At 39.3% G+C, this 144,179-nt stretch overlaps 2 protein-coding genes and 1 long non-coding RNA gene across 4 annotated transcripts; 1 reads left to right on the top strand and 2 right to left on the bottom strand.

Moving 5' to 3' along the window:
• Positions 1 to 36,240: 36,240 nt before the first annotated feature.
• Positions 36,241 to 39,676, bottom strand: LOC147652937 (uncharacterized). The gene is made up of 3 exons (XR_015287418.1): positions 39,503 to 39,676; positions 37,850 to 37,962; positions 36,241 to 37,605 (listed from the first exon to the last, which is right to left on the bottom strand). It is a non-coding gene; the product is annotated as an uncharacterized LOC147652937 (long non-coding RNA).
• Positions 39,677 to 57,383: 17,707 nt separating this feature from the next.
• LOC111928180 (uncharacterized) lies at positions 57,384 to 96,991 on the bottom strand. Its single transcript, XM_086889172.1, has 4 exons — positions 95,455 to 96,991; positions 93,828 to 94,137; positions 58,856 to 59,352; positions 57,384 to 57,750 (listed from the first exon to the last, which is right to left on the bottom strand). Exon 1 carries the CDS (start codon positions 96,989 to 96,991, stop codon positions 96,158 to 96,160), a length of 834 nt encoding a protein of 277 aa, XP_086745298.1. The 3' UTR covers positions 57,384 to 57,750; positions 58,856 to 59,352; positions 93,828 to 94,137; positions 95,455 to 96,157.
• Positions 96,944 to 133,634, top strand: BOD1L1 (biorientation of chromosomes in cell division 1 like 1). Of its 2 annotated transcripts, XR_015286513.1 has the most exons (26): positions 96,944 to 97,184; positions 97,592 to 97,716; positions 98,963 to 99,153; positions 100,312 to 100,914; positions 101,379 to 101,522; positions 102,864 to 103,033; positions 103,911 to 104,034; positions 104,353 to 104,497; positions 105,168 to 105,243; positions 106,117 to 112,231; positions 114,130 to 114,191; positions 115,582 to 115,651; positions 116,684 to 116,736; positions 118,147 to 118,190; positions 119,073 to 119,160; positions 120,206 to 120,285; positions 120,923 to 121,007; positions 122,007 to 122,080; positions 123,395 to 123,470; positions 123,551 to 123,585; positions 125,504 to 125,549; positions 128,432 to 128,466; positions 128,572 to 128,656; positions 129,094 to 129,247; positions 130,955 to 131,098; positions 132,253 to 133,391. XR_015286513.1 is itself a non-coding variant. In XM_086887846.1 (25 exons), the coding sequence occupies exons 1-25, from the start codon at positions 96,990 to 96,992 to the stop codon at positions 132,359 to 132,361; spliced, it is 9,075 nt and encodes a 3,024-aa protein (XP_086743972.1). In that variant the 5' UTR covers positions 96,944 to 96,989; the 3' UTR covers positions 132,362 to 133,634. The 2 variants fall into 2 exon arrangements, 1 of the variants encoding a protein (XP_086743972.1); XM_086887846.1 differs by lacking the exon at positions 116,684 to 116,736 and having other exon boundaries at positions 132,253 to 133,634.
• The last annotated feature ends 10,545 nt before the right edge of the window (positions 133,635 to 144,179 follow it).

Here is a 144,179-nt window from a genome sequence, read left to right as displayed (position 1 = left end):
ACCAGTTATAAGCATTGACGGAACTTAAAGCAACACCTTCCTTTGGATTTCTGGAATCATAACAAAATTGTCCTCCAAGAACAGACTTTTCTAGGAACAATCATGGAGTTTGAGACAGTGACAGATAGTAAATGCCACATCAGCGTGATACAACAGCAACAATATTTTGAGATGATTGATAAGAAAAACACTTCCCAGAGGTGATTTTGGCAGGTGCCTGTTAATTCAGTTCTCCAGCTGCCACTTTGAGTCATAAACCTGCCAGGAAGAAGGGACCACAAGCAGCCATCTACTCCCTCCTCAGAAACAGACTTAAGCTTACACTTTGACCAGACTAAGTGTGCATGACTTGCTTTTATATTCCCTCACTGAACAGGATTCTCTTACCAGCCTCTTTGGTTTTATTTCTACATTCAACTTAAATCTTCTTTGAAGCCAGTTTAGTCAATTTGTTTTCTCTTTGTAATAACTTTTTCAGTTATTCAAAGACTGCTACCTTGCCCCGCATTTATCCTACGCTCTTCTACCTGGATAAAAGCATATTCTTGTAATGCATTCACAAGCCATGTTGGCTGATTATCTGATACTTTTACTGTTCTTTTCTGGGCTCTCTTCAACTGGGGTTTCTTTAATGGACACATTATTCCAGGCAACAATTTCTGAAGACAAATGGAAAAGAACAGATTTATCTCGTGTTCTGTATGACAAACTTACAGCACAAGTCCTATAATTACAATGTCCAGTATGTAAATTCTGCTTTACCACACTGTTTTCCCAGTCTCTGTCTTAAGAAATGTTTTTCAGTTTAATCCTAGAATAAGACAAAATCTTAACTTGTGCCCTAGCAAGACCTATTTTTAAGTCTGTTGGGAAACCCCAATTATGTCTTTGTTATGCTTACAGTCTTTCCAAAAATTACAGTAATTCTCAAAATGCCACGGGAGAAATTCTGTGTTTTGTAGAATTTTAGGAAAAACTCTATTATTATTCTTTGACTTGTTTTAAAAAAGACAAGGGTGATGTACTCTTTGTCATTTTGGACAGCAGATCCCATCATCACCCATGTGGTGAACATGTGATTTGTAAAGTCACAAATATTGGTAGCTCTCAGTACACAACCATTGTCATCAAGAAGGTGAACATCCATGTCTCAAAGGATCAGATGTAACAGAAAGCAATGAGTGAGAAAAGATGGTCAGTAAGAGACAAGACATCTAAAAGCCAGTAGACTTTTCCAACTCTTTTAATAGTCCATCAAGAAAAGAAATTTTTCATGAGCAAAATGTTGCATATTCATCTGTTTTCTACACTGGAAGAGAAAAATGAATTTTTCTTCACAGAATCACAGTATGGATAAGGTTTAAGGGGCCACAGATGGTCACCCAACTCCACTGCCCAAGCTGGGCCATCCTGGAGCACAAGGCACAGGATTGAACTCAGATGGCTCTTGAATATCTCCAGTGATGGAGACTCCACAACCTCTCTGGGCAACCTGTTCCAGTGCAAGGCCACCTGTACAATAAAGTTCTTTCTCATATTCAGGTGAAACTTCCTGCAAATCAGCCTCTGCCTGTTGCCTCTTTTCCTATTGCTCGGCAGCACTGAGCAGAGCCTGGCTCCATCCTCCTGCCACCCTCCCTTCAGATTCTGACAGACATTGATGAGGTCCCCCTCCGTTTTCTCTTCCTGAGGCTGAACAGGCCCAGCTCCCTCAGCCTTTTCTCATAAGAGAGATGCTCATGTCCCTTCATCATCCTCATTTCCCAGTGCTGGGCATGCTCCAGGAGCTCCATGTCTCTCTTGTACTGAGGAGCCCAGAACTGGACACAGCACTCCAGATGTCCCTCACCAGGGCTGAGCAGAGGGGCAGGATCCCATCCCTCAACCTGCTGTCAGTGTTCTCCTTAATGCACCCCAGGGTACCATTGGCTCTCTTGGCCACAAGGGCACTGCTGGCTCATGGGCAGCTTGGTGTCCACCAGGACCTCCAGGTCTTTTTCTACAGAGCTGGGTTTTCCAGCAGGTCTTGACTGGGTTTATTTGCACTCTGACTACTGTGTGTAGTCTGGTTCACCACGAAACACTATGGACAACATGCAGGCAGTTTCAGTGAGAGTATCAAGGGAGCAGTCCTGCTCGAGGTATTGGCTTGTGTTAAAGAGGTTGAATGAAAGATTAAGACAAAGAAACTATCCTGAGGCTGTTCTTGTGTTACAATCTTTACAACAAAAATCCAACAATCTCATGTTTCCTCAGAGATGAAGAGTAACTGAACACAGGAAAAATACTCTTGGGAGGATGAATGTGACTGCACAAACTGTTACCTGTTTCTATCTTGACCCAGGTGTCAGAATTCTTAGCTGAGTCAGTTCCAATGAAGAGACCAGCTTTTCACCATATCTATCCAGACTGTTGCAAGGCTTCCAGCTGAAGTAATTTAATTTCTTCCTAAGTGTGACCCCAGGATCTGGTTAGATGCCATTTTCCCTCATGGAGGCAAGCCTTTAGAAGTGCTTAATTTTCTCTGTCTGGACAGACAGTGAAAGTTACTGTTTTGTTGAAACTGTAATGAGGATGGGATTGTCTTTGAGAAGCTTTTGTTGAGTAGAAGCTATACATTCTCACTTCCCTTTTACTCTGCAGAAAACTCATTACTGTGGCATTGGCCACAGAATAAAGCATAATCTTTTTTATCCTATTCTTTGTCTCATTAAGACAAAACCCCATCTCTTTGCCATTAATTCTTCTTTCTGGTCTACACAGTTAGTACCTTGCAATGTTTTGTTTCTCAGACCATATTGGAAATCAACAGTCAGAGCCACAGTCTTGGACAGAAATCCAGATCCCACCATCCACCAGCAGGCCCAAAATGAATGTTCATCACTGCTTTCTGCTGCTCAGTCATTTGACTCCAGTTTCTCTGACTTTCTCTCTTGACCAGTTCTCAGCCCCCTGCACCACGTATTGCTCTGTCTCTGACAAGCCCTACCTCATATGCCTTGAACGTGCTATTGACCTTAAAATTTCTAGTTCTGTCGTTGTAGAGGACCTTTTGTTTTCTACTTAGCTGGTAAGAAATATGCTTTAGGCCAAAGACTTACCCTGTAGAACCTCTTCATATCTGAACAAGCTTCAGATGGCCTTTGGTGCCAGAAAATTGTCTACCTGACAAAAATACTTGGGGAACGAAAGAAGGAAGCCACAAGTAAGTGGAATGAAATCAGTAACTCTGAATATTCAAAATTATTTGGGGTACTTTGAACCCTGCTTGAAAAAGACAGAGTTACTTTATATTGCAAGTGCTAATAATTTATGATCTAATATGATTAGAAATCATATTAACTTATAAAAATCAGAAATGTGATAGTCGACATGTTTTGAAACACATGCAATCTCCCTACCCAAAGGAAGGTATGCAAGCTCCATGCAAGGTAAATTTCATGTGAGAAGAAGGTCAGACTAGGCCAGAAGTTAACAACTTCAAAGGAACTCATTATTTTGCATGGGCAACAAATCTGTTTTTCCAAGTTCCTTACAAGCAATGCAAACAGAGGTAACAAAATATGTTTGATTAAACAGCATAGAAATGGGGTATTCCTTTCTTAAGAGAGGCTTGAGAATTGGTGTGTCCATGGAAGGGAGTGGTTTTGTGCACATTTTTTAAGGTGATAGAAACAAGGAGAGACAGTCAGACAGATTTAAACTTAACTTGATAAAAGGATTCAAGTACATAAATCAAACATTTTGTGTGAAGCAAAAAGCTAAGCTCCATCATAAGAAGATGCTGCTCAGTTTGGCACTGTAGGAGAAATTACACAAACCATTGCCCACAGAAAACACAGCATAATGAATAAAATTTGTCTTGAATTATTTATTTTTAGTGCTTTATTTTATCTCCTCGATCTTTCACAGCATGGAAATTGTTCTTGATGAGAGCTTTCTGAGCATCTGAGTCTCAAATTAAAACAACACATTAATGTCTTCTATACATAGAGGTAGAAAGATTAGAGTGGAGTGCTTAGAAATACACTAGATTCAACACTTTCCACTAATGGGACAACTAGTGTACACCACTTTACTGCCTTAAAATACATCCATAAGATACAGTATTCTTGGTTGTATGATGACTGAATAAAATTTAATAGATGCAGAAGTGACAGAGCAGAACTAATTCTTTCCAAAATACCAGCTCTATAATAAACTCTATTTGTTTTGAAATCTGATTAAAAACATGTCTTGCATCACTAGAAAGACCTTAGAATGTGGAAAATCAAATGTAGCGTGGGCCATAAATTTCAGATTTCCAGATCACTTGTAACTGAAGTGAATTTGGGTTTTTTCTTATCAAGGAAGGTTTTGTTGTTCGGGGGTTTTTTTTGGGTTTTTTTGTATCAGAGCCGGTTATCCCTTTAATACCTTGCAAAAGCCAAACCTTCCAGTCTGTGGTAACAAAGAAGAAGAAATCCTCCTGAGTGTGTCTGTGCTGGGCTTCACTATCAGGGAGGATGAGGGGTGATCTTCAGTCCAAAATTCTACCACACCTTAATAAGTGATTGTGTCAGTGCAGCTTGCTTGTGTGCTCTTAGCCCATCCCAAATGTCACACCAAGCTTAGCCTTAGTGAAAGAAACATGTGCCATGATCTAAGAATCTACCTGTGAAGAGTTACCAGAGCTAATGGTGGGTAAAGGGCATGACAAAATACAAGGTAAATACATCACTCATTTAAGCACTTAGTCTATCTACAGTGGTCCAGTCTACTCCAGTCTGGTGGACTGAATGGACACTCAAACTGAGATCTGTGCCCTCTGGATTCCCTGCCAGATATGTCACACTAAATTGCTAAATTTCCTCTTCTATTTCAGTATTTTTCTGCACATTAGGTTACACTATAGAACTATCTCCTAAAGGGGAAGAGGATAGGAAAAGTGGTGCAAGACTTATATTTACTTATATTTGCTTTTGAATGCAAAACATTTACCAGCATGTGTGGGTGGTACTACAAGTTTTGGCTACATCAAACTGAGTATCTCGATGAAAACACTATCTAAAATTAGTAAGGATAAGAAAAGCCATAGAGGCAAATAAAATACTATACTGAATTGGAGTTCATGCACTGCATACTGTGATATAGTTAAAGAGAACCAATTCTAAACTTATTTTGAATACAGAAAACATTCCTGTGAACGTAGTTCAGGCTTTGTTCTCCTACTATTATGCCTAAATGTGGGATATTTTCTTAAGCATTTTATTCATTTGTTTTCCCCCTACCCCTTGCTGAAGTGCTCAGAAGACACTCTGAGAGCATCTTTCTGACAGTAGACATGGAAAGGTGACCATAGGAGCCATCTGAAAGCTTATTCCTTCATAAAAGGCCCAAACTGTATACTTCTATAAATGTATACTTCTATAAATTTAGTCACTGTTTTCTCCAATATGTCCTTTGCTATCACTACAGTCCAAACACACAATTAAGTTGCTGATGTTCTGTAACAGAGCTACAGAATTCTGAGATTACCTGTTTTATTTTTTCTTGGAAGAAATCTTTTTCAGTAAAAGCAGATCTTTCATATGCAAAAACATCCATTGCTTAAAAAACTTGAAATTCCATGTGCAGAATAGATATTTCAATCAATTCTTTCTCTCAGCTAAAGTATTTAGGAAGCAGAAGATTACAACAAGAATATAAAATGGGGTCCCACCTCAGAGTGAGTCCTGTCTATAGACACTGACTTGGTTACTCAGGCAGTGGGCTTACACAAGATTTGTGAGTAGCCTGTAAACCGTGCATCTAAGAGACCTCAGAAAAAAACCTTTATGTTTTCCTAGAAGAGAAACAAAAGTCCAGTGAAAGTCTAAGGAAAAGCAGGAGGGTTTACTCCCTTACAGCACCACCATTCCAGGGAATATGCCCTGCAATCATAAAGATTTGCCTCCCTCTTTTGAAGCCTGTGATTCCTACTCCTCCCCTTTCTGACCTCCAGTAAGGTTTACCCTCTGTACAGCACTGCACACTGATCCAGACAGAAACCTGCTGTGAGTTCCTCTCAAATATTTAACTTTCATTTTCATGAGAAAGCTTACTTATAATGGATGTAAATGGAACTGCTCCTGCAATGGAGATTATCTTTGAACCCATCCTTCCAAAATCCTTTCTCCCACAATGTAAGAGGGCAAAAGAGAAATGTAGGATCCCTGTCCAGGTCTGTCTTACACATCTCAGTTTCATGGTTTTAAGATTTATGAACCTAGGAGCAACCAAACTCATTAGAGACCTTCTAGTCATATGTCACAGGCACTGAAATGCTTTATCAAATCCTTTATCTTCATCTGGTCTTTCCTTCTTACCTTGCCTAACTCGGTGGCAGCACTAGAGGACCATATGGGGGAACAGCCAATTTTTTACCTCAGAATGTTCAATAGCAGATGAAGAAGTCCTCACTCCTTCTCTGTGTAATAAAGTGATTTGTCTCCTTACCCACCACTTTGTCAGACACTGTTTCTTTGTGCTTAATATACTTTGAGTAGGATATTCTAATTTCAGTTTTGGCAGGAGAAAAGGAGTGGAGACGTTGTCCATAAAAGCCACACACAATAGCTTGCTGAACTCTTACAGGGAAACCAGTAGACTGCAAGATAAGTTTCCCTCAAAATATATCTGATTACGTAACAGGCTGCCATATTAAAAATTAAATAAGGCTTGAAATACACAGCAATTTGCAGGCACTGGAGAGCATGCCTAATAAAGAGAGTGCATTAGCTGTTTCTGCTTTCTGAAAACCAGTCTATAAATACTGTAACATCTTCCTATTTACTGTGGGAGAGCCAGACTTTGTGAACCTGCTTGTTAAAATCAGCTCTCAATTCAGTTTGAGTGACATTTTTTTAGGTGTGCTTTGGTGTTAATATTGGTCTAATCAGCACAATTGCTGCTCAGGTCCCTGGGACACTGTACCTCGTGCATTCTCAAAACACAGCCTCCATGTGGAATTCAATCCCTCCAGGAAGAGTAACAGGACCTGAGCAGGATCCTGACCTCTCCCAGGGGCCACACAACAATTCATGGGACTCACTAGTGTCACACTATTTTGGCAGAGGTTATGCTAACAGCTCTATTAACCCTCCAAGCACAGCCATTGCAAATCAGGCGTTTCTCAGAGTTATACAGAACTGCTTTCCAATGCAAGTTAGGGAAACAAAGGCACTTCAGAAGCATCCTACTTGCTGTCACCACCACCCTCCTGTGGTTCCTAAACACAATTAAAAGTCAGACCCCTATGGGCACAGTTCTCACTGAAAATCATACTCTGACTCTAGGTGAGGCATGAATTCACACGGATGCAGTTCAAAGAAGGCCCTCTGTGCTCACGTTTCATGGAATTCATCAGAAAGGTGAGCAGGGAAGTAGGAGTCAATAAACAAACTCCCAACTTACCTTTAGGGCAAACTTCCAATCCCTCTCATGATAGCTGTTTGAGTGTTTTACACAAACATAAGCCCTACCAAAAGTTCCTTGGCTGTTGTCCAAGACACCTGCTGAAGATGTGGGTGCCCACTTCCCTCCAGGAGCAGAAGGCTTTGACCCAAGGGTGGGCTCAGCTCATGAGGCCATGGGTTAAAAGGAGGCACTGCTGCAGGTGGTGTCCTGCAGGGGCCTTTGCCTGTGCTGATGCCCCACAGCAGCAGCCCGAGGGCAGGTGAGCTCAGCCAGATGGTTTGCACTAGACAGGCACAGAAGATGGCCTGAGGATCAGAGAGGGACAAACATTCTCCCACCTAGCTACTCTAAGACTGGGTTTCTAGGCACTGTCATGTTGTTCCTGGGGTGTGCCTCCACAGCACTGCTCTTTTACAACCATGCAGAAAGACGTTGTCAGTTGTCAGACTTTTCAGGAGTACTTTGCCCTTTTGTTTTGTAAAGCTGCATGGGAAATGGTAGGTATATGAATGTGTCTCAGAGAAGTTAAATGAAACGACTGTGCATTGGGCTTGTGCATTTCCTTCCTGTCACATTCAAACCCATCAGCAGCCCAGTCCAAGCACACACAGGGCTAGGTTAGGGAGCTCATCAGGCATGCTATCCTCGCCTTCTGACTTCCTCTTGGAAATAAAAACGGTGGCCCTAATGAGAATTAATTAAGGTTGGGGGTGGAGAGGGGGATCCATCATGGTTTTGTTTGTGTTGTTTGTTTTCTGTAAACCCATGGAGGGGAAAAAAAAAAATCATATTAGTTCTCTATGCAATATAGTAAACGCAATAAAAAATGAACACATGGTAATTAGCTTCTCCATTAAGTATACCAAGCATAGACAATAGCAATCGTGCAGTGCTGATTACAGACATTATCCTTGCCTGGACTTTTTTTTTCCCACCATTCAATCAACACTGCTAAATAGAAACTTCAGTGTTCAATATTATAAGACACTAGCTGGCAGTTATACAAAGATGCTTTACACAATGTCATCTGGCTGCTTGCCTGATTCTCATATTACCTTCCTGTCTTGCCTTATACGCTAATACGCATGGCTGATTAGAAGAAAAATGCAGAAGCTGCTTCCTTCTCGTCTTGCTTTTTTCTCCATCTTCGTGCCTTGAGGGAAAAAAGGAATCACATTTGCTAATTTTGCCAGCAGTGCTTAACCTGGGAATGGAACAATTCACTTTCAATTCCTCATTAGTTATAACTCATACACAAACACTGCCTTGCACCAGACTAATTGGGCAGTCTTTGATTCCACTCTGAGAGAAATGGTGATTACTGTTGTTGTACAGGAGTTCTCTAGTAGCTTTGCTAAAGAGAGACTCAAGTTCAAAATAAACATTTTCAAGGGCTGTACAGTATCCAGGGGTCAGATGTCTGGAAACAGGATTTCAGACTGAAAATCCAAGAAGCTCAAATGACTCTGGAAAATGTCGAGGAACTCCTTAAGTGACTGCTTTTAGGTGGATTTCTGATATCAGTAGATCCCTTGGGGAGTCATAGTAGAGTTTATGCCAGTTTCTCAAGGAAGATAAGCCTTCTCGCAGGATGAATAATTTTCACACGTTGAAAAAATGTGGGGTTTTGTACTCCTGTTTACATATTTCTTATGGTAAAGCCACATCAAGGCAGATGTTGTACAGCCAGTTTTCTCAGCCAAACATTAATTTTTCCCTGGCTATTTTAGCCAGGTTGAATTTGAAGTCTAGTCAGGTGTCCAGGATTTCCAGATGTCTAGCAGCCACATCAGAGCAAATTCTGTGTATCTGAAAAACCTGGGCATGCATATGGACATGCTTTATAGCAGAATAATCAGTGCCTAGGATGTCTCAGACACATGTTCAGGTGCAAGTCACCTTCACGGCAAATATACCACACATCCCAGTTCCTCAGTGAACCTTTCAGGAAACAATGGGGAAAAATGTGGGACCGTTCTATTAAGAATAGAAATTTTTACACTCTTAACTGATAAATCTCTGCATAGGTATAGATCAAAGTCTACAGGCAGAAATCTCCCCTTGCAACATAGCAATAGCTCTGGAACCAGACCAGCTTGTGAAAATGTGGGTGCTGTAACAAATGACCTGAGTGCACACTGGCCAGCTGGCCCTGTGTCAGACAGGATCTCTTCTCTGAGGATTGGTCACTAAGCACTGCAAACAGCCAGCAACTGAAAGTGTGAAAGATAACTTTCCCAATTCATTCTGTCATCACAACAAATACACTTCAAAATAGTCTAAGATTTTAACACTGGACTTTCAAATTTACACATGTGCACATATAAAAATAAAATACAAATATGTTATTATACATTAAAATGTTGGTGCTGTACAGATTGGAGAAACTTTAGGCCACCTACAAATCTCCTCCCTTTCTAGCTTTGTGACTGCTATACCTAAGCTTATGCCAATGGCATGACATACAGGCGAAGTTCAGGACTAGAAACTAAGCACCAGGGGACTGAAGAGACTCCTTGAAATAACTATTTTTTTAAATATGCACCTATGAGGGTAAGATTTCTGCATCTAAAAGGTAAATCTTAGGATTGCCAGGTACTAGAGCAGAGTTTCAGCTGCTTTTGTATCCTTAACTCAGTGGCACAGAAAAGTTGGGACTTTTCCTGGGGACACCTCTGCTCATCTGCAGTGGCTCTGGGATCCTAAGTGGGAATTATTCAGGTTTTACTCAACGCAAGAGATATGAAGTGCTGCAATTAGTCCTTCTCTTCAAAGGTAGTTGTGGAAGCAGTTTGCAGCCCACAGGATTGTACATCTCTAAATATTTTAAATATCAGGAAACCCTTTTCACATGTTTAAATTTTAAGCTAAGAAGGTCTGTTTTACCAAAAACATGTTTCTTTGATAAGTTCCCCCACCCCATCAACATGTACACAAAATTCAGTTTCACTGCTGGCTCTTCACACATTATGATCAGCCAAGAAAAAAAGGCAAAATATAAGTCAAGTGTTCCATTTAAATTATACTTTAACTCCTATCCAAATGATACACTCTTTCATACAAAATCCTGCCTGGTCAGCAGTGTTTGGACTTGCTTCATTCCCATGAGCCAAGCAATAAGCTGGACCTAAACACCCTACCTGCCTCTTACTGTTAGAAGAGAAACAGCTCAGTGCTTAAAGCTTTAAGGGATGTCAATCTGCTGTGTCAGACATCAAGTGCTGTTTTTTTCCTTAAGAAGACATTGAAGCTATGCTGATGGATGGAGAACTCATAAAAAATTAGGTTCACAGAACGGTTATGAAATGTGTCTTTTTACTAATCTCCTCTCTCTTTATTCAGCACCTCTGGCTCTTGCAAAGGTTGTAACATTGATCATGAGTTTAGCCTTGTCCTCCATGCAGGTTATTTTCAGAATTCAGAGAAAACATTTTAAATACAAGGCCTCTTAAATATTAATTAATTAATTAATTATCTTAATCCAGCATGTGAGCAGCTATTAATGTCACCTACGAATGCTTCAAACCTCAAACCCAGCCTTTGTGCCCCAAAGAAGACATGATCAAATACCCAACTTTCATGTTTTCACATGAATGTATGAGTGTATTCCTGCAGAGGAAATACCTGGTGCTATAGTGCTCTTCATTGCAGAAAAAAGGGATCTAGGCCTGGTGCAAAGGTAATGTGATGAAAAGATAAAGCGATATTTTTTAAAAAACAAAAATTACAGATTATTAAGGAAATTATTATATTATCCCTCCCTGTGTGTCTTCAAATTCAATCTTGATACTTTTTAACAAAAAACAAGTTATTGGTCTCAGAGAAGAGGTAACTGGATAATATTTTGTGATGCATTGGAATGATTATTTGTCTCCAGAAAGGCTGGATTCTGTTTAATTCAGAAGAAAAACATATTTTTGCATGTGTAGAGCATGAATGAATAAAACCACACATCCACAGACAGCTGGTCCTTCAGCACAGGTTAGAACCATTTCCACAAGACACCTTGCACTGTGTTCCTCCTGGTTTCTCCACCACCACCACTGATCACATCTTCTTCCATGCACCCACAAGGATAAGGAGTAAAATATCCCTCATACATCACCAACCCTTCCAAAACTACCCTAAATAAATGTGTTTTGAAGAGCAGCTGTCACATCCCTCAAGTTCCACAGGCAGCTGAGTACATGGCACCACATTCAGCATCAAGCTTATGATGATGTTGAATAAACAGTTACTGTTCCACCTATCTACAGGACTTACTGGGATTTACATGTCTTGTAGGTACCTGCTTTGGAATTTAGGAGTTCTTCTAATTTAACTGGAAAAGAGAAAGAGAAAAAGAGAAAAAGAAAGAGAAAAAGAAAGAGAAGGAGAAAAAGAAAGAGAAGATGAAAAAGAAAAAGGGGGGGGAAGGAAATTAAAGTTTCTCTAACTAGATCTTTTTGTTATCTCAGACAATTTTTAGTTGTGCTTTCCTGTGCAAACGCTTTCTTCTTTACATTAGCTAATACTTAGAGAAAATTTCTTCCGAAAGCATTTTACATGTGCATCAGTGTTTACTTTGGTAATGTATTTTTAAGCTTCCTGCAGATTTTTCATGGTGAAATATCCTGTTCTTTTACATCTTACAGTAATCTTATTAAATGATTTGCACCTCTGATTTCTTAAGTCAACACATGGTGTAATATGACATCAAATTACATCTGACCTTCTCTGTCCCTTCAAAACCACACTTCATCAGAGACATGTGAGTTTTACAGTAGATATCTTTCTCTTTAAAATGTGGTCACAAGAAGCCAAAGGTCACCAGTATTACCTATCTTATCTGCAGGGAAGCTGGTAAATGCATACCCAGATTGTTACGGTCATTTTTCTTCTCCCTATTTTCAAGGTAAAATAACATTTTAGCTTATAAACTGCAACCAAATAAGGCAGTGAACTCAGATAATGCTCAAGGGATACAATAGAAAGCCTATCTCCTCACAAATTTACCACAGTCATTTAGGATCTATAATAAAATCTGGCATTTTGCCAGTTTCTCAGCTATTTAATAAAGTGTTGCTTAAACCATGATTGAGATTCTTTTGGTTTTTTTAGAGAAACAAAGAATGACTTTGAATTCTTGAGCTTAAATCATTAGAAGGCACATCTCTGAGTTAAAAGAGGTATTTTTGTACTGAGCTGGCATGGGCACTTTGTCCTGACAGACTGTTTTCACACAGTAAAGCAGATTCTTTTGGACAAAGTTTAGCACAAATCTTTAATGTATCAGGGCAGAGACAAAAACACAGTGAGGTAATGCCATGGGGTAGCACTGAAATATTACTGAGGGGAAAGTGAAGAGCTGGCAGCCTCAGTGCATCAGGCTGAAGTTTTATGAGCATCTGGGCAGACTGAAGGGACGACCAGTGCCAGCAGGCAAAGCATCTCCCTTTCTTTCTCCTGCCACACAGCTCTGAATAGGAAAACATGCACTAGGAGCTCTTTTCACACCTGGCATTAAATAATTTTTGTCTTCTGCTGTCCCCAGCTCTGAGCACAGATACCTGACTCTACCCTGGATCCAGATTTTGGTTACACCAGTAAAGGTGCCATTCCCTGTCCAGGATGAGCCAGAATCCATTCCAGCTTAGACACTTCATTTCCCTGTCCCAGCATGCTCTGAATGAAGGCAGTTGGTGGGAAAAGGGACATAAGGACACTAATTCCAGCTCTGTGCCAAGCAGGAACTTACTCACAGAGAAATGGAGTAAACACAGCATTTATAACAGGAAGATGCAGTGCTACAGCTGGTAACAATAAAAGAAGCTTTACTGTATGAAAAGATCAAGTTTTACATCTGTATAATCTAAATCAGGTTGGTTTAAATGCTAATGCCTTCAGTTCTGCAACACATTTTCTCCTTAGTTTAATATTGCCTTGCTAGTGTGACCTTCAGCTTTTTTCACAAAACCCCTTTCTCTAGTAATTTGGTGAGAGAAAATTAAGAATAAAGCTCCTGTGTAGGAGGGCTACTGGTATGAATAAGCTTTTTCAGAATGTAGCACTGAATTTTTCCCAATTTGCATGAATTTCTCAGCGTATTTTGTATATAGGCCCAGAGCTTTGTGTGTATTTTAATTACATCTCAGAATATTGAGTGCTGGCTCTTGTTGTTAATGTTGTCAGGGCCATAAAGTTGATGGTAGGCAACAAAAGACTGAAGGAAATTTACCACAATTTTGTTTTTTTCTAATTTATATATGACTCACTCGGTTCCTTGCTCTTACATTAAATTTCTTTCTTTACCAACAGGGCTGATAAATCTTATGGCCTGAAAACCTAAAAGAATGAAAAAAATATGTTTAATTATTCATATGAGGAATACATTTTGTTTTATTTTATTTAACAGCTTTTCCTTTCAGATAGCTTATTTTTAAGAGGTTGTTTTCTGGGTGTTTTTGTATAATTGAAATAGTCCAAAGAAAGGAACAGTGAATTTCACAGTTGCTTTTATTTTGTTATTTCATTTTTTATTCTTTTTCCAACTAACCCACTCAGATTCTCTCCACATTTATTTATTCTTATTTGTCTATGCCTTTGGATTCATGTGCTACATTTATCCTGTGTGGCACCTAACACATCAGGGTACTGACCTGGTGAGTTATGTCTTGCAATTTAAATTATGTTCTTATAGAATCATCAAATCATTTAGGTCAGAAAGAGCCTTTAAGATCATTTAAGAGTCCAACCACTAACTCAGCACTACTGAGCCCTCCATTAAACCATGTCCCTTAGAGCTATATTTACATGTGGTTTAAATACTTCCAGGGATTCCACCACTTACCTGGATTGCCTGTTCTAATGCTGGACAACCATCCTACGAAAGAAAAAATCCCTAATATAAATCTATCCAATCTAAACCTGCCAATTTGAGGACATTTCCAAACTGGTTGCCTGGGAGAAGAGACCAAGGCCCACCTGGCTACCAGCCACTCTAAGGTGGTTGAAGGGAGTGATCAGAGCCCTCCTGAACCTCCATTCCTCCAGGCTAAACAGTCCCAGATCCCGCAGCTGCTCCTCATAAGACTGATCTCCAGACCCTTCACCAGCCTTGTTGAGCTTCTCTGGACTTACTCCAGCACCTCAGTGTCCTTCCTGAGCTGAGGGGCCCAGAACTGGACACAGCACTCAAGGTGCCACACCAGCGCTAGAGGGGAGCAATCACTTCCCTAGTCCTGTTGGACACACTGTTTCTGCATGATGGTGAGTATGATTCTGAAAGGAACACATTTTTGATGTTGTCACCATTAGAAGCTACCTGTGATGATTATTCAGCTCCTTGTTGCCTGCCTCTTAAATACCCTTTGACACCAGATTAATTCAGGAGCAATTTTCGTTCATCTTTAGAACTCAAAACTGAGCAAATTGTAGTGAATATCATAAAAAATATTGAGGCAAAATGTTAAATTTGATAAAGTTTAAGCTATCTTTCTAGGCTGAAGTGCAGTACTTTTGCCTATTGCTGTTTTTATTAGGGAACAAATGTTCTTCAGCAATTATGTCAATTTAATAGATTATTTTTTTTAGTTGTTGCATAATGTATTCATGAGTAACGATTTTCCTTACCCTGGTCATGACTCCACTGAGACATTAACAGACATTTTTCCTTGAAGAGTACAATTTGATAAGCAACCAACTGTTAATACACCAACTACAGGAAATGTAGTTGAGGGAACACAAGCTGCTGTATGGCTGGCAGCTACAGATGTACCTTTGAAAGTGAATTTGCAGCTGGACTAGATAATCCATGCAGTTTTCTGTTGCCCCAGGCTCAGAATTTCATCCAAATCGTGGTTGCTTACTCAGCACCTGCAATGGAGCACATGTGCATGTGGGATTTCAGCTGAAATGTGCCAAGGAGTTCACTCAGCCAGAAATGTCAAACTGGATTCAGGCTAAAGCAAATGAAAGTTTGTCATTTTGGTCTTTATTATGGCAAGGAAGCAAAAAAACATGTCAGGATATGTGTCATGTAAATATTTGTGTGAAGCTGACTAATTGCAGAGGAGCTGAGCACAGGAGCTGCATTGAGCTATGACAGCCAAAAACAAAGTCAGTCACCATTACCAGCTACAGGGAAAAATGACCTTGTGAGTGAGGAAGTAGTCAGGGATTGAGTCTGGGTTCAGTTCCCTGTAGTGCCACAGGAGCTGCATGTGACAGAATTAGATGGCAATATCCTGGCTCAGTAGGGCAGGTGATTTTTCTGAAAGAAACAGGAAATAAACAGGTACTGAATAGCAACTCAGTGTAAGCAGGGCTGATTGTGTGTTAATGAGATGCTGAAATAGTTATTCAGTACATGCAAAACCAGACCTGGCCCCAGATGAACCTGCATAAATGAAAAGCATTATCAGTGGTATTAAAAACAAGCCCTTCATCTCTCTACATACTTTAGGTCTTCATTTGCAACATAAGACTAATATACTGCTTTGAATAATAAGTATGTCTTCTGTTTTGTTGATTTGAACACTTTGCATAGAGTGTCTTTTCTAGTTGTATGAACACCAGTAGCCCAGATGTCCTGACTTTACCTGGGAGAAGGAGAGAAGGATTCTGACCTTCAGCTGTTCGTCACCCAGCACAATGTGAACCTGCTCATTCCACAGTCATCAAATCAGTTAAACAGGACTTTCCCTTTGTAAGCCCATGCTGACTGCCTGATGACTCAATTGTTCTTTAAATGCCTTGCAATATTTCCCAATATGATCTTCTACATATCTGTCCAGGAACTGAGAATAAACTAACAATTCTGTAGTTTCCTCAGTCTTTCCTCATGCCCTCCCTGTAAATTGGAATACTAGTGGAAGCTTCCAGTCAGTGGGGATGTCTCCAAACTCTCAAAATCTTCGGTAGATGATTGAGAGGCATCCTGCCATCACATGCACTTACTCCTTCAGTACTCTGGGATGAATCCCATCAGACCCCCGTAGGCTTGTCAATTTTCAACTGATACAGCTGGTTCTTGGAACCATCATACCACATATTCACCATATCATACACTGACATTCCAGTATGATATGTGCTTCCTTCTCATCTCTCATTCTTCTCAATCTCTGTACATCTTCATCTGCTGGTGGAGTATAATAATACTTTATACAGAATTCATAAAGTGAGGGGTAAAGGGTTTTGACTTTCTTGCACTAACCAACTGGGACCACCAAAAGATTTGTGAAAATAGAATTTTCAGTGATAAAGCTGCAATTCACAATGAAAGTACCTGAAATCTCTGGAGAAAGACCTTTCATCCAGAATTTCCAACCTGCCTTGCTAGAACTGGGAACTTCAGATGATTCAGTTAATATTGGAGGAAACAGCAGCTTGGGAGCATAACTCTTCTGTTCCCCCTCTCCCTCAATCCTTGACCACAAAGTGTGAAGTCTCTAAGTGAATTCACAGTTCCTTCTGCCCACAGAAAAGTCTATATTACTTAAAACTTCTATTTAACTCGAATCTCAATTCTAGACTTCAGTCTTTCTTTTCTTTTTGGTCTTTTTGGGAGTTTTTAAAGGACAAAAACAGACTCTCCTTTCCAGCAATATTCTAAAGTTTTAGAGTATTTATGATCATACCTATAACTTTATCCAGAACTTATAACTTCTTATGTATATATTATTATAACTTTATCCAGAAGAATTGTTAGCAAACTTAGAGAACTCTTGACTTCACATATAATGATAAATAAATGTATTTCGTCCATAGACTAATGAAACTTGCTCTCTGCACTTCACCCATTAAAGTTTAAACAAACACACCTTGGCATGTTGCAAGCATTTTTACCTGCAGAATAATAACGTTTCTTTTGATTAAAGCTTGGACATCTTACAGATCATTGATTTATAGGAAAAAAAGTGTGACAAGACATTCAAGGAGGGACTAGATATTGAATGGAACTCAGATTTTGCAAAACACTCACATTTTTCTCTTTTAATAAGGACAAGTCTCCTGGTGAAAGATGGAAAATAAATCAATCCATTATTTTAAAGAAATGTTCATTCACTCACTGTGATGTGTGTCTTTATATAAATACAAGTTTGTTCGACTTGTTTAATTCTCCCACTAAATTCAATATCTTTGCAAGCTGAACACAAAGTTTTTGTATTAAAGTAATTTCATAGTTCCAGAGACATTCCCTTTTCACCTGACCATCTTCCTCCCCACATTTTTCCAACTAAATCTCCCAAATGTACATTTGGGTTGTCTGTCTCAGAAATGCTTCATGGTTTTCTGAGGCACAGCCTTTGTTTGCCCAGAAGTCTTTTAAACTGACTCACAGGTGAGCACTCAGTATGTTACACTGACCTGCTGACAAGAGAAGGTGCTAATTTTTCATCTTTTTGAGTAGCTGGTTTTTATTCAACTGCTGGAAGAGAGGCTGATGTTTCTTGCTGTTTCTACAAAAGAATTTTCTTGAAAGTTCAGAGCACTTTATTTCTTAGTTGGATTGTGTACAGTCCTTTTATACTTTTTTTGCAGCCAGCTTATTTACATGTATTTCAGTCCTAAATGCACAAGAATTCTCCAGAAACCATCTAGAGTTTCATTACATTAAAACCCAGAAAGGACCAGTAGATTGTCTAGTCTTTATATCACAGGCCAATTATAGATCATTTTCACATGGAGGCTAAAGACTGGTTTCTGACAAAAGCATAACTTCTACAAAGGTAGCAAATCTTGATGAGCATACTAAGCAATGGAAAATAATCCACCTCTCCTGAGGATTATCTGCTGTAATGGAAATCACTACTAAAAAACTGCGCTGTGTTTTTCAGATTAATTTGCCTGCGTTCTGCTTTCAGGCATTGATTCCAGAGAAGCCCTTTAGAAAACCTTTTCTTTTTTCATTAAGTTATTTAAACACTGCCACCAAGCCTTGTGTCTGATAGACCAACTGAAATTGCTGTGTTTTCTTTGTGAAGAACTTCCTTTGCTTTTCTCATGTCTTTCTACCAGTCTTCAATTTCTCAACAATTTTTTTTTAAAGGAAGGTTCCAGAAAAAAAGGTGCTATTCTAGTATTAATGCTATTCTAGCTCATGAAAGTAAAATAATTTCCTCATTTCTCATCAGTGACCTCCACTGCATACATCCCCAGGTGGCAAATCTCAGCATATTTTGAAAACGGGTTTGGAATCAGAATTTTTAGCCCTTAAACCCATTGAAGGATCCCAGTGGCATTTCCCTCTGTGCATTAATTCCTTGAGGTCTCTTATTTAGCGAGTTTTTATTTCTATTTCAATTTAATTCAAATGTATTCAATACTATTATTACTGATATGATAGTTTTATTGATACTGTACTTCTTTGTACTAAATATTCAATACTGATATTAAATATAGGTATATTTAATACTTAAAATAATGTTATATGTAAAATAGATAATTCTTTAATATTTAAAAAAACAAAAGGTTTTTTAATAATGGTTAAATTCAGTGCTGTCATAGTTTATCCATCTATCTTGATAAACCAAGTCTTAATTAAAATTAAAGGAATACATGGGGTTTGATTCACATATCCTCTTTGCCATAAAATTTTATTTTTTGCATATTTACATGGTTTTTATTTCTTTTCTGATTTAAATTTCTATTGTATTTTCTACCAGTACCTCTTGCTCCTTCTTTCCAAGTTCTCTGGAGCCTTTTTGCCTTTAGTAATCAGGAGAAGTGTCAAATACTTTAAAGACCACCACCTGCCGGTTTTGTCTAAATAGTCTTCCCTTTCTTTTGTTGTTTTTGTTGCTGAACTTACTGGATAAATTCACAGAGTTACCAGTTCAGCCTGCTGCCAGTACAGAATGCAGGATCTCATGTTTATTGAATAAGTCTATTAACCAAAAACGTTTTTAATCAAACATTGACTTTCTTGATTCAGAAAAGAAAAATCGCACACCCTTTGACCAGAAGTATAAACCCAGACTTCTATTTCCCAGATCACTTGAGTATTCTGTCCCTCAGTCAGCTGTCCTTGGGCTCACACAAGGGGTCAGACTTGTTGGGAGGGTATACACAAGTGTGTGCACTTGGTCAGATTTACTACAGGTGGAACCATCCAGAATGCTGTTAGACAGAGAGTTAAGCCACACAGAAAGAGACATGGACTTTTAGCTTGCTTTACCTTGGCAAAAGAGAGTCTGAAATTAAATTTAATAATGGAGTGTTTAATAAATATATCATGGGAGATAGGCCAGTATGTCTGAAGGAGAAAAGCTGGTTAAAGTAGCACTGTTGACCCCAGAATAAATGTATCTGTATTGTCTAGAAATGGATGCAGGCTCAAGTCTCTGATGTGACATGGCACTCTGCAGTATCCTGGCCCCAGGCCTCGTCCTCATTCACTGCTGCATCCCATGTTTTCATGGTTTTGCCTGCAACCCACAATTTTTGAGAGTTATGCCAATCTACACCAATCTCTGTTGTCCTTGAAGAAACAGCCCCAGTTGCAAAGGACCATTTTTGTCACTCTGCTTATAAAATTATATAAAATGCATTTGAGCAGAAGATAGTATCTGAGCAAAAATATCAAGAGTACATAGTAACCTGTCTCAGCATTTATGCAATGCAAATTAAGATTTCTTTGGAGAGGGAATCAGGATTGCTTTTCATATTAATTCCTTTTGTTTGTTTGTTTTTGTCTTTTTCTTAAACTAAAAATATTTTTCCTCTCATTTAAGTAATCCTGATTACTGCAGTACCACCTGTCACAGCTGAAACCATTACTTAATAACAAAGAGAAGGTAATAACAATGTCAAACGGCTGCTGCAAGTATAAAGAAAAAGAGAATTATTTGACACTAGATGAGTATGAACAAATGAGTCTTTCTTGTTTCAATATGTGTTTTAGAAGTGACCTTTCTTCTTCCAAAGTTTTACGTTTGCTCTTGTTGTCCCAGAAGGCAATATCAAAAAAGAGTAGGAAAAAAATCAAACTTCTTACAAGCCAGCAGGAGAAGGGACTCAAACCTGAGTGCTCTCTTGCTAAATTTCTGCTAAAGCAAGGTTAAAAACTCTACATATCAAAAGAAAGAGAATATGTAACTGCTCTCTGCCAGCTATAAAACAAAACTAGATTTTCAAAAGCTGTTTATAATTAGCATGGATGGGGAAAGAAGAAACTTTAAGAAATCTCCGCAAGCAGATTTTAAGTTTTTGTATTATATATGTCATTCTTAATCATTCATTGGCTAGTTTTGTACTGTAGCTTTTGGCCTATACCTCACTTAGAAGCTGTTAGCTGCAAGTATTAGAGATCTGAGGACTTGATGGGAAACAAACACCATGTTGTGAATAAAAGGAGCAGAGCCCTTAACATTGTGACCAGTCAAAAAAATGGCAGCTAATTCTACTTTTCATAAAATACCATATTTCCAAGATCTGAATATCCTGATATGTCAAACATTTTAGGTTTTAAGACTCCCAAAGGCAGTCATATTATCATTATTATAATTACATATTATATTTTATAATAATATAATATAATGATTATCATGACTTTTAATTCAGTGACAATGGCCTTAATTAGGTCAGAACATCAGCTAGAAAATTAAGCAACCACAAAATAAGCATGTCAAAACAATGGGAAGAACCCTGCTTGCAGAGTGCATCCAGCACTGCTTTGCTCTTGGATTCAGTCTCCAATCTGGCTTCACAGGCCCGTGTTTCCAGTTGAAAAGGCTATGGAGCCCCACAAAAGCAAGTTGAATATTCACTACCTGTCCCAGGCAGCCAAGATCTCCATGCTCTATAGATGGTGTTCTGTCAGGGGAGCACACAATGAGGACTAGAAAGCCTACCAAGCTACAGTGCAGCTCAGCAGTGGAGTGCGTAGAGATTTGTCCTACATGCTGGCATTAAGACTTCTTCAGTCAGGTAAGTGATGCAGCTATTCAGAGACTTGGAAAAAAGATATTTCTTAGAAAAGATATTTCCATGCTTATTTAGCTGACAGCTGCAGTATTGGTGAGGTATGAGGCTACAGCACAAAGGCTGTACCTTTCAGGTGACTTCTAGCTGTAACACATAATTCAGGACATCTAGTCTTTTGAAAGGCCTCGAATGGGGGATGTCAACCTACCAAAGAGCAGTCTAAGGTTCCCATACACAAACAAAACACCACCCAGCACACACTATTTCTTTCCTTCAGAGAGGCAGACAAAAAGAATGAACCACAGGTAATGTATATCATTGATACTGCTTAATATGAAGGTAAATCTGTGGGGCACTGAAATCTTCAGTGGAAAAACAAAGCTAAATACGTTAGTACTCACATAGCAGCAGAATCTTGAGGTTAAGCTTTCCACTGTGTGTGTGCATCTGCCAGATTTACATTGAGTACCTGTGAACAGTGGGGTCCTGTGCTGTCTAGAGGCAGCCTGAGAATGGCATGAGAGCTAACAATGTGGAGTTAAAATATACTTCTACTGTCAAAGGATTCTAGCTTCCTTATAACTTTTGACTTGTCCAGTACTCACAGTTTTTGCTTCTTTCTTCTCCTGAGACAATGTATGCTGGCACCCAGTGCTCAATCATTCCTCTCTCAATAGGCAGTATAATTATCAGACTTTTCTTCTCCAACATATAGGGTTATCTTCCTGTATTAGAAAGTTGTTCTCCTGTTCAAACACAAATGGGTGGCACATTGAACACTGTAGCACAAGACACAAAAGTAGCTAATATATTTTCCATTTTCACCCATTCTCCCTGTGTTCCTAAATCTTACATTCAGCAACTTGCAGGTAGCAGAATTTAATTACTGAAACACATCAATCACCAGTTTTAGGTCCATTGTGAAAAGCAAATTAGATTTCCCTGTGTAATACAAAGGCCTTTCCTTTGTTTTGCAATAGAAATGACATAGCACAGGCATGAAAAGCACAGATAGGAAAAAGACAAAAGGGAAGAATTGGACTGTGAACATAAAGGACATACTTATACTGATGGACACAAGAAAACTCCTGGAATAAGAGCTGTATTGGTCTGGAACATAAGGGTTCATTAGTACACTGGTCAACAGGAGTTAAATGCAGTCTAGCAACTGCATTATTGAAAAAAAAAGAAAACAAAAAAAGAGGTAAAGAATGATAGAATCGTTTATAGGGTGGAAAAAAGACCTGTAATGTCATCCAGTCCAAGCATTAGCCTAGCACTTCCAAGCCCACCAGACTTGAGGAATCCTCCCTTTGCTAGGTTATTACTTCTCAATGAACAAATGAATAGCCAAACTGGTGAGAGACAAGGCTGACAGAAGACCGGATTTCAGGTTACAGCTGCCCTAAGGGGCTTGACCAGGAACAACTAAGCAAATGGCAAGAGTAGACTACAGCCCTTCATTACACTTCCCCAGTCACCACCTATTTTCAGCCCTGGGCTAAGTTTGACTACTGTGTATTGTACATTTCCCAGTGTACTTCTATTAGCCTGTCCAGTCTCTCCTAGTTCTCCCCTAAACCTTTAGTATTCACTGCATCCTTTGGCAGGCAGTATCACTGACACATCACCTACTGCATGAAGAATAACCTGCTGCTGCTTGTTTTGAGGCTTGTTCCTACTATCTGACTTTGATGATCCCTAGTACTTGTAGTGGAAGAGACAGTGAACCATCAACTCCCATCCATCCTCTCCACCTCACTCCTGATTTTATAGCCTTCTAGTATGTCCCCTGTAATTTGTCTCTTCTCCAGAAAGAAGGATCTCAGCTTACTTAGCTATTCCTTGCACAGCACACGTCCCATATATTGATAGCCCTTGACAATCAAGGACAATTGAACCTTTTTCCAGTTCTACCTATATTCTTTCTGAGATGAAAAGACCAGAACAGTATAAAGACACAGACATGCCATGCATTTATATAAAGGCATAATGAACTCTGTTTTGTTCTCTATTGCTTTACCAATAGTTCCTAACATTTGCAGTTTTGTTGTTGCTGTTGTTGTTCAGTGCTGAGCACTGGGCTGTCATTTTCTTGGAATTACCAATAGTTTCCCCAAATTCTCTCTAAAAACTGGCAAAGGCTAGGTCAGAACCCCTCATTTTACAAATGAAATTTGGGTGATGGCTTTCCTGTGTGCATCACTTTACTTTGACACACATTTAATTTCACTGTCTATCGCAGTTGTGCAAAGCCACATTTTCATTCTGAGCTGTCGTTTCAGCCATGTTCCATTCTTAGCAATGCTTCAGTAGATGCCAGGAGCACAATGACCAGAGCCTGCACACAGAAGCTGGTGTCTCCCATCCTCCATTCAACAGGATACCTCCAAATTGAGGCATTTTACTGAAACATCACTGTGAGGAAAGATGAGACATGGAATCCCAGGAAAAATAAAAAAATTAGGGAAATACAGGAAAGAAGCTGAAAGAACTTTCTATCTGTCAGTAATTATGAATGCACCTGTTTTTGGGAATCTAAGTTGTAACTTGTTCAGTTGTTTTATAAAGAAGGTGAAATTCAGCATCTGTGTGTGCATGTGGAAGTCTTGTCTAAGGTCTGGAAATCAAAAAGAGGGAAAAAATTTAAAGGCTTACAGCAAAGTTTGCTCTTGACGTAGCTAGCCCATGCCACTGCTTTCCTTGTAAAACTTGATAGTGTCTTTTATTGAGATTAGAGGAAGTGTTTATTGCACAATTCTAAATTGAGGTTTATTTTCAGCCACAATAAAGAAAGCCTAGGAGATCACTAAGGAATACACAGGACAGAGAACTTGAACTTCTTTAGTCAGATTTTAGTGAACAGACAATGTCATATACAGTTATATGAATTTGGACAAACACAAAGAAATTTGGATCACACAGAATGCAAATTCTCTTTGAAAGTATGATCTGGTTTCTGGTCCTAATTTTATGTGCTGCATGCAAGGATATTACCACTTACCTATTGTTCTTTTTTTTTTTTTTTTTTTTTTCCTTTTTTTTTGTTCCTAAACATTAGATATCTTACCCAGAATACCCAGGATAGGTATGTTGGAGGTTTATTTCCTACTGTTGTATACATACTTATTTTCCGTATATTTTGGCTCCAGATAAAGTACTTCCACTATAAATTTCTGCCAGCTTTGTGACAGAGTTTAAATGTGACAGCTCAGACAAAGAGAAATACTTTGCAACAACTGTTGCAAAACAATTTTTTTTACCCAGCATGACTGTTTTAGCCAAATTCCACTGGGCCTTTCTAAACACCTCCCCTCCATCCCATCCCCCACATACTTCACAGGATCACTTAACATTTAATTTGCCTTGAGTTATTGTAGTGGCACTGGCTGCTGTTACAGCTACTGCATTTCATCTTTTTTTGCAGCTTTGCTGAACTCTCTCTTACACAAGTAACAACATTTGCAAAGTGCTTAGGATCCATCTGCTTCACACAGTAGACATGGAGAATCATTACACCACTAACGAATAACAACATTCTGATTCCCCCAAAAATAACTGGACCTATTTTGTCTAGAGCCCATCTTCAGAAAATCAGATGGCACAATTTGTGATGATCCAGGCGTGCATTGTGTTCTTAGGTCAGAGATAAAGTGATGGAGTCTGGGAAGTCACCCCAGGAGCTTCCATACAGATGGTGGTAAGCCCAGAGGGCGGCAGGACAGGGATCTGCCAGGGCATCCCAGAGCCTCAGCAGGGACAGGGCAGCTGGGGAGTGGCCATGGGAAAGCCCAGCCCAGGAACCAGGCACATCCCTGGGGCAGGGCTGAGGGCTGGATGGGCTGTTTGTTTGAGGGCCAGTTGAACTGAAATGTGGTCCTGAGCCATCAGCAGGGTTGGAAGCCCCCCAGGAGGCACTGTCAGGAATAGTCCATCACATTAGTGCCCTCAGGCCATGGCAGGGTGCCCTTGGGTGAACTCCAGCTACATTCATCCTTTGCTGTCTTCATCCTCCATCCCCCCCCTCTTTTAAAACTCTTGGGAACTGGTACCAACAGGTTGCAGCATATTAATAAACCTCCTGGGGTGTTGGTAGGCCAAGCTTTAACTGGTGCATGACTGAGTGTTTCAGAGTCCTGGCTGCATGTTCTGATATTAACTGTGTTTGTCATGCTACGTAAGGGCCACGATCAGCAACTGGCCTCAGGCAAAGGGAAAGTAATCAGTCTTTTGGAGAACTTTTCCAGTGGCTGCCAAGAATTTTCTGCATGAGGAAGCCTATTAACGAGCATCATGTGAGAGAGTATTTACAGAAAGTCAGAAAATGCTGACCCAGGATGAGGAAAATGTCTCCTCTGCGTAGTTTCACAGCTGAATAACTCTCTGATATTTCATTGAAGGGATTTATAGATAAGAGTTACAAAATAACTGTACAAAAACGCTTTTAAAACATGTTTATACCAACAACAGCCTGGACCTGTATGGTAATATTTGAACAAAGATTACATTGCAAGGGACAAAAGAATGTTCCTGGGGTGTAATATGTGTGCAAAGTAAGGTCTCAAAGGTCAGGTGGAGCAAACCACCCCCAAAGCTCCTTACTCACCACCTCACCTTGCGGCTGAGCCAGCACAACAAGCCTGCAAAAGCTGTGTGTACAAGTTAACTAGATGTGCTCCTAAAGGAAACTCAAAACCTCCAGTCATTTAAAGAAAATAAACTATGCCATTATGAATGGTAGATATTATTTATTACACAGAAAGAAAAGGTAATTTTAAAGTTCTTTCCAGCAGTTTTGTCAGAAAAGCAAATATTCACATAAACAATGTCTTTTAATTCTGTTGCAATTTTGCTTTTTTTGGCTATAAATCAATGTTCAGAGCTGAAACATGGGATGTAAGCATGTAGGCTGACAAAGTTATTTCCCTGATAAAAATATATATCAGAGAATTTTGCTCAAACCAAATAGTCACTAATGATATCAGTTCAACTATTTTATTGTCCTTGTCTCTAGAGCTTCAAATGACTAAGTCATAGCAGCTTCTCAGGTGATTGTGAGTTGGCTGCCCTAAGCCCATCACCAGGGATTTACAAACCCATGGTGGAGCAGTGAGGATGATTTGCCATATCATATTGAAGCATTTCTGTCACCTGTGTGATTCCTCTCTCATCACTGAGCTGGGGCAGGCTTCCTGCCTCACCTGTTTCTATTTCTGCACAACTGCTCAGAATTTTTTATTAGTTTTATTTAAACGCAAAAGAAATTTAAAAAAAAAAAAAAAAAGGAGGAAGCCAATTGTGACAGAAGATATTAGTCCAACTTGTAGCAACATGATGTGCCTGAAGTTAATACTCAGCACTGCTGCTTTGAAATAGTGACATTTCCATTAAAAAAAGCTAGTAATCAAATCATCCTGAACCAAACTGTCTGCTTTGTAACTGAGATTCTATCTACAGTGGCATTTAATATAAACTGTAAACACAGAAAATGAATTTTTCTTTTATGTATTGCCTTGTGCTCTAAGCAGATAGATTTCAAAAGGTTGTATGTTTTATCTCTCTTTCAAACTTCTCCACCTTGTGCCTTGCTCAGTCTATGGAGACATACACATATCCTTGGGTATGTGCTCTATGTACCCATAGACTGGTGATACTATAAACATTTCATACCAATTTGATCTGCATTCTTTACCACTGCAGGTCAGCTCTGCCAGCTAGTTGTGCCTGCATGATCTCCTAATATACCCAGTATTCTTTCCAAAAAATCAGAAAAAAATGCCTGACAAATGTTCCTGATTTTCTCAAAAACGATGAACCTGAAATTTTATCCAAAGATTATAACAAACCAAATTTGGCTTGGGTTTTGCTCTTTGATTTAGGTGAAAAAAAAGATACCAAATTCAGTCTTTTATGGAAAAAGGAACAAACTAAATAATAAAACTTCACAGAATTACATTTTCATGACTTTTCTTATGTGTCTGCAGATGGAAAACAGTACCAATTTCTCCTTACCCCAGACTGGCCATGCAGACAGTGAGTAGTGTTTTGGTAGGCAAGCAGCCACACGCTGCCCCAACTCCTCCCAGAGCTGTCAGAGCAGAGATGATGGTCAATGGCTGATGGGAACACGTCCCCAGTGGAAGGTGAATCCTTTACCACCTCCTGAAGAAAGGTGTCCACCAAGCACCAGGCTGTGTCCCCTGCTCTGCTGGGGGCTGCACACCCCAGGGTTGTTCTGTTTAGAGAGCCAGGCAAAGCTGAGCTGAGAATTACAGTGCTGGATGTGGATTGACCCATCTGGATCTCAAATATCTACAATGGAGACTGCACAGCTCCTCTAGGAGAGCTCTCTGTCCCACTGCTTGCTTGTATGCATGGAGAAAAAGGGTCTAAAGCACAGAGGCTTGTGGCAATGGCTTCCCCTCAGAAACACTTACATAAATGCTGTCAGAAGCTGAGTTTCCCTTTCCACCCAGTGTCCTCAAAAGTCACATTCTAACCAGCCCATCTGGCATGTTCTGGACTGAGCTCCAGCCCTGTGATCCCTGTGTGGCAGCATTTGGAGATCTGTGGCCAACAGCTGAGCTGTGACAAAAGCTCTGCACCCCCTGCACAGTGATTCTGCTAGCTGAAACCCAAACATGGCACTTTAGAAGACAAAAATTTCTGTGTCTTCTTCTACAGTCACCATTTCTCTTTCTTGCTAAAGAGGACAGGGTCAGTGGTCATCATATTTGAAAAAAAACTCTGGGATTTTGGTGCTGAAGCAGTTAAATGAGCAGGGCCAAGATCCTTCCCAGGTGAAACTCTGTTGGTTAGAGCATGGTGCCAGCAATGCCAGGGTCCTGGGTTTGGTGCCAGTATGGGCCATTCAGTCAAGAGATGGATTCAATGATCCTTGTGGGTCCCTGCCAACTCAGAATATTCTGTGATTCTGTAAGCCTTGGCCAAATTCTGAGCAGCTAATGAGATTTTAAAGGTGTTAAAGTTCAGCTCAAGAATCACAGGGAAAGCAGAGGTGACATTTAAGGACACAGGCCATGAGAGTGACAGTAGTACCCTACAGTGCAGGCTACAAGGCTCAGTGCAGCAGGTGTATTTTCTCTGCTTTGGAACAATAACTGAACACTAAGAGAGACTCCCTACAACTCTTTGTCACAATCTTGGCAAGATACAACAGAAGGAGATGCACAAGAATCTGACTGACCTTTTGCAGCTAAGACAACACAAATGCATGCAACGCAATTACCTTGTGTTATAGTGATAAAAAAAAATTCATTCCAGCTCTGGACCCAGACAAGCGTTCCAATACTTTATTTTTTTCCCAGTAACAATGTCTGCAGAAAACTCTGAGTCATCCAGACAGGAAAGAGATTAATAATATCCACCTTGAACTCTAGACAAAGATGAGAGTTTTCCAACCTGAGTTGGGAAGAAGAAGTCTGTTTGCTTCCTTTAAAAGTAGGGTGGTATTTTACAAAAAATATTGGAATGCAAGATGCAGAAGCCATCCCCAACATACCTCGATTCTCAGTTATTGCACAGCTCTATCTTCCAGAGAAACTGGTTTCAATCATTGTCAGAATATGAGAATAGTAAATCCTCAGCTTGATTCAGTGTGGCATCTCTCTTACATTTGAGGCACACTGCAGGGCAGGCAGATCCATATGAATGTTGGTAAGACCAATCTTTTGCTCTGTACACACTGTCACAGGAGCTTGAAGGAGAACCACAAAGCAGAACACTGATGGACCTGCTGGCCAATATGAAAGCAATTCTGCAGGCAGCTTTGCTGTATACCTCTCCTACTGATCAAGAGCACTGCTATCAGGCACACATTGTGCAGCATGTATGGCTTTGAGATGAGGGCTTGCATAGGGCTTTCTGCTATTTAGTCTTCTTCTCAGAATTAGTAAAAAATTCAGAAAAGGTGGATTGATGTAGTTACTAGAGCACAGAGCAAACCAAGTTTTCCCAAGGTCCATTCTCACAACCTTTGCCTTCCAGTGAATACCAGACAGTTACCAGTGAAACAGTTGCATGTGTTCCATTTTTTAAAGGATTGAAGATGGGATTTTCAGCATAGAGAAACTGATTTGCCAGTGGGAGCAACACTTGCAGCATCCCAGATTAACTGTGGGGCTCTTGTATGTGTGCAGAAGATATGAACACGTGCAGCAAGAATTTTCTGAAAGGCTTGGATTTACAAATGCAGAAGTAGCAAGTCTGAGAATAACACAGGTCCAACAAACTGTTGACCTAAAAGTCTGAAATGTTTGTGGTATTCAAAAGCAAAAAGTTAAGCAAAGAAGCCTTTCCCCATTAGAATTTCTAGACTACTTCTCTAAGTCATGCCCAACTGAGTGCTGAAATTGTAATGCCAAATGGTCTCTTGGTTCTCATGATTCTCTCCATTTTAGGATCAGAAAATAAAACTCAGCCTGTGGAAGAGAGTCTGGTGAGCATCCCAGGGTGAAAGGGGTACTGAGCATTAGGGCTGAGCCTGAGCTTTGTGGCTGTGGTGCTCCTTCACATCCAAAGAAAAGGATTGTAGCAAAAAGAGATGTTACCAGAAACCTGCATCTGGAAGCTCTCACTCTCTTAATCAGCCTAATCCCTGCAGGACCAGTGAGAACAGTTAAATAGTCTTCAGGACATGCACAATGCCTGATCTGAGGCTGTCTGTGTAATTCCTGCCCATTAGCACTCACAAACCCCACTGAGGTATGATCTGTCTCATTAGGGTAAGTGCTAACTGCTGCCCCTCGGTCACATCATCTGCTACTCCAATGCACACTGCAATCTCCAGCTTTATTTGAGACATTTAGGGGTGGCTGAAATCTGTATATGACTCACTGATTATATGAAAGCATCAGTCTACTCTGTATGGTCTCTGGGTTAAACTGATCCAATCCAAATTACATTTAAACAGATTCAAATGCACAGCTCTTTGCTCCAGTACAAATGAATAAAATTGAAATAGTGCCTACCATAAAGGAACTGCTCTTGCCAGATTCTTTAAAAAGGCCATGCTTGATGCTGATTTTACCTCAAATGTCACACTAAGAAGCATCTAAAGGGAACTCAATTTTAAAAAATGCTCTGAGTTTTCAATACAGTGCACTTACACCGCCGCAGTCCAGAAACAAGTAATGGTCTGAACCTTCTGCACCATCTTGAAGAATTTGAAATCTTCATCAATTCAGCAAGTCAGACAAGGAGCACTTTGGACTATCCAGTTAGAAATGCCTCCAATAGAGGCAGTGCTGGGGTCTGCATGGCCAAGACAGCAGTAAACTGGAGATGCAGCATGACCAGGAATGGCAGGGCTAGAGCAGAGAGGAAACATTACTCCCCCATTCCGCCCCAACTGTTCCCTGCTGGTAGAGATCAAGTCATGATATTTGCCATACTAAGAGTTATTACTCTGCCTGTGGACAGACAGGCTAGACACAGTCAAAAATTGATAACTCTATTCATTTGTCTTTGCCTTTGTAAACCTTTTCTTTATGCTGAAAAACAATTCAATAGAATTTACCCCTTGGCAGACACAGAACAAAGCCATTTCCAAATCTTAGAAAGACTGCAAAACTTTTTTACAGGCTTTGTAGAGCAAAAGTAGAAAGCCAAGGGGGTGGAAAAGGTTTACATACTGCTGAACACAGGGCAGAATTAAACTGAATGAAGAAAATTCCTGGAAGAGTCAATACACTCTCTCTGAACCGTCAAATATTTTGGTTCACTTAAGCTGTGTGTTTATGTTACTATAATTTCCTAAGTTCACCTTGGTAAAAACTAACAGACTCTGTCTTGATAGAATGAGAAACAATTGAGCAGGATAAAGTGAAAGAGAATGAACAATGACCTTTCCTTCTGCAGAGCCCATTGCTGAGAGAGGCAGGAAGAGATCTATCTGGTAATGTTTATCTGACTAAGGCAATTTACTGGATGATAGCTTTCCCCATAAGATCTAAGGACAAAAATGGCATAATATCAACTCACAAGGGACACACTAATATGAGCCCTAAAATGAAGCCCTCTGTGCTGAACCAACTGTATATTTCATATGTAAGCCATGCCATTGAGATGTTTAATGTTCCTCTGGAGAGCAATAGACCAGTGACAAGAAAAATAAACAAGAGCTAAAGATGAAGATGTCCTTGAACCGAAAGTGCTTCACTTTAGGAAACCCAGTAAAGTGAGCAAGAAACTGTGAAGCATAGTTGCATTAAAATTGACAATATTTTTTGTGTCTTTGGTGGGATGACTTGGGTATTTTATGCCTTAGGTCTCCATGCAATTATGAAGACAGTATTTTTAGCTCACTCTGTCCTACTGAAAGGTAGAACTCCATCTCCTGATGAGAAAAAATCCTTTTGGTGGGAGTGGAGATTTAACCTGTGACCTTGTGTATCTGTTCAGGTGTCCTCACCACTGGGCCACAGTGCCACTTTCTCCTTTCCCCCTCATGCGTTCGCTCCCTGACATTTCAGCATGTCAATAAAAGTGTTGCTGAATCTGACTTTTTCCTTTAGAACATTTGATTTTTAACCAAAAATTGCTTTGTGAGAAAAGTCCCTGCAAGCACCACATGAAATGTACTAACAATCAGGTTAATCTAATAAATACCTTTATTCTCATGCAGTTCATGGCCGCAATATCCCAAGCTAAACAATCTAAAAATACACCCAAAGGTTTGTTGACTTTTTCTTTAAATCACTGCCTAAATGCATCAAGCCACTGGATCTGGAGTAAATATAATTAAGTGAGCAGAAGTGCAAGGGTATGGCTGGTTTCATAAGGCATGTTCACAAATAAATACATATAATGGCACCTAACCTCTAACTGGGGTGAAACAGGAAACACAAAATGTCCAGAGGCATAAAATGATACAGTTTATATAATAGCAAGGTCTTCAGTGAAACCAGATTCTTTGAAGTTGCAGAGTGAAAATGCATTTCTAAATATTAAAAGTTATCTAGGAAATTAATTTCTTTTCTCTAAATTTTGAGATTTCCATAAGTATTTCAGCATAGCTGATCCAAATTTATTAGAGCTTCCCATTCTGTGAGTTAAAATATATTTCCATTTCTCCTCTATACGTAGAAGTTAAACAGAAGTCAAAGTGTCAAGAGCAGCTTGAGTACTAAAATTCATTTTTTTTCTTGTTCTGATTTTAAATTTGGAACTTGTGGCTATTCTTAAAATTAAGATATTGATCATTATTTCCAATCAGTCATGCTACAGTCCTTATTTTCATGCCAAGGTCTTTTTTTAAGTGTGTCGAAAAGTAATCTGCGCTATTACTTTCAATTACAGTTTAATAATTTATGAAATTACTTAGTATCATACCTGCAATATGTCAGACAGGCTTCATTACATTGCAATGAGGTCTGATTTAACACAGTCATTATTGTTGCTGTTAAGGATTTGTGGGGGGAAGATTCCTGCAACTGTATTAATTTTAGCCATTTTAGACTAAAATAAGCAGCTACAGATAAATGACAATATACAGTGAGGTACTTAAGTATACCTAAGACTATCCTGTCTCCTAATTGCAAATACCTACCTTTTGGAATAGCTCCATGTTTTGCACTCAGGGAAATAGTCTCCTACATTTTTTTACAGCAAATTGTTTTACAAGCAAGGATGAACTATGAAAACTCATGAGGAAGGTAAAGGCTTGCATAACATTCCTTGGCAGCCAGGATGTGGGCAGCTTAAGTAGCACAGAAACTCCTTGGAAGTGTTGATAAGGACATCATCTTCATACAAAGCATGCTCAGGTGTAGCCCTGGCCCTCTGTTGTGGTTACACTGACATGTGAGTTATACCCCTGATGTATGAGACTGTCAGTGGTACAAGGTGAAGAAATGTGTTCCATGTAGCAAGGAAAAAAAATTATTTGGCTCAATTAAACTTGGAACAAGACAGCATTTGGGAAGAAAGCACAGAAGACTTTTTCTTTGGCATTAGTTCTCAAACTTACCTTTAGGTGGCCATTACTGAGGGTTTGCCAACTTTGAGATCAGGGGTTATTCCAGATTTTGAAATGAACTCAATAGAACAGGTATCTGGGTTTCTCAGGGCATGTCCTGTTTTGTAATGAGGCATGAAAATCTGCAAATACGTAGTTCAACATAAACATTAGGAAATGTTTATAAATTTGTATTCATAACTGCTGTTATGAAAAGCTACTTTTTGAGATCTCAGTCTTCACACAAAAATCAAAGTAATTTATTTAACCATGTGTATAATGCCAGGCCAAGAAAGGGACCACTTTCTTTCCTGCAGGTATTCTGGGCAGAGATAAACTAACAAAAATAAAGCAAAACAAAACTGTACTTCATTTACCTGGGATCCCACAGGAACAGAATTAAACCAAAATTTAACCCTCCCAGACAATTGAAAACAGCCTTTATTCCAAGGTTTAATACTGCTGACTGCAAGACCATGGGGTAATACTCTTTATAGTTTGTATTTGATACAGCCCCAAGTACAACACATTGAATAAATAATTGGTATAATTCTTTGCTGTCGTTTTCAGCTCATTAGGAGTTTTTTCCTGACTCAAATGCCAGTGGCTGAAGATGATTTGAGGCTTCAGTCCAAAGGGCCAGTGGGTGCTGTGCTCTTCAGGAGCCACAACAGCCTGGCAAGAAGGGAAAGGTTAACTGAGGCTTCTGCTGGGGAGGCAGACGAGAGACTGGCATGTAGAATTAGAGCAGGAGCAAATGTAAGGGGGAAAATGAATCACAGTATTGATGTCTAGAAAGAACAATATTATGACTGTATGGATTTAATGACTGCTGATATCTAGTTCAGTGACAGGTAGTCTCATCTACAGGGACAAAAGTACACAGTGTGCTTCGAGGAGACCTAGAGGCAATCCTTCAACTCAAATCCCATGATAGGATAATATGCTATGGCTTCTTTTATGCTGGAGGTGGCATCCTTTCTAGATCCCTTCTGAGTATGTCAGTCGATGATAACAGCATAATTTGCCTTAGAAATTTTAATTCCCCACACACACACCCTTTTCCTTACAAAGAAGAAAAGCGTGAACAATTCCTTTGAGCTGTCCTGAATAAATACTTTAAGAATATTAAAAATGAGAAGTGGATTAAAGCTTTCTGAGTGAATTCCAAACCATGTAGGGTGCTTTGCTAATTTTAAAAGGAGGGATGTTATAACCTTCGATGTACACAGTGTGTGATAGACAGGCATCACCGCTGTTCAGAACAGGCACAGTAGATCTGTGGCTGAAGCCAGATGTATAATCTCTTCTGGAACATCACCTGCCTGTCCTTCCTTTTTCACAGAGAAAATTTAGTGAGGAGCAGGTAAGGCTGTGACATCACAGTTGTTCTACAGGAACTCCTGGATGTCATTAGCTGTTGCACTTTGTTTGCCTGTATTTTATATTCCGCATGCATTAGCAGTTGCTTGTTTTGAAGTTCTCCAGGGTATTCTACATCGAAGTTGCCTGGTAGCAGAACAATCTGTGTTCCTCAGATATGCAAGTGACTAATTTTCCATCAATCAGAGATGAGACTTAAATAAATAAAGGTACTTCATGGGGCTGCTGTGCCTAATGATAAGCAATTATATAAAGTCAAATTAAGGCAGTTCTTTGTGAAGGTCCTGTGAAATTGGTTAAGCAAAAAGAATAACGGCACCATTTCAGTGATTCATCCTATTGCTCATTTCAGTGGGAGCATTATCTCAGTTAACTGATGCAATTAATATGAAAATGAGGAAATCATTGTTTAAGGAGATGAGGAGAAAGAGGGGGTCTTAATGCAGCAGCAGTGGAAAAAAAGAGTCACAGAGATGGAAATTTGCATAGGTCAATGGTAATGTAATGCATTTAGCACATATTCAAAGCTTAACTTGCATAGTAATACAGATCCATTAAATTCTCATTATGATGACCTGTGTCCAACACAATTCAATTTTTCTGAATCCTAATGATAAAAAGTTAATTATGTAAGGTGAAAACCTTTTGTACTTGGTCTTAAAATAAAGCATTGAAAGGGCATTGAGACTATCTTTTAGATATGGCAGGTAGTTTCACTTCTGTTTAATTCAATATTTTATTAACCATGACAAAATCTGAAGTTTGGCTTCTGTGTGCACCACAATTTTTTTTTATGTAGTCAGTGTCAATAGATAGGCCTTTGTCTGTAAAACCACAATTTAGTGCTAGTCATCTTCTTACAAGCTCCTGTTACAGGTTGCATATCCAGTTTATCCTGGTTTCCTTATTTTTAGTAACCAAAAAGCCTATCCAAATTTGGGAGAGAGGGAAGAAAAGACATCTCCCTCTCAGCACTGTATACACATTCCACCTCTTGTCCACTAGACATGTCTTTGAGCCAATGATGTGGTAGAGTGTGAGGTCTGCAGCAGCTGTTTCTTCTCATTACCTGATTTGGCTTCCCACCACAGCTACAGGTGGAAGATGAGGGTCTGCTCAGCCTCACACCATTTCCTTCCACTTATGCCACATTCTCAGATAATGGTCCTCCTTTGACTAACTCATCCGAGGCAGGGAGCAATTGTGCCCGTTTCCTGGTGTACCAAGTCACACTTTGTATTAAGCGGAAGGTGCAGAGATTTGCGAAAATCAGATCCAACAAGGCAGGCTGCCATGTGAACAGCCTGTTCTTCTGAAAAGACAGGCATGCCAGAGCAGCACCTTCCTTACTCCGTCACATTAAAGCCACCATATATCACTCAGACCATGTCAGGTTGTTTTAAATTGTGATTAATTTGCATTTAATAGATGTCTAAGGCACCTTTATTAACATCTGTGCAATGTAAGTCGGGTTTAGTATAAATGAAAGCCAAGTCCTGTGCATATTATTCTCCTTGTCAAGTTCTTTTATTCTGAAATTTGCAATATACTTACAGTACATGACTGGTGTTTGTGGAGGTGATCCAAGTCATGACTTTAGCTGCCTAACAGCGAGCCAGAACTCAGGATCCGTTTGACAAAATGCAGACACCTGCAGAGCAGATGCCTGTACCTGGGCTAGTCATGCAGGGCTCTCCATGCAGGCAGAGAAAACACCCAGCCTCCACACTTCACCAAGCAGATGGCTGCGTGTGGTCCTGGGCATCAGCCTGGCCCCAGAGATGCAAAGCTACATAAAAATAAAAAAAAAGATAATTCTAATTCTTTAAACCCAAGCCAAGATCCAACCTTCACAGTTTAAATTGCCACAGTCCCCTGAGCATGTCTATTTTTTTACCTCCTTTAGTGCTTGTCTGAGTCCCTGTGGAGGTAGGAGACCTTCCAGGGAACCAGTGAAGCTCTCTCAGACAGCACAAGACTAATTCAGCCCCTGCCCCAGCATACACCCATGTATGAAAAGGGATTTTTCCCACACACAGAATGGGCATCTGTCAGAGCAGGACCAGTGCTGGAGCAAGGCAGGGCTGAGGCTCATCTCTCCCAAGATTTCACCATTACATACCATGATTCAGTTTCTTAGCACCATGCAGGAGTTGCACTTCTAAAGCTATTTCAATGCCTTCAAATGCAGATAACAAGGGAAAGTGCCAGATTCTGCGCCTGAACAGGGCAACCCTGGACATAGGAACAAAGTGGGGAATGAGATGCTGGAAAGCAGCACTGCAGAAAAGGACCTGGGGGTCCTGGTCGAGGGAAAGCTGAACATGAGCCAGCAGTGCCCTGGCTGCCAGGAGGGCCAGCCCTGTCCTGGGGGGAAGCTGGCACAGCATGGCCAGCCAAGCAAGGGAGGGGATTGTCCTGCTCTCCTCTGGGCTGGCCTCACCTCAACTTCTGGGGACAGTTCTGGGTGCCACAGCATAACAAGATGGTGAAGGACCTTGGGGTGAAGCCATACCAGGAGCAGCTGAGGTCACTTGGTCTGTTCAGCCTGGAGCAGAAACTGAGGGGAAACCTCAACCCAGTCTTACAACTTCCTTGTGAGGGCAAGAGGAGAGGCAGGCACTGCTCTCTTCTCTCTGGCCAGTGACAGGATTCAAGGGAATGGCCTGAAATTGTATTGGGGGGGTTTAGGTTGGAGATCAGGAAAAGATTCTTCACCCAGACCGTGGCTGGGCACTGGAACAGCTCCCCAGGGCAGTGGCCACAGCATCAAGACTGACAGAGTTCAGGGAGTGCTTGGACAATGCTCTCAAGCACGTTTAATTCTTGGGGATGGTGATGTGCAGTTCTGTGAGATGCACGTGATCTTTGTGTGTCTCTTCCAGCTCAGGATATTCTGTGATCTAAACATAAGCAAGAATTAGGTGGCTGAATGTTTAGTTGGGCTAGAATCCTATTAGACAATAATTGATCTCAGTAAAAATTAAATATCTATTGCAATCCAGTGTTAGGTAGGCATTTAAATACTTTTACAGATTTAAGCACTTGTGTTTCAAAGGTCTAAATTTTTATGGACATTTTTCAGACTACAGTTTTTTGTTTTACAAAAGGTAGAAGATAGATATGGTACAAAAGCTCAAAGGTTACACAGTCATTCTTCTGGCTGCTCTGGCTGTTTTCATCAGCCTCCTTTCTGGCAAGGCAGTCACTTGCTGACTCCCATGAGGGTGCTTCATGTGTTGCTGGTGAGCAAACAAAATCTAATTGAAAAATAATGCAGGAAAAAAAACATTCATTAATACCTTGGTTTTAATCTTTTCTGATTTGTCATTTCCCAACATGAGAAAATTAAGAAGTGCTGGGTGAAACCATGTGATCAGCCTAGACTGTGTAGAGAATTATAAGAAATGGTTACATATAATTAATTGTGATTAACCCTAGTAGAAAAAGAACTTGTAGATCACACTAATCTTGCTTAAGGCAGTTACTTCACAAGTACCACTCTAATTAATAAGCTTCAGTTAAAGAAGAATCAATAAATACTGCTATTCATAGAAAATGGATATTATAGGAGGAGAAAGATTAGATTTTAAAATAGGTTGGTTTCCTCCAAGCACAAATTAAGATTATTTTAGGGAAAAGAGAAATACCAGGTACTGACAAATTGAGGTATAATCCAATTAAAATTTTATTGGTTTCATTCTTTATGAAGATCTGACAAAAGCATTTTATCTCAAGCATTGATATTTACAAAAAGAAGGAATTCTGCTTCTAAAAATAGAGGAAGTCTACTTTTCAACGCAAACACTAATGTGTACTGCTAAAAGAACCTCTAATATGCCATATTAACAAAGCAACAAGCAAAAACAATGCTAGGAAACCCTGATGACTACATCTGGATAGCAAGAAATTCATAGAGTATGAATGTATAAGACAAAATCTATGTGATTAGATTAATTTTCTTTATTGTCACTACCTAACATTAAAAATCCAAGATATTTCCAAATTGGAACAGGCCATAGTAGATATTACCTTTTTTTGCAACAAACACAGTAATATTTTGCCAACAGAAGATAAAAAACCTGTTCTGGGATTCCCTGCAAAAAAAGCTGTCCATAGGAGATATATTTTATAAACCATAAAAATCTTTTTCTTTGTATCATTCTGCTGTGAGCTGCTAGTGTTGTGTGACAACACTGTGACACACTGATGTCCAATTTCACTTGCAACCTTGTTGGAGAGGAAGGGACTGAAGCCAAATGCTTTGCTGGTATAGGTGATCCACTAGCCATAAGAAGCTGTAATATGGGAAGAGTCTTACAGCCAGAAAGGGAAAGCTCAGCTGTTTCAATATCCTTATTGCAATCACAGAGTGTGGTCATGGCAGGCAGTTTGAAAAGAAAAATAATTCAATTTGCTTTTTACAGATTTAGAGGTTTCAGGGCCTTTTTGAGCTGTATCTATGCACTGGTCTTGCAGTACAGTTAGTTCTGCTCACGGGTCACTTGAATCTCCAGGAATTTGTCTAATCTCTCTCTGAAACACTTTTGGCCCTTGCAACATCTGGTAGCAAGGAGTTCCTCAGCATCTGTGTTTTAGGCTCTATGAGGGTGTCTCTTTCCACCACCATTTTGGAATTCTTTCCACTTTGCTCTGCATCAGAAAGGTGGCCAAGTATCTCTTCTCTAATCACCTTATGGCAGACAGGTCACTCAAGGACAATAGACTATTCCAGCATGCCAAAGCATTGAGGAAGCTTTTCACAGCATGGCCACAGCACTTTGGCTCTTCAGTACTCACCACCTTGCACTGTAATCTGCAGTTGTTTCACAGAATAACATCCAGGTCCATCTTTATTTTCCACATCTGTTAAATATCTGTGATCATCAATGACCCCAAATGGATTTGTCTCCCCTAACTTCACGGGCCTGAAATTAATTTGTCTATACTCTTTATCTATGCTCTGCCTTTTGTCAGATAGATTCCTCAGCGGTATTCAGATCACTTATCTCAGGCCCCCAGTTTAGAATTAGATTAATTGCTGCCTGTGAATGCCTTTCCCTCTCAATTGATGAGGTGACTGGCTTAGACTAGATACACAGGTTTTGATAGTTAAACTCAAGTGACATGACTCATATGCTGAGTGCTTTACAAAAGGCAATAACAACAGCAAAATCCAAACCAACCTTACTTTGCATTTCCCCATTGCTACAAATATTAGAAAATTATGTAAAACCTTGGCATGAGCCCACCTTCCCACATTTCTTTAGCTCTTGATTCTGCCATAATGAAATGAATGTATGAATCCATACAGGCTCCCTGCAGAATTTCCTAGTGCAAAAGAGGTAAGGTTATTATTTGTATTTCAGGACCAATAGGATGGACAGACCCTTAATGTCTAAGCAGATCCTGTGGAACTGCCCTTCTGCCATTTCCTTCAGCAGCTGCTGTCTGTAGCCCTAACCCCAGACAGTTTGCCCTGCCTGTACACAGAGAGTTTGATCAAGCAATTAGAACCACATCTGGGTTTCAAACCTCCTCAGAGGTGAGGTGACAGCTCCACAGACTTAGGTGAGACCCACTTCTGTTTCTAATGCCATCAGTAAAATAGAGCTGAAAGATGCTGTCTCCTACTGCCACTCAACAACATCAGTCAGTGCCTTTGGGCAGCTCTGCAACCTCTCCCCTGCTACCTGCCAATACTTACCCTAGGAAATCAAAGCCCTCGCAATCAATGATTTTCAGGGCAGCATCTTGTATGTCATAGAGTATCAAGGTTGCTAAAAAAACCCAGCTTGCCTCCCTAGTGAAGTCCTAGAAAATCAGGGAAGACAAAAATGGCATCTTGCCAGGCTGTCTGTTTGTTCCCAAGCTTTTGCTGTTGGCAAGAACACATCCCTCTGCTGCAGTGATCCCTGCATAAAATTTAAGTAATCATCCTGATAGCTTGCTAGACTAAAATTTGCTGGATACTCATACAAGAATGTGAAAGCTATTTTTGTGCAACATTCTTACTCTGTTCTAACTCAACACTGTTAGATAATGTAGAAATGGGGGAAAAGTTGCTGCTGTGGGAGAGGCAGGGGGTCTTAATATTTCCCTTGCACCAGTACAATGCAGCTGCTTCTTTTGATGGGTTTAACACAGCTCATTCTAATTTACATTGGTGTAAGTGAAATCAAATAAAACCCATTATGTCTCTGAACCCAGTAGACGATCAATGTAATGCAGACTTTTACAACCCCAATTTCTTTTTGTAATAGCAAAGAAACAATATGGGTTTACAGAAGGGCCAGGCTAAAGATAAACCTCCCCTGCCTTCTCTTTCTCGGGCTGCAATCATAAGGATCTAAATAGCCATTTGATTGTGAAGACTGAGGTCAAGAAGGACAACAAAAGATCAAGTGAGAGCCTGGGAGCTCAACCTGGAGATAATCTTGAAACTGAAAAATGCTCATTGCACAGAAGATCATCTACCAATTATGCAAAGATATAGAAAATCTGAACGTTAATTAAGATTATTTTATTACTTTATTAATAATGAAGTCAAATTGAGTTATACTGAGTTAGAATGTGAAGATGATTTCTTTGTATTGTTAAATGACTTGTTTCAATTTTACTGCTTCAGAATTGCAGGAAAAAATATATTTCAAAAAGAATAGATAGATTTGTATTAATTATGCACTCTAGACTTGCTTCAGACTCTTTTGTTTCAGACTCTTCTCCCTGCCCTTATTTTTCTATTTCTCCTTTCCTTGCACTGTCATCTTCCTTGTGAGCTGGCAAAACCCCCACCATTTCTGGTGCCAAAACATCATCTGCAGCTCTGCAAGTTAAAACAGTCTGTCTGTAACTCCCTATTTCAGCACTTTTCTGATCTTTGAAAAAATTAGGATGGATTTTTGTCTGGAGAATCTGCAACAGAACTCAGGATATGTCCACTGGATTCAGTGAAGCTGTCAGATTACCCCAGATGAAAATTGCCGTTCCCCATTCTCTTTTCTTCTTTACATCCTTTGGTAATTTTTCACTCTGCTGCCCTATTTAATGCAAGAAGCATTGTAGGGACACCGTTTGTATAAAATATGTGATCTGAAACAAACTATATTCTAAACAGTCAAGACAGCTTAGTCAAGAAGGATAGATCCTTCCTTCGACACAAATACCCCTGAGTCAGTGGAAGTGGCTGTGGTAGAGACAGAGAGAAGTCAGCTCTCTGATAAAATAGCTGTTCACTTTTGTTTACAGAGATACAGTTTTCTGGGGCTGACAGTGACTTGTCTTACAGCATGAATTGGCACAAGATGAAGGCATCTTAAAAGCTGTGACTTTCACAGATGGCTTGGAATGTCCTTTCTGACTGTGCAGCACAGGAGCATCCTAGATGAAGTGGTTTTCCCTAGCACTACAGCCTGGAAGACAAGTAAGGGAAGAAGGTACCTCAGAGAGGGAGGTAGCATTGTGCATGGTCCCCTCAGTCCACAATTTTACCTGTGCAAATGAAGAGAGAGAAAAGCTCCCCAGTGACGAGACCCCAGCACTCTGAGGAAAGAGATTTCCTGATCCCCAGACTTGAATTTCTTCTGAAATGAAGTGCTGTCTACACTCACAGACTCCCGCTTCTACCTCTGCATTTCACTGCAGATGTTGAAATCACCATTCTCTTTTCACACTCAAAAATGCTCTAATCAATATCACTGGAAATGTCATTCAACCTTTCCCTTGGATGAAAGGTGATGCTGACATTCTACTTTTCCTGAGTTTCCCAAGAGAACATTTAATCTCTGTGACCTTGCAGATATTTAAGGAACCTTTCACAAGATAACACTGTATTGTGACAGACAGCAGGGACTTTCTCACAGACAGCATTTTGCCAACAGGGACCAGAGTAAACATCTGGATTCAGACAGGAAATAGTAATTTTAAAGGAACACATTGTTCATCAGTATCACTCAGTGATATAGTATTATATCTTCCCATTGGACACAATATTATTTTATTTCTCAAGCAAAAAGACCATGACCTATGAATCTGACAGTGGGAAACTGAGGTGGTAAAAGCATCTAACATTTACATATTGCTGAGTGAAGACCAGACCCTGCCATCTATCATTATCAGGTTCCTCTTCATAGTTCTTGTCCTTCTGGAAGGACTGTGAGTGTACTCTATGGATATGCTGTCACACTCAGGGATCAACAGGGGTGACAGTCACTGAAGCTGTATCTAAAGATCTGGGGCACAAACCTCCAAGGAAAGCTGCTTTGCAAAGCAATAGGAAGAGGTACAGGGGTTAAATAGCAGAGATCACTGGGACCCTCGTGAAGCTGCTTTGGTCGGTCAGGTGTGGGCACAGCAGAAAGCAAAATAAATTAAACTCCTCCAGCTGGAAAATAAATATGAAACAGCAAGTGAATTTTTGCACTTCATGACTGAGTGAGCAAAGCTTAATTCTCTAATTATTACCTCTATTCTACCCACTGAGATAAAGAGCAAGTTAGGAGAGATAATCAGGTTCTAAAACACTGTGCCCTCTTGAATTCAGCCCAAATGTAACAGTTAGCAATCATTCCAATACTGATGCACTCTCTTGAAATATCTATAATAATGCAATATTTGCTATTTTGCAATTTTATATGTCAGTATCAGGTGAAGAGATGCTTCATTCTTACTTATTTTTTAACCCACTTTTCATTGCTTAAAATGTTTCAACTGCAGAACTATGCATCCATTGCACAAAAGTTTGGTTAAGTATTCTACATTGCATTATTCTAAATATTCATATTGTTTCAATTTAATATAAATTCTGCTAATACCACCCAGATGTCATCTTGCATTCACAGTCTTAGTTATCTCAATGGCAGATCCCATTAGGATTGACCATAAAATTCCCTGGTTTCAGAAAAGCACTCTGTACTTGTAGCTACTCTACAACACAAAAGAAGGGGGGCAGGGAGGTCCCCTTCTAAAAAACCCAGAAGGTTTTAGTTTTTTCAATATGAAAAGAATAAAAATATCAATACAATAACTCTAAATGCTGCTTGCAGTCAGATTATGCGTTAATTATCCCATGACCCCTATGAGTGCCTGATAACTAAATAACATTCTAATCATTTGTTTCAGCACTTCAAGATTAAATTTTATTCATTCAATACCTGCACTAGATAAAAGAAAAAAAAAATAGAAGATATTTGATTTGGGTTCAAACAATTAAGAAGGATATCAAGGAAGCTGATCTATTCCTCCTTCTTATCTTGTGCCTTTCTTCATGAAGAAGAAAAGAGCAGCTAAGAAAGGAAAGTCTGACTGAATAGCATCTAAACTTGACACAAAGAGGAAGATTGTCAAGTTCACACAGGAGGCTGTCGGCCAGCAGTGAGGTACTGCAGCAGCTGGGCAGCAAGTCAGCTGGCACAGCTGCATTTTGGAGAGGTGACACAATTCTGAGCATGAACTAAATTGTTGCCACAGCAGACAGGTTTCCAAGAATGGCTGTTACCATGTGTTGTGTGCAAGGAAAGGGAACAAGGGAGGAAAGCATCTCACCTCAGCTGGCATAGGTGACTGGAAGAATGCTCATCACTCCCAGGAAATGGCCATATAAAGGGGTCCCAGCTGCCTCAGCAGAGCTGTGCCAATTTATGGTGCTCAGAGAAACTTCTTGGTCAACTGACTGTAGGAGGAATGAAGCCCAAAGCGGTTTTATGAGCACAGCACAAGATCTGCAGATGAGTGCTGCACAATGCACGTCCCCATGCTCGACTCTACTCAACTCCAGGCTGACCCTATGGGTTCAGCTCTAGCATAAGAACAGCCAAGGTGTGTTTTGGGAGAACACTTTCTACTTTAGTTTCACTTCAAAGGAACACATTTTTATATGTCCTCAAGTTCACTCTGTGATATTAATCAAAGTGTATGGAATAAGAACACTGGGAAAAACAAGGTAAAAGGACTATATGTTTCAGGAGAGACACCTTTTAAATTATTTTACATATTAATTAATGCAAAAGGCCAAATAAATGATAATGAGTTACTTAGTGCAGTGTTTGGTAGGAAGTATTTCCCATATGTTCTCCTCAGCACATATAAGTAAGAAAGCTTTTTTTAACTTCCTCTTCTTGTTGATACACACTGGTTTCCAGAGTCAGATAACTCTGAAGTCTCTACCAGTTATTTTGCTCAGTGTTTCTTTCCACAGATCTCTCAGGATTCCCCTGAACAGAGACTGAAACAGAGTTCCCCAAGCTTTCATCATTTGTTGCCCAGGGCCTCCAGCTTGGAGATACAGACTTTTTAGAGCAATCCACAGGGAGTCAGGAGTCAAGAGTCAACACAGGCAGTCAGGAGTAAAATAGAGCTAAAACCGACACAGTGCTGACCATCAGCTCGCCCAGTCATAGTGAGGGCTGTGAAGGTTTCTCCTGTTGCCTAGGATTACAATCCACAAGCCTGGAGCTAAATGTTTCTACCCATTTGCAAAGAGAAAAAAGCAAGGGAGGTTCCACCTCACAAGATCTGATAATCCAATTAGAGTATCCTTGCAATGTCAAAGAGCCAAGTTCAAATCACTCTTCTGGATGATTTCATTTTTGCCTCTTCTGTGCTGGAGATTCCTCCTGTGGGAGCTATTCTTTGTACACACAACATTAAACATTTAGCAAGGACTGAGACCTCAGCTTCCGAGATCTCAGCTGAGTACACTTACCAGGGGGGTATAGACTCAGTCGGACCAATTATTATTTAATTTAGAATTAAGCTGAATCAAAGCTAGCTGAGCAGCTCCAGCAGGAGGCCTACCCATGAAGAATGGCTGATAGTCATTTTCCTGGCATGCGAGACATCAAAGCCTCCTTAGAAAATAGAAATTTGAGTCAGGACTTCCCCTTTCCCAGAAAGAATTATGTCGTTTTGGGAGTCAGGGACTGCAAGCCACAAGTCACAGGTGATTTTGTATCCCTAATGCCTCAGGAAACGTTGTTAAAAAGCGTGTGGGAATGGCTATTCTGAGAAAACAACTGTGGGGCTCCATGGACAGAGGATGTGCTCCAGGTGAGGCGATGGAGTGTCTGTGCCCAAGTGCACTCTCCCCTTCCACAGTCTGGGTGAATCCAGCCCTGCTGTGCAATCCAGACTAGTCTGCTGCTCAGCAAATAAACAGAGCAAACAAATTGGACAGAAATCAAATTCTTGCCTCAGTAATGATACAATTCCCCAAGGTTTCTGGTGCTGTCAGTCATTTCAAGATTGCAGGTTTTCAGGACAGAGCAGGTGGACGAATATGACATCAGTGTAAAGCTGTCAGTACCTGCTCCCTGCTGTATTGTTGCAGTGACAGATATGCATTTCTGCCATAAGAAGAGTTGCAGAAACAGACAGGTCATGCTGGCAGGACAATATGTATATTTTGTGGGAGAAGATAACAGTGCCAAAAACATGGTCCTGTTATTTCTTTACATTTGAGTGATTACACAGATAATCTCATGTCTTTTTGAATCACAGTTTACAGGTCCTCACATCATTTGGTGATAGCAAGCACTGTGTAGTTCTAGCATCCTGGTGGGCATTTTCTCCCTGGCATATGTTGAAATTCAAATTCAGTCCCTGTCCTGTGCAAAAAATAAAAATAAAAATAAAAATATTATGAACCAAAGCTGTTTATTTGCCACTATCAGCTGACATTGGAGGCAAGTTAGGAATTTTCTGTGTGTGGAATATAACTCACGTGTCAGCTCTGCAGTGAAGACAAAACCATTCTGAAAAAGTACAAGTTCTCCAATGACTTTCTGTTTAATTGATATTTAGTTACTTTAAATTTTTTATGTATTTCCATTTCTCTTCTAACTTTCAAGAGAAAATTATGAGATCACAGAAGGCTGCTACTTCAGAAATCACGAAATCTCAGAAGCTGAAAGAAAGAGATGTTCTGTGTGATGTTCTCAGTTTCAGTTTCAGACCCAGAAGTCTGAAAGCAGCGTGGGATGTATTTGGATTTCTTAGTGCTGCTCGTTAAAACTTAATATAAACTTTATCCCATTTTGAGATTCTTCTGTGTTAGAGCTGAAATATTAGGCAGCTATAAGATCTGCCATATAAAATTTTGAGTAATATAAACTACTAGCATATAAAAACTTGCATTAATGTAACCAAGGTTACAAACAATAATGCTTAAAAATCTGGAAATAGCAAATTTGTAGCAAACTCAGACTTTAATTCTCTTCAATTTTCTCATTATATGGATTACAGCACAGGATTTTTCTGCTGGTTATTTTATTCCATCTTTATTCCCAATGATTTTTATAAATTAAGAGCATTACAGCAAATTATCTGTAATCATAAGGCTACCCATTTTTCCCCATTTTTCCCTCAAACTAAATAGTATAATCCCATAAATACAGCTGGGCGTGCAGTTGTGCACTCGATTTCTTTTGTACAGAAAACTCTTTAATTAAAAAATCCTAATCCAAGATAGAATGAAAACCAAAGTGATAAGAGAAATTAAATTCTGAAAGAAAATCAAATGACATGAGTCTTCTAGCATTAAAATTAAAGCCTTTTACATGGAATTTTACTTCCTCCAGGATGTTGCAGTTGCTAGAAGTTTATGGAAAATGCATTCCAATACACTTAAAGAAGAATCTGTTGAGGTCCATTCGGCACAAAGGTATCTGCTCTGTCTGATGAAGTTTCTGAGCAGAAAGCTGTGAGAAGCTACTAAAATGTTCTGTGAAAGCACACCAAAGTGTTTCCTGTAAGTAAACTGTCACTAAAGGACACGGAATGATTCACACAAACATGTCTCAGTGGTATGACAGGAAAAAAGTAACTTTATTTTCTGGCTCCAGTATTTATAGATTCTCAACTATAACCAAGGATTGGATAAATAAGTTACCACCTTCCCAAGCACACTGGTCATGTGAAAAGTCCATCAAAGGACGTTTCTTAGAAGGAATGTGATAAACAACTTGTATTTACAGTTACTTTCTTGGGAAAGTAACTAAAAGTATGAAAACAAGATCAGAAGGCTTAGTTTTCAGGGCAACAACAGTAAAGTTACATTTCCCCCAGATATGTGATGTCACTATTGCCAGAGACAAGACACAAAGCTGTGGTATCCCTGGGTGGCATTGGTGTGCAGCTCTCACGTAACCAGGAATGCTGGTCTACCATAACTTTCTGATACATGACATTTCATTAAATTAAAGCAATTAGGGACAAAAAGCAATCAAAACATCAGACTTGTTCTCTGCTGAGAAGACTGGAACACTCCCTTCTCAATTAGCTTTCCACAGCAGAATGGCAAAGCACTTTCCAAAGTTAAAGTGTTACACCAGGAAGCATCTTATATCCAATGCTCTCGATCAATCAGCTGTGGTTCATAAACCCAGCAATTAGCAATACCAAAACTCATGGAGTGAGACAAAAATTAACAACATTTTTGTTTGTATAGGACTGAATTTCCTTTGATCAATGTTTTTAAATTACTGGAAATGACATAAAAAGGAGAACAAGCTATAAAATTTCACAAATAAATTTTATATGCTAAGGCCGAAATTAAAGCTGATCCTATGTATTTTAAAACAAGAATACCCATGTTTAAAACTGTGCTCCCATATTCTCTCTAAGACAAGGGTTGGTTTTATAAGGGGCTGTAGTTGTCTTTCATCTGCACATCCATACTGAAAGATGAAGCTACAGACTATGGATACATGGCGATGTACATGCACAAAATTGTGCAGATTTTGCAGTAGTTGTTTCAACTACAGGTACTGTGTATTAGGACAAAAAATGTGCTTAACATGTTAAAAAAATATTGAAATAAGACTTAACCTAAACTTCTTAGAGTCTCAAAATTAGGATGAACTATGCATTCTAAATGGAGAAGCAGCTTGGACTGTTTTAATTTAATTTTTATTACTTTTAGTCTTGTGGGCTCTGTGGAAGATAGAAATGTTTAGGGATCTCTAGTACTCTGCTTTGGTCATTATTGATGTGTGTTTACAATTCTCCAAGTGGAAATAAAATGGTAGACAACAGCCAGTGCCATTGTCACATCACTGGATAAGGTACTTTCCATCTCCAGAATTCAGGAGCATTACAAATTGGTAACAGGCCAGTTTTCCATAGGCAAGGATTTAAGAACTTGCAAAATATGTACAATTCTCTTATTGAAGAGTAATAGCATTACAGCCAGTGGAGAATCAGAATGTTCTGTTAGAGCCATTGGGAAAATGATTTCAGCTATAAATGTTGAAAGAAAAGAACATGAACTAATGAATGTAAAACTCTCTGTGAAACTATACAGTTGTGCCTCATAGTGCTATTGCCCCAGTAAATACCATCTTCAAGAGAAATTTATACTCAGTTGCCCAACTATTTTTCTCCAGCAGATGATGATGATGAAAAGATTAAAATGTATCAAGTTGCAGTCAAAACATTACTCAGATGCCCCCTTAAAGGGTTCCTACTGCACAATAAAAGAACAAAAGCAAGAAGCAAAATGAAGTGGTTTTTCACTTCAGCCCTAGCTGCCAGATTGATTCTGGGCTTGTTCTACCCACTGCTTCAGATGAAATGTATTTTTAAAAGCCTTTGAAAGAGAAGAAAGTGTACGGGCTTCCTTTGACTTGGAGACCAGTGTCATTTCTCAGGGCTGGTATTGGGGCTGCCACTGTTTAGCATATTTAATGGTGACATGGACAGTGGGACTGAGTGAACCCTCAGCAAGTTTGCCAGTTATGGTTGTGAAGACAATGCTTTTCCAGGCTTAAAAAAAAAGTGATACTCTAAAGAGGGGGGAAAATCCTTCATTAATGCAGCCAAACCTTACACACCAAGAAGAAAATAAATAAGCAGTTGACATTTTACACTTTTCTGGGTGAATCCCCATGTATAAAGCACCCACAAATAAAATTTTCACATACATTTTAACTTCAGTTTTTTAGGTGCTGAAATTTACTGAAGCAAAAATAAAGCAATGAACTAAAGAAGGAAGCAGACTGAAGTTGTTAACAGCTAACAGCATGGGTGTTGCCTAAGGCCAGAAATAGCTGATGGATGACACAACAACAGTCAGCAGACAAATCCTCATTACAATTGTAAATTTTGTGTCCCAAACAATTTACTCTCTTCACTATCATCCCTACACTCACTTTTTGCAGCAGCTGCACTATCACTTTCCAGTGCTGGCATGGCTCTCTTATTCTGTATTCCTGGCACAGAGCAAAAGCTCTGAGATTGCCACTGTCAAAGTGAAATGATGAGTTTGGAGGAACATTGTGGCAGAGGGACCAGAGGTAAAGTCCAGGTGTGTTCTGGCCAACCTACAGCATGCTGACAAGGAAGGCTGCCCAGTGCAGGATTTTCTGGGGAAAATAAATAGGGGCAGGGAGCACCTGCCCATGAGCAGATGCAGCACACATTCCATATCACATGGAAAAGAGAGGATGCACAAGCACAGAGTATCTGGCTGAACTGTACTCTCTTGTCCTTAGTTCACAGAAAAAAAGTCCTCAAAATAATACAAGAGTACTTGAGCAGAAAACTGATGGAAATGAAACTAGGCGCTCAGGAAAAGTCACAAATAAGTTTGACCCGAAAACCATCCTCTTGGCTGTCAATGCATATAAATGTGTGCTCACGTGCTCTTCTCCACACAGCACATTTTTACATTTAGCCACATAATTACAGACTATATCATAAAGCACACACAAAAGGATAGAAGCAAAGATGCCTGAGAAACCTTTACTTCTCCTTCTCTAAGAATCCGATGGGTTTATTTGCAATTTAAAAAATGGTTTTTATGTGTAGGATTTGTGTTGCTCACATTACAAATAGGTGAAACAGAATGCTACATTAAGAGCCGACCTCCAGCCTGCTGTAAACTCACTGGAGCCACTAGACTAACACAAGTTGCAAACGTGGTCTGCATATAAACAAAGAATGTTTTTTTCTTGACTTATGTATATTCTGGCCAGGCACTGAGACAGAAATAGCTCTACAGAAGAAACTTAACTCCCCTTCCTTTAAAAGTGAAGTGGTGAGGGTAACTATCTAGCTTCTTGATTAATGAAAACAGTCTTCAGTGTGAAACCTATGACTAACATGTTCAATAGGTCTCTATTGATAAATTACCATATATCTCCAAGCATGCTATAATTAGGTAATAGGCCAGAGTTGTAAATCTAATTCAATTTTTATTGATGCACCTCAGCTTTGTATCTTTTCTTGTGGGACCAAACCAATGGGTTAGTTTTATTCCTTTCTAATTTTAGAGAAATACATCTACGGCACTCAGAAATTTTCAGTCTACAAGTTATTGATGAGTGCATTAAACAGGGACCTCATTACTCTTCTACCATTTTTTTGTTTCTTCTTCACCTCTTTCTGTTTGTTCCTGTCTTGTAAGCTTACATGAAACAGCAATAAAATACGAAGGTGCTTTTCACTGTTTAGATGTTGCTGTCTGAACTTCTATTTCCCATTTTAGTTGAGCTTGGATTCAGCTCACCTATGAATTCATTGATATGTTGAATCAGTCTGACAGACAGAGAACTGCCTCTGAAAGAATAGGCCAGCTCACCTTATTAAGGTCCTAAACAAAAAGGTATCAACCTCACTGCTCCAGCTGGGAGGATTGAGTCTCCTTTTTTTGGGGGGCTATTAGCCTTTGATTTATAAGAAGTGCTACCATTTGTTCATGTGCTCAGCAAGGTAACTCAAAAAGAACTAAAATTCAATGGTGGGATCTAGTTATGTCATCTTGCATGCTATTTTGAACAGTTCAGGAGGAGCAAAAAATACAATACAATACAAAACAATACAATTTATCAAAATTTGCACATTTGAATAGAAAAGTTACTGATCCAGACACCCCTCAATTTATTTTCAGGTGGAAGAAGTAGTGGCCTGAATAATAATTAAAATGTGAAATTCAAAGCTGAAGCAAACTTTTGTCTTATCCTTGTTTTACATATTGCCCCAACCCATAAACAAAATGTATTTCTCACTCGGGTTCCCTCTCCCAGTGGTTCAAATAACAAACATTTTCCTCATTACTATCCATGGTTCTTTTGCCCTTTTCTGTGCTTGTCTCTGCCCACAGCCTAATTATCTCCCCAGGTTGCTCTGTGGTTAATTAGGGTCAGACACTTTGGCAATGTAAAGTGATTTATTCTGTGGACTTGAAAGAAGCCAAGGCAATGTCACAACCTACCAGCTAAGAACCAAAAACTCTGTCTGTGTCTTTTTCTCAAGCACAGGACTCCCATAGAATACCAGGATTCTTGTGCCTTAAATTTCTAGAGAAACATCAAAAAGGTAGTTTGACTGAATTAGACTCTCAAATGTTACTAGATATTTCCTTACAGAGGCAAATTCCAAAATTTAATTTCTGAATGTCTAAATTCCCTCTGAGAATTGGATGGAAATAATTTTAATCTCTTGCATGAGTGCAAAGAGGTCGTTTTAGCAAAAATTGTAATACCAAATATTTAATATTCTATCTTATAACAGCGAGCAAGCTGGGGACTACTCAATAAAACTGGATTTCTTCAGAAATCTATAGATATTCTGATACTATTTCACTTCAAATAATGATTTATTTATTTCTCTGAGTTGCTTGTTGCTTTTCCATTATTCTATGCTACTATTCTTTGGGAGTGTTTCAAATGTTTCTACCAATCAGCTAAGTTTAATGGTTGATTCACAGATAAGTCAGACTTTTCAAAAGCTGAGGCTATTTGCCATCAAATTGTCAGAGACACCAAAACTGTGCTCCCTTCTGTTGCTATGTCTAACTGCTTGTGCACAGAAATGTACTCTCCTTAAGTGATGAGATGTTGGAAGGTGCCAAAGAAAAGGATTATAGGAATTAATAAAAAGCTGCTGACAAGATGGCCATTGGCAGAAAAAAATCATCCTTTCACATAAAAGACATAGAGAGCTGGGATTTTACTTGCCAGACAGAAAGACATATTAAAGATAAGAAATAATTTTTATATGCCATTTTATGGTCCAGATTTTATTATTTCAAGACTTGTACACTGATAAACAATAGCAATATGACAGGACTGGGCATTTTGAATATTACTGCAGGGCTTATGTGATGACTTTCTTATTTTTTAGGAAAGTATGTTATACTTTCATTGTGAGGTAAATCTCAGCCTTTGCCTAATTTATGGAAAGATAAAAACATCACTGGTTAGAACTAGCAAGTTTTTTCAGAGGACAACACTATAAATCCACAAAACTGCATACTTTTCAACTGACAATACTAGATCATTTTTTTTTTAAAATGGCTGTTTCCATCTGGTCAGCATCTGTTAAACTCCATGTCACTACAGGGTGCATAAGATTATTTTTGCTCTAGTTTTTGCTAAGTTTGACCCAGTTTAATTTCAAAAAACAAGCAGATGCACATATTAGAGAGATGCAAGTGAAAGAGACAATCTTCTTTACACCTAACTTCAGAAATACCTGAACATCTCCTGTATGAAACACAGATTAATTTCTTGGCCCTTCTGTGTGCTGATCCCAATCTATTTCAGTTCTCGGGGATGCTGTCGTTTGATAAAAACCACTATGGAAAAGAAGACATTTTGTAGCCTTTACTTACTATTAGCTGATTTCATTGGCTAATGACTACACAAAATACTTTAAAATTCCTGTATTCAAAGACAGCTTTCTCAACTTGTGAGACAAACAAGAGGTGACATGGGAAAACTGGCATGCCCACAGCCCCACGCCAGGTGTGGAGCAGTCCACATGTCCCAGCTCAGTCCTCTGTCCCCTCACCCAGGATTTCTGTTCATGGTGGGATACAGCCAAGTGGCCAGTCTAGAAGCCACTGTTACTGATCTTATAGCTGTCACTACAGCCACAAATTAATCACAGCAGCCAGCAATGCCAGTCCTACTTCTTAGCATAATCTAATTTCCATCATTTTTAAACATCCAACTTAAGTTTTGTCACTTCAAGTATTGTAAAATTTACTCTTTAATGAAATACAGGTGACAGAAATACATCTGAAATATATCTGCTGTATTAGCAAAGGCATCAGTCAGTTCTTATAATGGCAAAGAACTAAATCCTTTCTTCATACGAAATGTATTTTCATCCAAAATGCCTCATTATCCTGTTTATTGGGTCACTTTCACCTATTTCATACCATTGTTACTCTGCTTTCTCTGGGGAATCACTACTGATTTGAAACAGAATTAGATAAAGATGAGACCATAACATACCTCAGAATGACTTGACATTTCCTTTATTTTGTGAAAGGTTGATTTAACATTAGATCAAGCATTTCTTGAAATCTTTTCATAAAATTGAAGTTTTACCGAAATATCATGTTTAGAGATAATCACATGCCTTAGAAATCACGGATTATGTGTATCATGTAAGATATTAAACCTGTCAAGATGTTGTTTTTAATACGTCTTTTAGTTAAGACCATGTCTTGACATGAATTATTCCTAGCACAGTTTCTCACACACTGGTTCAGCAAGCAATCACCCACTACATCCATCATTTCTGTTGCTGTCTCACCATATGTCTCAGAGGGATGTAAGGGGGAATTTTCCTGTTAATCATTTTTTTTTGCATTTGGTATGCAAATCACTTAAAATTGAATGATGTGGCAATTTCAAGAAGTATTGTCTTAAGAAACACTGGAGTTTCAGCACTGAGCTAAGTTTGATAGTCCAGTGGATGATTTGTTTTCTTTTTTGCTTGCATCTTAACAAAATTTTACAGCTAGAAAAGATTCTCAGTATAATCTCTGGCCTATTTCCTCCTCAGAGATATACTTGCAAAAATTGGCTTTATATTATCTTAGTGAAAGGCTTCTGCTTGTAATATTTCAAACCTTCATCTGTCCTTGGCTGCCATAACATTCATCCATCTGACAAAATGGGGGGGAAAGAAAATGTCAGCCTCTGAGTGAATGCTCCTTTAAGTGAATTTGTTATCCAGGCGTGGAGGATGCTGCCACAGCCACGTGCATCCCGAGACTCCTGCGGGCACTGGGCAGTGCAGGGCACGGAGACTTCGGCTACATTCCATCCACAGGGCTCCTGCTCCCAGCAGCAACCTGCTCTCATCAGCTGGGAACCAAAACACACAACAGAGGCACTCTAGGTTGCTCCTGGTATCTCTGAAGATGCATATAATGAGATAAACAATGGTTTTTTAAGTTTCAGGTTCATTTCCTAAGCTCACAAAAAGCTCTGTGTACGGCTGCTCGATATTGGGAATTGTCCAGCCGTAAATGCACGTCAGTAAGGCACAGAAAGCTCAAATCTAGGAAATTAACCAGAGCTTGAATAAAACCTTTGCACAAAATCAGCAAGGTACTGAGACCTGAATTTCTCAGCTGTATAAGCAGTCAGGCCTCTTTTGGAATAAGACAGAGATGGGAAGGAACATTATTAATTTCTATCTGAGTTTTTTCTGAAAAGGTTGTGCTGTGCATAGACTACCAGGGAGTCTCTCAGGCTGCCTGCATTTTCATTCTCTGCAGGTAATAGCAGGGATGCACAGAAGTTATTGCCACCAACAATGGGTTTTGATTTCATACTTTGCAATTAAGACATATTTTAAAAGCAGCTCTTTGTTTTGTGGGATCAAAGGTCATCTTGGAGCTTAGCTTATGAGACACATAGAGCAGCTTACTGAGCATGTTTTCTTTCATCTTTCCATTCAGCAGGAAAAGCTTCACACTTCTGACAAGGGTTCCTCCTATGCAAAACGCTTATGTACAATCTAATTAAATAAAAAGTGGAAAGAGAGATCACAGGGTCAGATTTTTTTTATATACTTTCCAGTGATTTTTTTCACATAAAGTCATGCAAAGAGCCTGGTGGAGGGGTGGTATGTAGATTTCCTTCTGCCAGGTGGCTGTACAAAGTGCTAGAAAATGCAGCCATATATTTCTCCTAGTGCCTGACTAATCTTTTTACTTGTGAAGGTTTATCTGCACAGTGAAACAGCTTCAGTCAGAGAAACAACAGATACTTTTTGCTCCCTCAAACCCCACTCCAGCTCCTGTACCAGCATCATAGCTGTTGGGCGTTTTCTATGGGGAAAAGGTGAGAAATTTGGGATTGAACCTTTCCAGACAGGAAGGTGAGTTAACTAGTCAATTAATTAATTTTAAAATAAATAAATAAATAAATAAATAAATAAGCATTTAAAATCAGGCAGTGAGAGTGAAGAAAATTATTTCAAAATTACAGTTCCCAGTATATACGCTTTAGCTTTGCTGATTTTAGGCACTTACATTTTTTTTTTTTACAGGAGATCCTTACACTGTGTACTGAAAAAAAAGTCCCATTCATTCCTGAACAGAAGAGCTACAAATGCTGCATTCCCCACTATTCACAGAGAAATGGCTGTTTCTCAAGCTGCCAGGATACTATCAGTGACCAAATTTCTCAGCTGAGAATATTTCTGTTATTCAGAAACAGGAAGTCTTGTGATTGAGTGCCTGTGAGAGCCATTTTGTCCAGCATGAAGTAGCTCTTTGGAGCTGACTGTGCCACTGCATCCAGCAATTATTAAGGTATTTCCCTTGAACACTGATATTTTGAAGCTACATCTGAATGCTCCTGAGTCACAGTATGGAGCTCCAAACCTCTGCATCTTCATTAAAACATTACCATCTCTTTCACACAAAAAATGTTTGGTTCTTGAACAGCCACTCTCCACAGGCACTTGGCTGGGCCCTCCCTCCCACTGTGGTCACTGAGTCATAAACAGTCCTGTCAGGGAATTGTAGCCCAAAAACTGTTGACCCAAACTCCTGTGGGCCATGCTGGTATTTTGGTCCCTAAGTGTTTGCCTCTCAGGTGTAAGACAGGGAGGTACAGAGCAGCCTGAGGCAGTGGTGTTTTCTCCCATGGCACCCCATGCTAGACACAGGAGAAGGTTGTACCACAGAGCCAGAGAATCACAGATTTGTTTAGGTTGGAAAAGGCCTTTATCATCAGGTCCAACCATTAACCTGTTATTGCCATGTTCACCACTAAACCACAGTATCACAGAATCACAGAATTGCTGAGGTTGGAAAAGACCTCTGAGATCATCAAGCCCAACCATTAAGCCACCACTGCCAAGTCCATCACTTACCCACGTCCCCAAACACCACATACACACGCTTTTTGAACACTTTTGGGGATGGTGATTCCATCACTACCCCAGGCAGCCCATTTCAGTGCTTTGGCACCCTTTAAGTGAAGAAATGTATTCTAATATCCAGCCTAACCTGGCACAACTCGAGGCCATTTCCACCTGTCCAATTGTTGTTACATGGGAGAAAAGACCAACCTCCACCTATCTATAATAGGTACTCTTTCAGGTAGAGTGGAGAGCAGTAATGTCCCTCCCAAGTCTCCATTTATCCAGGCTAAACAACCCCCATCTTTCTCTTAGATCAGCTGGAAAATTGCTTTCTTCCATAAAAAAAATACGGTTCTTTTTATTTTACTGTTAGAATAGGGCCTGCAGATGTGACCCAAACCTTGATTCACCTCTTTCTAAAGGAACAAAGAACCAGATGTTCATGGAAAAGGCAGAATAGGCTTTGGCCAGGAATCTAGCTGAGGAAGACCTACAGAGGGCTCCATTTCACACTGCTCCCAAGGGGAAAGGACATTTCTTATTTAGCTGAAAAATAATGACCACTCTCTGAAAACCATATATTTTATTTTCTCTGGGTAACTCACAGACATTTTACAATGGCAATAAAGCTTTAATTTAAAGCACCAATGATGCAATCTTTCAAGAGGTAATGGTTGGTTTAGTCTCTGGCAGCTCTTTGGTCCAAATATCTTGGTCTTCACTTTTCATGGGCCATTAATGAAGAGATGAACTGCAGAAGAGAAACTTGATCCATTAAATCCATGCCATTAGTTCTTTTGTCCTCTTTGCCAATTGTATCCAGATCCAGGTAGTGACTGGAATTTTCCACAAACATCTATTGCGTGTTCCATTTTTCTTTACTCTTTGGATAGTTTTTATTTTGGTCTAAGTATAACTTTTGTCTACAACATCTCCTGCATGGAAAGAAAACTTGATATGAATACTGATATTTTATTGAATCATTTTATTCCTCAAAAAAACTATGTCTCTGCATAACTCTTGATCTGGAATGTATTGTTTTGTTGCCTAAAGAAACATTAATCATGAATTCAAGAAAGACAGGGGAACAGAAATAACAAAGATAAAACTGAAACAAGAAATGAATAAAACATTGGAAAGATGTAAATAAATTCACCAAATATGCCTGTTAAATCCAAAGAATATGAGTGATTTTATACACATAATGGCTTACATGCTAAAGTAAAATGTTTCTGATCGTGACTGTTGTAGTCTGTTTTGATAGCTCAAGATATTCCAATGTCTGACACATCTGAAACAATGAAGTAATTTTCCTTTCAAAGTAAAAAGAAGTATCAGATATCTAAATAGAACAAGAAATAAAGTTTTTCTAGCAAAAAACTCTACTGAAAATTTTGAGTAATTTTTCTCAAATAAAGATAATGAAACCAGATTTTCTTTCATTCTAAAAAATGCTATGAACATATTTAGCATGAATAGATATAATTTTTCAATCTCTTTGCTAGGAAAGTTTTTTTCTTTGAAATATGAATTCAGAAAATTCTCAACCATTTAAGTTTCTGAAATCCTAAAAGGCAATAACTTTTACTTGGTGCCAATGATTCTGTGATAGGTATTGTGCCATGTATAATATTGTATGTGTTTCTGATGCATGCTTATCACCTTAGAACTTGAAAGTTAATTAAAATGTTATGGAAAGATAAAAATTGACTTCCAAATACAATGGAAAACACAAAAAGATACAGACATGGTCAAATCAAACATTCAAAAGCATCTGCTGTAAGGTAGGGAAGGAAGAACAGGGCTCATTTTGTCTTCTGGTGCCTCTTCTGTATCTACACATGGGTGAGAGTTTTGGCATCAGGTCCTTAAGTCTGTCAGGTTTGTCACAAATCTAAGGGATCTAGCACTGTTACCCAGCATGGAGGAGTTCAGAAAATGTCCACCACAAAAAAAATGCTTCCAAAGTTAAGAAAAAGAAAGAGAAGGGAATTACAAAAGCAGTGAAAATGCTACACAAAGGATTTACCCACTCATTACCTGTGTCACTTGTAGAGGATTTGGATGAATTTTAGATATAGGGAGTCAACTCTTCTGACAGTGTATACAATAAGGGCTGCACAAACAGGCACAATCTCCATTCAAATACAAGGAACTTCTTATTTTCTTACATTACACAGCAGCACCAGAGGCACAGAATGTCTCAGTTTGCTGCACAGCCTGCCTGCTTCCATGCTTCATCCAGCACTCTGCAGGAAACTGAGCGCACAGTCTTCTTCAGCATATGGATGAGCTGCTTCTTAGGGGCTGCTAACATATCCACGGTTAAGTCAGGATGCCAACCAAAACAACAATACATAGTTTTTGAAATTAAAAGGAAAAAAAAATTCCAGCTTAAATAAATCTTAAATTATGCATTTTTCCTGTCATTTAGTGCTAAATTTCATGTAAATAGCTTCTAGTGTTCATCGCTCTCTCTTTTCTTTCTTCTGTACAAAGACATGAGTAACTCACATGCTTTGCAATGTAGTACTGACCTGTAAAAAACACAAAAAGAACGTATTTAACAGAAAGGAGAGAAGCACTAAAGGAATGAATAATTATTTTGTTTGTCTCTCAAAATATGCACATACACAAATAAACACCCACACAGCTTTCCATGCTGTTTTACTAAAACAAATCTTCAGACCCCCAGCAACAAACAGCCAGTCACTTATTAGTAGGAATCCAAATAGATATTACAGAGCCTGACTCCTTGTGCTTTTGAGATGTAAATATCAAAATTGCTTTTTGAAGAAGTAAAATGGAAAAGCAGTTAAAGTTCAGGATTCAATTTTTTCCTCTTCTTTTGATAAATGCATTTACATTTTAATTTTCAGTGTTTTCAATTTTCATCAGTGAAAAGCTGTATCCCTGGATGAAAAGCACAATAATAAAATGTTCTCCACTCCATAATTTTCTTGTAATTCACAGAAATGATCTGAGGGCATATAGCTCACGACAATATATATTATAGCATTCAGTGCAGAGAACTCAATTGTTAGGGCTGCAATTTCAAATATATGTATATTAATGAACTGGCTGTGGCTTCATTTTAAATTCCTAAAGACTTTTTTGCTGACATAGAATCATCACGGCTGTAATCTTAGAAATCTGCAAAGATTGTCAGAACAGTGCATGTTATTTCATTTATTCAATCAATACAAGTGTCAATGCCAATTATGCTGCAGAAATCCATATAATAGTCCTATTTTTTTAAGTCCATATGGCACCATAGATCACAAGAGGAACAGAACAATGTGACATGCCACATCTTACATAATTTTGGCAGAGCAGCTTTCCTTTATTTATAAGAACATGCTACAAATCTTGTTCTGCTTTTATTGCAATCAGTTCCCTTTCTGCCTCAAAGTGATAAAGTGGATTTTGCTAATCTAAAACAAATCAAAAGTCCAAACAAACACTGGAAACATTATTGGTCTTTATCTATAGCTTGGGACAGTTTTTAGTTACACATCTTAACTACTCTGGCTACTAGAAACCGCAGAAAAAACTTGTAACTTGCTGAACATACAACAGCATCTACAGTTAACAACTGCTCACTATGGTACCCATTATAAAATGCAAGATTGGTGTGCAGAGCTATAAAAAACATACAGACTCTATTCTCAAAAAAACCCTGGTACATCAATAATAACATCAGTTGAGAAACCAGAGGATAACTTGAAATACGTAGGAGGTCAGCAAAAGCCTGGAAGATAAAGCTCAGAAGAGAGGCTGAAAAGCAGCACAGAACGAAGACTGCATTCAGCACAGTGCCAGAGAATAGAGACAGGCTGAAAGCAATCACTGGGGAGCCTGCGATTCCATCTCTGCACAGAGACCATGCTGCCACAGGGAAGTGTCCCTCTGCCCATGCTAAGGGAGCCCGGGGAGCTGTCTGGAGGCTTGTTCTTTGGGCAAACTGCACTCTTCTTTACTGCAGATGCTGCAGGCTTTCTTCTGCTTGCAGCAGACACCTTGGCCTGCTCGCATTCAATTCTTTTTCCTTTATAAAGCTTTTTTTCTTTCTGCCTAGGTTTGTAGAAGCTCCCACGAGCTCTCTTTGCACCTACTTTATGTTTTCTGATCAGGTTTAATTTCTCAGGTTTGGTCAGAATTCTCTCCACATGGCTTTCAGGTTTGTTTTCCTCCTTCAGTGCAGACTAAGATGGACCTATAGCCCTCCCTTCTTCAGCTCTGGTGCTGCTGAAGGCACTTCCCGTAGGCATCCTCCGCAGCTCCACATGATCCCAGCCAGGGAGCAGAGTCTCTTTGAGAGCAGGAGGTAAACAAGCCTGGTCTTAGCAAGACTGGGAGCTAGCTGCTTTCTGGAAACACTTCTAAGGATAAGCATCAGGAAGATCTATTTAAGCTAAAAGTTAGAATTTGCATTAATGCCATGATTGTAAGGGAGGCACAAACCACATCACACTGGAAACAAACACACACACAATAAAAAGCTGGTTTAGGAGTCTAATTTCTTTTAAGGGAAATGCCAATAAATATGAGAATAATATTATGTAACATAATGCTTGCTTGCTCAAATCTGGAGTATCTCCTGACACAACTGATATCATTTCAAACATGAAAAATACATAAGCAGCAAAGTACTTTAAAACTAGGAGAGGGCATATTCACTTCCACCATAATTTTTCCTCATTATATTGGCACAATTATATGCATTATTCTAAATATATGTGAATTTATTGGCATAGTGATGTAGTCAATATTATTTTCTTATGAAAGGGTCTAATGAACCAGTTGAAATCTGAGTATTTTAGTGCAACTGGATACACTGCACTTGTTCACTCACAAGATCATGTCCTTCACATTTTTAGAAACTTAGTCAAGACTGTTGTGTTCACTCATCCTAAATTTATTTGACCTTAATCCATGCTTGATGATGCAGTGAGAAAGCCAAAAGGGACATAGCAGACATAATAAGAGATGTGCCTCACGGCAGGGAGCAGTTTATTCTAATGATTATTTATAAACCCTTTTAGTTCCCCAAGACGTGCTTTAGCAGTTGATTATAGTTTTCTTCAGCATTTTAGAAGCTGTTCTTAATAATGCAGCAGATTTTTCTAGCTGGTAGAATTGTGCTTCTGATTACTTTTACATCTGTTGCAATACTAAGAGGAGATACTTGTCCCTAGTCACAGCCTGTATAGCCAAAGAAAGGGAACTTTGCTGCTGAACACCTACCCCTACAACAAGAAAGCAGTAGAGTGGCTTTCTAAGTTAAAACTCCCTTTGATTTCTCCAGATAATTTTTTTTCCCAAGTTTAGGCTGCAGGGCTTGGCTGTGAGTTTGCAAGTGCCAAAGAGCTGAACTGAGTTTTACTACTCCATTACTCATGTGTCTCTATTTTTCCCCAAACTCTTTATATAGCTGCCACAGTTCCTCTGCACCTTGCAAGAGATGGATGAGCCAAGAAACACCTTTTTAGCAATATCTGTAGCACTTGCCAAGTGCCAAGTCATCTATTTTACCTAGGATATAAGCAGTAGCTCTGTGTGCTAGACTGCAGGCCAACTGTCCTGTAAATAAATCCTGGTCTCTCCAAGTTGACCCTCTGCACACATTTAAACACTTCATCCTTCAGAACTCGAGGCTGCTCTGGGATGCACAGCAGCTACTGAAGGAGTTTGCAGCCACAGAGAGCCCTGCAATAAGCTTCTGGGGTATTCAGCAGAGACAGCTTCCCAAAAGAGTTCCTTACCAAAGCCAAGGTTAGAATCTGGCCACTTCAGCCTGTGACCTGCTGCTCTCTCCTCCTGCCCGGGTTTGACTCTGGGATTACAAAATTTGAAGTTTCCCTGAGCATCCTTCTCAGTAGGTATCCACAATGGACAAGGAATTCACAGTAAAGTAGAGAGAAAAAGAGAAATAAACACTGTGATAAGCCAGGGCTTCCTGTTACCTGTATATTGTACACTCCACTATAAATGTTTGGTATAGTTGTTTCCTAGGAACTATTAATTTATTTGCAAGCTGCTTCTACCACAAAATGGCTGATTGTTCCTATTCATAGGCAGGGCTGATGTACCTTTCTGCTGAAGCAACTTTCATGGAAAACAGAGATTTAAACAACTGCAAAAAATACCTTCTTTACATAAAGACACAACCACTAACAGTAGCCTCCCTTACTCTAGTGCAGAATTGTAGATTTTAGGCAGAAGCCTGAAAAAAATCTATGGGTGAGGAGGGGAAAATCACTGCATCCTTTCAGGATAACTTTTTGTTCTTGCAGCACCTACTTCTCAATGGGCTGGATCCTGCAGGACAACAGCAGTAGCTGTGGATTCTGCCCATCCAACAAGGTGACATAAACTGTGTCATGCTGACAAGTGATCCCACACAAGTGGTGTAACCACTACATGCACAAAGACACTTCAACTTGAAAAATTCTAAAAAAACAATGGGGCATTTTGTAGTGTTGTTTCATTGGTGGCCATGCAGTGTCAGGGGGATTAAGCCCACTCCCTCTTCTGCAGCTATCCCTTATCCCTTCTTCCCATTTAAGCGTAGGCACAGAAACTCCTCTCAGCTACGGGCAGTCTCCTCAATCCACAGCCTGCACAGGCACCTCAGCACACCCAAGCTGTGAATGCCTGCCCTCCCCATCACTTTCTGCAGCTTGCAGTACCATGCCCTGGCTTATCCCAGGCACAAAGAAAAAAAAAAAAAAAAAACCAAAAAAAAAAAAACCTCAGCGTGCACTTTAGTTTTCTTAGTTTGTAGCTGCTGGCTTTGGTGGGCTTTTCTGCTTGCAGCTGAGCTGACTTTCACAGCAAATAGCATAGATTAAGTTCTGTGCACTGAGCAGGGATTTCTCATTTCATACATCATTTATAACTTTCTGCAGTGATTCCACATAGTCAGTATCTCTACATAACACAAAGATGAGAAGGATGGAAAATATAGCTGAAAAAGTGACAAACCTGCAAATTGCATTTATGTAGAATTCTGTTGCCACAAAGCTTCTACAGCAATTTTATGGAAACCTAGTAAATTCAGTATAACTAAATTTGCAGTTTAGGAAAGTTATGCATTTATGGATTTCAGTACAGTGCCATATTACAGCTTAGCAGAGATGATAAATATCTCTCACACAAAATGGAAATTAAATCTGCTGTTCTATTTTGTCAGATCAGGTCTTTGCCTATGGTACATTGGGCATAGATTTCACTGTTCCTTCCTTGCAGTAGTGAAAAATCACACAAACAAAACCCACTTTTGCAAAGGTTGCAAACACTAATTACATCCTGTTGTCCTATAACTGGCAAGTGATGTCTTTTTTCATTTTTTATTTCCCTAGGTTATTTCATCCATCATTCATTGCCAGAATATGAACAGAGGCCACTACAGAATACCACATTTTGGTGACATCCAGATTCCAGTGAAGTAAACAGCAAAAATCCCACAAGTTTTATTAGAGCCACATACTGCTCCTTTGTACTAAGTTCTTGTTTTTGTAGTCGGAGCCAGTTGCCAAAATGCTGGTCCTGATCCCAGTTTCATAGCTGGATAATCAGGATTTACTACAACCTAAATCGTGAAGTCAGAATGGTGCGAATGAGAGAACTGGGGCCATCTGCTGTGAATTTCCAGATATCAAAAAGTAACCAAAGAAGGGAGAGATTTTCTTACCAGCCTTCAACTAATGGCAAAAGTTTACAAAGAAAGTCCTATCGTGCCTGTCACCCATATTTAACTGTATCTTAAGTCAATAGGAAATAACATCAGTAGGATACACGCACTCACAAACACATACGTATGAAAACATAAAATTGAATTCAGGTTGAAATGCTTTTCATTTCAGTACAGCATATTGCCATCAGATAAAGAAAAAATACATATTATTCTCTGTCTAGTTCTTCCAAAGGAAATAATACCAAAGGTTTAAGAACATGCATTGGCTCCCTTCCTGATAGGATTTAAAATGTTCTTTTCCAATGTAAGTGCAAAACCAAACATTAAGGCTGAAAATCAAGCACACTAGTCACGCACATTCAAAACTGCTTGAAAAGACTGGACCTGCTGCAGCCTGTGGCACAACTCCCACTGACTTCCATGGGGCCAGAATTCCACCCAGTTCCTAGGAGAACATTAAATTGGCCACATTATGCATCTCATTTAATGGACTGCGTTAGCAGGCATGATTTATTAAGATTCACATTCAATAAAGAAATCAACTGCATTGTGGAAAGTATTTAAATCAATGCATCTATTAGACCATACCTCTAAATTAAGGTAGAATTCAAAATCCTTCTTTTGGTACTGCCTGACTTCTCACTTTCCAAAGAAGTATTGCAGTAAGGGAATTCTGAACTTGATTTCCCAGTTTTCCCATGGCAGAACAAGGGTGTCATCTACCACATGAGTTTTATCAAAAATTCTTAAAAAAACAAAAGGCAAAAACCCTTCAAATCACACTATGCTACAGCACAAAATGTACAGAGCCATGAGTAAATGATTTAGCTCTTTTTTTTTTTTTTCAAACTAATTCCCTGCTTATTTTTAACCCAATTACAAGTCTGTTGGCTGCCAGTAAAATTTGGATCCAAATATTTCTGCTAACCTAGTGGAATTGTTTGGATAGTACAGTCAAAATTTCTAACATCTTAATCAGGTTGCTTTCTGACTTTTTTAATAACAAAAGTAATTTGGTACATTAAAACTGTAATTCTTGAAAGTCCAAGACAAACATCATAATAAAATACCAATTTCTTTAGGGAAAATTCTACTATAAAAAAGAAACCAAGAGGGTTTTATTGAAATTACTTCCAAAACCTATAAAAATTAACAGATTAATCCACTTTCCATAAGTTTTGCTGCATCTTGGGTAGTTTTATAGGAGGACTGGAATTACAGTTTCTGTTATGCGACCACAACACCTTCTAAAATGTTATGAATGTCCTGTCACTTCAGTGTGGCCAGAACAGACAAACCTCAGCAGCTCAGTAAGCACAGGGCTGAGTGGCCATGTCCTGCAGGTCAGTGCTCCCCTGTGGCCCTGCAAGAGCTGCCCAAGGACTGGCTGGTACCAGCACCCTTTGTGCTACAGACAGGAGGAGAACACAGCTGAAGCAGAGCACCAGGGCATCACTTCAGGTGCATTCAGGGGCTCTCACAAGAGGAGATGCACAGCACAGGACTTGGGGCATGAGGGCACCCTCTCTGCCCCAAAAATAGCAGACCCTGAGCATGTGGAAAGCATGCATGGAACAACCATAAAGACTGACATTAACTTTCAAGAGTAAATGACTGCCACCCCCAACCAGTCCCAAACTAAATATTTTCAGGTAAATCCATCCTGAAAGTGAAGAAAGTCTGACCACTGCAGGCAACTGACAGAAACTCTAAATAATGAGATTTTGTTATAGGCATTTCTTAATGCAGAACAGCAGTAGCATTGAATATACTGGGACAATGCAAGGGCTTTTATTCTCTTTCCGTGAAAGAAAATAAATAGGAAACTTCATATATTCATTGGCTTCAAAACCAAAGAAAAATAATCACAACCATACAGAAAAACCCATTGCAAAGCTAGTTGTATAACTTCTTTTGAGTGCTTGATTAAATATATTCCTAAAAGACGTACTTTACTTTTGCCATAAACACATCAAGACATGCCAAATTTACCACATTCCTTGATAAATTATTCATTTTCTCCCTGAAAAAAAACACATCTTCTTTCAGGATTCATTTTATGAATCCTGAAAATGCTAGCAGCCATCTTGCTATGCCTTTCTCAGCAAGACTGGAAAATCCTCAGCAAGAGCTTTGGTGAAGAGCCATGTGGCATCTTTGTTATGCCTTAAGCACCCCTCCTTCAAGGCAATCTCTCACCTTCACTTTGATAGGAACTGAACTTATTTGCAGCCCTTCTTTGTTCCCCAGCCCTTGTGGCCCTGCCCTTTATATCATAATCCTCCCTTGTATATGCTCTCTTACTTGTGCTGCAAACTTCATGAACCAGGAATCTCCCAAACACATCATTAGTATCCTTTGACCAGTAAAACTCTCATGGAAACTCAGCTGTTAGCCACTGAAATATTATCTTCTGCTGTGTCTCCCCTGCCCTCCAAAGTGGGATGAGAACATGAAACTTTTGTAGCAGTTTCAGTACTGGGTATGGTATTGTTCTAAACCTCATTCTGTGAGCTCTTGGTGCCCTGGAACTCCCCTTGAAGTATCTTGGGAGATACAAACCATCACTGTAACTGGTTAGATTCCATCCTCCTTTCCTTTTCCATGCTTCCTACCAGCATAGTGTTGGTGAGGTTTGGCCATGAGGCTGGACAGGTACTGCCCTTCCCTTACCCATCTCCCTGCAATTCCCAATGGCTTTATCCAGACACAAATATTGTGCCTTACACTCTAACTTCTTTTAAAATCTTTTAAAAATCTAATTGTTTCTTTCTTTTTTTCACAGTGAAAAGAGAATACAGTTTATTAGTTGGATCCTGTGGGGTTTTCTCAATATTACTGGAAGAAGCCAATATTTTGCTGACTAAAGGAAATTTATAAACAGCCAATTTCTAAATTAAACAGATGGCTTGTTAAAAATGAGCAGTCACTTCTTTGGCACACAAAACCAGTTTTAATTCTTTTTGTATTATAATATTACTGGTTTTGTTTATGTTAGAAGTAAGAAGAGTGACAGTTATCATAGTCCCACCATGTTAAGCAACAAATAAAAAAATAAATTGTGTGGGTTTGTTACAAATTGCCAATATCCTGTTACTTTTACTTATATGTATGTATGAATTTGGTTTATTGGAAAAGTTTCTGGTGATGGAAGGGGAGGGCATCTCTGTGAAGCTGCTGGAAGATTTCCCTGTGTCCAACAGAGTCGATGCCAGCTGACTCTAAGATGGACCCACCACTGGCCCAGTCAGAGATGGGGATAGCACCTCTGGGATAACATTTTTAAGAAGAAAATAAAGTTATCCTGCAGAAGTAATTGCAGCCAGAAAAGAGAGGAGTGAGAATATGTGAGAGGAACAGCCCTGCAGACACCAAGGTCAGCGCAAGAGGAGAGGCAGGAGGAGCAGAGGTTCCCCTGCAGCCCACAGTGAGGTAGTTGTGCCCCTGCAGCCCATGGAGGTGATGGTAATTGCTAAATGGTCTCTCCCTGCCTTTATCTCAACTTCTGAACCTTTCACTGTATTTTCTCTCCCCTGTCCACTCGAGGAAGGCAGGATGCTCTGGTGGGCATCCAGCATCCAGCCAGGGTCAAATCACCACAATGTAACAGAATTAAGTGAAAAATATCAAGCTGGTACATAATTTAAGATCAACTGGTTTTACTTATTGTCAACCATCCACAAACTTGATTCAGACCTGCTAGACAGAAAATCCACTGCAGTGGACTTCTGAAGTGTCTGTTCATGCAATGGTGCTGCTTCTTCATCTAGTTCAGGCTTAGATCTCTCACAGACATTGTGGATAATCTAAGTTAGCATTTTTTCTTCTTAGAAAGTGAAAAAAACAATCACATATGAGACAGTCCTAACTTTGCAAGTGCAAAAGTGAATAAAGACAAATTTTCTTGCAATGCTGGACAAAAATCTGGAGGAATTCCAAACAGTGTGCTGTATGAAACAAGCAGCTTTGAATGTATTTGCTTGAACCTGAAGAACATTACTCTCTGAGAATACTAATAAACCTAAAGAATATTAATACATTTAAATCTAGATGAAAACTATAATAATTCATCATTTGAAGTCACTATTTGGATATTCTTCACAAAGTAACTGAGCTCTAGAATTACGTTCAGCAGAAAAAGAGGGTCACTGCAAAACCTGTGTACACACCAGCAAACTAGCATATTTTTATGACCAAGGATTTGCATGTTTGTTGATTATCTAGTCTGTGCAGGTTCCAGAAACTTTAATCAAGAACTAACCATGGCAAAGGAAAGTCATTAGCTTAGTCACAAATATACACCCATAACAGTTAGCTTCTCAGCCTTCCCAAGTTAGCCCACACTGTACTCTGCTAGAACAAAATTGCTGACACTATCATGAAATATTGGCATATATATGCTAAGTCTGAGGATTTCAAAAGATTTTCAAAGAAAGTAACCTTGTGACTTTCTACAACTGGGTCTCTATGCCTTGATTCTATGAATAATGAATTTGCAGTAATTTCATTTAGAAAGGAGCAGAGGAAAAGGTCGCTTCAAACATGGGAAATTAGGCAATGTGAGTCTATCAGAAATCATATTGAAAGGATTTGTTTCTTAAAAACAATAAAAAAAATTGAAGATCAGCTAAATATATTAATCTTACTCCACAGATGTTTGATAGAAAAAGATGCATGAAAGAAGCCCCCAGCCCCTACCAGAAATACTGCCACATCCAGGCTGGGACTCAATTGGACAAACAAAGCACACATGCATAGGCTGCACTCTTCTTCAGTCGCTGCCTCCCTTCCATAGGATGTTCCATGTTGGAAACACTGCAGCTGCTCACTGCCACACTGAGGGAAACAGCACGGACTCTCACTGCTGCAGGATTTGGTCCAGGACAGCTGAAGACACCACAGCTTTTTCTTGCCACCTTTCCCAAGCATTAGCAAAATAGTACGGGGAAACAGAGTACCAGAAGTCCTGACACATCACAAGTACAGTGATTAGATTTTTGAAATGCCTTTACCCAGCAGGATAGCAACTGAGGGCACTTTTAATATCCATGTTTTATCAGATCATTCTCTGTAACCAACAGTCGTTTTAGACACTGATGTGTGTCTGTACATCCTTTAGTAGCTGGCCTCTCCTGTGATAAAACATACTTTTTTCTATCTTGTAGCTTCTCTCCACCCTAAAAGGTTGTCATTTGTGCATTGGTCATACTGGGTAACATTTATCTGCAGTAACTGTGTTTGATATTTTTAAGTCTTAAATTATTAGCAGTGGGGAAAGCATCTACTTGCTGTACTGGTCTAAAACCAGAAATAATATCCAGTCTGAGCTGAATTAAAAACCAGACAGTGACAAAACCAAGAGGATTTGTGTGTGTGACAGTGCACTTGATTTATTGCTTCAGATTGCAAGCAATGAAAGGCAGTGTCAGTACTCATTTTCAGGTGACAGAAAGATATAAAGAGGTTATTATAGGGACTCCAACAAGTTTCTGCAGGTCTGATCTGGGAGAAGATAATAATGCCAGGTACTACACAGGGATGGAGCAGAAACACAAGAGACTAACTGCCCTTGCAGGAGCTTCCCAGAAAGCACCTGAGGGCTTCAGCCCCTGAGAACTGTACACATCCAAAATACAGATTTTCAAAGCTTTTATCTAGTCCTGAGGCATTTCAGCTGCAAACAGTCAGGTCCCCAGGGCATGCTATATGTTTCTTCTAGGTGAAAATCTATGCTCAGAAATGAAGAGCTCAGCACTGAGCTCACACCTAATTCCCAGCAGGACTGGCACAGTAAGGTCCCTTGTCTGTCCCCATGGCTCAGCCCCACAAGGCCACACATCCTGGCAGAATGTATCCCAAACACAGCAGACAGCACAACCTGTGGATCATTCACGGGGGCTGTCAAGAGAAATGCACTCAAATCCCTGACGTTTGCACAGCCCATTTCTCAGAGCAGGACCATCCAGCCCCTGGATACCCAGAGGTGAGTCACTGGCAACAAAAATAAAACCTTAGAAGAATCACTTATTTCACACTTGTCTCTTTCATGCTTTCACTGGGCCACTGAACACAGTCAGTCAGGGTGGGCTTCACCTTCTCTAATTTCAGCTGCCTGGAAGTCAAATGCCTGTTCAAGGAGATGCTGCTAACACAAGGAGAGACACTTGCAAGGAACAATTTATCCCATGCTTCTCAGACACACACCTTAGGCCAGACAGTTCACTGTCTGGAGAAGTCTCTCCTAGGGATTTGGGATATGTCTGTTCAGCAGCACAGTGCAATCCATGGTGTCCTGTAGCCCAGGTCACTCTGTCATCAGCCCAGAGAAATCCTGGGGCTCTCCCTTCCTGAGCATGGGCTGAGGTGTTCCTGCAGAAACAGCCAGGCCATGCAGAGGGGCAGGAACACCAATGTCAAATACATTTTAAAGCTGCTAACTTTTTTTTTTTATTTAATATATTACAGTAAATTTTGTACAAATATGGGGGTGGGTTTGAAATAACTGTGTCAAAAATAAATATTCATTGAAATTTCACTTAAATGAAAGAAATAAAAAAAAAAAATCTAGTCAAACTTTCTCTTTTTTCTTCAACTAGAATTGGCCAGGTCAGCAATTCAAAGCTTCTTTCCCATTTTGTTTTACTCTCTTCTAAAGATAAGGTTTTAACTGGGGCTACTTTTCAGAACAATGATATGAAATTATGCTCAAACTAGAAGTAAGCACCAGCTGCGTTCAACTACATACTGTGGTATAACATGGTTGCATTTAACATTACAGCCTTGAGATACCTTCTAGCAGCACTTTGTTTGCCATGACTAAGTCTTCAGCACTAATGCTTTGGGGAGCCTGCACAAAAGGAATACTATTTTGCATATGATATTTTTACTGAACACACAGGTGGGCTAGATGAAGACTAGGTTAACAACCTAGTGCACTTATTCTATGGCTGTCATAGGTCTCTTTTGAATAGTCCCAAGTTTCTGAAATATTTATGAGCTTAGGCAAGGAGCTACCTGCATAACATTGAGTAGATGAGAGAGGAGACGTGCACCATCAAAAAGCATTATTTTCACTTAGAAAATCTTGCTAAAGAAAATGCTACTGGAATAGCTATATTGTTGCAAAACAGGTATTTAACTAATCTGCTTTTTTTTATAAGCATGTAAGATAAAACTAATGAATGTCTGACATAAAAGAAACATTGAAATATAGGCTGAAAATCAGTCTATTGCAAGCAAATCAAAAAAGTCTTCTCCTGGAACTGTCTTCTCTGATCCAAATTCATCTTAGTAAAACAAGTTAGGATTTTCACGGCCTCTTAGAGAGCTGAAGGATTTGTGGAACTCCATAATCCAGACAATTTTATAGGTACAGTGAGAACCTGATCTCAGATAACCTCCATGTCAGTGTCAACCAAAACACTTTCCTGGCAGACTTTTACCTAAAAGAACTTACAGGAATCTCATACCAGGTTAGTCAAGAGAATGAGTTTTTCAGTTACAACCAATGTTTGCTTTTTGAGGAAAATTGGGCAGCAGTGGGAAACTCTTTCCCTTATTTCTGCCCTTTCCTTGATTATTTGGGGGGCCTGGTGACACCTTTGGACTGTATGGTCTCCTCCAGAGACACCTCGCCTTTAATGAATACAAGTGCCCCTCATCCTGGGGGAAAAAAAAAAAAGAAAAAATAAAAAGGAAGGCAATAATCATTTTGACAATCTGCCTAGGAAATTCAGTCAGAAGTGGCAGTTGTAGCTATGTGGAAATCCCGGATAAATGCAAATTTCTGCTGCATGGATTGACTCCACAGTGCCTGCACGTCTCCACAGAAAGCTCAAAACGTTGTTACTTATCTCCACTGTCTTTGCTGGACATTTTGCACACATATTAGGATCACAGTGCTACTGTGCTGAACACATAGGTGTAAAACCTCTCTTAGCGGCAATAATCATTGTGTGCATGCTACATGACATAAACACACAGCCTCGCCCAGGAGAAATAGAGAAGCCCAACTGCTGTGGAAGTGAGCCCCTTAGAAAATACTGACTTTGAAACAATCAGGAATACAATTAGTTCTAAGGCTTAAGAAAATAAACAAAATAGGTTTATCTGCTGCCATTGCAATTTTGAGATAACATTTTCTCTTCTGGAGATGCAACTAGGAAACATTGCTGCAGACCAACACCTGGACTGGCCCCGATATCAGTTCATCTCTTGGAACCTTTGTCTGGCAGATGCTGTATGAAAAAATACAGTTTTGTACCATCTACCTCCAGCACATGCTGCTGTGGGTTCAGTGGAGTGGTTCTGATTTACTGTGTCTGGCCAGTGAACAGTACACTGAGCGGGGCAAGTCTCTGCAGCCAGGCGAGAAGCAGGACGGACAGGAACCTGGTGAGGCAGATCATTCTCAACAATAGTCTCTAATGCAGAATGAAGTGGCAGAAACAGTACATTATGGACATTATCATCATTATCTCTTGCTACCTCTAATAGGTTCTTACATCATTTTGCTCATTTTTATAGCTTGCTGGCTCAGAACCGACATTCTCTGTAATTCACTGGAAGAAATGCTTGATTTCAGCTCCCCTTGTTCTAACCATCCACAGAAAGGATGAAATAGGGATGTGACTGTTGGAGTAGGTCATCCTTTCTTGCATAATTCAAACTAAGAAATTTCTAAAGCATGGTATTGTTTACACAAAAAGGGATAAAGGAAAATTCTTTTTACATTTCTTTTGGTCTAGCCCTTTTTTTTTTTTTTTCATTTATTTCTGTTGATTAAAAAAACAACAGAAAAGAGAAAACTAGGTAAAGCATGGTCCTCATGAAGCTGCTGGATTCAGTAGAAAAAAAATTCAGAAGACTATGTAAAATGGTTACACAAATTCCTGAACTACCATCTGTAGGATTTTCCCAGAAGATAACTGATAGTCTGCCTCTTTCAAACTGCCTCAGGACATGAAACAGAATGACACCTCATTATAGAAATGTCATAAATTGTTCCAGCATTTTTATCATATGAATATGAAAGCTCTTCTATGAGATGGCTAACAACAGGTTAGCCATCTGTGTTATGATAGAAACTCCTCTGGAAATACAAAATAATTTAAAATCACCACTATCCCATGGTTGTGCCAAGAGCCTGCAGGGGGGCAACTCTGGAGAGCAGGTAATATGTGCTACTTTTTACCTCCTTCTTCAGCAGTTTACTGGTTTTCCCATGTATTTGCTGACACAAGCAGAGCCCTGGGTTTCTGCATGATCTGCAGGGGTGCACACCCCAAGGAGGAGGCTCAGGGAAAGCAGGGAGATCCCAGCTTGGGGATAGAGGGAATGGGGGGAAAGGGGCATTGTAGAGCATGGGTGAGGGAAAGCAGAAGCACTGGGGTTGCAGAGTGGGAGCCAGGCTGGAACATGGCATGGGTGTGTGGTCTTGAGGGAGGAAAGAAAAGTCTGGAAACCTGGAGCAAGCATGGGAGCTCAGTGGGAAAACAGGATTCTGCATGAAGTGTCTGAGAGCTAAGTGGTCTGAGATGAAAGAGAAGGAATCTGCTGTGCATACAGGAGAAAGCAGGGATACTGCCACCAGAACACTCTGACATGGAAAATAAAATTTAGCTACTGTCATTACTGAAAGAGGCAGTTTCAGGTGTCACATCCACTGGTGTCTCACACTGTTCAGTCTTTATTAACCTGCCCACACTCATTTCTTTTTATATGCCAGTCATACAGGTATTTCTGAGTGTTCTGTTGGACCTGTCCTTATTATACTCAATAAGTATTCTTCAAAATGATTGTTTGCCCTATTGTGGGGAAAAAAAAACAACTCACTGAGGAAAGGAGCTGAGTTTTTTGCCTCATTTGATCTGTATTCTTTTCTAGACTGCATCACTCCCTTTTTTTATTTTTTTTAAGTACAGCAAATTCCTTACAGTCTCTCTTCCTTCGCAATTTTTCTTATGCTGTTTATTACTGACAGTGCTCTTTGCTATGTCCCTCTAGTCTTGCTTTACAGCTGGTCTGGGCCAGTGTTGTTCCAGCTGTTCTAGCTGATGTCCTGGATGACATGACAGACAGTAGTCAAACATCCCCTGAAATACCATATACACATACATGTATATGTGATCAGTGTTTGGTTTTGGTAGGAGTTTATACATCATCTGTACATTCAATTATGCCTCTTAGACAAGTACAAAGACTTGCACTTGAGGAAGATAGTAGGTTTGGGATTATCCTCATCTGCTGTGGGTGCTTGGTCTAATCTTAGACAGGCTGCCAAGAAACCTCTATTCACAACACAGTCAACATAACCTTTATCTGTAGGAAGTTCTGTTTTGCTGCAGACATAGAAACCTTGCACGTAGTCCTTATCACAAAGCTTTTGTTAGCACCGTGTGTAAACTGAACCCCAGCCATCAGAGGTCAGAAGCATGAGATCCAAAGCCTTGACTTTTATTTGGGCTTCTGCAGGTTGGTTTGGGGAAGAGAAAAGATATTATGTTATGTGGGTTCATGTTGTTTTCTGCAATGTGCTGGAATGGTCAGAATACCAACCTTCTCCATGCTTCCTATGTATTTATCAGAGATAACATCCTGCTACACACTGCTTCTTTTATTCTGAGGTTCCTGTATGCAATGAAACAAACAGCAGCAAGGAAGCACAGATATATCTGCCAAATACTGTTTTTTTCTTCAAGTTCTGGAAAAGTTGTATTTGATGAACAAATATAGATGTGATTACTACTTTAGGACCTTTTATTTCGTTTGAGAGCTGTAAGTTTATGTAAGAATGTTTTTAGGATCTGTAGTTGACTTTTTTCTGTATGTTTTGCAAAAAGAGGCAGCCAAAACCTCATCGTTTCCATTTCAGTTCTCCCTGTCAAAGTGGGTGTTGAAAATTTGGTTTTATGTCTTGTTATTGACAATACATTAAGGCGACACACCATTGATAATTTACTCATGAATACCATAAAACCAGTGGAAGCACATTTTTAAACTGGTAGCTTCTCACACCACTGGATTTCTCTTCTAATACTGGAACGAACTCCTGATGAAAGGGAGGCACTTATGCAGTTGCTAGACAAGAGCTTGCACCCGTACAAAGAAATTGACCTGTGTCCATATATTTCTTCCAGATGCCAGTAAATGAACCAGTCCACGTGTATTTTTCTTGGAGTTACTGATATACTATTTTTCATAAATGAAAATATCTATGAATCCTCTCTATAAATCAATCAGCTATAATTTTAAGCCTCAACAGCGGTACAATGTGATAGATAAAAAACCTTGCCACTCCAATTTCTTGATCACAGCTGACTGTCTTGGACAATGCTGTGAGAAGAAAACAAAGTGTTCCTATTTCATAATAATGCCATGGTTCTTTAATGACAGTGCAGATTGTTGCTGAGAATCCTCTTTATAACACTGACTTCATACAGCTCTATCTTAGGATATGTTTTTCAAGTCATGATTATCTAATCAGGCATTCATTCAACATGAACTTTTTCTTCCCACAAAAAGATATAATATTGTACAGTTTTAAATGAAACATGGAACTGCAACCATGTATTTTACTTTTGCTTGCAATGCCAGAATACAGTCATGCTAGCTTTTCAGAGGAAGCACAAATTAAAAATGCATATTATGAAAGACATTTCATGTGAACAAATGTCAAAATGGCATGAAGTTTCACCACTTGACTAAGCTAAAGAATTAATTTAATATATTAAAATGAAACTACATAAATTACAACAAAGAAAACATTGGCAGAGTAGCAAATTCAGTTTTTCATTACCTGCTGTCCTACAGAGATTGCCTAAAAATGAAGGATTCTATATTCTTGTTTTTCTACTCTACCTCACTATCCACCCCACTCACTTAGAAATCACTTTTAGTTTAAGAAAGATATAGTGGGGTGGCAGATATAGTTCACACAAGCCTATGGGTGAGCTGTAATGCAGAGTTGTTAAATCTTAGAAGCAACACTGCACATTACAACCTCTGCATCACACAGCCCAGTGCTGAGACTGCAGGGATGCTGCAGGGTGAGAGCGCACCAAAGGTACAGTCCTGTTTAAAAGTACTTCACTAATACAAATTACAGTGAGACAGAAAAGATAACATAGATTACCCTGTGACACATTAACAAAATTTCCTACAGCTGTGGTTTTTTTAAAGGGTAAGCAGAATCTGAAATCTGTCGTGCTTTTAAAAGATGAGAAAGGGCTAAGGCATCTGCACATGTACAGCAGGTAGCTAATTTCAGCCATTTTCCCTACATATATTTGGGGAAAACTAACATAAGTATTAATAGCAGAATCCCCATTTTGGAAGCTTTTTCCACCACAACAAAGTGTGTAATAGCACTATCTCATGGGCACTAAATGCACATAGGACATGTGAAGAAGCTAGAGAAAATAGTTGAAGTAGGAAAGCACACTGAGTTTAGCAATTGTTTTCCTGACCCTGGATCCCATTCAATCCATTAAGGGCATAAATAGTTAAATAATAGCACCCTCTGAAGCCTCAGGTGCTCAGCTTGCTCCAGGGTGACCCAGAACAAGCTATCTAGCCAATGGCCATTTACACCTTCTTCCTGCTCTGCTTACTGAAATGTTTTTCCCACTGATAAAGGCAGTTAAGCATGATTTTCCATGCACCTGCTTTGGGGACTTGCACAGCTCTGCAACCAGTTCAGCTACAGAGGGGGAAGGCTATAAGAAACTTGGGTTTCATAGTTTAAATTTTTTAAGAATTCATTTGGGTCAGGTGAGATCAGATCTCATCCTAAGAGAGAATAAGAGTGAGCAATGGTGAGACTGAACAAGATACAAGCATTTAGGAAGAAAAGACTTTGTCCTTACAAAGAGGAAATGATAGAGACAGAAACTGCTTTCTGCTGGAAAAAAAAAAAAATGCACTGCATATGCAAAACTGGAAGATGCCTAGGGGAAAAGACAAAGTTGATATCAGTGTGAGTGGCATCTTGGGGAAAACCCCAGCTGACAGAAGGAGGCTGCATAGAGGGAAGAGTGCTGGGAACTACTAGACGATTGACTGCCACATATGTGCTTTCTGGTGATTAAAATAAGCCATTTAAAAACAGACCTGCCTGAAAAGCAAAAAAGTAAATTACATTATACTGGATGGAACAGCTACCAGATGGTCCAGTTACCAGCAGCTACTAGATTTTGTTTTTGTTTTTTTAAATACACACATGCAGTCACACGAGCAAACGCTCATGGGCCAAACCGGACTGTAAAAGCCATCTGGCACTGCCTGTGCAAGTTTACTACACTGAAACCTCATTCTCTCTGACATTATTTGTGGTTAGAAGACTAATTCCAGTTTCAGCCAGGCAACTAGACTGCAATCTGGAGCACAAGAATCAGAGGGCAACAGAAACAAAGAGGGAGCCATAGGGTGGACTTTCAGCTGTGAGGAAGCAACTTTCAAAAGGAAAATTAACTTCATTCTCTCAGTTCCTAAAATGAGTAATGGATAGTAAAGAGAAAATTTCCTCCATTCTTTGCTATAAATCAAATACTGTAAAATACACATGTACTCCTTTACATATGGCAGAGCTCCACAATGCTTCTCTAAACAGAATTTGTATTTTTTGCAGCTATCTACTGCTTTCTTCTGTTTTCTCCAGCTCCTGTCCATTAGGACATCACATTATTAGGTGAGTTTCTATTCTCTATTAACTCATCTATACTTACAGTTCAGTTCCATTTCCCTGCTCTGGTATATTAAGTACGTTCAAGTCCAGATACATACTAAAAATAAATATCAACCACCATGCACAAATGATATTTGATATGTCATCACAAAGCATTTATAAAATATGCTTATAGCACTCATCATATTAACATCTCCTATGCACCTTTTTTCCTAACTTTTAAGAAAGGTGTTTAACAATGAGTATTCCTAAAGAATTTCATTCTGGTAGTAACTAGGAATTATTTTATAAAACAATCAAGGCAATAAGAAAAAGGTGAACACGTACCTACCGTTGCACTAGAGACAATATCCTTGCCCTGAGATCTAATCTGGTAAATAACTCAGAACAGTCAGAATTCAGTTTAGTTTCATTAAATACTCTCCATGGCTATAGAGCTAGTTTTCTACCATATTAAAAGCTACATCTGCATGATATCTGTTATAGGTACCTGTTCCCTCCCAGCTGAGGATGCAATACCAGTGCTTCACTAATGGTGCTAGACCAATGTCCAGAGCCCAAACTGAGATTCAACACACAGTACAAACACAGCCCAAAGTAAATGCTTGGCCCATGTTTACCTTCACAGAGCTGTGAATTGTGTGAACATGAACTATTGCTGATTTTCAGAGCATCCTGACAAAGCTTAAAGCACTACAACCAATGGCCAAGCTACTAACATTGCCATACAGCCCACCTGTGAGGGCAGAGATGCTCAGGTTTATTGAATTCATCTATATAGACTTTCTCTTGCTGTACTTCACAAAGAAAACTCAACCTAAATTGTGGCTGAGCACATTTACACATGGATGTAGTTCGGTTTGTTTCCAATATTCTGAAATGGAAGTTTCGAACTCTGAATTAGCAGGTTATAAAATTTATGAGTCTTCAATATGTGAAAACTGCTTGTGAAGGAGATAGTAGAAGCTTCAAGCTCCCCCCTGTAACTCTTCGTAACCAATTCAAACCAAAATGTTCCTAGGAGAGTACTAAGTCAGATAAAATGTTATAAAAGGCCAATTATCACTATATAACTCATTCTTAAAATAATTCAAGTTACAGATAATGCTCTGGTCACAAAAGATGACACCTGCAATGCTTCTTAGCCATTTTCTCCTCAGAAACACTCTAGAAAAGTAAAGCAAATAACTAATGTGAAAGCTAGGATAGCTCACTGGGATTTCCATAATCCCCTTTCCTTCCCATCTTAAAAGCATTGTTTTCATGCTTTAAAACATCTGCTAAGGAGGCTGATCCACAGAGCCTTCAACCCAATTCTCTCCAGAGGTCAGGGTGGGCACAGTCCCACATCTGATTAGTATCTATATTTTAGAACTGAGATATCAGCTATATATAATAGAGCAACTTTAAAAAGCAGAAATATCAATATTTTGATTACAGCAATTTGATTATAATCAGGCTGTAGGTATTTCATTTTACAGCTGTGGAAATACTAAGCTCTCATTATGATAATTCTGTGGAATTTAGAGGGAAAGTTCTATTCCCCAAGGACCTGTGAATCTCTTCATTAAATGTTAGAGCCAGCCTCTGAACTCTAAAACCTGAAACCCACTAAGCCTTCACATGTACTTATGATGCATTTAATGGAATTTCACTGATGGAGGCTAGCTCTTCAAAACTTCATGTTGTAGGACCAGAAGATGACAAAGGAATTTCTTTGCTTGAACTCCTGAGAAGCTGTATACAAAAATGTTCATGAGTCAGACCAGAATTTCTCAGCCCTCTGCCAGTCCCACCACAAACAAAAAGTGGGCTGGAGGTCTCACTTCTTCAACTTGTGATAAATCCTCTCATTTAAAAAAGTTTGGAGGAGATTTGGTGTATTTTGATGATTTCTGATTCATCTATGCTCATTTTCTGATCACACAAACATTCCTTTGGATTTTTAAGTTTTTGACAAAACTAATCCTTGGGGTGCACTGATAGACACATATAACTGGTAAGCCCTAAAAGATGAAACCTGAGCACATTTTCCCAAGGAGGCCATAATCAGATGTGCCATAGCACAGAATGCTTGGTTCCTATAGTCCTGGAATCCCTAGTTATTCGATACCCAACCACCTATTTAAAAGCAAGTGCTCCCACTAAAAGAAAATACTTGTATTCACAGTTAACCTACCCTTCTGCAAGCACCTGCCTTGTCTTTTCTACTTGCAGCTACATGCATTTTCTGGAGGGAAAAGAAAGAGTTAAAAGAAAAACAGCCTAATCTCCACTCACACATTTGTCAACTTCCCCAAAATAGCTGCAGAATTTAAGCATAGTATGCCATTTTCCTCCCTGACAGGTTAATCCGTTTATTATTCATCCATTTAATGAAAATACCATGTCTCCATGCTAAGAATAAAACAAAACCTCCAACAATACTGGTTCTCTTTAAATCATATTAATAACCTTGCACAATTTGATTTGTCTTTGAATTCAGATTCATTTTTAATTCCAAGTTAGAAGCAGGAAACCTATTTCTTCAGATTTCATATTGCTGCCTCTAGCCACATTTATGGAATGTTTTCTGCAAAATTATCAGCATTTCATTACCTGCTTCTGCAACAGCCATGTATCTACTGTGAAAAGGTCAACCAAAAGTTAATGAACCTCATGCTTAGCCAAGCTGCTCTTCTCCGGTGGGACAGAAATTTTCATGAAACTCTGCAAGGCTCATCTTGCAAAGTTTCCTGAATATGCTCTAAAAAAAGAATAGTTAGTAAGCCATGGAGCAAACCTGTCTCCTTTTCACAGGCAACTGGCTCCATTAAGCTTTCTGCAAAAACATGGGGCTTGAGTTCAATGGCATTACTTCTAAAGACAGCAGTGTTTTGAACCAGTCACAGACCTATTATGACCATGTAGCTATACAGAACAACCATACTCCTTTCCAGAATTTAATTCTTCTGCAGGATACTCTGTCTTACCTGGAAGCACCACTTTTCATACACAACATGTGGGGTTTTTTACAGATTAATCATGTTAGAAAACCAGGTTCATGATCCATTCAAGTAGTATGCCTAGATCTTTCTCTCCTTAAGGCATTTCCTCATGATAACTGCTTCAGGTACAGTAGAATTGAATAATATTTCATTCTGAACTAATGAATGTCATCTCCCTTAACTCCAGTCCTCATTTCCATCCTGTACCCCAACCCTTTCCTGTATGAACAGTGTTGCCCAACTCCACCCAACCAGCACAGGTCCTTATGTTTCAAAGAAAGCATTAATGAAGGAAAGAAATAGGAATGGTCCCATGAACAATATTTTATTATCTCTCTGGTACTTCTTTCTCCAGCACTGATGACTGTTGCCATGGTCTCTGCCTTCCAGATCCTTCAAGTAGCCTCCACTCCAGCAGCTTTCACTTCAAGACCATGTCAAAAGTTTGGTTTATCGAGGGGTGACATGAGAGAAGTCCAGCACAATCTATTTTTTGTGAGCCTCTTTTATTACACCTCACTTGTCTTTCTTAGGTCTGAATACCAGAGGAAAACTGGTGGTCATTTATTGCACATTTATTTGGAGCTCACAACACTGAAACATCTTTGTGGAGCCTGACACTGTCTAAAAAGTGAAACATTGCTGTGATTCAGATTTTGAATCCTATCTACTGCTTAGACAGAATATGCGCCTGAACAAATTGCTGGGAAAAAAAGATGATGACAGGATGATGATGATGAGGATAAGGATTATTAATTTTTTTTAAGACAATTTCTTGTAATGAGGATGCCATTTAAAAGGAAAATACAAAATTAAGAAAAAAAAATAAAGCTTGAAAGTCAAAGGCAGTTGTTTTGGGATAGCTCTGCTTTGCATTACAGGCAAATTGTTCCAGTAAGAAGAGGAATTTTTTTGTCTTTTACTCTCAGAGGAAATTATTACAGCACTAAATGTCTGTAACAACTACAAATGGAACAAGACTTGAGTTGAAGGATTGTTAACTCAACTGAATGCAAATTCTGCTAGACTCTGTGGAGTCTGGATTTCATTCACTGATAACCAGAGTTCCTAGTTCAAGTGAACAGTGATTTCCACCTGCATCAACCACCCAGTTCAAACAATGCCATTTGCAAAAGAGACTATGTTGTCTAATGCTTTCAGCTCACAGTTAGGAGCTGGTGTCTCCCAGCTAGATGAGGTTATGGAATTATTATGGAATAAGAAGTATTTTCTGATAAAAAAACAGATTAGCAGCAAGGGAAAAATGTAGTAGGACTAGATAGACAGGTAGATAGACAGGTAGGTAGGTAGGTAGGTAGGTAGGTAGGTAGATAGATAGATAGATAGATAGATAGATAGATAATTTTTTTAAGGGGGAGATGGAGAAAGCCAAGTAAGTTTGTAGAAGTTGTAAAAGCTTCTGGTAACCACTGAAAAAAAAACCAGGCAAATCCAGAAAAGGTCAAAAAAAATCTATGGTGTTTCTCATTGGCCCAGGGATGGTAACCTTGTCTATTATATATGTCGTGTCAGTGCACCTCTCAGTTATTGGTCATTCTTGGGTCTGAATTTTTTTAAAAGGGCCTTTCTCTATCTTATCTTTGAAATATCCAGATTTCAGCCTAGTACAAAACAAGAAATTAATTTGGAGTGGAAAAATGGTTCCTTCTCCAGCTGCATTACCAAATCCCAATCTCAGCCCTCATGTAGGCCTCCCTGTGGCTTCAGCCAAGGTCACCTATTTCATGGTTTTCCCAACAGTAATATAGGATAACAGCTCTCAGAACAACTAAAGGTTAAGTGTTGTCTGAAGCACAATTTGGAAATGACTAGGTCTTGGGGATGGCCAGGACTTGTAGAGGCCATGTCCAGGTTCAAGGCTTGAGGCATTGCAGAGGTCTATGCGCATGACCACAGCAACAACGCAGGCTGGAAGGGACCTCCAGCAGGCTCCAGACCAATCTCCTTATCTAAACTGGGTCAGCTGTGAGATCAGATCAGGTTGCTCAGGGATTTAGCTACTTGGGTCTTGAAAACCTCTGAGGACAGAGACTATAGAACCTCTCTAGCCAAAATGTGTATTTAAAACATCTGTTGTTCAAGTGCTGCCTCAGAACAGCAGTTATGCCAGGGCTGAATATCCTGCTGGTTTTAAGTCAGCAACCCTTCCTACTTATCTGCCTTGACAGGAGTCATCACCATGGCATCCAGGCACCTGAAACAACTACCTAAGGAACAATACTGAAATTGCAAGGCAGATCCCAGCACAGCTATGAGAATTCAAAGACAACACAATACTCAGTGCATTTGCAGGCTGCCAAGGGCTAACAGGATGCTCTCATTTCTCCCTAAACATGGGTGACCCCGTTCCTGCATGAAACCTCCAGCTGCCTGCCTGTGGTGAAAGCCAGCAGCGCTTCCAGGCTGCCAGCAGATGCTCATTCATTGTCACAAGCAGCACAGAGATACACCCAAGTGTAGCTGGAGCAAAGAGGCAGGTCATAAACAAAGCAGGAGAGATTCTTAAAAAAAGCAACTCTCTTTGAGAAGTTACACTAGAAAATGTAATGCTCTGCACTTTTTCCTTATCTGCTGCTGTAACTACAAACTGCATAAAGCTCTCACCATATGTCTTTAGCTGAACAAAAATAATGTTTCATACTCTGCTTTTGACCACCAGAATCAATCTGTACAGGTTCATTTGTTTGGATGGACTGCATGCCCTCAGCATAATTATTTAACTTAACTGTAACTTAACTTAATTTCCTAATAATCCTCATCAAATTTCCTCAAGCTGACAGAATACAGGCTGTATTAAAATATTTATTTATATATTAATGTATTAATGTATTATGATTTATTTATTAAATAGCAAATTCTAGGTATTAGTAGTCCAGAGCAAGTGGCAGTTAAATAATGAAATACCTATTTTTTCTTGACACTGCCAACAGACAAGCAATCACGGTATTTCAGTTTGCTTATGTATCTCTGATAGGCTAAGATCAAAATACCTGCTGTGAAAAGACTTATATATACATCTATCTCAATTTCAAAGAGAAATTCAAATATTTCACAAAGCTAAGGCAAAAAAAGAAAATCAATATTCATTCATTTTCATATGAAACTATGCTGTAACATTTTGGTATGCAAAAGAGGTCTCAGAATGGGGCAGGGAGAGGGAATGTGAGTACTGAAAGAACCTTATAGCTGCTTTGCCATACTGCACTTACACAGCAGAGAGCTCAAGGACTTGCTGACCTTGGGTACAGATACTGGTCAATTGTTCCACAAGGAAAGGACATTGCACTGCTTGGACCTAATAAGTAAGGCAAACACTTAACAACAGGCATGGAAAATACCTGCTTCTTTTTTTGTCATTTCATTACCTGTTTACAAGATTAATTTAAAATATTAATAAGTAACATTAAGTCTGGATGTTTGAACATGAAGTTTATGAGGTCTGAGTCCTAGAATATTAATTAATGTCTGTGGTTCACAGTAAAAGATATGATACATACAACTCAATTTATATGGCTAAGTTTTGAATTGCGGGAGATTTTGTCTGTACTTGAGAGCCGGGAATGGGAAAGGAACAACTATGACTTATAAAGCAACAGGCTTTCTAAGTTCTGCTTTTAGAAATACTGTGATGACTAAGTAAGCGTCCAAATGTTAAGAGAGATTTGGAATGAGATCTCGCCCCGCTGCCAGTCAGAGCACACGACGCAGGGCAGAGGCAGCTCTTTGAACACAGAGTTGGTGCTGCGGGGGCACAACTTCCCCAAAGTTCGCACAGAAAGTAGAGATTGCCACCTCCTGGCCGAACCCAGGGCAGCGCCGGGGACTGGCACAGACATTCAGGCTCGGTCGAAATTATGTATGGGGACCTTATAAATGCCTCAACCACGGAGGCAAGCTTCAAACCAGAGCCCTTAAATACCAAAGCTAATCACTGACGGATGATCCGAAGGAAATCAAGTTACATCAGAGCAGTGCCTCATACTTTAACTGGGAGATTATGTTATGCTGCATTATGTTATGCTGCTAATTCGTTTCCATACTGTCAAAAGAGAATGCTCAGGGAAATATTTGGTTTGTTTTCTTTCTGAAACAAAACAGTCTATTCCAACAAGACATGCATTGTGCACACTTCTAGAAACACGTAAAAATATAAAACCTGAAATGTAATTTTTTGTATTTTTTTTCTATATTTGTTTTTTTCCAAAATGATTTTGGATTTTTTAATTCAGGGTTGAATTGAAAGCAAAATGTCATGTTTTTCCAATCTGAAAATGCAGACTGGTGTTCTCAGGGGCAATGGACACTGGACTTGGCCTCATTTGGCTCTGAGAACACAGTCAAACCACAAAGTTAAAACACATCTTGAGAGAGATTACTCTCGTACTGCCCCAAGACCTTGTGTGGACTAGCACCATGTCATCAGCATCCAACCTCTGCATTAAACCACAGTGCAGGAACCATGCTGAACTCCCAACTGTCCTAAGAAGTCCTTCCCTTTCTCCCACAACTCAGGAGCAGCTGGAGATCAGCCCTGAAGGAAGGGTCTGGGGGTGCTGGCCAACAGCAGCTCAGTGTGAGCCTCGGCTCTGGCAGCCCCGAGGGCAAACCCCACCCTGGGGTGCATCAAACACAGCACAAGCAGCCGGTCAAAACAGGCCACTGTCCTGCTGTGCTCAGCAACAGGGCGCCTCGCCTGGAGTGCTGCCTGCTGGGCTGGGGCCACCATTTAAGAAGGATGCTCAGGTCTCTGAATGCATCAGAGGAGGGGAACAAAGCTGGTGAGAGGCTGGAAGGAATGTCCTGTGAGGAGTGGCTGAGACTCTGGACTTGTCTAGTTTGGAGGAAAGGACACTGAGGGGCAACCTCATTGCTCTCTGCAGCTTCCTGAGGAGGGGAGATGGAGATGCTGATCTCTTCTCCCTGGTATCCAGTGACAGGACATGTGGGAATGGCTCAAAGCTGGGCCACAGGAGGTTCAGACAGGACATTCAGCCAGCATTTCTTTACCAAGAGGGAGACCACTGGAACTGGTTTCCCGGAGTGGTGGTCAATGCCAGAAGCCTGTCAGAGTTTAAATGGCCTTTGGACAATGTGCTAAACAATATGCTTAAAAACTTTTGTTCCGCCCTGTACTGGTAAGACAGTTGGAGAACAGGTTTTTTGTTGGTCCCTTCCAACTGCAGTATTCTATTCTATTCTATTCTAGTCTAGTCTAGTCTAGTCTATTCAAAACTGTATGTTAAGCAAAACCAGGAATTCCCAAATTGTCAGAAAATAATTTATTATTGTGAAAATAACGTTGCTGCAATAATGTTCAAAGTGGAAAAGAACTTTGCTGCAGGCACAAGCATTTATACTGAACCTACTGGTCTCTCACTGCTAACTTGTATTCATGACTTCTAAGCAAGTTCCTTACTTTGTAAGTACATTACTTCTTACAGGTACGTATTGGCCATTCACTCAACTACTTTTTTGCACTCTCCTGCCCTCCTTCCTAGCCAACAGACTTATCAACCACTAAAGCTATTGATGTTTGTCTTAGAGTTGCCATTTTGCAGCAAGTGATACACAAATCCCAAACCAGCTATTATATGTGTTGCTGACAAAGGCATAAGAATTATGCCCGCTTCAGACTTTTGCCAAAACATACAAAGTGATTTGTTGTAAAGGTGAATTTAGGGCTGAGGAAAGCTGGATGAGCTCCGTGGATTACTGCCTATCTCTTCTTGCAGAGAATGTGGGAACACTTTCCTCAACAACAAATTTAAGTTGTCTAGATCTCAGAGGGAATGTGCCCCTTTGTATAAATGTAGGAGAGCTTCTTCCACTAAAGACAAAGTTCAAATAAATGTGGCTATTGAATTACACAGGTGTCCTCAATGGCAGACTTTGACACAGCATCTTGGAGAAGACACAAGGAGAAAGACCTAAGAGAACTGTCATCCTGCAAAAAAATGTGGAGACCATTGTTATGGACTGGAAGAAATGGAATTATATGGTACTTGTTTGGGAAATAAAGACAATAGATTGAAAAAAAAATCGACAGAACTAAGCCTGTACATCAGCAGAAGAAATAAATATTGGCAATAAACAGACCTGCAAATACTTTTGGTAGAGGTTGTATGCCTGAGCTGTTTAAAGTTTTTCACTTCATGTCAAACTGCAGGAACTGTGAAAAGAGGGTTAAATGAGAAAGCACTAAGAAATAAACAATTGGAAAGTTTTAATGAGTTTTTCAGTCCTTTAAACAACATGAAAGACTGCTAGAGATTTACAAATGAACAAAGGCAAGATAGAAAAGGAAATCAGGTGCATGTTAGCAGAGATAAGAGCAGCATGCAGCCAAATAGCAAATACTTAACGAAAATTTTCACCTCATTATGTTTAAACCTCGAAGAGAAACTTTGCTCTTTTACACTATCACAATATGAAAGCTCAAAGTAAAATTGTGCTTTGAGACTTTAAATAGATCATGACTCCCTAGCAATTTTAATTAAGATGCTTCTGTTTATACAAATGTGTCTTTGGGGAGCTCATATGAAGAATAGAATAAGCCTAGATGAATATATGGAATAATTTTGGCTTCTATAACTTAAGTTTCTTTTGTCTGCCTAGGAGAAAAAGGACCCAAAAATGCATAAAATTAATATTTTTAAATTACCAAAATCCCTGTTCATTTAATATACTATTTGCATTTTCCTAGCTTGCTCATATGCTAGTGCAAATAGCCATCTTAAATAGCATCGGAAGTACACAAAGCATTATCTCAACAGAATGTAATTGTGAGAAGCAAATACTAGCTGCAGTTAAACTGGAGTTTAAAAAGAGTGTGGGGGAGAGAAAAAAGGGGAGGGGAGGGGAAGGGAAGGGGAGGGGAGGGGAAGGGAAGGGGAGGGGAAGGGAAGGGGAGGGGAAGGGAAGGGAAGGGAAGGGAAGGGAAGGGAAGGGAAGGGAAGGGAAGGGAAGGGAAGGGAAGGGAAGGGAAGGGAAGGGAAGGGAAGGGAAGGGAAGGGAAGGGAAGGGAAGGGAAGGGAAGGGAAGGGAAGGGAAGGGAAGGGAAGGGAAGGGAAGGGAAGGGAAGGGAAGGGAAGGGAAGGGAAGGGAAGGGAAGGGAAGGGAAGGGAAGGGAAGGGAGGGGAAGGGGAAGGGGAAGGGGAAGGGGAAGGGGAAGGGGAAGGTTGGTTCAATGAAATTCTTAGACAGCAGGCTCTCTTTGCTATTTTGTAACAGGATCAGATTAGCTTTACAGAGGAAACAGGTATTGGAGGCCCCCCCCCTTCCCTATTCAGTCTGCCTGGTTTAATAGCAGAGGAGTAATCTATAATATAGAATCCCAGGAGAATCTAGAAATACTTTCACCTGTCCCAGAGTTTTGGATTACTTGTCAAATAAGTTATTTTAATTCTTCCCTCAGGCAAAGTGAGAAACTTGGCATATGGCAACACTGTCCTTCCCTTCTCTGCTACATAAAGTCCCACTCTGATTTACATGCAGTAGTCAACCACCACAATTAATGAAACCGTGTCAGGAAAAGGCATAATCTAGTGTGAGGTGCCCCCCGCCCAGGGAGGCGAAGATTCAGTTTCAGATAAGCATTGTTAAAGTGAGAGGCGTGGCTGTAAAGCCCAGATAGCGTGAATTCTGAACTTCTGCCTCGGGGGCTGGGCCCTGTGAACCCGGTAAGAATTGCCCCACCTCAAATCCTCATGGGGTGTCAGCCCAGGAGTTCTGATTGGGTTTGAACCTCTGGGCTTTCTCCCTTGTTGTGTTCCCAGTGGTCCCTGACCTTGAACTCCACCCTAGTTCTGTCCCTCAAAACCCATCACCCTGCCTCTGTTCGGGGCTCTCTGTCTCTGGATCTGAGTTTGTTCCTGTGCTGAATAAATGGTTTCATGAGCAGAAGTCCATCTTGTTGGTGTCCCATGCTGGTTCCTGGTAACTGTAGCTTCTCTGGAGGTGATGCTGTGGCTGCAGAACACAACAATCTAGTGCTACAGATTTTTTTTTTTTTCAAAAATGGTATTCACAAACTTTCACTATTACCAGCTTTTACTGAATCTGAAAGTTCGTGTATCTTTCTCTTGACTCCCTTTCTCTCTCAAGATACTTTATTGCAGGCTTGTAAAGAAAGTTCTGTTATGCTGCATAGGATTTTAGTTTATGGATAGTGATCGTATTTTTTATCATCTTGTCTCTTCAGACTCTTCAACAAGAGATAAATCACAAATTTGGCTATAACAAGCAAGTACAGAAGGATACTTTAAATAGATAGAAAAAAAATTCCAAATTTTGCCAGGGAGATCTTTGATTTAGTTCTTAAATAGAACTGATATTAACAGTCACTCAGTAATCAAAGTTGAAAAAATATCTTCCAAGCTCATGCCAGGAGAGGCACAAAACCAGGATATAGATATTTGTTCTATTCATATGAACAGACAAATTTTGGGACAATCTAACAGACTGATTTGGAGGCAGCAGTCATGAGAAGCTCCTTTCCTCTTTAGCTTTCTCAACGGCTACACAGCTTCATGCTCTCGCTCCTTTTTACTTTAGAAATCAAGAAAGGAAGACTGAAGTATCCTTGTCTAATGTGGGCAATTGCTCATTCTGTCTCTGTGGAGGAAGAGTTGGAAGCTAGTGCTTTTTTTATTAATGGACATAAGTAAATACAATCAAAACTCTAGAAAATTTCAGACTGTTTTCTCACAAGAGAAATAAAACAGGCCTGTGAAGGGAACTCAGACTTATGGAAAGTCAAAGAAACGAATTTTCATCTATTCTCAACACCCAGAATGAGAAAACTGTCCCCATTTTAGATCATTTACTTTGATGCCAGCAGCCCTGGCAGGACTAAAATATTTTGTTATCAGTGATAAACACTACAAAACATCCCACTGCATGTATCACCTGAGGGTAACAGAGCAGCCTGAGGTCCACTGAGAGCTGTCGTTTCCCAGGTTAGACACCTCAGCTATCAGCCTCTGAACTTGACATACATGTTTTCAGCAAGCCAAAAACCACCTGGTTCCCCTGCAGCAATGCAGCAGCACTCCCTTCCCTCTACCAAAGCACCCACATTTCTAACTACAAATTAAATCCACTGAAGTGCAATGCTGCTCTCTTAAGAATTCCTTTTACTAAACAAGCTCTAAGACATTAATAAAACCAGTCAGGTGATGATCACTAACACACAGGAGGACCTGTATAAAGGACCTGTTTGTATACCCAAAGCACAGAAAAGGCTGCAGAGCATCTCCTCTCAGAAAGGGCTGCAGCCAAGCCAGCTGAATCCAGCAGAGCTGTTTCAGCCACTCATCCTTCTTCCAGCCAGCATATCCTTAAAACAGGGGAAAAAAGGCTCTTGCAAAGTTGTCTTCTTCCTTTATAGCCTCACTAGCTCCTTTTTACTGAGCACAAATGTGTTTTTACTAATCCCATTGCTGAAGCAAACATAACACTTCTGCATTTCAGGAAGGTTTAAAACCTTGCTAAGAGCAAATAAAAGCTAAAACCCCAAGACATTCTGAGAATAAATTTTAAAAATGCTCTCCTCCTACTGTAGGATCAAAACTGGGATGCGTGAATGTTGGGGCTTAGCATTGGTAATATTGTTAATACTTTTTCTTGACCTTCCATTCTCCTCTGGTTAAACAAATTAAATAGAAAACCTTGCATTTCTCACACTCTCCAGCATGAGTTTGGGATTGTTTCCCCCTTGTCTGACTCCTATATCAGTTCCTATTCAGAAAGCAGCTGGTCTCTGAATAGATTCAGAGCTGGTTATCTCCACACACAATATATCATAGTCGATCCAAGTTTCAATTATTTTTTTCCCCAGGAAACAATTATTTCACTATTTGTCAGTCTTTCTCCAACCCCTGCCCCATAACTTTTGAAACGGTTGGCTAATTTTAATGAAATCTGGCAAAAAAACACAAATCTTTAAGACATTAAATTCATATCATCTTTGTGCAAATCAATAGGTGAGCAGGAAAGATTATGAGCCAGCATTATTATTTCTGCTGTTTCACTGAAGATTTTTTTCCTCACATTTTCCACATTCTTCAAAACAAGTCCCCAGGGCTGTCCTTGAAGTGCAATAGCTTAGGGGTACTCCTCTGGGTAGGTAGTAAATCTCAACTGCTGTTCAGACACTCACCTGAATTTACAGTGGTGCCAGCCTCAGGTGGGTAACACACTTCTCTCTGCCCCCTCAACAGAGAGACAGGCAAGGATGCCAGGCATGCTGCTGGGATATCCAGTGGGATCTGCAGCACAACGGCAATGGGTGCACCTTGACTGCACCTGAGCACTGACTCAATCTGCAGCCACACCCAGCAGGGTTGGGTTTCACCTACGACACCTTCACACGTGCCCCTTCCACACACCCCCACCCTAGCAGTGACTTTGGACCTCGTTCTCTCAATGCTCAGCAGTACCAGGAACTAGGCATGGAAGGTAGGTCAACAGCAACAAAATGACCCATCTCCTTCCCTCCCTCCAGCCCACCTCTCCTAAAATAATGCTGTTGAAATATGACTCACTATTCCTATTCCTCCAGACCCTTGGCATCCCCAATGCAAGAGAACAAGACAAAAGCCCAAATTATTTTTTTTGTTATTTTCCTAAATAACACTTTAAAAATTTTCCACAGAAAATTCTATTTTTGCACTAGATACAATAACCCTCATTTTTATTTGAGGATTACAACCAAGGTTGCAGAAATGATGGCATGAGCAATTTTGAGCACCCTATTATTTAGTAGCAAAGTCCTGCTTTGATCCATCTCCCTGCTGACTTCAATGGAACTGCACTAGGTATAAATTAAAGCAAAATTCAGTCCATCAGCTCTACTTTAAGCTTCATGCATTCCATTTAAGCAATGCCTCCACCTTGATTTCACCTTGCTGTAGTCAGCAAAGAATGCTGATATAAAAGGTGCCATGCTTTTGTGTATCCACTCACTCTGCTTTCATGTTTAAGCTGTACCATTTTACCTTAACATTAAAATTACATTTGGGCAAAAGTGAAAGAGTGTAGACAGAGTGTATAATCTCTTGTGCTCTTTCTGGAGAACAAGCTTCCATTAAGTTTTTCTCTGTCTCCCTGTACACAAATAGCAAAAACATGTATTTTCCAGTCAAAAACAAACACCAAAGTAAAAACTCTATTAGAGGGAGCACAGTAACTCATTCTAACATTTTTCACCAGAATGGAGAAATAAAGTGGTATTTCTCCAGCATGCAGGAACCTACATTTCAAAAAAGAAAAAGAAAAAAAAAAAAAAACCAAACAAATAAAAACAAATTAAAAAAAAAAAAAAGATATGCTGAGATCATCAATCACATTAGCAGGAATTAGATGTCCAGCTGCCTAGATGCCAATAACAATACCAATAATATTACATCCATTAGTCATTATTTGCTTGTGAAGAGGTAAGAAAGCTGTAGTGTGCCTGTCCCTTCTCTCATTGCCATGAAAGGGAACAGCCATGGCCACATAGATGGGCTTTCCTCTCACAGGCAGGTCAAGGCTCCACCTCCCCTTGAAGATTCCTTTCTCGGTTACAACAACAAAGAAAAACCCAACAAATCAAGTAACACTGTGTATTAAAGTTGTAACATGTAATCTTTTTTTGCTCTCTAAAGTCACCCTTTAAACAGGCTCTACTCATCGCACAGAACTTGGGCATCCAGAAACTCAAATTTCTTGGCCTTGACAGAGACGTAAAACAAAAAAATCAGGGAAAAGATGCACAGCTATACCTTCAAAATAATGTACTATAAAAAGCATTATATGTGAGTCTGGTGTCACACTGAAGTTCTGAAATTAGAAAAAATAATCCTAACCTCTAGGATAAAGTTATACTCAGATCTGTAACTTTAAGTGCTTCTGCCATGTTAAGTTACATAAAATAAAATGAGTTAATGTCTCTTTATATCAATAAAAAAGTATTAAAAAATACAGTTTGATGAAATGTGACTTAGAAGACTTCACAACCTTTTCTCAAACTTTAATCAGACAATATTCCCAGCAAATAAAACCAGTTATATTAGCTACTAAACATGAAAACTTTAGTATTTTTACAAAGCACTTCAGTCTATCTATTTAACTGGCCAATTTGAGAAGCCACCAAATGTCCATCTCTACCAAACCTCAGCATCACTGGCAACAATTATTCTGCTCAGTTCCAGTGGGAGAACCAGGGTCTCATGGTAGTTTTGGTTTTTCTCAAGGAATCTCTTTAGAAGTGTCCAAAAAGCTTTAGAGATGTCAGTGCAAGGTCATGACAGCCTACTTCAAATAAAAGCTTTCCTTTCATCACTTAAAAACATGTTGTCTAGTCAACATTTTCATTTCTGTAATTGCCAAAGGCTTGCCTGTGGAAAACACTTAGGACAGGCAGCCTCCCATTGAAGCAAAATACATTCACTGTTCCACAGATAATTAACTTAAGTCACCAAGCTTCCCATTTTATACAGAGCCTACTTGCCAGCCAAATAGAAAATATAAATACATGTTCGAACAAATAAAAACATGACCAACACCTGGAAGGAAACATGGTTATGAAGCCAGAAAGAGCACTTCAAGCACGCACTACGAACGTTCTTATTTACATACCAAAAAAAAAGCATGACAGAATCCTCCACATATCCTTCACATATCCTCCAGTCATGGCATTCCAGTAACATTTTATCTACCACAACTATTCCCATGTAAGGATATGGACATCGCTCCAGTCACATCACAGCTGAAGGTACAGTCTGTGCCTTGGCTATATTTCAGTCTTGCAACTGTAGCATTTCATGCTGCAGCTTAGCTGAAGCCACATATGCTGTTATTGATGAAGCATAAAACCTCAGCAATGCTGGCACCATTTCTCTGCTGCTCCAAAACAGAGTGGACTTGATTATGATTACTAGTGCTGTTCCTAGGCATAAGAATTTTTCCTTTTTTAGAAAAATTCTGTAACAATAAGCATCAGAACATCTGAGGCTTTCTCTAATTAAAGACAATCATAAAAGTATACTGTTTATGCACAGGGAGAAACAAAAATGAAATATGCATCAGACAATGCACATTCATACAACAAATCAATTCAGCAGTCACAGTTCTGGGGTTTATAATAAATAACATACCGATAAGCTACATGCTAAAAGATAATAAACATCAGAGAATGGAGCCACAGTGGTAACACAGATGGTGCAAGGCACAGACATATGTACCACATAAGTATTATTATATATCACCACATATGTAGAAGAAGAAGCGAGAAATTCATCCAGGACAGATCTCTTGTTAGTGTCAGGCAGCTTTAGAGTTTTTACTATCTAAGAATCTGCTCAGGTATTTCAGTTATTCCTGGTGAAAAGTCTTTATTTTTACTAGAAAACTCAAAATGTTACTAAAGAGCTCCCCTTTCTGTCTACTCTTGTCTGTAAAAGACTATGGTGGTTAAAGAGGGACATCACCTTTGTAAGCTCAATACTGACAGCAATACTTTATCTTATGAGAGCACAGAATTTTGCAACAGAGTTCATCAGAGGAAGGGCATCTCCTATCACTACCAAACTTGTACAGATTAATCTTTGATTCCCATGCAAAGTGAAGGACTTTTATCATATTTTTTACTTTTTTTAATCCAGCTGTCACTTGGATTTCAGGTACTTCATAAATTCAGATTCCTTATCAGCATACATAGAATGAACAAAGTTTTTGAGGAAAAAACTACACAAAGAAAGTGTTTCACTGAAAAACAAAAACCAGAAAACATCAACTAACCTGTCAAGTTCAGTTACCAATTTTATCAATTACAGTATGAAACCTCAGGAGTGCTTAAGTTTATGAACACTCATAGAATCAGTTGGGCATATTGGCCACTCTAAACTTGATGCCTGTGGTAAGCATCCATAGAATAAGATTTCTGCAACATTGTCTAAAATAGAAAGAGTGAGTGTTTCCAGTGCTATATTTTTACTTATGCTACTACGAGTAACAGCATTTTCACATTCATAATAGTAGTTTATTCCTATTAAGAAACAGAATTGCTGCTTCAGGTGTGGCATAATCATGTCATTTATGCCCCCAGTTAGTCAAAAATGAGACAAAACCGGAGACAAAAATATGTTAATCAGAAATCACAAGTTGGGCAGCTTGCTGACATTTCAGCAATGGCTGAAATAAGTCCTCCCAGCCTTGTTCTCATATTCAGGGACAAAAAGCAAGAGCTAGAAAGAGAAAAAAATACCTTCACAGTCCCCAGTATCCCAGAGAGCAGGCACATTCTGGGCAAGAACCTTCCTTGAATTTTGTGACTTGTACTTTCATGTACTTGTCCAGCCTCCTCCTGCAGCCTTGTAAACTTTTTGTTCCCATAATATCATATACATCTCCTTTCCGTTTGTCTCACATTTTAGTATTTCTTCAGCAATTTAATTATTGCCTGAAGTTTAGGAACTGCATCTGGAACTAAGAAATATGTGTTACCTACATTATTTAAAAGATACTAGGAAACTTGATGAGATTTCTTGTATTAAATGTATGCCAAAAATATTTTAAAATTAGACTGTCCTAAAAGAGACTGCAAAAGCAAGTGTAGTCATAAGCACTTTCTAAACGCATATACCAGGGGCTGCAGGTTAAATTGCATCACACAGGGCCAGGTCCGGATGCCTCAGCTCCAGGGATGGTGGCTCAGCCACTGGGCAACCCATTGCAATGCCTGAACACTCGAATAATGAAAATATGTTTTCTAATAGCTAATCTGAATCTTCCTTTCCTCAGCACATTGAACAATTGTGACCGTAACACTGACACACGAAAAAAACCGGCAAACAAGGTAACCAGGAAACAAGAAATGGGCTGAAAACATTTCTTTTACAAGCGTACATAAGAATACACTGATAAGTAAAAGCGGCAAACTTAAATTCAAGTAATTCAAGTATCATCTTTCAGCCGCCTCCTCCAGGGGTGCGGCGGAAGCGGCCCCTGAGGCCAGACGGGCCGAGAGGAGAGGCAGTGCCGGTTATCAGCCAGGAACAGACCCCGGGAGTCCGGAGCGGCGCGATCCCGATCCCGATCCCGATCCCGATCCCGATCCCGATCCCGATCCCGATCCCGATCCCGATCCCGATCGCGATCCCGATCCCGATCCCGATCGCGATCCCGATCCCGATCCCGATCGCGATCCCGATCCCGATCCGCCGCCGGTGACCCCGCGCGGCCCCGCCCCGCGCCGGCCCCGCCCCGCCCCGCGCCTGAGGGAGGAAGCGCGCGGCGCCGGCCGCACCGCGATGGCGGCGGGCGCAGGAAGGGGCGGGCCGCAGGGCGGGGCCACGGGTCGCCGCCGGGAGCGCAGCAGCGGCGCAGGGCGGCCGGGGAGAGGGGCGCGCCCGCGGTGCCCGCAGCGCCTCAGCGGCGGCCGCGCTGCACGGGGGACCGTGGGCGCGACGGGCGGGGGCCGAGTGCCGCCGCGGCCGCTCCCCTCCCCCGTTCCCCTTCGGCCCGACGGATCGGGGCCGCACCGGCCCGGGGGCCGCGAGCGGCTCCGCCCCCTCCGCCCCGTGCAGGGCCCGCGGCGGCTGCGCGCGGCCGCGCCAGTGCTCGTCCCGCGCCGATGGCGCCGCTCTCGGCGGCGGCGCCTCCGCCCCCCCCCGCGCCGCGCGCCGCTTCCTCCCGCCGTCCCCTTCCGCTTCCGGGGTCAGCGCCGCCGCTGCTCGCTGAGCAGCCCCGTCCCGGGGCCCGGCCGGCACCGCCGGCAGCAGCCGCCGCTCCGCCGCCCCCATGGCCACCAACCCCCAGCCCCCGCCGCCCCCGCCGCCGCCCCCTCAGCAGCCGCCGCCGCTGCCGGGGGCCGGGGCCGGCGCGGGGGGCGGCGCGGCCGAGCCCGAGCTGGTCTCCATGATCGTTAACCACCTCAAGAGCCAGGGGCTCTTCGACCAATTCCGCCGCGACTGCTTGGCCGACGTGGACACCAAGGTGCGGGCGGGCGGGACCGGCGACTCGGGTGGGTCCTGGCGCCCCGGGCTCTGGCGGGTCGGGGATGGGCCCGGCCCGGGGCAGCGCGCTCGGCGGTGCGGAGCGGCCGCCGGGCCCGCGCGGGGCTCCGGCTCCGCTCGCGGCCGCGGGGGCGAAGCCGGAGCCCCGCGTTCGGCGGGGAGCGCGGGCTGGCCGGCCGTGCACGCACGGTCACACACACCTGGTTCGCGCAGGGGCTGGCGCGGCAGCGTTTAACGCGCTGCCTTCGCCGCAGGGCAGAGGCTGCGCCTGCAGAGGAGCACTGGGGGGATCCGACGGGGCTCCCAGCTGTGCCAGCCTGGCCTCCGGGAGGATAACAACCACTTACATGATCCTTCCGGTCCGACCTCTCTGCTGTTGCTTTCTAGCCTGCCTACCAGAATTTGAGACAGCGCGTTGACAACTTTGTTTCCAATCATTTGGCAACTCATACCTGGAGTCCTCATCTCAACAAGAACCAGCTGAGAAATAACATTAGGCAGCAGGTTCTCAAGTAAGTGGTAGCTCTGGGGTTTCTCTGAACATGCTTGTGTACTGTGATAGGTGACAAAGGCTCTGGGTGAGTGTGAAGTGGGCTGCTTTCTTCAGCGAAGCATCTGAAGAAGTTGGGTTGTTTTCCTATCTCAGTGTTTAAAATGTGTTATTACTTGAGGTAGTAAATTACCGCTAGTATTGGTCAGAATTAGTCTGCAGATGTTCTTTGATCTGGTCCAAGTTTATGTAGGGGTGGAAACCTTTATTTTGACTTGAGATGTAACCCCCCTAAGTAAAGACAACCTTTACTTTTTCTTTTAAGGGAGATACTAATAAAATTGCAATTATTGTGTTTAGAGCGAAGGAGAAGCATTTCACAAACTAAACTCTGCAGAGTATAAAGCTAAAGTCACAAAATAGAAAAAAGAAAATCTAGCTGGACAGAGAAGCAGTTTTAAGAACTGTTGTTATGTTAAAATTATGCCAGACACTTTAACTTGATATTACATTATTTCATGAATGTTCCTCCGGTCTTTTTTCTCAAATCTTAGACTCATAAGAAACATTAGAAAATTTCTTCAAAGTACCATGAGTCTGGCCCTTAAATTGGGTCAAACCATGGATTTGGGAACAAACTTAAACAGTTGTGCTGTAGTAGTATCATTGATAACTTGTACTGAGGACTGTTTGGTTTGTAGGGAGGGGAGCTGTTGTTCTTTCTTGTTAAAGAAGCAATGAGGACAAGAGGTAACATATGTCCCACAAAAGACTAGAGGGGTCTAAGGAGATAAGCTTTATAGCTTTGTTTGGTTTTTTTCTATTTTATTTACTGAAGATTAAGTGCATTCTATAAAGGTGCAGAACTTGCCACCTTATACTCGGCAAAAAGTAGTGCTGTAGTGATGAGTAGTTTAGTAGTTGTTTATGCCTCCTGTCTTCTATAATTCATCTCTTTTTTGCTATGATAATTGTTAATACAAGTTTTCTTCTAAATCTTTTTCCAAAATACGGTTTTTGCACTTAGATAACGCTTGTAAGTGTAACCATTAATGATGTAGCAACAGGCTGCTTATTGTATTAATTCCCTGTGCTTGGATTGTTTTGTTTCTCTAGCACTTTTTCTTATGGGTGATGCACAGGCTAAATGCATAGCTCTGGGAATGCTCAGAAAACATTGGTGCTTCAGTGGAGCACGGATGATCATATTTCATTAAAATGTTTTTGAAAACTAATTTTTCATACTAATTTATGTAACTTTGTTTCAGGTCTGGAATGTTAGAATCGGGAATTGACAGAATTATTTCTCAGGTTGTGGACCCAAAGATCAACCACACATTCAGACCTCAGGTGGAAAAGGCTGTCCATGAATTTTTAGCCACATTGAATCACAAAGAGGAGGCAGGCCCCAGTACGTCTCCAAGTGAGGAGAAAGCAGATGCTTCTGTTACAGTGCAAGGTATTCTACCATTACTCTGAGCAGTCTATTAACAAAAGAATGGGGTTTGAGAGAGCAGAATTATAGACTAGGTTTTCTTCCACCATAACACTGTTAGTATCAGTATTAGCAAGCTGAGGTCCAGGCAGCATGCCTGAACACTTGTCTCTTACTCTATATATAAAGGTAGAAAGCAAAAGAGATGTCATGTTGTTATGACCATGTTAGTCTTTAACTTCTGCTTCAGATTATGAGGGATCAGTTTACTATGGGGAGAAAAATTGGTCTCAGTATTATAGGATCAGAAAAGACATAGCTGTAAGAGAAGAATGATGCAACTTGTTTGTCCATCAGTAGAGGCAAAAAAAGTTACTCAAGAGACACTTACCTGTGCAGTTACTGTGTGCCATAAAATTTGGATGGCTAAGGTCCTATTACCTGTATCAACTTCTAAACCCTCCTGCAAGTAACTGTCCATTCTTTCCTGTTCTAAGAGACTCTACAGCCATCCATCTATTTGTAAACTTTATATAAGTCCAAGCCTTTTTCCTGTGAGGCCCACTCCCTTTAAAATGGGTTAACAAGCCAGCTGCATTTCTTAGTGCTAGTCCAGTTAACTCTTAGTCATCCATCTTCAGAGCTGGTTCTAAAATGATGGAGAAGTGATAAGGTATTTCTGATAGTCCTGTTGTTATATAGTCAATATGCTGAGTTGATTTGCCATGACATTTATGGAGATACTAGACATGTGAGGACCAGACTTTCTCCTGCAGTGTATAAATATATATCTCTGTATGTATATATTATGTACATACGTTTGATCCAGAGTTGTCACCCTACTTAGGATGTTGGTAAAGTTGAGCGAGGGCTGTGTTCAGATGTCCTTCCCATTGACAATCCTCACTTTCTCTAGGCTGACCTCAGTAAAAGTGGTGTGTCACAGAGCAAAATGAATCTGTAGTAATTATACAGTGCTTGCTGCAGGAATGCAACATCTTGGAGATTTTTGTTCTGTTCTTAACCAAAAATCTCTCAAGGCAAAACTAGTCAAATATTTTAGTTAACTGTACGTATTTTGTAGAGAGTGCTTACTCTGTTTCTTTCGCTTGTTTAACCTTCTGTCTGAACAGAAGTACGGAAACGAGGGTGAAGTAAAACTGTTCTTTTTTACTATTCAAGGTGTCTCTGCTACAACTCCAAGTGCTAACGTAGCTAGTGATGCAATGTCCATTTTGGAAACAATAACTTCTCTTAACCAAGAAGCAAATGCTGCCAGGGCTTCAACAGAGACCTCAAATCCTAAGAACAATGACAAAGTTGCAAAAAAACTCTCATCTCAGCAGAGTGTGGATGGTAGCACTGATAAAGAGAGAAATGCAGAGGACTTAACAGACAGAGAGAAAACAATTTGTGACCTTTCTGGAGAAGGGGCTGAAACACTTGCAAAGTGTGAAGATTTAAATGAGCTTCCCTGCCAAAGTGAAGAAATAAAAAATTCAGCAAAGGATACTAATATTTTGACTTTTACACATAAAGATAGTCAACAGGAAAGTGAAGATGTAAAGAGCAAATTATTGGATAAATCTGACAAGAAACCAGAGATCAGTGAAAGAAGAAAAGACAAGAAGGAAAAGCTTGAAAAGAAGTCTGATCATTCAAAGAAAAGTGATGATACTACAAAGTTAAAAGAAGAAAAACAAGCAAAGGAGTTGGAACCAGTAAAACACTTAGTTCCAGAAAAAAATAGCAATAAACATAGAACAGCTGAGAGCACTAAAGAAGGTATGGTGTGGGCAATGCCCTTCCTCCAAATATGGATAAGGATTAAGGTTTCTAAGTTTATTCAGGAGTTGAATCAGTATATTTGGAATGTAAGTTTTCTGCTAGTTCTGGCAAACTGATCTGCTAGTGACAATTGGACTTGATCCATCTCTCTTAACTGAGGTACCTGAATTAGGAGTCAGATTACCTTTGATTCCTCTGGTGTGTGATTGGTCATCTTAATCTGGCAAGTTCTCTCAGCAATTTCAGTCCTCATTTAAAGTTTATAGTTCTACCTCAGAGTGATTTTTGTTTTGAATAAACCAGAGTTTGGTTATTTCTTTAGTGTTATAATTTTGTTTTCTTATTTCTAATTCTTTACCTAGTATTGTTATCAATGACAAAATTGATGTTTCCATTGGAAAAGTTTCACAAACTCAGTTTGCTGCCTTACAGCTCTTTGTTTTTACTTTTTCCTTTGCAAGATATGTTAATAGATTCTGATATGGATGTACTCAGTGACATCACAGTCAGCTCTGTCCATACCAGTGACCTTTCTTCCTTTGAAGAGGAGAGCGAAGAAGAGCCTGTAATTTCTGACAGTACTGAAGAGGGGGAGATCACATCAGGTGGTAAAATAATTACATTGTTAACTGGCAGTAAAGGAGTATGTAATGCTTTTGAAATGACCATGTCATTAATTTGAGGGTTTGCAGTATTGTACCTATCTATGAGAGAGACTTTGAATGTGAACTGGATAGTATTTGTGCAGTTTCAAAAGATGAGTAGTAGATTTATTTTTTTAATTTTTATGTTTTTATTCATATAATATAGTTTGGTGTGTTCTAAATGTTGTAAATCACTTTTTATGCTACCATATTTCACAGATGACAAAAGCATTTAATGGAGAATGCCTCTGTTCTGCAGGGTTTTTTGCCCTCTTGTCTGCCATGAATTTGGTATAACACTGGAGTGCTTTGTGATCCGGGGTAGTGGTTGTAGCTGACTTTGTAGATCAGATCGGATTTAGAGCTTTAAGATTCAGGAACTTGGCCACAGTCGAAAGAATAGGAATGGATCTAGATTTAAAAGTTCAGAAACACCAAGTCATTTCACTGACTGTGTTGCCTTCTTGTGTTCTACCTGTCTAGTACAGATTTCAGATTCTGATTTCTGCAGTTAATAAAACTTTCTACTTTATAATGCAGAATGCCTTAGTACCTGAATGAATTCTCTCTAGTATGCTCACAGCTTACCTTTTCTGTTCTAAAAATATAATTTAGAAGCACTGAATCATTTGTGAATTCTCTGGCTTTGAAACATGACAGATTGTGTTCAGTTATGACTAAATATTTATGAAATGAAAGCAAGCTTTAAGTATGTTTCAGGAATACAATTAATTTGTACAGTATTACTCTATTTATAGTAATCCTGATAAAACTGAAATAGATTTATTTATTTTTACTTGATTAATTCTAAGATGTGTCTAACCAACTGTGTGGTTTTTGTATGTATTTCAGTAAGCCAGCTGGTTTTTGTGTACTCATATACTGTACTGATATTTTTGGTGTGGGGGAGAATTAAAATTTAATACATAGTGAAAATTGCATTGACTTCTCATACATATCAAGCTACTAAATACTGTATGTAAAGGGGCAGTAGGACTACAGGCATATGAAGGGTAAGCCTCTTGTTGTGTGTCCTCAGTTTTAGTGTACTGGTTTATTACCAGGTTTGTGTCATGCAATTTTTTTGGCTGAATGATGTACATGAATACATCAATGCACTTTCAGTTCTTTCATAATATTGTTATATTTTGATGCTAAAAGGATTTAATTTTCTTAACTGTTTATGATTTTAGAGTAAATAATTGTTGATACATTTTGAGTAGCTTTGCCTTCTTACAAGTTATATTTAAAGCACTGCCCAAATTTATGAATCTATCTCTACGCCCACCAACCTTTCTTTAGATGAAGAGGAGAAAAACAGTCAAAGTAAGACAAAGCCCCATGCGAACGAGCTGAGTGATGGGAAAGCCAAGCCTGTGCGCCACGCTTATGTTCGCAAGCCTTTCCTATACTCCAAATACTTCAGTGATTCTGATGATGAAAAAACTGTAGAACAGCGCCGTCAGTCCATTGTAAGTGTGGATTTTGCTACTGCTCACATCCTGGCTCCAAAACTTTTTAGAGCACAAATTCCACTTCTGGTTTGGTGGTGGTTTGTGCAAGGTTGGGGGTCTTCAGTTTTTTCTCCCTTCAGGGTTTTTTTCCCCTTGTATTACAGCTGCCCTTTCTTCAGGATGGCATGATCTGCTCTCTAGCACAGCACTCTGCTCTGCTTGTTACAGTCTGAGGGCTTCTGGCAGTGAAAGCAATGACAGTTTTCTGTTTTCTTCCTCTTGCCCTAAAATACAGTGACAATTTGGATGAAAAAAGTAGCCCATATCTACTTGCAGCCTACCATCACTGGGATCTTTCAGCAGATCAGGCTTGTGTTGAGTACTTCAGGCTACCTCATTACCCCAACTCTTTACAAATGTAGTCCTTGCTGACCATGAAATCAGTAGTTTATAGCAAGTCTGCAGTCACTGAGAATGGAAACAAGAGATTTGAGCATGTGCACTGTTCTTTGGCAAAAGGGCCAGCACAGAGAAGAGGGAGTAGAAGTTCTTTTAAATTTTTTCCCTTGGCCAGATACATATATTTATAGTTAGACATATAAAAAATATGTATATGTTGTATATACATACAAATAAAACATACGTTCTTTGAGAAGGTTACATAGCTTCAGTCTGCAGTGTTGAGCAGCAAGGGAATTCTGGAACTCGGCTAATTTAACTTCCCAAAAATATTAGAGGATTCCATTAACTTTTATTTGATTTCTAAGGTGTATTTATGTTTTAGTATGCCTTTAAGCTACATTGTTCTGTTTTCTATGGGGTTTAGACTTACATTTGTAGTCAGAGTGCCTTTTGAACTAATGATAAATTGTTGTCCTTGGTTTTGTATCTCTAGGCCAAAGAAAAAGAAGAGAGACTCCTTAGAAGACGAATTAACAGAGAGAGACTTGAAGAAAAACGTAAACAGAAGGCTGCAGAAAAGACAAAATCCCTAAAAACTGGAAATCAGAATGCTAAAGGTATGATAAGAAAAGCTGGGAGTACCCCACACCACTCTGCTCTCACTTGCTCCCCATAGAATAAAACATTCAGCTTTGAATAATGCTCATGCAGATCTGTAGTTGTGTCCTTCCCTTAATAATTCAACAGTGATGTAAGAGAAAAAATTATAATGCAAAGTATTAATTCTTCACTTTTTCATATATCCATTACACTCCTTAAGCTCAATTAGTACCTAACTGCTATTCTCTGCTACACCTTAGTACTCTCTTACTGCTTTCTGTCATGTTTATAGCTGAAATACTAATGTGTATTTCATCATTTGTGTGTTATTTTAGGAAAAAGTGGCTTGCATTTAGAAGAACCTTCATCAAAAAGTCTTGAGTCAAAAACTACTGGTACCAGCATTAAGGATGTGCTTAAAGAACAGAAATTTTTGGAAAAAAAGGTGGCCCTGAGCAGAAAAAGGAAAAGAGATTCAAGGTATTTATGTATTTGCTCAAAAGGACTTAATGTTTTGAATACTCATTTTTGCAGATTGGAAAGGTTCTTTTCAACTTTGTACTTAGCCTTATACATTTAAACAATTTTTTCTTAGAATATTTGCATAATATTGTTACTAATGAACATGAAATTCAGGCAGAAGGATTACAGCTGGTTAAATATGTTGCAGCTCAAACTGCAGTACCAGTCTTTGTGGCTTTTCATAGAATGGTAATAAAGGCGTGAAAATGGAAAGCTTTTACATGTTAGTGCATCCAATAGGCAAGTCATCTTCATCTTTAGATTGATGTTTTGTGTAGCTACGTACCTGTGTGCATAACTGTCTACATGGAGGTGAACATGGGGCAAGGAGAACTCTTACCCATTTTACAGGGACAACAACAGTACTAATGTCATACTGCTTAAAAGCACTGGTATTCAGCGTGTTTTTGAAACTGAGATATATATATATATATATATATATATATAAAATTTTACAAGAGAAAAAAGCCTGGGCAAATTGGTTAGTCAGAAGTTGACGATCATGTTCTGTTTCTGTATTTTTAGTGGGCATTTCTCTCGTGTTCAGCTTTGAAAGCAAAAAGTTTACAAAGTTATGTTAAGCTGGTACCAATTGTTCTTTGTTAAATTGTCCAAATACCTGTTTCAGGCATGCTGAAGATAGCTGCAGAAAGAAAAATGAGCCATCTGAAGAAGATTCTAAAGAAATGCAAAAGACAAATGAGGTAGGTGTTTCTTAAGTATAAATCTTGTGGTCTTCCTTTTAATTCTGATAGTACTCTTCCATGTGTCCACACCAAACTGCATATAATTGCATTTGTTCTCACTGTTAAGTTTTTCCCTGCCTGTTGTTTCAGTTGTATTAGTGATCTGACATCATTGTAGTAATGTTTTCTGAATTTCAGTAGCCACTGAAGTATGGTCTGTGTATTCAGTGCTGACACAGTTTGAGCCCTAATCTGTGAAACATACTGGGTTTTTGACAAGAGTGGTGTCTTTATATGCAAAGACTTGAACTTGATGTGTTTAAACCTTACACTGGAAACTTAAAGGAAAACTGACTGTGCTCCAAACACAAAAGGAAAAAAAAAATTTATAGGGAGAATTTTATGAATAACTTTTAATTGTTTAAATTCAAAAAGATGTGAGTGGAAGTTCTAGTAGAAGTCTAGATGTATCTTTTTTAGGTTTTGGTGTGTTGTTTAGTTCCAGATTTTTAGTTACGCCAAATATGTTTTACCAAGAAGCATAATAGCTATTTAAAGTAGCTTACGGAGTACTTGTATTTGTGATTGTTTGGTCAAAAGCCTTTTTTAAGTCATTTTAGAAAAAATGCTGTATGAAAAAAAGATAATAAAGTTCAGACAGCTTAAGCATAACTTCTGCTTTAGATTTTTCCACTATAGCAGACAGCTGAAATGAAAATGGCAATTTTCATTTCCTGACTATATTTTAGATTAATTTTTATTACAATGGTAAGTGTATTCCTTAGTGTATTGGGTTTTTTCAAGAATTTGTGCTTGACAGTTCTGTTCAGGCACATAAGTGAAGGAAATGTGTAATATGTACTTAAGTATATTTAAAAATCTCTTTTGTAGACTTGTGAAAAGATTTCTTCCAAAGAATTGAAGCACAATCATGGAAAAAATGAAATATCTAAACAGCTTAGAAGACTTTCAGACTGGGGGCATTCAGCTGAGGAAAGCAAAAGTGATGCTAAAGCAGAAAAAGAGCATAAAAGAAAAACATCCACTTCTCTTCAGGCTGAAGGAGCTCAGCAGGACAGTGAAACAAGGGATCCAAAAAAACAACTGGATAAAGCAGAAGTCAATACTGAAGAGCCACAGAAGCAGAAATCCATATCTAAGAATGAAAAACACCCCAAAAAAGATACTGACACAGAAGTTCAACATATGAGAAATTCTGCCAAAAAAGAAGCCAAGTCTTACAGAGATAAGAATGAAAAGGAAAGAACAGCTTTAGAAGATAAAATTTATTTAAAGCACAAATATAAAGGAGATGGTATTCACAAGTCAGGTGAAGATGGTGAACTTCATTCATTTGAGCGAAGTTTGAAAGGAGAGGATGGTGGCCAGAAACATAATCAACAAATAAAGGTTTCCTCAGATGACAAAGGTGAAAAAAAAAGTAAACACCGAAGTGAACGGAAAATATCGGTAACAGGAAAAGATGGGAAAAACCCTTCTGAATCAACCTTAAAAGCTGAAGAATTGCTGCGGAAAGAAAGCAAGAAAGACAGACATCTCTCAACAGACAAACCAAGAGCAGAATGCAAGACCAAAAGGTCCTTGAGTGATTCTAAGACACAGAAGGATTCCCTAAGTGCCTCAAAACAACCTGGTTCAGCATCACACAGAAGGAGCGAAAGCTACTCAGAAGATAAACATGAAATAGAGTCAACTAACTCTGATAGTAATGTAAAACTTGAAGATGGTGTTCATAAAGATAGACGAAGATCTAAGAGCCTTGCAGAAGACAAGATTTTGTTAAAATCCAAGTCAAAGAGTCACAGTAAGCAGTTCAAAGCATCTGAAACAGAACAGGAATCAACAAAACAAGACACTGGACAGAAACTAGACAAAGAAAAGAGCCTGGAAGACAATGATTCAGATAAACAACATAAATCCAGGAATGAAAATAAAGGTTTGGAGGAGAGTGGTGCTGAGTTACAGCTTGCCAGTGGCCCACAGTCAACTCAGGGATCACAAAAAGACTTAAGTCACAGAGTAAAGTTACATTCTGGGGTAAAAGGGGCTGTAAAAGAGAAATACAGAGGTGATAAAGATTTAAGTAATTCCAAACTAGAAAGAAGGTTCTCTGCTGAAGGTCATAAAAGCAGAAACTTAAAGCACAGCAACAAGGAAATAAAGAAGAAGGAAGAGAGCATCAAATTGGAAGATAAAGATACTAAGGAAATGGACAGTGGGCATGAAAGATCTAATGTCACAATGTCAGTGGAGAAAAAACAAAGCAAGAGAGTATCCTGTGAAAATAGAAAAGGCAGTATATCAAATCAAGATTTGCTTAAGGAGGAAAAGCAATCAGCTAGCATAACTGAAAGCAGCCAGGTTCCAGCCCCTCAAAAGGCAACTATGAATAATGATGGCTTGCATGCTGGTCATGAAGAAGAGCTAATGGAACTTGATTTGAAAAAAACAAAAGTACAGGAAGCATCTAACATTAATGGAAAAAACATTCAAAACTCTCTCCAAGCCACAGATGCCAAGTGTGCAGTAAAACAGAAGGGATCTCGTTCTATTTCAAATAAGGAATTAAAACACAGCTTGGCAGATCCTGAAGCCCGTGAATCACAGTTTCTGCCTGCAGCTGAAAAAACTGTTGAGCAAGGTTATATTTCTAATAAACAAGTTGGTGCCTTAGACCCTTTGTCCAAAAAAGCTTCCATGGCTCAAGGACCCAGTAAACAAGGGGCTTGTAAAACGAGTACTGTGTATGAAACAAGTGGTAGAACCTTAAAGAATATATCCACTAAGGATCAGGCTTCAAAAGAGAGCAGAAGACCAAAGAATTTTAAGACTGTGATAAATTCTAATTCAGATGATGTTCCTTTAGCAATTCATTCCTCAAGAGAAGATGCTGCTGATGCAAAGTCCATGGATACAGATATCTCGGATTTTACAGATTCTTTAGGTACCGTGTCTAAAGAATGTCACAATTCAGATGGGACATCTTTATTGGAAGATGCTGTCCTTTTGAAGAATGATACAGCACAGGTTGTATACATGGAGCAAGATAGTGCAGTGCCGAGTTCTGTCATGAAAGATGATGGTGACAACACCATCATGGCAAACAGTATGGAAAAAGTTAATGAGGTGTCCCAGCCTGATGAACAGGCAATGGAAGACAGTACAGCTGGGTTATGTAGGCGGCTAGATTACAATGAAGCAGCAAAGTCAGAAAGATCTCAATACAGAGAGTTAAAAAGAAAAGAGGAAAACTCAGTAGCTGAAGATCATGGAGAGGTAACAACACAAGAACTTACCCTAAGAAGAAAAGAAAAAGAGTGCTTGAATATAGATCCTTCCACAAGGGCAGAAAGAAGCACCATGAAGGATAGTGTGGAAAAGAACAGGTTGCATGACACTGATGATATGATCCAGTCTTCCTCTGTTTTAGTGCCTGAAGGAGTTCCTGAGGAAAGTTTTAAAGGCTCTGTTACAGCCGATGGCCAAGAAGAGGCTAATGTGGTTGGCATGGAAGACAAAAATGAAAGTAATGCTGTAGGTACCAGTGCAGGAAGTAGTAAACTTAGTTCATTGTATAGCAGCCCGCAAAAAACTCCAGCCAGCATGATAGGAACTAGCACAGAAAAGATCACTGAGAGCACTGCAATGGCAACTAGTACAGAAGGAGGGAGAGCTGAGGGTACATCACATACTGGAAAGGACAGTGATGCTACAACCACTTGCTCAGAAGAAGAAAGTGAGGTGACAGTAATCTGCACAAGCATAGAAGCTGATGAGGGTTTCACAACAGGCACGTGGGTGAAACATGGTGAGGGCTGCAGTTTTATCACAGGAGCAGATATTGGTGACTGTACTGTTGCAGCAGCTGAAGAAAGTGGTGGCAGTGTTGTCACTGAAGGATTAGCAGAAAGTGAAAGCTTCCTAACAAGTACAGGAGAAGAAAATGGTGACTGTACCATGGTTGATGCAGAAGAAGGTGGTAAGGATTCAGTGAACCCCAGTGAAGTGGAAATTGAAGACAGTGTGAATAGTGCTGGGACAGAAGAAAAAGATGATGCTGTGACTAGTGCAGGCTCTGAAGAAAAGCAAAATACCTCAACTTGTGTAGATACAGGCAAATTTGAAAGTTCTGTGTCCTGCTTAGGTGAAATGGAGAGCGATGGAGCTGTAACCAGTGCAGGGACAGAAACAGGTGAAGGGTCTACCAGTGGTGATAATTTAGGTGAATTTAGGGGCAGTGTGACAGCTGGCCAGGTAAAAGAACATGAAGGTACTGTGACTTGCACAGGTGCAGAAGAAAGAGGTCATAACTTCATTATCTGCTCTGTGACTGGTACAGATTCCCAAGGAGAAAACACGGTAACTGGTGCATGTATTGCAGTGGTCACAAACAACAGTGCCACGGCTGGAACTAGTGGTGACAAATCTGAGGATACTGTAAATGGTGAAAGTGCAGTGACCAGCACAGGTATAACCCCAGAAGATGATGCTGAAATTTCAGCAGTCTGCACAGGGCTAGAAGACAGCAATGAGGGATTTGTAGTTTGTTTGGAAGCTGAAAAATGTGAAAGTCTAATGGACAGTACGAGGGCAAAGGAAGAAGCCAGTATCACTACAGTCAGTGTAGGTCTGTGTGATGATGAAGGTTTTGTGACTAGTACAGGCTCAAAAGAAGAGGATGAAGAAGGTGAGGACATTGTGACAAGTACAGGAAGAGGAAATGAGGAAAATGAGCATGCTTCTACTTGTACAGGAGTGGAAAGTGAAAGTGCACTAATTTGTATAGGTGCAGAAGAAGGTGAAAGTTCCATTATCTGCATTGTTGCTGAACAAATGGAAGCTGAGTCAGGAGTGGCTGGCACAGATACAAATAAGCTTACTGTTGACAGTATGACAAGTGCAGAGAAAGAAGCTAATTGTGGCACAGACTGCAAAAATGATAAAGGCATTGTTGAAAGCAGTGTGACCAGTGCAAGTGCTGCGGATGAGGGTGCCTTAGCTGCACAGACAGGAAAGCATGAAGGTACCTTGCTTCCCTCAGATGCTGAGGAATGTGAGCGTCCCATGACTAGTGCTATGGCAGTGCAGGATAAGACACTGTTTGATGCTGAAGACAAGCATGAGAATGCCATGACTTCCTTTGATAGCAGAGAACTTGATGCCTCTATAAGTAGTGCAGTTCCAAAGAAAGATGAGACTTCTCTTACTCCTGCTGACAGAGAAGTAAAAGTAAAAGGTGATGTCATCTCTACCAGCACAATGGAAGATGCTCCTTTGCATTCAGCCACAGATGCTGAAGAAGGTCCACTTGCTGTTGCAAGACTAAATGAAAGTGGGGAAAGCTCTATGATCGTAATAGACACTGAAGACACAGTGCCTATGCCCAGCACAGCTGCAGAGTTTAAAGAGTGTGTGAATACTTCTAGCAGTAAGCAGGAGAAAGATGAGTGCACTATGATTTCCACAAGTATTGTGGAGGAATTTGAGGCTCCTATGTCAAGTGCAGCTATTGAATATGATGGTCAGCTCCCATCTGTGAAAACAGAGGAAAGAAATGACAATGCTATGGTGTCTGTAGATATGGAAGTATATGAGGTTCCCATGCCTAGTGAGTCCAGCACAGGAGGAGATGATAACGGTGATGATGGAAGTCGCCCAACTGCTAGTGGTAAGGAAGAAAAGGATGAGTGTGCTATGATTTCCACAAGTGTTGTGGAAGAACAAGTAATCCTAATGTCAAGTGAAGTCACAGAAGAGGTGATTCAACGTATCTCAGACACAGAGTCAAAAAATGAAACGCTAATGATCTCTACAAGTACAGCAGAATGTTTTGAAGCTCCTATGTCTAGTGTAACTATGCAAGATGAAAACAAACTCACTGCTTCAGAAACAGAAGGAAGATATGAAGCTGCTATGATCACTACAAGCATGACAGAAGAATGTGAGATAGTCCTGATCAGTGCAACACCGCAAGCTGAAAGTCAGCTCATTGTAGCTGGAGAGGAAGGTGCCATTCTCTCTCCAAATGCATCAGAGGAATGTAGGGTGGTGGAGACCACTGCAACTGTAGATGAACAGTTTGGACTAACTGCTTTCAGTGCAGATGGGAAAAGCAAAGGTTCTGTGATTTTTGTGGAAGAATGTGGAGCTCCTGTGCTGAGAGTTGCAACTGACAGTGAAGATCAGCACACTGCTTCAAATATAGCAGATAAGGAGGAGGAGGGGGCAGTGATCACTCTGAGCACAATGGAAGAATGTGATAGTCTCTTCACCTTTACAGTCATAGAAGAAAGTCAACTTGCTGCTGAGAGTACAGAAGTAAAAGGCAAAAGTGAAGAAATTTTTAATACTGCTAACCAGATTGAATGCATCCTTTCAACTACAGCCCCAGAAAAAAGCGGGAATTCTTTGCTTATTGATAGAGAGAACGAGACACATGAGAGTGGGGTGAGAACAGAATCGGCAGCATCTCAGGCCACAGTAGACAGTGAAATCACAGAAACAGATGAAAATGCAGTGAACCTCATGAGTGTTGATGAGGCTGTTTGTGTGGAGATTAGTACAGAGACTGCTGAGAGTCCTTCCCCAGAGGCAGGTGAGGACGATGAGCAAGCTGAAGATGTTCTGCATGAGGATGTTACATCGGAACTCTCTAGTACCATTTCAGAAGCAGTGGGAGAGAGTGAAGCTGTAAAGAATGTAAACTACAAATTAAATTCAAACGTGCTTTTAGAAAGTGACTTTTCTGAAATAAGGACTCCCCTGCCTAAGACACAGGCTCCTTCCTTGGTTTCTGCCAATGAAGTGGCTGTAAACACCAACTGTGGTGATGTAACAATAGAAGCAGAACTAGGGAAAAAAAGGGACCTCACTTTGTTGCATGTAGAAAAGCTACATGATAGTGATGACAAAACCAACTTGATCAAAACAGATGATACTGGCATTGAAGTTACTTTTCAGAAAAGTAATACAACCTTTAATTCAGGTGAGGATTTCTTTATTTTTTTTATTTTTTTTAATTCTTCAGTTTATAAGTTGTCATAAACAGATTCATTTTACCATTATAGTTAGAAAAAATTCCTACTGTTCAAATATACCTCACTTCTTCATTAGTTGCAAAATGACTATTAATGCACTTAAGAATTGGTGACATAAAGAAGCATGTGATTCTGGACAAATAAACAACTGAGCCACAATTACCTGATTTGTGTTGGAAAACAAATAGTAGAGTGCAAAAAATTTCTAAAAAATGTTGACTTAAAGTTGTCAGCTGATAAATAAAGTTATTTGCAAGGGGCAATTATTGTGGAGGTACACATGGGTTTTGTTATTAATATGTTACGAGATTCAAAAAGGTTTTTTATTAAAGAAGATGCATTTCATTTTGACATATGTTCATCATTTTAGAAAGGTAACTTCATAGTGATTTTTAAGGTTAAGATTGGTCATCCTTAATCATAACTACACATTTTCTCTGGGCCATTATTTAGTGGTTACATTCAGATTCACTGTATTACACTTAATTTTGTCTTGTGAATACACTTGAAATGATTCTGCTTTGTGTTACAAAGGACTCAGCCAGTCATCCTAAATAAGTATTTTAAGTGAGCAGTAGATGACTATTTTAAATAGTGCATGATTGTATATGATATTAAGGGTATCATATTCTATATTCAGATCTATTTTTTACACTAACATTTGAAGTGAATCTGCATGGTTGCTGGTTCCTAAAATACAGTGTAATGAACATTTTACTATTTTTGACCTTGCATCTCTTTGACCCTCTGAAGTAGCTAAAGCACTAATTTTTTTTAAATTTATGACTTGTGTAGATGCTCTAATGAAGTCAATTGTCATTGTGACATTCATTACATTCATTGTAAATTTTGGGGAAATTAAACTGTAGAAAAATATATTTATGCCAGAGGAAGTGGAATGATGCTGATCAAGTACTATTTTTAAAGTATTTTCCTTTTCTTGTCTGTCTTTGCTATAATTTCAAAAATCATTTTATAATGTGGGTTTAGGTCCAGTTTCTCAAAGACTGGCTTTATTCTCTAGTTTTATTGACATTTTGGTTGAGAAGGCTGTCTCTGCAAATTTTGGCATTTTAGGAATTTTTCTTGGAAAGGTGCTGGTTTAGTAAGCTTGAAAAATGTTATTTGCTGTTTATGTAAGAGGCAAATAAGCCATGAAAGTATAAAATGCTGTACAGTGGAGTATTCCTTTCTCAGTGCTTGCCTCAATCCTTGTTGTCCATTGATTTAGCTTTTGCAAATGGTAATGGTATTTATTGTCTGAACTTCAACCATAATTTAATCACTTCACATGCATTATTGGTAAATTATCATGTCGTAACTATTTCTTTTTGTTTAGGTAAAGCTGTCTAAACAGACTTCTGAAATAGGTTTCCAAAAATGCTGTACAAGTGACGTAATAACCTTAATATTAACTCTTAGCCCTGCATTTATTAATACAGGAGGTAGTTTGCTGTTTGGAATTTGATCTGAAAAATCTGTGGATGGTTTCTTTTTGAAGGAAAAGCAAGAAGAAAAAACCAAAGTTAGAATTCATAAACAAGCAAGGAAAAAAAACCAAAGTCAGAATTCATAAGTAAGCTGTGGTAAATCCTGATGCCCGATATTTTCCAAGCCTTTTGTACTTAAGGAAAACAGCAGTACTTGTGTTCTTGCAGATGCCAAGTTTGGGTTTTATTGAGCTGGTTTGCTGTAAACAGACTGGCTATTGTTTCTGCTGTCCATGGGAAAGGTTTAAATTCATGTGCTGTATTCATGAGGTAGTACTGAGACATAACATTCTACTGTAGCATGAGATAAATGCATAATGTAATCTGATAATTTTAATATATTTGTATTCCATTAGGCAATAATGCAGTCTTACCAAAGTTGGCAGAAGAAGTAGAAAGTACCTTGAGAACTGACAAGGTATTTATGTTATTTTGAATTTTTTACTGCACTGTTTCTTGCTTATTCATATATCTTGCTAGGGTTTCTTCCTGTACCTTTTGATTCTTGTGCAGCAAAAATGGAGATTTAAAAATTTAAACTGGAGAACTTTGAAAGAGTAATTTTTCAGATTATTCAGCTGTAGTTTTCTGAGCAGCTGGCTTTTAAATTGTGGGCTGTCCATGTTATTCTTTGTTAGCAATAATTCCCTTCTTTAGCCCTACTCCTTCTGTGACTGAGACATTTAAGTTTGTTTTTTTAAAAATTGGTCATACTGTGTGCATGTTCCTTGATAGTGCTTGTAAAATAGTCACCCACACCCCAATCTTAGACTTGGCAAATTTTGGTTTAGTCCTTTGTACCAGTAAAGAAACCCACACTGCTATGCATTGCATCACATCACTTCCTGGCCAGTCTTCTGACTCACACATCTGTGTGTGTTTGAGCAACACTTGCTGCTGTTGTGTTCTGATAACTACAGCCCTTTATCTGCTGTCACAGAAGAGTGGAGCACCCTGGATAATCCAGGGTGTTTGGGCTCATGGTCACCTATAGCTTGTGTAAGACCAAAGCTGAGTCTGTGTGCCTGGGCTGTGTTCCATAGTAGGCAGGATTCCACATGGTCTAATTCTTCATTCAGCTGTGGGACCGCATTCATGTATTTTGCCAAGCTCTGAGGATAGGTTTTTGAGGGATAACATGGTTCAGAAATTCAAGCATCTGTGAAAGGGTGGACTTCGGGAAAGTGGAAGTCAGCTTCAGTCTGGTGGGAATTACTGATAATTCCACCTGCAAACAGCTGCATTGTTTACCAGCATAACATAGTTCTAGAGTCAGTACAGCCATAATGTGGAACTGTAGCTGAGTTTACAATGTTCAGATCTGACTTAATACACTTAGCTCCATATAGCATTATTTATGCAATGGTAATGTTGAGCTGATCTGCAGCTTCTTTTTTTAAAGAGAAAAAAGCAAGCAAATCCAAAAAATCCACTCAAAACACAAGTTGAAGGAAGATCATTGAACCTCATTATACAGAGCAGATCCCTTTTTCCTTGTATAGATGAACATTTCTAGGCTGCAGCTTGTATTTGGAGCTTTGAGTTGGTGTTGCACCTTGAATTTATGAAATCTGCTTTTTTCAGCTAATCTCTGGTACTAAAGTTAAGTCTAAGGTCAAATCTAAATAGTGTACTGTTGAACTTAGCTCTGTTCCTTCTTAATATATGTACTGATGCCTTACTAAGAAAGCTTTTGAACACTTTTATAGTTCATGATAAGACAGTGTTCATCATGACATGAAGGAATGGAGTGAGAAAAACTTGTTCTGAATATCTGCAATATTTGTTTCTTTTGATTTTGTGTTTAGTCACAACAGCCTGAAAGTGCAAGAAGTGAAGAGGGATGTGTGGATCTTCAAACTACAGAATTGCAAAAAGGTGATTTTTATAGTGATAGCAACTTGCTTTCATGTTGAAGGGACTGAAGGGACTATATACTTATGATGGGAGGGCTGCAGATTTTTTTATATATGACGTACAAAGGAATTGAAGAAAGCCTTCAGAAATCTTTAAATGTGCCTAGGAGTTCAGGGGGCCTTGAATTTGGTTTGTAGGAAAGGAAGGTCAGACTTTTCTTTCAACATGATATGCTGAAAGTAGTAAAGGATTTCAAAATTTGAGATTTAAAAAAAGGTAGACTGCTAATATTCTACTTAAAAACAATAAATAAAAACATTTGTGCAGGAAAAATACGGAAACTTCCCCAAGGAATGGCTTTCTTCCTTATGGGTTCAGAACATCCTGGTTTTAGGTTGCTGTGACAGGCCTTGTGAGGATATGAAAAGAAGTACTATATGACAAGTCACAGAGACATTAGAGAAAATATTTGGGGTTTTTTGCCCTCTTACCCTTCAAAAGATTAAAATAATTGTGGCCATCCACTCAAATCTGAAGAGCAGTTATAAGTAGGTAATCATCTAGTTAGAAACCACAGTTAGTCTGCTTGGATCTGCCCTCAGTAATCCCTTTTCCATGTACTTAAACTAATCTTCAGTAGGACCAAAACTAAAAAAGGATCCATCCAAATTATGCATTGCAATTGTTTGGCTTTCCTGTTAAAGCAGAAACAAAAGCCTGCTTTGTGCCTATCTTGATGGATTTTGTGCTCCAGATGCATTACAAAGATGTTTACACTACCAGACCAGAGCTAATCCTCAGTTATTGGAATAACAATCAGAACTAAAATGAATCCCAAGAGGTTCCAGTGTTACTGCTGCTTTTATTGTCCAGGGAGGTTAAAGATGCATTTCCTCTAACAGAAAGTTGCAGCTGAAAGCCTACATGCTATGATGGGACACACTGTTGAGTTCACATCTAAATTTTCAGACATACCAAATAGAAAACAAAAACAGCAGTAATGTCAGATGTGAGCATTGGCATAAAACTTTGGAATTCTCTTTTTATTCTCAGGGCAGGTCAGATTCAGATACCTGGTTATAAGATGGTGTGTATTCAGCTGAGTGGTAAGAGACATGCTCTGCTCACAAGAAAGCAAATGTAAACCCTGAGAATTGATTAGAAGAATGTAGACTTCAGAACAGCAGATCTAAAATTTGAACAGGTTTTTCTGTACTGTGAGGTTTCTTTGAAGAGTCTTTAGAACTCTGCCACTTCCCATCACCCAGTCACCCAGACAGACAGTACTTAAAATGTTAAATGTGCAGACTGAACTAGCTGAGATAATCTTGTTTCTTGTAAAATGTTTAACAAAGGTCCATTTGTTGTGTAAATCATGTTGGATATGACATACTGAAGACTAATGCTTTGTAGATCTTGGTAGAGAGTTTTTTTCTCCCCCACAATAATCTCTTATATGTATATAAGCATGCATATATATATATATATATATACTGCTCAACATGCGTAAAAGGAAGTTGTTTAAAAGACAAATGTGTGTCCTGTCATGAGTATGAACAGCAGACACAGTAGTTTAGTAGTCCAAGATTCTTTGGAATGTAAACAAATCATTGCTGTTTGAGTGGGTAGGAACTAGCTCTTCATTTGACACTGCTTTAAAAATTGAAAGATGTGCAACTCAGCAGTATAGCTGTGGAAGAATTGTTGCTAAAACATGGAGATTTAAGAAACAAGCTACAAAAGAAATAAAACTGTATGTAAAAAAAAAAAAAAGGGGGTTTATTTGATTTTAGGTTTGTTTTTGCTGTAGCTGGAGGGAAAGTTGCTTGGAATGTTTTAGCTTAGAATGTTTTTAAATCAAGGTATTAATTTGGTGCTTTTGTGAATCAGATTTAAAGAATACTCAGTAGAGCAGCTTCTTTATAATTCTCTTTGTGCATTGAAAGTTACAGAATTCTTTAAAAACTCCAGACCACCCATCAGATCTCATAATTCTTTTCCCTATTTTTGTGATATGGAAGGCTGAGGCTCTACTTCATCAGAGTTATAGTAGAGTTTAGCAACTGGACAGTTTCCTTATGTGCATTCTGTCAGTTTCAATTACACAATTATGCAAACTTTAGTTCTTTAGGAAGCATCATGTAGCTTAATCACATTTTACTTCATCCCGTGATGCAGTATCTAAGATTGTGATGGAAGAAATTCTGATTCAAATGATAGAATTATATTTGAACCATCAAAGTTGCTATAAATTTCAAAGATAACAGCCCCTTCATTGCCTTATTTCAACCATAAAGTGATTTTCAGTTATCCTGTGCTCAGAGATTCATATTCATGTTTAGTTGTATGGGTATATTGTTAAAGAGAGGATTGGATGTCTCTTACTTGCAACATTGGAAGTAAGTTTTACATAGTTTCAGGTTCACTGGAATCCTTTCAGGGAGGTGAAGTAGAGGATACTGTGATACTTTGTGCTTGCTTAACTTTTCTAATTGTGTTAAAATTATTTTTAATAGATGTGCTGCACAGGAATATTCCTTTAGAAAGAGAAACTTCTCATGTAAGTACTTGCTTTTTAGATTTATTCTCTAAATCTGTGCTGCTTTTCTCATACTTGAATTTACTTCTATTTACATTAAATGCTCTCTAAATGAAAATACTATTTTTGTATATGCAGTGCCTATGTTTGTTGAGACTCTGCAGCTGTATAGGTTTATGTCTAATTATTCTTTCAAATCTATCAGTGAATAAATCTTGTATTGTTGTTCCACAGTCTGACTATTTCAAGACTGTTAAAAGAGAAGTTTGATCTCCATGAAAGTAGAGGAAAATAATAGGGATTATTCTTGGAGGTTTTGATCACAAATAGAAACCTATTTTAATGCAGCATGCTGTCTTTCACAAGAACTTATAAGAGGGATAACACTTGCAAACTTGGAAATGTAAAGTGTATCTTATGGAACAAAATCAAGACATTTAATAAATAGCAGGCTGAAATGGTGTTTGTGGTTGCTTAAACTTGGGTAATAAATTTATTTATTAGTATACTGAAATGCTGGCTGGCCACATTTCTGGTGCTAATGAGATAATTGTATTGTTCTTGCATGTAGGAGAATGTACTTCAAATCCAGAAATACTCTGTCTGATTTACTGTGATGAGCTACTTTTAAAACATATAGTAGGGTGCTTAATTCTGAGTCTTTTCTCAATACAAATATCAGTCAAAAATTCTGAAAATATTCCAAGTTTGAAGTTTTTTGATTCTGCTGTTCTGTAGTAGGATGGTTACTTGAGTTCTAGGAATAAATTCCTTTTGTCACGGCTGTTTTCCATTTTAATGTATGTTGTACTTGGAAGTAGCAAGTAGGGAAAAGTTTCTCCCTTCCGTGTTTATAAACTTAATGGAAAAAAAAAATTCTCTTTCTCTGTGTTTTGTGTGTAGGTGGAAAACTTGGCTGTCCAGACAGCTGAAGAAGTTAGATCTAGAGGAATAGAGTGTAAATCTTCAGAAACAACGGATAAAGAAAAACGTAAGTGATACAGAAGTACACAAATTTGTGCAAAGCTTCTCTGTGGCAAAACCAGTTTCTACTGTGGTTAGGCCATAAAAAGGTATGTTTGAGAAAAAATAGGGGAATAGGGGAAATTCCAAGCTCCAAAGCAATTTATATCCCTAAAACAACTTCTAATATTACAATTAATATATTTGATAAAATATTATAACAAATTTAATTAGTGCACAGAAGAACATTATCGTTTTTCCCATCATAAGTGAAGAAATATTTGTTGTTTTGTCTGTAAAATAATTACTAATTTTGTCCCTTTAAGATGAAAGTAAGCTAATCATCAGGAAAATCTAAACACTAGATAGACTTTATGGGGATGGATGCTTCCTTTTCTTAGGTCAGAAAGAAATAAATTTATAGTAGCCTTTCATTTGTCTGGAAGCAAAAAGGGAGAAGGAATTTAGTCCATTGAATGGCATAAACATTTCTAAAATAAATTTAGATGCAGTTAACATTGAAATAAGTTGGGCAATTTGTTGATACAGTAATTACGAGAATGACAATATAGTACCTCTTCAAGTTCTGGATTCAACTTCTTTTGTCTTTTCAGTATTAGAACAATTTAGAAAAACAGTTAATATCATTAATAATAGCATTTTTTATAAGAGCTTTTATTCCTCTTCTAAGAATTTTGATTTGATGGAGTGATTAAAAGTTATGTATTCATTAGTGTCCCACATAGCATTAACTGCTTTCCCTGTCTCTGGGTGAGTTGAAGTTGAGGTTGGTGTTCGGTTTCTTGATGTGTTACCTACCAAATTTCAGTTTTGAGCTTATTTTTAAAAGCAAACACCTGTAATGTACAAGAAACATGTAATTCTCTTTTGTTATTGTGTTGTCTTCCCTTTTCAAAGAGTGATTAGAATAACTTTCTGTTCATATCTTTGTAAGAGGCTGCTTTTCAGACTTTTGAATCTCAGTAACAGTGAGCTGGTATAAAAGTGACACGAAAATATGACAAACGCAGATGACGCTTTTTTAACACTTCAATTGTCACTTGCTTTTGCAGGCAACCAGCTGATTGCTCAGGATGTGCTAAAAGAGGATGAACAAAATCAGTGTTCCAAAATGAAACCTGATAACATTAAGGTATTTTCAAGAACTCTTTTACGTTCTGCAATTGTAAATAAGATGAAAATCTTAGTCATTATTTCTTCAAGTTTATTTTGGGAGGTGTTTCAATATTTAAGCTACTTTTGAGTTGTCTTGAATACAAAATAACTTAGTGGATGATACTTTGCAGTGGGAGAGATGATTAAAAAAAAATAAAAAAGGCAGGGATCTGTGTTGAATCTCTTTGAGGTTTGGAAGACAGAGAGGACTGAGTTGCACCATAGTTAGGAGTTTGGGATCTCATGGCGCATTGTGCAATGCCAGCTCTCCAGTCAGTTCAGTGTCTACATGGACACACTGACCTGAGATCTTCAGGGGAGTATATTGCACTTTACCTGAGTTCTGACTTTGTACTGATTCCTGCTAAATCAAAACAGGAATTAGGACAAAAAAGATGTTCTTTTGAGGAGTACATGGAGTATATTTGGGACTGTCTCACTCACTGATTTGTGATGAAGCTTCTCAGCATCAAAGCTTTTAAGAGACAGTATAAAATCTTGATGTGTAAAATAACTACTCATATATTGGGGTGGGGTGTTTTTTTTAGTGTAACTGGCAGTGATTTTTAATGTGTAGTAAAACATCTTTCCTCTCTTGTTTCAAAATAATGTAGGAAGTTATTTCAGGTGATGCAACAGGAGATTCCAAAGAAATTGATGTAACACAAACACCTCCTAGATGCACTGTGGAAGAAAAAGGTAATTAAACTCCCCATTATAGCAGATTTTCTGAACCCATACTGAATGTTCATTTCTTTCCATTTGAATGAATTTTGAGAGAAATTTGGAACTTGATTCCAGCAAATATACTTGCAAGTATTCTCTAGTTGATTTCTGCTCTTTACTGCTATCAAATAATGCATTAATCGTAGTTTCTTTAATGGTGAGAAAAGTTTTGATATTTCTTCTGTTAGCACCCATTTGCTCCATTATTGCATCAGTGTGTATCTTGGGTAGGAAGGCTAATGGGAAATAAACAGGTAGGTGGGGAAAATAGAAAAATCAGCATTGCTAAGAATGTGCATGTGAAAAGAATCAGCATGTGGTAAGAACATCTCGTAACTGACCACAAGCAAGAGCGGTCCTATGTAAAAATCCATGACATAACCATCAAATCAGTTTTGTTTCTGTAGAGTAACCAGCCAGAAAAGAGTGCAAGTTGCACAGTTGTAATTGACTTAATTGCACTAAAATAAATAATAAAAGATGGTGTATCCCCATTATTAATGTGACTTTGATGTTACTTCAGACTGTCTTTGTGGGAACAGTCTGAGAATGTTCCTTGATGTTAGTTTGACCTGTTAATAGTTTTGTTTCTCATGCAAGCAAGTTGACAAATCTGAATCTGTTCTGCAATGTGCTTGCATCTTCAACTTCCCCTTTCATGGAACATGTGAGAAAATCAGACAGGGGCTTGTATTTGTCCTACCATTTTATAGTGTGTCACAATTATGAGCTTTTGTTTTTACCTTAAAATAGAAGACCTACCTAACTCATCTGGTGTTAGGGAGATGTATTTTGGCAGACCAATACACTCTTGTTACAAGGCAAACAGTGTTGATTTCTGATGGGTGTTTTTAGGGGATTTTGGGCTAAAAAATGTAATAACATTTTCAGTGTAGAGACTGTTGCTTTTACTATATTTCTTTTGCCAAAGGTATACCATTTCTTTTTTTTTTTTCTTTTGTATGCATGAAGATGAATTTAACATTGATCAGGAAGTGTCTGAAAAGAAAAAGCACAGTCTAGAATCAAATGAAAATTCTCCTGAGGTGAGTGGTCTTACTCATGTTCAGTCATTGAGATAGTGCAGATTGACAATACTCTGTCTTTGCAGTAAATAATTATTTTGTATTTTGTTGACAGCAATATTAAAATTGTCTTCACCTACTAAGAAATAGTTGTTAAGATTTGATTGGCATTGTAAAGTACCAAGGACTTATGTAGCTCTGCCACAAAGTATAAACTCACAGATCTTAAGACATCAATGTCTTGTTATCAAAGTAGAGCTAACTCACTTCCTAGGCTTAGTAGTGCTTACAAAATGCCTAGAAAGCAATTATATTGAGTTTTATTGTATAGAAATCATGTTTTCTGAAAACTTTGCAATTGATGCAGACAATTCAGTCACCAACAAATACAACTTGCCTTTAAAAAATACAATCTTTCTCAACAATTTTTAAAGTCTTTATATTATCTTCTAGGCATGTACTTGAGATATTCTACAGTAGGGGTTGTAAACAAATGTCTGAAAATGTTAAAATTAAAATTGATGCCTAGAAATCGGCACTGATCTCAGGTGTTGGGTTTCATCATTTGGGGTTTTTTGCCTCAAATTTGGAAGTAGAAGAAAATTTAAGAATGAATTTTTATTTTTGTTCACTCAAGGCTTGAGTCTCTAAGAACCATTCTGGGGGAAATATTGTTAAACTTCAGTAAATGCTGAATGAGGCATTTAATCTTTCCTTGTATGCAAGAGAAAGTCTCTTGGGGATTTCGCAAACTGAGCATCTGACCATATTTTTTACTTAAAACTTCTCTTTCAAAGCTTAAAACTTCAAAGAAAGTTGTTTTTGTTTGTTTTGGGGGTTTTTTTCGCTAAAAATCCTGTTTATATAAAGAATATCAGCAGTCTGTGTATTGGGATAATTAGTATATGAACTGTTTGAAGCACTTGCTCAGCATAGAGGATGTAGACTGTGCTATGTGGCACTAGGAAAAGGGGCTCATGGGATGTAAAGTCTGGAGTTCTTATATGGGGAAAGCCAGCAGCATTTGTGAGACCTAGTGACAGAGATTTTGGGGCTATGGGAGCAGAAGGCCCTGCATTCTCAGCCATGCTTTGTGCCTGAGTCAACCCACTGAGAATTTTGTATAATTGGGAGTTGTCTTGTTTCTTTTCACCTATATTAGTTGATTTCATAACAGGCAGTCTCTTGCTATTAAACTTGCCTCATCTATTTTTTTACCTGGAAAGTACTACTTCTGCCACTGTCACATTATTAATTCAGTTAGCAGTCTTCATATTGTATTGCTCAAATGTCAGTTATAGTAAGTAAAATATTTTTGTCCTTTATTTTTAATAGGAAAATCAGCCTGTGGTAGTGAAACGCAAAAGGGGAAGGCCTCGTAAATACCCTCTTGAAGCAGTACAACCTGGTGGTAAGTACTTCATAATACCTGTGTGGAAAAGCAAGGATTATAATGACATTCAACTTCTGAACTCATATTTCTTCCCTCAGGTGGGGAGTCAAAAGCTGATATGAGCACTGGGAATGTAAGTGCCTTTATTTTGTTTGGGTGCATTTAACACAGTATTTCAAGAGCCATTTATCTGTTTAACAGTTAACAGCATTTCAGAAACATCTTATGGAAAACATGATAATGGAGTTCAGTCTAAGCAAATGAAAATTATTAATAGTATCTCTTAATATAGCTAAGCTTTTTAAGCAAAATATAGAGTTAAGTCAGAATGTAGCAAATTACCTGTAAGCTTCACACTTAGTTCATTTAATACAAATCTAAGTGTTACTAGCTAGCAATATATATACCTGTGTGCAGGGTGAATTTTTGGTGGTGTGTATATGTGTCTTTCAGTTTGTGCTGAGAGTAATTTTGAAAAGCAAGGCTGAATTTATTTCAAAAACAAATTTTCTTTCCTCTACTGAATGTATCGTAATAATAGCACATAGAATCCTTTCATAGCTGTAAAATAAAATATTATATAAAGCAGTTTTATTACATATATATTGCAACATTACAGTTTATGCAAGTAGAGACATACTGTCTCTAGGTGACATACCTAGGTGAGTAACCTAGGAGTTCATGAAACATGTCTGTCTTTTAAAGCTCAGTGGTAGTTTTATTTCCTAACCCCTGTGAAAGATATTCACAGCTAAGAAAGTGGTCTATTGGTTTTGCTTCTCCTATACAGTTGGATTACAGCACAGGGCAGTGATGGGTCAGGCATGTTTGTGGAGTACTGCCAGTGGGATTTATTCTGGTTAAAGGATTCTCTCTAGGAAATTCCTCTGTTTGAGAATCAGCATTATTGCATAGAAAAGGGGGGATTTTAAAAATAAAGTTGTGTTGAAACACAGATTTTTCTTCCTGCTTGCCTGGTGAGGCACCAGCTGGCATTGCTGTTGAAGATCTTGAAAATTTACCTAGTTTATGGATAAAAGGAATTACTGTCTCTACTTGTTCTGTCCTCATATTTTAGGCAGCCCTTTGAGTCCTGTCCCTTCTTACAGGTTGGCTTGAATTCTGTTTCAGAATTCCTAGTCTTAATAGATTTTTTTTTTTTTCAATATTAACTTAATGAAATGTAGTTTGAACTGGTATAGATTTTGGTATTTCATTTTTCTGTTTTGGTGTTGTGGGTTGATTTTTGTTTGGCTGGTTTTTGGGGTGGTTTTTTGCCCAGTTAAGGATTAAAATTAATTTTAAAATCACCCTCAGAAATAGATGCACCTTGGCATCCTCAGTACTGGAACAGAATCATCTTGTTGTGGTTCAAGTGTTTAAAGGTCTTGTATTTCCTGGTGATGAGTGAGTGGTTGGTGTCAGCTGCAGGCTGGCTCAGGGAGGAGTGATACCTGCCCTCCATGTGAGACGGGCTCTCTAAGGTGAGATGCCTTTGCATGACATTTTCCCCAGGGCTGTTTTGGGAACACCTTACTTTAGAGGTACCATAAGCATCCTGGTGTAGTCATTCAGCAGGGAAAGCACTGAAGTTTTTGGACAGTCATCATAGGACATTGTGTAATTATATATAGCTTTTTCTGCGTTCTGAGTAAATAAACAATTTCTGGTGACTTGTAGTTCTGTAAATCTGTATGTGGGATTACATAAAGTGACTGTACTAAACATATTTCTGATATAATTATCAACAAAGAAGTTTGTTTGACTGAAGCTACTTTTATCTTTCATGTCTTTTATTGCAATGATTTTAGTGTCAGGTTACTGAAAGTGCTGTGATTTGTTTATGGGTTGATTTGTTTCAGTTACCAAAATGGAAAAATGCATCCTACTCTTAAACTCAGTACAAATTTCATGTGCTCATCAGTGTTCATGTTTTCTAGATTTGCAGATTCATTCTACAATTAGTGCAAGCCAGTTCCTGTGATTATGTAGCACAATGCTGATTTTTTCTGATTTTCTTTAAATTAAAGAGCCCACTTTTTTAATTTCAGCTGCAGTCTTCTACCTTTGCAAGTAGAGGGAAAACACCTCAAACTGGTAAGAAAACATATAAATATATGCCTCAACATATAAAATGAAAGATGGAAGAAATAGAAAAGGGTTTTCACAAAAATCACATGGGTCCTTGTTCTTCCTGACATCATCTCTGGCAGTCAGTGTCATTCATGAATGAAAACATCTGAAGAAAGAGATGAAGTGAAAACTTGTCCCTAATTGCTACCAAGTTTTTCTTTTCAAAAAAGAACAGCTTGATAAGAGCTTAGTTCAAAGATGCAGCAGCACTGCTCAGTGCTGAACAATGCATTGCAGAATATACCAAATGACTGAGTGAGCTAAGTACATGGCAGAGCTTCAGAGGATGGTAGGTACCCTATCAAACTGGCTCTTGGTGACTGTTTCCCATTCCTGCATGTTTTCTTTCACACAGTGACTAGCAATCACACTTACTACATTACATTTCAAATTTTGTTCAGTTAATTGTTTGATCTGTGGATATGTATTTAAAGATCTCAGGGGTATCTTGAGGGGATATTTCTTTCCCTTTTCACAGCTGCTGTAAGAACTTTGGAACACGGTTGCTTAGCTTGACTCAAAAATGTACTTTTAAGTGCTTCAAACTAAAACAGAATTAAGTGAAATATCTTTCTATTTCTCTTTCCTCGTTTTTCTTGTGTATAGAATCCAAACTGCACTGGTTGTTTAAACGTGTCTTTTTAATTATGGCCATTCATTAAAAAAACTTTTAAAACTCATTTTAGGAAGCAGGTGATCTGAAAATTATGTTTAAAAATGGTTTGTAAACAAATGTGCAAAAAATCTGAGAAACCAAATCTTCAAAACAAATCTTCTGGAGTTTCCAAAAGCTTAGGTTTCTGCAGATAGACTAATCTGGCTGCACTGCACATAAAAGTACTGTTTCCTATTTTCTTCACATTTGGTAAAATGTCAGCTTTAATCCATATGCTGCAGAATTGTCTCTGGAGGGTTAGCTCGTTGTGTGGTACTTGGACTTCTGTGAACTGCAGAGAGAATAGACAAGAACGTGAGAATGAAATCAAAGTGCATTCTGCTTTGCTTTTTATTCAGAAAGACACCTGACTGTGTATTTAAAGTTTGAGTGTGTTATGTAACATTTCTGTTTTCTGGGTAGAAGGCTCTTGATATCACAGCAATGTTAAGAGGAGCATGTAAAGTGGAATGTACTGTTAAGTTTTTCATCCTGTATTGGCATTTATGGTCATAAAGGGTTGAGAACCCCTGGCAAGGAAAGGAAAAGGAAACCAAATTGAATCCCTCTGGGCAGCTCACTTATTCTGATAGTTTCTGGGTGATTTGCATAAGGATTAGCAGTAAGGACAGACCCACATGTGGAGCAGGATGCACAGTTTATTTCTGGTCACTACAGCACATGCAGTTAAGAGACATATGTTTTTTGAAGGTGTCATCTTCCTGTAACACTGACACTTGAACTTGAAACTAATTACTTAGCACTAATCAACAGTTGCTGCTTTAAAATTAGTGCGATTTTTATATACTATGTCTTACTATTTTTATATTTATCTTAAAGCAGAAGTACTACATTTTCATATCTTACAGAGGGTTGTCTGTTAAAGGCATGTCATGGATCTAGATGGGATTATTTTCAGTCAAAAACCCGTCTGCTACAAATTTACCAAGATGTACCAGAATTATGAAGTATCTCTTTTGAACACAGTAGAATGAATAAATACATGCTGGTTGTATTATGTCTGTGCTTATGTTGTATGAAGAACCTAGTAGAGTGGACAGTCCTATGCTTTATTTCACTTATTTCTTGAATACTTAAATATATTTATGTTTTACTTCATTTGCTTTTGTGTAAAAGTTTTTTTCCCATAACCTTACAAAGGAGTGCCAGAAAAGTTTTGTGTGAGTTGTAGAATGTTTCTGCTCTTTGAGATCTGATTTAGATCCTTTGCATTGACATTCTTTTGTTTGTTCTCTCAGTTTAATTGGTGAGGATGTTGGAGTTTGTGTCCTCTTTTATTTAGTTTTCAGAAATTAGCAATTTTATGGCAGGGGAAAAAAGATATGAAAACTTGCCTTTATTTAGGTTGCTTCTCTTTTCTATTGCTAAGGATTTTTATCCTTGTGGTGTTAGAGAAAATTCTGTTTGACAGAGTTCAGAGGTTTTGTAAAATAATCTCTCTCATCTCAGAATTATGGTAGAAGTGGTAACCATGGAGAAGAAGCCAAGCTGACACATGGGATGTAGAGTTAAAAATCTGTTTTAACAGATTTGTGTAGGCTAGCCTATAAAAATTACTGAGTTAAAAGTAAGAAGTATTTCAGCAGAGGAAGTCATGTCATTTGCATACTAGAAAGGTTTTAAATAGTGTCTTTTTGAGCTTCATCTCAGTCATCTTGTTGCTTTAACACGAGTGCAGTTAAGCACTAGAACAGATCACCTGAAGAGACCATGTTCTTGGAGACTTTCATAATTAGACTGAGCAAGTGTGTGTGTAGTATTGTGCAGTATGATTAGATCAATTGATTTAGCTGTGCTTTGAACAGGAGATTGGACTAGGTGACCTAGAAGCCCTTTCTAAGCCAAATTTTTCTGTGGTTCTGTAATGGGTTGACAGTAGTTAAAGAGGATAAGTAACTTCTGCTTTTCCATTAAAGGAAAACAGCAAATCTGCAACAAAGCAATAAATACTGTCAGTGATATAAAGCCCTAGTACTTACAAAAAAAATTAAATCATTGTCCCAGTCTCTGTATATAACAAAGCTATTTTCTAAATTAGAGACTTTAAATGCTTTTTGAGCTACTGTGATATTTACGCAAAGTTGAGAGAGTACACAAGAAGTCCCTTTTAAACTGATTGGTGAAAGATTTGAACTTCATTATCAACTTCTGTTCTTTCCTTTCTTTGTAGGTACAGACATATCTAATAAGAAAGAAACAACAAATGTAAGTGTGATTTGTAAATTTACAAGCAGTATATAATGAAAAATGCCTGTCTTCTATGTAAAGTAAATAGTTCTTGACTTACATGGTTCCATTTTGTTTTTTCAGGAAGATGAAGCTGATAAAGCAGAAATGGTTGTGCGTAAAAGAGGAAGAAAGCCCAGGCGTTCTCTGGTTCAATCAGAGGAAATGGGTAAAAGCATGAGAAACTGTGCTGTTTCTAACTGAATAAGAAAATACTGCTGTGCTTTTCTGTTTACTAATAGCAACAAGATAAGCTTTATTCAATTTTCCTTTCTTGGGGAAAAATCATTGAGTTACAGCTAGTGTAAATATTATGTAAATATGTGTAAATTGCTGTAATCTCATGTCAGAATTGCTACATTCCAGATGCTTCTATAAAGCCTCATGAATTTTCTATGAATTCTGGCTAGGAGCTGTGTAAGTAAACTGTGGTGAATGTGTAAGCAAGATTAAGTCAAACAAGTGTGAGTTAAAAAAGTTGAAATATGAAGGAAATGGAAAATTACTTACTGAAAATGGGAGTTATGACTAGAATACCTTTTCTAAATTAAGTGTTCGAGACCTTTTGGAAAATTACAGCCTATGTGTAAAATTTTAAATGGACAGAAACACTGGAGCCAGAGAAGAAACGTCGGAAATTAACATCTTCAGAAGATGAACTAAAAGAGCAAGAGGAAGGTGAGGAAGAGGATGGTGAGGAAGATGATGATGCATATTCTGGGGCCACAACTAGATCAGCCACAAGATTAGAGGCTCAAAGGTAACTGTGTAGATACTCCAATAACAAGCTTTTTTCTGCATTGTTCTCAGCTGTGGGGTTTGTTGCAGGGAAGAGGTTGTTACTTCCTCTTTCTGCCTTCTTCTGTTTGTTTTAAATTTATAAGAGCTTCCCAAATAATTCTGATTCTAATTCTAGTACCACTCTTCTAAGAATGAAGAGACAAAAGGTGAGGTTAAGGGAAACTGTTAGGGTATCAAAAGGCGTACTTGAATATGTAACAAGGTAAGAATTGATGCTGTTGGCACTCTCATCCTGGTGATGCCTCAGAATTTGAGTCTAAGGACACTTGGTTCTGAAGGGTAAAATGGGACATTAGAGTTGACAATTCACCATTTGGTATTTGGTGTTGGAACAAGGTGAAAATGTAATTCTTCCTGTCTGTTTCTTTAAGTACTGTCCAAGTTAAATACATGAATGTAGAGGATTTAATTTCTAGTATGGTGATCTGCAAGCTTGGAGAGCAATTTTGCTATGAAAAACAAGTGTGAGTAGCAAGAGTTCTGTTTTTAGGAAGCCATTCTTTATCTGCCTTAGTGCTGGTCAGCCTTTTATAGGCATACTGAATTCTAGCAGAGCTCATCCTCTTGATCTTATTGTGGAAACAGTGAAATATAACAGCTTTGGGAAGTTTTGATTTGTGTTGCTGTCTTTCAGAAAATAATTGGAGTCCAGGGGTTTTTTTTATATTGGTGGTGGGAGTTTCAATTGGCCATATCTGCTTCCATCTTAACGATATCATTTGTTACATTGTATATATTTTATGTTAGTCTTTGTATGTAGTGTGTAGTCTGTTTATATGTTAGTCTTCTTAGTACGTGAAGCATAGTTGCCACTGTGTTTTTGAACTGATAATTCCAGAACTGAATCTGAAAGTGATTCTTCATTTGAAGAATTTAATTTAAATATGACATGATTCTTCATTTACGTAAAAACTGTGATGGTTTACCACTACCACTTAGTAAACAACAGCTTTGTTTTGGTAAATGCAAAGTGAATTCCTTTACCCTCACATCATTGTTAGCTATAAAAGGTTTAGGTATTTGTGGTTTATTCTGGTTGCTTGTGGAAAATCTACTTTTTTTTTATAGATTTGCGGTTGTGTCTCAGATTTCTAATGCTACCTTTCTAGCTCTGATTGCAACAAAGCATCTCTACCTTAAGGTGCTGCATACAGTCTGCATTTTTTAAGTAGCATTTGGGAATAATTCTGTGGAAGAAGATGCTTCTTCATATTCAGCATTGCTGGATTTCTCTGACTTAAGTCACCTGTTTTCTAAACTACAAAATTAATCACCAGTAATGAGATTTTCATGTTTCTGAACTTGCAGGTATCAAAGCTTATATGAGTGAATTCAGACTACAAGATGTTCTTTTAAACATAGACACTTGCCTACAAAAATTATAGCAAGATTTGAAATGGATTGCTTTGGGGTTTTTTTGCAAATACCAGATATTGTCAGTAAAGCACTCTTTTGATTCTACATTTGATACAAAAATGCACAACTTGGCATCGCAATGTGTCTTGAAGCAGGCAAATATGTTTTTTTCACTGTTTCTTTTGGCAACTTTGATTTACTTGTCACAAATACTGTGCAGTCTTAGTTATCTGCACTTGGAGTGCAAGAAGAAATTGACTCAGGAGAAGTATTTTCTTATATATAAATTCATCATTCTTTTGTATTACAGAAAACAGCCCAGCAAGCCAACCACACGTGCAACTTCTAAAGGCAGCAGTCCAAATTCAGTTTCTCCTAGAAAACAACAGAAACTAGCAGCTAAAAAGAGATCTCCAAGTGATACAAAAATTAATAAATCTCCTCCATTGACACAGTAAGTATTAAAGTTGAATCTACTTTGAGTATTTGTTTTGGAAGCCACTACAGTGGTCTTTCCCTTATATGTAACGTACTGCTTCAAAATCTGAGCAGCAGACTAGTTGTGTTCTGTTCTCGTGTGATACATAAAAAGCTTTTAAAGGATTTTCTTCTGTTTACATTTTTTTTTCTTTTTCTTCCTTTATTTGACATTTGGAAGACTAGATTTTTTACTTTATATCCTTGGAAACCTCTTGGGAGAATCTGAAAATGCTGTTTATGTAGTATTTAACTTCAGCTGTGATTCTTTCTTGAGTGGGGGGTAAGAGCATTGGTAGTTCAGGTTAAAGTTAAATACATTGACACAATTCTAATGCTTTGAAGATCTAAGATCAGCTGATAAAAAGAGGATAAGCTCTGAGAGCCCATACACCAAGTTTTGAATATATTTCCCTTTCCCATTTTTCCTGTTACACTTTTTAATTGGTAAAGCTGAGGTCACAGTGCAGAATGCCAAGGGAATAAGTAATAAATGTGATGCACGGTAAGTAATATTTGCTCTGCATCTTGTAGTTTACCTGTAAAATGTTTTGTATTGGTCATTCTTTCTGAAATGTGTCAGTGTCTTCAGGCTGAACCTGGAGAATTGTGCACTGATGGCTGTCACAGTTCACCTCAGCTCCATTATTTTGTGTGGTTATGAATGGCCAAGAGTTTAAACCCATTTACAGTTGCAGCTGAAATATGGTGAGCCTGTAGGTGGGAGTGTGAATGCATAGGGTAAGGGCATGTGAAGTCTGCCCTTTACTCCCCCTTGTGTATGCAGGCCTGAGACACTATTGCTGCTATTCTGTCTGTGTGAGATGGGGGACAGGGAAATAAAGACCATTATGTTCTGTTATAAATCCACAAATCTTTCCAGAGAAAGAGAAGGAAGGAGAATTCTATCCCCAAATTCTACATGTGGAGCACTCCCCAACACACAAAATCAGTACCCCATATCCTATTAAGAAGTGTGTTTTAGTAGTAAGCTTTTATATAATATGTCAGAGATGGACAGTTCATCAGAGATGGACGGTTTCGTTCAGCCCTCTGAACAGAATTGTGCCTGACCACTCTTTTCTTTGCAAGCTCTACCATTGTGAAAATAATGATTAATATGCTTTTCAGGGTAAAGGTGCAGTCAGCCAAGCGTAAAAGGGAGGAGAGCCCAACAGTGGTACGGAGAAAAGGCCAGCAGAAAACAGAGGAGACGCCGTTAAAGAAAGCAAAACGATAATCTTTACCAGCCAGTACTGTTCTTGGAAGAGTCAAAAGGAAAACAAACATCTGTGCTTCTATTTTTTTTAAAGCAAAGGGATTTGCACGTGCTTGTTTCAGAGCTCTGAGTTAAACAATGCAGTACTTTTAAGTTACATTTTAAACAGCTTTATAAACTATTGTTTATACAGAATATTATGTACATTTATTTCAGATGAAAAATAAGTTTACTTTGTATCTGAATGAAAAACAAAGTAGTTATATATTTTATCACTGACTTGGAAAGTTGGAGTTTCCCAATGTGACATGCTAATGCAGATGCTTCCAGCCCATAAGGCACCCATGTGCCTACTAATACACTTTGTACATAAACTTGTAAAAATAGGTTGTATTTTACTCTGTGTATGAATTTAATCAATGATGGACATTTTATTTATTATATGGAAAGCATTGGTCTGTAAACTTTAGTATATACCTTAGGGTTTTTTAATTATATATTTTACATTCTATGCAGATGTCAGTAGGAAACTTCCCCTCCGCTCCCCCAGGGCTGTCTAAAATCTGAAGTTCTCTGAAATATGCTCAGACAGTTGGTAAAATATTTTTCTCGCATGCATTAAAGTAGTTTAGCATAGTGAAAGGGACTTGGCTCCTTTCTGTTCACATTTGTGACAAAGTATGACATTTAAAATGTAATCTTACTAGATTATATTTTCACTTGTAAATTTACTACCAACTTCAAGAAATGAATAGTACTAGGTTAGATTTACTCACAGTCAACCAATACCACCCTAAAATGAAACAGTTTTATTTTGCAGCTAAACACCTGTTCTTTCAGTATTTATCTTTTTCAACAAAGAGGGACCCATTGAAATCAAATCTCACTTCTAACTATAGAGCTTCAGCATTTTATGTTACATTTTATACACAGGTATTAAAAATAGAAGCTGGTTTTATTGCCAGAATCTTTTTTTAATGTATATTAACTCTGGTAAGAGCAAATGTTCAAGTGAAGTTGTATATAAAGTTAAACTTTTCTTATGATCAAATGTGTCTCTTGTTATGATGTGATGAATTGCCAAACAATCTGAGATTATTTTAAGTGTTTTGTTGATATTCTGGTTTATAATTAAAAAATATTTTGGGGGTTGGAATTTTACTTTTTTTCTTCATTTCTCTTTTTTTTGTGAGTTTTTTTTTGAACTTGTTGTAAGGCAGATGTTTCGGTCAGATATTCTGCTAGGTTTCTTACTGAGATTTTTATATAAAAAATATAAAATGTTTGCCAAAAACCTGAGTTGCCATATTTTATTTTCCTTTAATTGTTTTACTGTGGAACTTGTCTTTACAAATGTGTCTGGTTGGAGTCATGTCTGTAAGTTTTACCTGGTTAGTCTTTAAAAACTGTTCACAGGTGCTTATATTTTACATGAGCCAAAAGTGGGGAAAGTGTGTAACTGTTTGCCTGTCTCAGTACACTATAAAAGTGCTCACATAATACTTTTCCAAGCAAATTAGCCTGAAAGAAGGAAATATCTTAGCTCTGAAAATCAGTTCCTTTGACTTTCTACTTAGCTGCCATATTCATACATACCTTGCTAGCGTACTGACTGATACATTACTGTCTGTTACTGATACTGATGTTTATGCACAGTTGTAGGGTAAGTTGAATCTTCCCTTTTTTCCGTTTCTTTCCCTTTGCCCCCTGCAGTATGTGTAGACCAAAGTTGTATATTTTGTCTCAGCCTTAGTTCTGTAAGGCTAAAGAGGCTGAATTGCTTGTTTTTCCATGGGTGCTTTCCAGAATTTAGGTGGAGTCCTTCCCTGCACCTGTTCCATTTGTTTCCTTACACCTGAATTCAGTAGTGAAGTAGTCAGGAAGAAGCCTCACCGCTGCACTGTGCATTATTATCATTTGTTGTCTCTGCTGTTAGTCCCTGTCCTGCCCTGGGACAGTTCATGTTTTCCTGTTTCACAGGCAGAGCTCTTCTGATGGGTTATGATGATTGACAAAGCTCTGACTTGTGTCAGGTCCTTTTTACTGATAGCTCAGTAGACAAACTGAGCTCTGAAGATCAGTATCAGTCTCTCAAAGCTAAGCTCCCAGGAGCTGGCCTACTGTCCTTTTCCCTAGTGATGAATAACATTTAGGAATAACATTTGGGAATTCCATCTTGTCTATGGAATGTATCTTTGATCATTGATTAAGTTATTCTGTGAGATGAAAGCATTAAAGGAATTATCTTTCTGCAGGACAGCCATTTTTAAAGAGAGGGTAAAAACTCCCACAAACTTTCAGCTTATGCGTATTTCGCTTGCTGCCAGCTTCTTGTCAACAAAACAGACATTTATGCTAGGCCACATCACTGACAAGCCATATTGGGAATTTTTTTCATTTTTTTGCTTAGTAGTTTCAGTGTCATCTAAATTACTATTACAATTTAGAGGGACAGTACTAGTCTGCTGCCATTAATTTAAACATGAGAGGTTCAGGCTGGACAGAAGGAAGAGTTTGTTCACTGAAAGGGTGGTTAGGCATTGGAGCAGGCTGCCCAGGGAGGTGGTGGAGTCTCCATCCCTGGAGCTGTTCCAGGAATGACTGAACATGGCACTGTGCTATGGTTGAGTTCACATGGCAGTGTTTGATCGGGGGCTGGACTCCATGATCTTTGAGATCTTTTCCAACCTTCATGATTCTATGACTGAATGTTCACAACTTCCAATTCTTTTGTACCTTCTGTTTCCCAGAGCCCTTCTGAGCACAAGACAGGGAGAGGAAGAAGAATCAGTTTTCCTTGGGTGCAGCAGGAGTCGCATTGTGGCAGAGTAGTGGAGAGGAGACTCGGGCACAAGAAGTCTGACGCTGGTTATGTGGATGACTATGATTGGATTTATTGCTGATACAGTATCGAAATATTGCCAGTGTAAGACAAGCAGGTCTAAAGGGTTCATGTATAAGCAGGAAGAGCTAGAAATGTTTACAGTGTTTGAGTTTACTGAATGCACAATTACAATACAACAAGCATCTCTGGAACTACTTTAGGATTTTATCTCCTTATGTCACAGTTCCTCCTGTAATTCTCACCTGGTTTTCATCTTGGGACAAATCATATTGCCCTTCAAAGACAGCTGCCAAGTGGGAGAGGGGGGAAGTTATCTTTTGCCACAGTCACACACACCCATCTTCAGAATTTAGGTTTGTACTCCAGCTTGAATCTTGACATACGTATAAAATAATGATACTTTCCTAGCCTGTGCAAATTTAGAGAGATCAGGAGAAAAATACCGTCCTGCACAGTGATTAAACAGAATGTCCGGAAAGTGTTTCATGGAGAGATTTGCTCAGGGCCTTTTGGTGCAATAACATGGCTGGGATTCAATCTCAGTAAATTTCTAAACCGCTTGGCTGGTTTTTATGTTTTAGTGGCTGTTTCTTCTCTTGGAACAACTTCATTTCTCTGGATATTAAAATACCAAGTGCACAGAGATGTGCTGATGGAAGACTGAGTTCAACTTCTCACAGAGTTTTACAGAACAGGACCTTGAGTCCTGCTTGTCATACCTGAGCTGCCTGTGTTACCAGCTGGCTGTTGGCTCGTTCCCACAATCTCTCCGTATTTCTGATGCATTCTACTTAAAAGCTATTTACACCTCTTAACTGTCTTCAACTTGAAATACTGTATAGATTTTAAATCATACAAGTGTGTTTTTTTGTGGTTGGTTTTTAAACCAGCTAGAGGGTCACCAGTTACAAGTTTGCAGTTTTCATTTTTAGGTGGGGTTGGCAAGCTTTTAAGTCTTGCAACTGCTGAAATTTCCCTCTAGAGCCTGATTCAAAGTCAGTAGGTGCACTCAGCAGCTGGGGCAAGGCTTTTGCTGATATTGGCAGATCTCTGGGTGCCTCAGCTTTCTATTCCAACAGCTTCTCTAGTAACACATCTACTTCTGTCTTGAGGGAGCTGGGGGTTAATCTGGGACATCCATCCCAAATACACATCTACTCTTCCTTCTCTCTCAACCAATGTTCCAAGACTGTCCTACACAGAACAATCTCTGGCCCTGATGTGGCTGCATAAGGTCCTGATCCACTTTAATCTCTCCAGAAACTCAGGGACTCAGTAAAAATTTGTCGCATAACACTTGGCAACCAAGAGCAGCAGGTGCTCCTGGTCACGGTGACAATCAGCAGATGTCCACCGTGATGCAAGTCCAGCACCAGCTTGGGTGTCTACACCTAAAAGTGGCCTAATTCTGATACCTGTGTCAGGCTCTGCATTAGGAAAAGATCATTTGCCACCACAGACTTTCAGTACTCCCTTGCCTTTGGAAGAGGTAGTGGCACCTCTGCAACGCTGAGTGTCACTGGTCTGAAGAGAGAGAGTTCCTGCCCTGAATCTGGGATGCACCGAGTGCCTTTACAGATCCTTCCAAAGCACATTCTATTTCCTTGAAGCTGTACCTGTTTATATTGTAGAGTGAAAGTAACTGGTATACTTTTATTCTCTTCTCATTAAAATTTTCAGTTTTAAGGTTTAATGGGACCATCTTGACAAAGGTGACTGCGCATTCATACAGCATACACCTACTTCCAACTCTTGGTAACTCTGGTATCCTCATAACTGCCTGCTCATTCATTTTGTATAGAGCTCAGAAGACTTATACCTTCAATTTCAACAACCTTCCATCTATTTCATTTGCCTGTAGCTTCAGTTTGGAGGAAATTGCCCATGTCAGCCTTCTGCAGGTCTTGGCAACTTCTTAAAGACACTGTGCTCGCTTCTTCCAGTATATTCCTTGTCCCAGCTATGTATGTCACACTCCATTACTTCCATCAGTTTCTCAAAAATCTGGGGCCTGTTTCAAATAGGGTGGGCTTTTTTCTACTAAAACATGAAAGTTTAAACATCAAGGAAATTCTATCTCCATTCTAGTCTCTGTTTCAAAACGTTTCACCAAAATTCCATGAAAGGGTATTTCTCATTTAAACCCCCTTTCTCCTTCAAATCTCAGATTTTTAGTTATCCTTGCTGGCTTTGTGAATAAAGCCCAAAAGAAAAACATAATAAAAATAAATGTCTTGCTGGGAGTCCCTGGATAGCTGTATTTAAAGCTAGGAACATAACACTCTTGCCAAACAACTGGGAAAGAAAAATATGATTTGAAATGGCCGTAACTTAGCAGGGCAGGAATAGATTTTTGGCACTGACTGTCAGAGGGGTGGGGTTGCATGGTCAGGCTGTGATTGCAAGGCACTTTTCACCTTCCCTTTTCTGCCCCTTGGCCAGTGCCTTTCTCCATGCCAGTGTTGAGTTGTACACAGACTACTGGATCAGGGAGCTTGAAATTACCTCTACAAAACAAAACTGCAGATTGTTTTTTATTGTGATCATTTTATTAAACCAGCTGCTGATGAAACTGGGTAAATTCTGCTGCCTGCACAAAGACATTCATGTGGCAGAGAGGGGCTGTGAAATCACCTTCCCATTGCACCATGGGTTTGAGTGCCCTTATGTTGAACAGGTGCACTATTAGCTTTCCCATAGATTTATGGTATCCCTCTATCAATAATTGGTGTATAAATGAGCAGTGAGGTAGTTTGTGGGGTTTATCCTTTCTAGTGACAAAACAAAGAGGCTTCTTGAAGGAAGGATGGATTATACATCACCAAGGATGAGGTTCTGTTTTTTATTTTGCGTATTTGTTTAGAGTTGACAACAAATTATACTGGGTACAGAAAGGTGTGCATCTCTACCCTCACCATCAACACCTCATACCAGCAAGCTCAGGTCCCCTGAAATGTAGGAAAGCTGCCTCATAGCCCTGGTCCCTGATGTCACCAAATACACTGAAAATAACTATCATTTCCACTGGGAAAACATAAATCTTTCTGTCAGTTTGGAGATCAAGTACCTGCTGCAGTCCTGGTGAGCTCCGTTTGGGGCTTTTCCTTGTGGAAGGACAATGCTTACATGTGGCTCCAGCTAAGCCCTACACAAAGTGCAGCTCTAACCCAGCTTAACTAGCTGGTGGGAATATAGCTAAAGTAGAAAAAGCTCTACAACATATTTCAGAATATTTTGGACCCTTGCAAACCCCATGAAGAGACCAAAATTGAGCCATATGTTTAAACACAGCTCCATTGCTGATCACACAGACAGCACAGGCTCTGGCTGTACCTCTGTCCATGTACTGAGGATGTAACTGAGAATGAACAACAGAGGAGTATCAAAGCTATCAGTCCTACTGTCAGCTGGAGAGCTCAGCCCTCCAATGATGTCTTTCTCTTCTCTAGATTTCACTGTAACTTGTCATGCATGCTGTGCAATGATTTATATAAGTCAACATACATTAAAATGAATGAATTAAGAGGAATACATGAAAGAAAAATGCTCTGTGATCACATTCATGATACCCCAGCACCAGTTCCAGTATATAAACTTGAAAATGTTAAAATTAAATAGTCATTCCCGCTTTGGTGCCCAAAGCAAGCAGGGATTTGGAATGTGACTTTCCTTTCAGACAATGATAGGTTCACTCTGCTCTTTTTATATAAACAAGAGCTAAGAATTGCTCACTAATATAGTGCTTATTTAACTCTATTTATTCAGGATTTTTCAGGCTAAGTAAATATGCAATATAAGGCCACTTAAAAAAAAAAAAATGCTTATGATAAGACTTCTTTCAACTAATTTTGAACTTAGAACTCTATGTGGCCCTCAATGACAGGAAATATCCTCTTGGGGAAGCTCTAATCAAAGTAAAATGGTCGTCATTCACTCCCAGTAAGATGCCACCTCCTTTTCTGGATCAGAGGAGGGCCTAGGGATGAAGACTGTCATGAAAACGGAAAAGAGGAGCCACCAGATAAAAGCATGAAGGGTCACTGAGCCAAGGAATGCCCGGGAGGTTGTGCCCTTTCCACACCCTGCTGCTGACCATGCTGGGTGGAACAGGACCACCAGAGAGAGGGCTGGAGGCTGTGAGAAGTTGATCCATTTCTTTATGAAGGTTTGGCACCAACACCTCTGGAAGTCAGCCACAGGATAGCCACTCTCATGAGGGAGAAAAAGACTGGCTGAAGAAACCTGGGCAGATTGCTCCAGGTTGTTCTAAGTATGTGATGTCTAACCAGATCCCACAGACACCCAGTGATGGCAAAACACACCACTCCCATGTCACTCAACTCTTGCTGCAGATTAGATTTAAAGAATTTTTTTTCTGACCTGAAATTCTCAGTTGCACTGCTCAATTTTTTCCTTTTCTTCTCTGTATTACCATATCTCTTTACAGTAGGGTCCCACCCCCCTAAGACCTGCATTTTGCTTTATCTAGTTTTGTTACTTTTCTGTTTTCAAAAATCAAAGCTATATTTGTTCTCAGCTTCCAGTGGCTCATACAGTTTCCTTTCCTCTTTTCCACTGGGAAAAAAAAAAAAAAGAAGAAAGAGCAGCATGAAACCCTCAGTTTAAGCAGAAGCATAAAGCAAGGATTTCTTCTGTTTTGAAATAAACATTTAAAAAAGGAGAGAATTCTGCATTAAAAAAAAAGGAAGATTGGGATATTTTTTCATTATAAAACACCTATGCTGGGGGCAGTTTCATACAACAGCTTCAGATTTCTGCCCTGCAGTCACAGGAACACGTTGCAGGAATACATTGCTAGCCTGGAGCTAGCAGACACAAGGATCTTCTTCAAGTGCATCCAAGAAAGAAGAAAGGCAGCTGTGCCATGTAACACATGCACAAAGCTTTGCTGCTACAGACATATTGTGACATTCATTTTTCTTGCATGAACAAAATACTGTCCAGTTACCGCTATCACCTCGTGATGGATGTTCATACGGTTTTATTTCCAGAACTGGGGAAGTTTTTCTTCTGAAAACAATAGGCTCAGTGTGTAAGTGATAAGCACTTAAAGTATAACTGGTAATTATTTGCTATGATAATTATACACCACAGTGGCAATAGCCCAAAACTGAATAATCCACCACAAGTGAACAACAAAGGCAAGTAGACTTTACTACCATAGTAAAGGATGCAGAGATGTTCTGTATTGAGGTACCAGATGAGGCAGAGAAGGAAAATTCTTCCATTCCTTCATAGTGGTCTTCCTCCCAAGAAAGTAGTAAAATGGGAAAGGGAGGTATTCCACCTTTCCAAGGAAGTTCTCTGAATTATTTTCTTAAGATTTTTCCACTTCATCTCTTGAGATAATGGGACTGTTCAAAGACACCAGTGAATAGGGGGCATGCTTCACAGACCTCATTCTTTCATTCCTCTCCGTCTTTTCTCACCTTTCCCAAATTTTCTCAGCTTTTATCATCTCTTTATTTCAGGGGGGAAAAAAATGGAAAGTGATTGGCATCTCTAAAAGGAAAAGGAGTCCAATGACTTTTGTTTTCACTCAAGGCCATCAGTCTTAAACTGCCCTTCTGCACCATGTCTTCAATTCTCAGGTACCAGGGAAGAGCCGGTGCAACAGACTCATTGGACCAATATTTGCTCTGTGCTTGCCCAGCACCTTTTGAGACCTATTTTGTCTTTGTCTAGTTAGGATCTAGCAAGAGTGAAAATACTAAAATCTACTGACAAAAAACTTCCAGCCTATTCCAATAATCTGGCCAGAATCATCAAAAGTGAGAGGTGAAGATCCTGGTGCTGCAGCGATCCCATCTGCCAGTGAGGGAGCCAGTCCAGCAGGGCTGGGGTCTCATTAAGCTGCCTTTGAGATTTTCCAGCATTCTCCTTCTGTGAAATGCACACCTAGAAGGAAGGTGAATAACCTGTCTAATTGCAAAGCAAGGCCAGACTCCGGCTGCTACAGAAAGGGACGCCCGCTCTCCGCTCCAAGCATCGGACCCTGTGCTTCTGAGCAAGTCACTCAGTTTTGGGGAGCAAAGAGTGCAAATCTTCTCTAGAAAAGCAATTGTTGGGTTGCAATTTGGTTGGGAAAAAGCTGTTTTCGAGGCACAGAGCCTACGATAGCCACTAGATGGCAACGGGTGCCTGCCAGGTAAGCTGCGGGCACGGTGCGCACAGGAGGCGCGGGCAGCATCCCTCTCAGCCTGGGCCAGGTGGGACAGGAGCCACACGTGCCCGACAGAGGAGCGAGGCAGGGCTGGCGTGCCATGCTCCTGGGGCCACCACTCCTGAACAGCCCGAGCCACCCACCTGCCGGCTCCTCCTGAGCTGCTGCTCTGCACAGCACAGGCAGGATTCACCACTTTGAGCAGAAACACCTTCCTTCAGCTCTGCATCCTGAGATGGGTAGCACACCGTGCAGAAGTACAAATCCACCCAGTGTTTTGTCTCCAGATGCAATATTAAATTCTATATAATGCGGGTCTATAGGCACATCAAACTTCTTCAGGAACAGTGTATTTAATATTTTTTCTCTCAAGTGTAATGAGTTAGATTTGGTGGTTTAATAGAAGCCATCCATCCCACTCCAATTCCATTCTGTTTTCTTGCTTAGGTCCTTCTCATTTCTCTCATTTTCCAGCCCCCTCTTCCTCGCACTTTTCCAGTCTAATTTCCACTATCCTCACTTCTCATTTGACCTGTCTTTCACTGCTCAATGTCCATTTGTTCCCATCCATGCATTTCAATTCTCTCACAGGATCCCTCTCAGACCTCAGTTCTCCCTTTCCACTTGTCCTTTCCCTTTCCCTTCCCCTCATCAGTTTGTTGTATAACCTTGAATCACATATAAGATGACCTCTCCCTCTGCTCTTGTCCTTTTTTTATTTCTTAAAAAGTCCTTTCTTCAGCTCCATTCCTCCCTCCTCTCAGTCTTCTTGGCATGGCCAAGAGCTTTAGTGGATGAAAGAAGTACATGGATGTACTGACATTGAACCAGGTTAGACTTTACCCAGAGTAACTCTACCTGTACTAGCTTCTGCGAGTCTATATGGTGAGAGAAGTTGTGCAAATATCAAATAAAGCAATCATAATCCCCTATTCCTTAGCCATCCTTATTCCTCATTTGTTTCTGTTAACTCTGATGTGTCTGGAGAAGTTTTGGACTTCCAGAATGCAGGAAACAAGAACTGGGACAGACTCAATATTAAAAAGCAGCTGAGCCAGAAGTTGGGAAAATAAAGCCTGTTCTTCAAGGAAATTTTTGAACACTCTCTGCCTCTTGGAGAAAAAGCACAGGATTTTTCTATCAGCTGGGGCTCAGAAGCTGGGGCACATGACAAGGGATATGTATCTAAGTGAGCTACAGCCAGTAACAACCCATTATATCCATAAATTTGTCTTATCATGAGTCTCAGAATCAAGACTTTCTGAAAAGCAGTTTATTCAAAGCAAGAGTATAGCACTGCCATGCTCACAAGTGCCACTACCACATACCATGTCCAAAGGGCTGGGGCTGTTGGAACAAAACAATGCACAGATCCCTGCCATGACATTGATTTGTCTTTTCAGTTCCACAGCTGCTAGACTTGCCTCCTCCTCACTGAAAGGATCTCACTGTCTCATTATCCAGGTGTTCTGACATCTAAAATAGCCTCTGTAAAAGTAGACATTGCCTTATATCAAAGCAGGTGCCTGAGCTGCCTGGGCCTGCCTCTGAAGTCACCATGAGGAGAGGAGCCCAGGAGCTGTAGTGGTGCACCTGGCTATATGCAGGCCAAGGAGCAAGGCATTTGGGGTTGGAAGGTGAAAGTTCTTCCATCCCCTCCACAGGCTGCAGGGTGTGCACTCTGCCCTCCAGCATGCTGCTGCTCTTCCAGAGCCTGCCAACAGCTCAGGGTCAACATCCAGGTCTTTATGCTTGCAGAGGTTTGTTGCAGTTAGATGGTGAGGAGACACTAAGATCAATTAAACCCTGTGAAAGAAGTATTATTGTACATGAAGGTCCTTTGCCTGTGGGGGATTTCTGTTCCCTGCATGATAACTATGGGTAAAGTCAGAGGTATGGGTATCCAAGACTGATCCATAGACATGTGTACCATCTGTGTTTGGAATGTTCAGTCAGCCAGACCAAACCACCACAATAGTACAAACATCTTGGACTACAACAGCTTTGTCACTTATTTTGCAGAAGACTATACTGCAGACATCTTTTTGAAGCTATAAATCATAACAATTCATTTTATTGAATTGTATTTCCTGATGAGGGAACATATCTGGTGCAAAACAGTCTTTGACAGAGAGGTGTTGCACAAAGTGTACAGTGTGTGAAAGAAATACAGACACATCTGAAGTCCTCCAGAGGTATGAAAGGAGAGTTGATACCAACATTTTTGACCAAAGCCTGTGTTTTAATGCTTCCTACAGGCATCAGTTTACTATGGTCCTGTACAGGGTTGGAAACCTTAGAGTACATGGATAAAAGCATGTTAATCAGCTCTCATGAAATACAGATTATACTATAAAGCACCAGAAGGTCACACCACAGAGTATCCTCCTTCCAAAGCAGGGAGACCAGAAAGCTCTCATTTGTCCTGCCAAAAATAACCTCATCCAGAGTGCAGGATATCACAGTTTGCTATCTTGGAAATATTCCTTCCAGACAGTACTCCTCTACTCCATTTCACTGGCAGGCATATGTCTGCATCCTTCAGTTGTGAAAAACCTGGAAAAATAAAAGGGTTTTCTTGGTTTTCCAAGGAATCCATAACTGATGTTTTGTCCACCTACATTTCTGTCCATCTCTCATCACAAGAGTTTTCCACTAAGTCACAGGAATCCTTTAGTACTGGGTACTTTTCCAACCTTCTCATTTGCACTCAGTCATGTAATGAGTAGGGTACAAACTGCTTTTGTCTTATTACATGTGTTTATTTGTCATCTCTCACCTGCTCTAAATTTTTTATTTTCTATTAGGTA

Source organism: Cyanistes caeruleus, chromosome 5, assembly GCF_971803275.1.
Source record: "Cyanistes caeruleus chromosome 5, bCyaCae1.hap1.1, whole genome shotgun sequence".
In the NCBI taxonomy this organism is placed as follows: domain Eukaryota; kingdom Metazoa; phylum Chordata; class Aves; order Passeriformes; family Paridae; genus Cyanistes; species Cyanistes caeruleus.
The sequence above is the reverse complement of the archived record's forward strand: the minus strand, read 5'-3'. Positions and strand labels throughout refer to the sequence as shown.

Bases quoted from the DNA above. Each gene is read 5' to 3' on its own strand.
- LOC111928180 (XM_086889172.1), bottom strand. From the start codon at position 96,991: ATGGGGGCGGCGGAGCGGCGGCTGCTGCCGGCGGTGCCGGCCGGGCCC.
- BOD1L1 (XM_086887846.1), top strand. From the start codon at position 96,990: ATGGCCACCAACCCCCAGCCCCCGCCGCCCCCGCCGCCGCCCCCTCAG. The intron at 118,191-119,072 runs GTAAGTACTTGC...TTTTGTGTGTAG, and splicing joins TAGAAAGAGAAACTTCTCAT to GTGGAAAACTTGGCTGTCCA. The intron at 131,099-132,252 runs GTAAGTATTAAA...TATGCTTTTCAG, and splicing joins AAATCTCCTCCATTGACACA to GGTAAAGGTGCAGTCAGCCA.